The 144179-nt window shown below is 41.6% G+C and overlaps 2 protein-coding genes across 2 annotated transcripts; one reads left to right on the top strand and one right to left on the bottom strand.

The window, feature by feature from the left end:
- Nucleotides 1–77197: 77197 nt before the first annotated feature.
- iftap (intraflagellar transport associated protein) lies at nt 77198–133449 on the bottom strand. Its single transcript, XM_072592651.1, has 7 exons — nt 133398–133449; nt 109760–109909; nt 104288–104418; nt 96833–96899; nt 85788–85928; nt 80396–80529; nt 77198–79104 (listed from the first exon to the last, which is right to left on the bottom strand). The coding sequence occupies exons 2-7, from the start codon at nt 109887–109889 to the stop codon at nt 78958–78960; spliced, it is 750 nt and encodes a 249-aa protein (XP_072448752.1). The 5' UTR covers nt 109890–109909; nt 133398–133449; the 3' UTR covers nt 77198–78957.
- On the top strand, nt 111664–142038 carry rag2 (recombination activating gene 2). The gene is made up of 3 exons (XM_072592650.1): nt 111664–111804; nt 112877–112967; nt 139064–142038. Exon 3 carries the CDS (start codon nt 139089–139091, stop codon nt 140646–140648), a length of 1560 nt encoding a protein of 519 aa, XP_072448751.1. The 5' UTR covers nt 111664–111804; nt 112877–112967; nt 139064–139088; the 3' UTR covers nt 140649–142038.
- The last annotated feature ends 2141 nt before the right edge of the window (nt 142039–144179 follow it).

Here is a 144179-nt window from a genome sequence, read left to right as displayed (position 1 = left end):
CAATAGTATACAATGTTGATGGGTCAAAGCTATGTCCAGGATATCGGGGTATATCAGGACTCAATAAACAGGGCTTTGGCCTTGCGGGAGTACACTTTGTTTGGTTTGAGTGCTGAGAACCAGCCCAGGGTCAACAGCAGCACTAGAACATATGATTTCTGCCCCTATCTCCAGTTCAGAACAGTATGCATATATATACAGGTAATGGCTGATTTCAAATACTAATAGAGTGTTATTGGAAGCAGAAGACAAGAATTCAGGGCCAGGTTTTTGATGTCCTAGGACCCCCAAAACTTCCCTCCCCATTCAAGAGAATTGAGGAGCCCAGATTGAAAAATAGGCCACCCACAGACATCTAGGAGAAAGTTTCCTGAAGAAGGGCTTATGCCCGAAACATTGATTCTCCTGTTCCTTTGGTGCTGCCTGACCTGCTGCGCTTTTCCAGCAACACATTTTTAAGCACCCACAGACATCAGCAGCATAGACATCAGCACCATATATGGTCATGATCCTGAAGGAGTTCATGTTGAAGGTGCATTAGGTCCACTCATCTTGATGGTTTGACACTGTCTTTAGGCAGAAAACGGCAGCTATTCACGAGGTCCCCCCTAAGCAGACATGATATTCCAGCCTTCTGACAATTATAATTATATCACACTAGTTAATGCTAATTGTAGCTATTTATTTCACTCAATAAACTACACCTTGTTATGTAAGTCATACCACTTCTTGTGAAGGTTCTCTAATGGTGCATCATTTATCACTGACAAATGGACAGGCCCTTAGATTCAGCATGGAGATGACAATCGGTGACTACCACATAGCCCCAATACCATGACCATTGGTTGCTAAATACAACAGATATAGCAGCAAGGCAAGTCTGGCCCAGAATGGTTTGAAAGTCATAGGGCTGAAAATTGGAGGAGCCAAGCAGGAATCTGAACTTTACTGTGGGATCTGTTCCTCAGAATTCCATCAAGAAAAGCACTTTTAAAACTGCTATGAGTGCTCTTGTTGGTTTCTCAACAACTTGACCAGGAACCAAACATAGAGACATTTCTATCAAAATCAGTAGCATTAAAAATTACAAATCAGCTGGAATACATTCTAACTGTGCCTACATTCCACCAGTAGGGAGAGCTGATAGATGGCAAATTTGGTAGAGATGTATGGAGAGGCTATGAGACAGATTTTGATTATTAACATTTATGTTTAAACTACGGCTTTACAATAAATGAGTGAATTGTGTCTTCCTAACCAACATCTCAATAAATCAGGTAGTTTCACCTTGACCTCATTCCAGGTTTAAAACCATTTTTCTAAATTTCCAACCTGTGAATTGCTGACATAGACAACTCTACAAACACATTGTAACTCAAGTTGATTTTTGATTTTTTTCATGGGATGTGGATGTCATTGGCAAGGCCAGCATCTGTTGCCTATCCATAATTGCCTTTGAATTAAATGGCTTGCCTGATCAGTTTCGAGGGAAGTTTAGAATCAACCACCTTGCTGTGTGTCTGGAGTCACATGTCACTTTGACCTGGCAGATTTCCTTCTCTAAAGGACATTAGCAATCCAAATGTGTTTTTAACCACAATTAATTATTATTTCATGGTTGTCGTTAGTTGCTGAAGCTAAATTTCAATAATTGAATAGGGAATTGAATCCATTTTCTGAGATCTTCCTAGTAGCGATTAGTAGCTCATCACCTGACTTGTCTCTTTCTGCCCTACTATGAGTGGTTTTCCTCCTGGAATGAGAGAAAAACAGGTATTAAGGGAGATGAAAGTGGATGGTACATAGCTGTTAATTTTAGTGTTGGTAGGGTGGTCTCCTGAGCAAGTAAAAAATGCAGAGGAAACACAGAATTTGTGATATTGGGTATAGGTGTCAGTATGAGATGGAAAAAATGTTGCGGGCAATAGTGAGAGCATGAAGTATTGGAGAAAATACCACGGCATTCACACTAGCAGAGTAGGGAAATCATTGAGCTTCTTCCTACATCACTGTATATTCCCCCAGCCTGAGACTGCACTGACCCAAGTGGCAACCTTGGACCAGGTTGGTATGGTCTGGTGTCATGACTTTCCCTGCTGGTCCTCGGCGAAAAGGTTGTTCTTCTCTGAACCACTCAATCCAACAGGATCTCTATGTCCTTGTCCATATAGCGTAGTGCCATTTTCCTCTTGTCTGTCATGCCCAGTGCTATGTTGGGGACCATTCTGGGCAGCTCTGGATTAGTAGTGCTTGTCTGGGTGCACTTTGGTCTCTTAAAGTTGGCTCAGGTACTAGAGATGCTGGTCAATTCTGGCATTATCCTGGCAGTAACAAGTTGTTCCTGGTACAGGAAGTTGTAGAATGGACCTAGAATCAGACACACAATCAGGATTCCACTGGGTAGATGGCTAATGACACAGGAAAACTCACTAAACCTCACAGAAGAGAAACACACCATGAAAATTTGATAAAACCTTAACAGCCCATGGAATTCTAGCATTCAGCCTAATCTTTTAATTGGTGAGGAGTGGCGGAAAGATGAGAGAAGGTATGGCCAGCCACAATACAAGAGGTAGATAAAGAAAAAGCTACTCTTCATTTCTTATGAGGAAACTACATACATTGCCATACTGAATCCAAGTTCTTCGGATGATTTTTCTGATTTTCTTTTCTTGATCTTCCACTTCTAGCCATCTTTTCTTCACCAAGCAATTCAATGTTAAATGGGTGCCACACAATAGGAGGGAGAGAAACACATTGAAGAGAGTACAGAAACACTTTACTAAAATGTTACCAGGAATGAGAAACTTCAGATTTGTGTGATTGGGATTGTTCCCATTGGAGAAAAAGAGTCTAAGAGGAGATCTCAAGTGTGAATCATGAGGGGTTTAGTCAGAGTGGGTAGAGAATAGCTGTTTGTCGAGAGAATTTGTTCCCACTTTGTTTCCACAAATTAACAAGAATAAGAGGGCATAGATTTCAAGTGATTTGCAAAAGAAGCAAATGTAATGCAAGAAAATTTATTTTCACTCAATGAGTACTTGGGTCTGAAATGCACTGACTGGAAATGAGGTGGAGGAAGAAACAATTGAGGCAATGAAGAAGGAATTGGATCATTATTTGAATATAAACAATATGGAGTACGGGGAAAAGGCAGGAAAGAAAAGCAGAATCTTGATGCTCATTTGGACAACCAGTGCAGATATGATGAGCCAAATGGCCTCTTTCTGTGTGTAATATGTCTGTGATTTGGTGACTTGCGTTTCAAAAAAAGCACATTTCCTGTGGCTCCCACCACAGACAACATTTCTACAACTAAGAATATACAATAGCTACTCACTCCCTTCATTGAAAGGTCAAAAAGATTCATAATTCAAGATGACAATGCAACCTCCCTTTGACATTTTGGAGTTTTCATCAGAGTTTATGCACTCAAAGTGGGCTGCCTCCAGCTGAACATGTTGGTTGACCGTCCAGACAATCAGAGTTGAAAATGTGTTGCTGGAAAAGTGCAGCAGGTCAGGCAGCATCCAAGGAGCAGGAGAATCGACGTTTCGGAACAATCAGAAAAGGCAGTAATATCTGGTACTTTAACTTGGTCAGGCGTCGCACTGATCATTTGAGGTTTCTGCACATCCTAGCCCCCAACTCCCAGCCATCCATAGCTACAGCTTCCCAGGAAAACTGGCTAAACATTTTAGATTTCAGTGAGGCAGAGAGAAAATGTAATTCAAAATGCGTTTGCAAAATAGAATAGCAGTTCCAAACATTAAATCAGAATTTTTGCAAACACATTATGAAACAGGCTTCCTTCTTTTCCTTCCTCAAAGTCAATCAGAGCACCGTACCCAAAAAAGGGGCAGCTCAGTGGTTAGCACTGCTGCCTCACAGCACCAGGGACCCAGGTTCAATTCCAGCCTTGGGTGATTTTCTGTGTGGAGTTTGCATGTTCTCCACAGGTGCTCTAGTTTCCTCCCACAGTCCAAAGATGTGCAGGTTAGGTGAATTGCCCATAGTGTTGGGTGCATTAGTCAGAGGGAAATGGGTCTGGGTGGGTTACTCTTCAGTGGGTCAGTGTGGACTTGTTGGGCCAAACAGCCTGCTTTCACACTGTAGGGAATCTAACCGAATCAATATTGGTGATTGCTTTTAAAACAGTTCCACTTACAGTGTATAATATAAATCAAAGCTGTCTTGCATTAATATACAAAGCTTAATCTGACAATATTAGTTCTGTGTGGAAATAAGAGCACGAAGGGATTGCACTACCATTTTTTGTTCAAGTTCACAAAAATACCATTTAAAATTGAAAATTAAACAGCACATCAAAAGCCAAGCCATACAACTAGATATTGACTTATATTTTCTATTACAAGCCTTCATAACCTTCAGCTTAACCTCTCTCAAATTAAGCTGATAAGGAAGCATTTAACTTCATTTTTTTCTGGGTTATTTGGAAGGTTAATGCCGTTGGCATGCATAAAATAATTGGCACGTTTCATTCTATTTTGTTCCTGACAGGGTGATTATATCTCCTGTAATATTACACTGCAGAGCTAACATTCTGCCTTGTGAGCTTGCTTTTTATTGTTCCAAGAAGAATTCTCTCAGTTCACAGCCAAAATGGTTGCAAAATGATTTCAAGTAATAGGTGATTAAGACTTGTGTCAGTCCTCCTAATGCCTCCATTTGACATTAAAGCTTCAATAAAAGCAAAGTTAGAAATTTCTGACTGCAAATTCTGTACAAAAACATTGGGCCCATTTAAGGTCAGCCATTAAATCACAATAAAGTCAGCATGGAAACAGACCCTTCGGTCCAAACTGTCCACGCCGACCAGATATCCCAACCCAATCTAGTTCCACCTGCCAGCACCCAGCCCATATCCCTCCAAACCCTTCCTATTCATATACCCATCCAAATGCCTCTTAAATGTTGCAATTGTACCAGCCTCCACCACTTCCTCTGGCAGCTCATTCCATACATGTACCACCCTTTGTGTGAAAACGTTGCCCCTTAGGTCTCTTTTATAACTTTCCCCTCTCACCCTAAACCTATGCCCTCTAGTTCTGGACTCCCTGACCCCAGGGAAAAGACTTTGCCTATTTACCCTATCCATGGCCCTCATAATTTTGTAAACTTCTATAAGGTCACCCCTCAGCCCCCAAAGCTCCAGGGAAAACAGCCCCAGCCTGTTCAGCCTCTCCTTATAGCTCAAATCCTCCGACCCTAGCAACATCCTTGTAAATCTTTTCTGAACCCTTTCAAGTTTCACAATATCTTACCGATAGGAAGGAGACCAGAATTGCACGCAATATTCCAACAGTGGCCTAACCAATGTCCGGTACAGCCACAATGTGACCTCCCAACTCCTGTACTCAATACTCTGACCAATAAAGGAAAGCATACCAAACGCCTTCTTCACTATCCTATCTACCTGCGACTCCACTTTCAAGGAGCTATGAACCTGCACTCCAAGGTCTCTTTGTTCAGCGACACTCCCTTGGACCTTACCATTAAGTGTATAGGTCCCGCTAAGATTTGCTTTCCCAAAATGCAGCACCTCGCATTTATCTGAATTAAACTCCATCTGCCACTTCTCAGCCCATTGGCTTCCAGCATGAAAAATAACCCTCCACCACCACCCTCTGTCTTCTACCTTTGAGCCAGTTCTGTATCCAAATGGCTAGTTCTCCCTTTATTCCATGAGATCTAACCTTGCTAATCAGTCTCCCATGGGGAACCTTGTCAAACTCCTTACTGAAGTCCATATAGATCACATCTACCACTCTGCCTTCATTAATCTTCTTTGTTTCTTCTTCAAAAAACTCAATGAAGTTTGTGAGACATGATTTCCCACACACAAAGCCATGTTGACTATCCCTAATCAGGCCTTGCCTTTCCAAATACATGTACATCCTGTCCCTCAGGATTCCCTCCAATAACTTGCCCACCACTGAGGTCAGGCTCACTGGTCTATCGTTCCCTGGCTTGTCATTACTGGCCTTCTTAAACAGTGGTACCACGTTTGCCAACCTCCAGTCTTCCGGCACCTCACCTGTGACTATCAATGATACAACTCTCTCAGCAAGAGGCCCAGCAATCACTTCTCTAGCTTCCCACAAAGTTCTCAAGCACACTTGATCAGGTCCTGGGGATTTATCCACTTTTACCCTTTTCAAGACATCCAACACTTCCTCCTCTGTAATCTGGACATTTTGGAAGATGTCACCACCTATTTCCCTACAGTCTATATCTTCCATATTTGAATTGATCTTCAAAATATTACCCAAAAACACAAAGAACTCACTCACAATCTTCCCATTCTTGCTCAAGTGGATTAAAAGCAGAATCTGAATAAATCAACCTTATGCAAGAATGTATAACCTTTAGGATTTCTTTCTGATCAACTCAAGAGATTATCAACAAGCTGAATTCTTATATACTGTTTGCAGAAGAAAGCTGTTGGAAAGCCTAAGTACTGTGATGCTGCACACAAAAGGTAAGTGTTATAGGAGGAATGATTTTATAATTGAACACAGATTGAACATATCAGGACTTCAAGACAGTCAGGGAGCAGAGGTGAATGTAGAGGCAATCGCTAATGAAAAGGTGCTGGGAAAGCGGAAAGATCTGAAGATGGATCAATCACTCGGACCAGGTGAGTTACCCCTCAGAGTTATCCTATCTGAGAGACCTTACAGCAAGACTAATTTGTTTAGTTCTCAGTAGGGGAAATGTTTATGCAGATTGAGTTCTGCCCTACACTGAGCTTATATTCTGCAGCCATCCAAATGATCCACTATCTAGCAACTATTTACCAGCTAAGTGTTTGTAAATAAAGAGAAAAATTAAAACTAAGAAAATATGTAAATCCACAACATTTAACTCCAAATATCTTGCAGATTGGTTTGACATAGTTATGTCTGGATACATTACAACAGGGTGAAAACAAGGACTGCAGATGCTGGAAACCAGATTCTAGATTAGAGTGGTGCTGAAAAAGCACAGCAGTTCAGGCAGCATCTGAGGAGCAGGAAAATCGACATTTTGGGCAAAAGACCTTCATCACAAATAGAGGCAGAGTGCCGCAGCATTCTGCCTGTATTCCTGATGAAGGGCTTTCGCCCGAAACATCGATTTTCCTGCTCCTCGGATGCTGCCTGAACTTCTGTGCTTTTCCAGCACCACTCTAATCTATATTACAACAGTGCTGACATTAGCCTTGTTGACTGTGAAGTGATTTGACACATTCTGAGAAAGATAAAAGGTGCGATGGAAATGCAATTTATTTCCTTAGAATTACACAATTGCTTTATTCTTTAGTCTTTCTTCTGCAAAATGCCCTCCCAACGAAATGCAAATCACTGAGGTGGACAAACTAATTTGCTGTTTTCCCTTTGGAATTGCTTAAGGCAAAGAATTCAAACTTAGAATGAGAATTAGGTTTTAAACTGTAGGCAACAACAGTCAAAATTGCACACAAGTCTGTCAGTACAACTGGTACTCAGTGTTAAAGCAGATATCACATGAAGCCTAGGCTTTATTTCATGTACAAGGCTATACTCCATGATCAGCTGTGGATTATCATTTGAGAAAATGTCAAACTTTATATTGCAATCATTAACATTTCAGTTTGGATATCATCAAGTTTTAAAACATCTCTGTAGGGGGGTTATTAATGTACTTAGCAATGATTCTAAAACTATAATCCCTTCTTTGTATTTCAATCAAAGTTAATTCATTTGGGTTTTGCCCAAAGTTTGTTACAACATCAGTGCTACACAGTTATGCTGCCGAATATTCATGAGTTTTAATAAAATTCCTTGTTTTTCTTCGGATTTCCTATATTCAAGGAAATTTTTTTTAAACTTCATTCAAAATTGATTCTGTCAACAGGATTGATGCCCAAAGAAAAGCAGATTGCACTCATAATAAATGTACCCATAATTAAATGTACCCACAATCAGAATACATTAGAATCCAGATAATTAAACAAAATAAAAGTAACATGCTGTGAACGTTGATAATCAGACATCCCACATGTACACAATGTATTTCATGAAGCTGAAGACTTTTACTAAAATAAATGTAGCTGCCAAGTTTTTTTTTTTGTTCGTGTCAGAGTTCTATAAGGCTTGTGGACCCTTTGCTCCATCTACAGTAAATTTAATAAAATCAACTGCACTCCTCTGGACGCAGATCATCTCATGAACAAGAAATGAAATAGTTTCCTGTCTACTGCCCACTTCAGTGTGATCATTTTTTCTCAATAATTACTGTTGTTTTATTTGTCATATATTCGCTGTGGACGTGTGAAGGATACATTCTGACCATGTAGGATACTGTTCCAAATGAAAAAGATGTTACCACACAGAAGTGCCTTGAAATTGTTAGTTCTAATTGTGCTGATGCCAAGTTCTATTTTGCAGATTACTAGATTTCTTATAAATGCATACTCATCCAAGCATATTTTTAAACTTTCATAACCCGTATAGATAAATTCATGTGCAATAGATGGGTGTTTCAGTAGCCATCTCATCAGTCAAACAGGCAAAATCATGTGAGAAAAGAGTATTCCCATCAATAACTAAATCAGGGAAAAGGAGGAGCCCACTGTATATATTTCAGACATATGCACATTTTGTCCAAGAAGAAGAAGCATAAAAATGAAAGACAACCACACAATCTGTTTAAAACATCGCATTGCTCTATCATCCACAATCTATAAATAATACATAGAAATCTACTTTGGGGGTAATTCCATTGTGCTGTTTATGTGTGACACATAAAAATGACATTCTTTATTTACATGCAAGTTTTAATACCAGCAATATGCTTGCTGAGGAACAAAAATGATGACTTCTTATTTAATTGCTGTGAGATGATTTTCATCTATTGTATAAAACAGTACATTTTATATTTAAACCTAAGGTTGTGCCATTACAGAACAGACTGGCCTAATTCTAGATTTTCTTCAGTGGTTACTTTCTTAAACCCATCTGAGTTGGGCAAAAATAAAAATTATCAATAACAAAATTAGATTAGATTCCCTACACTGTAGAAACAGGCCCTTTGGCCCAACCAGTCCACACTGACCCTCCAAAGAGTAACCCACCCAGACCAATTCTCTGACTAATGCACCTAATACTATGGACAATTTGGCATGGCCTATTCATCTAACCCACATATCTTTGGCTTGTAGGAGGAAACCCACGCAGACACAGGGAGCATATGCAAACTCCATACAGACAGTTGCCCAAGGCTGGAATTGAACCTGGGACCCTGGTGCTGTGAGGCAGCAGTGCTAGCCACTGAGCCACCATGCCAGTCCCATTAGTCTGCTCTAGATCCGTTAATTGGAACTGGTTAATGTACATGGCTGCAGATAAACAAGTCACTGAGCATGAATTTAATTGACTTTTTTTCTGTACATTCCCACATAAACACTTGTGCACTGATATTTAATCATTTACCACATCACATAAGTATGAATCGGGGTAGGAGTTTGTGTTTCAGTCTTCTCTACCAGTCAATAAGATCATGGCTGATCTGTTTGTCACATCAAATCCACAGTCTGCCCAATCTCTCCTCTAAAGATTCTATCCATTGAAGGTATTTGTCTAGTAAACCTTGTCCAAAATACTTCCAATTCATTTATATCCTTCCTCGGATAAGATGATCAATTCTGCGCACAGTCCTCAGGTTGTGAATAGATCCCATTCACAAGTCAATTTGTATGCAAGCCATAGCACAATGCAGGCCAATAAAATGCAGCCATTCATAAGCACAGGAAATGTTCACATGGGTTGTTAAAATTAAACCTCTGTACAGGATTACATTTGTATGAGCATACATCACTCAGACATTCAGAACTTGGGGACTCCCTCTACACCAATGGAGTCTTATCTGTGCCCTGTATAACCGAACCATAATTTTTCTATTTTCATATTTGAGTGACCTCATGATAAATGATAACATTCAATTAGTTTCCCAATTTTTTTGTACCTATTTCATATTTTCCCACATAAACTCCATTTGCCGAAACTTTGACCACTCACTTAAACTTATCTTTAATCTTTGTAACCTCTTTGCCTCCTCTCACAAGTTCCTATCTGTCTTCGTATCATCAGCAAATTTGGCATGCATGCCTACCATTCCTTTGTCCAACTCATTCAAATAAGTCGTAAACAGTTGAGATCCCAGCCCTGATCCATGTGGAACACTGCTCATTACATCTTGCCAACCTGAATAAAGACCATTTACACCTATTCTCTGCTTCCTGTCAGCCAGACAATCTTTTATCCATGCGAGTATGTTACCTCCTGTATAATGAACCTTTATTTGCACAGGTTGTTTGATATCCTGAAGTTAAAAATCACACAATACCAGGTTATAGTTCAACAGGTTTGTTTGGAAGCACTAGCTTTTCAGGGAAGGAGGAGCACTCCGAAAGCTAGTGCTTCCAAATTAACCTGTTAGGCTATAAGCTGATGTGTGATTTTTAACGTTGTCCACCCCAGCCCAAAGTTGGTTCCTCCACATCATGAATATTCTGAAGAAACAGCTGTGAAGCATTACTATTTATCTGAACATGATGGGTTTCTCTCACATCAAACAGCACTTGTGATGCAGTGGTAGTGTCCCTACCCCTGAGCCAGGAGACCTGGATTCATGTCCCACCTTCTCCAGAGCTGTGCAATAACATCTCGCTGAAAAGGCAAATATCTTCACTCACAGCAACAACAGAATTGTCCAGAAACCTCCTGACCCACTATGCACTGTGATCTCAGCATATTGTGGTATCCCCATTATATACCCTTTCTATTCTGGGACCTGGGAACCCAGTACCCTGCCTACACTTGAAGTTTATTTTGAATGAGGTGTCTGCAGTTCTCTTTTGTTATTTATCTCCACATTTCCTTTCAGCACGCAGTGCCAAAGATGTGTCCATGTTTCTAACGTCAATAAGTTATCATGACAAAAACTCCCAAATTTTCTTTTGGCTGATCTCCCACTTTCCACCCTCCATAACCTTGGGCTCACCCAGAATTCTGCTGCTGATCTGTATCGAATCTGTACGAAGCCCCATTCAGGCACTGTAAAAATTTTAATTCACTAATGTTAGCATAGCTGGTAAACTGTTGCATATTCCTAATTCCTAATTCTCCTTAACAAGCTACATTGAATTGCATTGGCTCCTGATCTAGATAATCCCGAACTTTAGAAGTCTGACCATTGTTTTCAACTTTCTATGAAAGCTTCCCTTCCCCACCTCTGTAACCTCTGTAATTTATATTCTCAATAATTTCTATAGTGTCTCCACTCCCTACAGATCATAGAAAACCTGGGATATCTATAGGCTCATCCGTCCCCTTCTCTGGAACGCCCACAGGTCTTGCAGCCCTAAATCCTTTCAAGTTCTCTGACACATCTTTAATCTACTTCTCTCCACCATTGGAAGCCATGCCATCAGCTGACAAAGCTGGGAGTTCAATAACCCTTGACCATCAATCATAGATTCCCTGCAGTGTGGAAGCAGGATATTTGACCCATTGAGTCCACATCGACCCTCTAAACAGTCCAGACCCAAACCTTACCTTATCCCTGTAAACCCACATTTCCCATGGCTAATTCACTTAGACTGCATATCCCTGGACAATATGGGGCAATTTCTAATGGCCAAACGCACCTTTGGATTGTGGGAGGAAACCGGAGAAACCGAAGGTAATCTACACAGACACAGGAAGAATGTGCAAACTCTGTATTGACAGTCACCCAAGAATTGAACTCAGGTGCCTGGCACTGTGAGGCAGTAGAGCTAACCGCTGAGCCACCATGCTGACCATCCACCTTTTCTCCCTTAAAGACCCTCCTCAAAACATAACTCTTTGACCAAGGTTTTCATCACCAATCCAAATATTTCCTGACAAGTCTCAGTGTCAAATGTTCATTGCTGTGTGTCTCTATGAAGTGACCTTGGATATTGAACTGCATTAAAGATCTTATATGAATACAAACTGTTGTTGTTGCTCCAAATTTGGCCAATAAGTAAAATCATTGTCTGCTGGGGACAAATGCATCATCCTAGATCCAACAGATTAGATCTAAACTCTAATATCCTCAGCTTCAATGAGGGGGTAACCCCAGCGATCGGTGGGAAAGATAAAGTTGAAGCATTTGCAGCCACTTTCAGGCAGAAGTGCCAAGTGAATGCTTCAACATCACTTCTGGGAGGTTCCCAGTCTCACAGATGCCAGTCTTCATCTTCAGTCAATATCATTTACTGAAGAAACAGCTGAAGGCAATGGATAGTAAAAATGAATGGGTCATATGCCGTGAGTTAACATGAGGGACCATGATGGGGGTGACATGTCTTTGCATGGAAACAGGTGAGAGAATGACAGGGTGAAGCATAGAAGGTCTAAAATGAATCTAAACAACACAGATGAAGTCCCAGTGTATTCACATGTTTCTAATGACACCAGCAGGATGACAGTTTGTTTGAGGCAGGCCATCAGAACTGGAACAAAGTATTCAGCTGACTTAGTAGTCCAAGAAGACAGAGTTGGGAAAAGCTGTGAGGTTTGTTTGGAGTTCAATAACTTGAGCCTGTGTATCTAGGACAGAGGCAGTAACTGAGGGAATCACATCTTGTGAATGTGCAGGAATTCATTGATAGGGAATGCTTGTGACTTTGTCAGTTGAATGAAAAGAACAGTGAAAATAGGTGTGATACTTCATTGGAATTGAGCATCTGTAAAGGAAAATGCTGGAAAGCAATTGTTCTTATTGCTGTTAAAGTGAGATTTTTACATTTCTCTGATATTTTTCTTTTGTGTGATAAACCAATGCTGTTTTGTTAAAAACATATTGGCAGCCTCGTGTAAATATGTTCAGTGACTGACCACCAAGATAATTAAATTGCAAGAATTAAACTTATGAATTACCAAGCTAAATTTCATTCTAGGATCTGACTTCTCACAAATTACCAGTAGCTGGGATTACAACGTGACAAATTTTAATCATACAGACATGATGATAATCAATAAATTGGGAATTATATAGCAGACATAAATTGATGAGTTAAAATGACATGTAATTAAAATTAAACCTTTGAAATCACCTGAAATTATCATTATATGCACAGGTGACATTTTCAGGTTCTTTCTTTCTCTTTTATGTAAGTTTTGGTTTGATAATATCAATCATGAGGTCCTTTTTATATGAAATAAAAATGTGGCTGTTTTAGATATGTGCTTAGATGTCTTTTTTGATGCCTATATTAATATGGTGGTTGGAAAATCTCTCGATCAGCAGTTTACCCACTTGATTGGATATATTTTAATCTATTTTACCCATGTAATCAAATTTATAATTTCTAGATCAAACAACAGTAGTTGAAAGAGAAAAGGATGACAACAGCAATTTTCTGTGTTTTATTAGAGTCCTATTGAGTATATTACACCTGATATAATGAAGGAAAAGATTTTTGGTTTACATGGGGGAAAAACTTCAATAAAAACTCTGTGTTTTGGACTGTGGGGCTATTTTTCATCAGATATGGGATTGCACATTATTGGAAGAATGAACCTGCAGTTTGCTAGTATCTGTAGATGTGAATACTGATTAGTTAACTCTGCAGAGAAATCATTATAATTACATATTTACTTCATTTCTATTGCAAAAATATGTAAATTTATCTCAGTATGATGATCTGTTCAGCCACCTTTTAAACATTGCTAGCAACAAATCCCACTGAATCATTAATAGGGAATTTATACTAGAAGATTCTAATACATTCGCATGATTGATTATATTTGGATTCGAGTAAAAATCCTGTGCCTTCAACACAAACAAAAATAGCTACATTGCCAGTTAATTGGACTTCATCGATATGTTAAGAGAACTCAAATTGGTCAGAGCAATTGCATGAAATGACTATTAAATTTGATTTTTTTTATAATTAATGAATCACTGATTTCTTTGTATTGTATTGAAATTAATAAGCAGTCTTTGGGAGATCAGTTCTGTCAAACTATATTGGATTTACTATGCAACAAATTTGAACAATCCTCACTCCATCATCAGCCAAACGTCCAAACACAGGTATTGATATTTGTGATCTATAGATCAGCACTTATCCATACAGCCTGAATAAAAATGGCATTTTTGCTGAAGTGCAGGCCTATTTTTGAACGCAGGATGATCCGCAAACTGTAAGCCCATTCCTCAAACCAGAAGTCTAAGACTTAATCAAATTTGGGCCCTTGACCTTATCAGTAAATCTTAACCCATGACTCAATGGAAGAGGGGAACGATGGAAATTTTCACACCTCATTTGAGAAATGAGACATCAAACAGGCATTAGGTCCTTTGCAAAAGAAAATAGGTGGTGGGCTTTGTTTTAACGTCTACAGCAATTTGATAGGTGGCAAAACTTTGATTCTATTCATTACCAAAGATATCATTAGCTTTTACAACAGCTTTACACTTCCAAGCAAGTTTCTAGATGTAGCAAAATGTTTCTAAGTGTAGCCCTAACAAATCTCTGCATAAATGTAGTTTTCTCACACTCTCTGTGATAATTACATACCAGTGATCATTCATCACTGTCTCACCATATGGACAAAATATTCATCATATCAAAATTATCTATCATTTAAAATCTCCATTTAATCATCATTTGGTCTTGTCTGTTTCAAGGAAAATAATCCTAGTATCTCCATAACTGAGGTTGTTCGTCATTGAAATCATTCTGGCAAACAAGTGCTGCACGCTCTACAGATTTGATAGTTTTTTCCTACAACAATACTGAGTACGGTGTTCTAACTCAGCCTTATATATTTTTCACTAAGTAATGTCACATTGAGAGTGCAATTAATTAGAATGTCAACAATACCTCAGCTTATGTACATGTAAGATGAGTTTTATTGCCATAGACCCTTTTGAGACTTAGACTGACTATTCATTTGGGAACATGAGAAAATGCATAATCCCTTCAGGAGGAAGTTCATGGTTCATCAGATTTTATAAACCATTGTTGTTCTTGTAAACACAGACCATGAAAATTTCACTTTGTCGCCATCATGTTGAACATATTGACATTTTGAATAATAGATGGTTGGTCATGTGCAAACCTTTTGAACATGGTTTTCATGAGAAATATTCATACCGTTAAAAAGAATTGACAGAAAATGTTGCAACTGCTACACCTGAGCCTGCAGATTAAGATCATTCCATTGCTTTTGGCAAACCATAAAATAAACACTCAACATCATTTATATCGGTAATACATACTCCACTGTGCTAACTGGATCTATCCAATAGTTGGTTAACTAATATGCAAAATGAATGGGTTATATAATGCATTTGGATAAATTACATTGGACGACGAAGCACTATGGAATTCAGGTTCAAACATGATGCATTTCAAACAGATCCAACTTGTTATAATTAAATTGCCTCCATTTCAGTTTATATCATACTGAAAATATCAGGTTCCCCTCAGGAAGAAAAACCATGTTATGAATCTTCAGCTGATTAACACAGAAGAAGGCCAAAGTAATTCAGGCTCATGGTCTTTAAGATCAAATGCAAAAATAAAATTTGAACACTTATAATACATTTCTTATTTGAAGTATTTTCCTATTTTATTAGTTATCTTGATTTAAAATGTAACCCTAATAAAGCTGATTCAAAACTAACTAAGCAGTCCCTAATAATCAACACTTGGGTATTATGGGTTAATTAAGGAAAGCCAGTATAGATTTGTAACAGGAAGATCATTTTCAACTAACCTATTTGTTACGTTTGGTGAGGTATCAAGGGACTGTTGAAAGTAGCATTGTTGCTGCTGTGTATAAAGCAAAATGCATTTGATGAAATGTTGAGAAACTTTGTGAGCAAAGATAGAAATCATGGAGTATAAAGGACAGAAGCAATTTTGGATACAAAATTGACTGAGGGGTAGGAAATAGAGAGTAGTGTTTATTGGATGCCTTTCAGAATGTTGGAAAGTTAGTATTGAATTCCTCAGGCATTAGGATACCTGTTCTGCTGATATAGAACTTGATAAATAGGGCACTATTCCAAAATTTGCAGACAACACAGAAGTTGTAAGTGTGAACCACAAGGTAAGTGATGTTGAACTTTAAAGGAATATCGATAGGTTGGTAGAATAGGTGGAGAAATGAAAGATTAAAGTTAATATAGAGAAGTGTGAAGCAATTCACACAATATAAAACATAAAATTCTAAAGTGCATGCAGAGAGACTGTAACTTATGTGTGCCACTGAAGGTGGCAGAACAGGTTGATACCTTTTCCAATAAAGCACCTGGTATCTTGGGTTTTATCAAGAGGAGCATAAAGTGTAATATTAAGATGTTATGTTAAATCTATATAAAATGCTGATCTGGCCACTACTGAAGTATTGTGTCCCATTCTGGGTGCCTGTAGGAATGGCAAAAAATCCCCATCGCCCAAAAAACTGAACCAAAACCCTGGATTTTTCACAACTTTTAAAAGAAAGGGTGGCAGCTGGGCTGAGCTCGGGGAAAAATACACGGGCACAGAGATGGCTGTCTGGAACCATTGTTCAACCCAAAAATCCAAATCACACCTCAACTCAGGATTTACTGTGGAAAAGGATATGGAAGATATAGACTGTAGGGAAATAGATGGTGACATCTTCCAAAATGTCCAGATTACAGAGGAGGAAGTGCTGTATGTCTTGAAATGGGTAAAGGTGGATAAACCCCCATCCCAACAATTAAAGGGAGTCAGGGCTGAGTTGAGTATGGTTGCCATTACAAAAGAGAAAGTGCTAGAAAAGCTAAAAGGTCTCAGAATTGATAAATCTCCTGGCCCCGATGGGCTACATCCTAGAGGTCTGAGGGAGGTGACTGAGGAAATAGCGGAGGCGTTGGTTGAGATCTTTCAAAAGTCACTGGAGTCAGGGAAAGTCCCAGATGATTGGAAGATCGCTGTTGTAACCCCCTTGTTCAAGAAAGGATCAAGACGAAAGATGGAAAATTATAGGCCAATTAGCCTAACCTCGATTGTTGGTAAAATTCTAGAATCCATCATTAAGGATGAGGTTTCTAAATTCTTGGAGGAGTAGGGTCGGATTAGAACAAGTCAACATGGATTTAGTAAGGGGAGGTTGTGCCTGACAAACCTGTTAGAATTCTTTGAAGAGGTGACATGTAGGTTAGACCAGGGAAACCCAGTGGATGTGGTCTACCTAGACTTCCAAAAGGCCTTTGATAAGGTGCCATACGGGAGGCTGCTGAGCAAGGTCAGGGCCCATGGTGTCCGAGGTGAGCTACCGGTATGGATTGAGAATTGGCTGCCTGACAGAAGGCAGAGAGTTGGGATAAAAGGTTCTTTTTCGGAATAGCAGCCGGTGACAAGTGGTGTCCCGCAGGGTTCAGTGTTGGGGCCGCAGCTGTTCACATTATATATTAATGATCTGGATGAAGGGACTGGGGCATTCTAGCGAAGTTTGCCGATGATACGAAGTTAGGTGGACAGGCAGGTAGTACTGAGGAAGTGGGGAGGCTGCAGAAGGATCTAGACAGTTTGGGAGAGTGGTCCAGGAAATGGCTGATGGAATTCAATGTGAGCAAATGCGAGGTCTTGCACTTTGGAAAAAAGAATACAAGCATGGATTACTTTCTAAATGGTGAGAAAATTCGTAAAGCCTAAGTACAAAGGGATCTGGGAGTGCTAGTCGAGGATTCTCTAAAGATAAACATGCAGGTTGAGTCCGTGATTAAGAAAGCGAATGCAATGTTGTCATTTATCTCAAGAGGGTTGGAATATAAAAGCACCGTTGTGCTACTGAGACTTTGTAAAGCTCTGGTTAGGCCCCATTTGGAGTACTGTGTCCAGTTTTGGTCCCCACACCTCAGGAAGCACATACTGGCACTGGAGCATGTCCAGCAGAGATTCACACGGATGATCCCTGGAATGGGAGGTCTAACATATGAGGAACTGCTGAGGATCCTGGGATTGTATTCATTGGCGTTTAGAAGATTAAGGGGAGACTTAATAGATAATACATGGCTTGGAAAGGGTGGATGCTAGGAAATTGTTTCCATTAGGTGAGGAGACTAGGACCCGTGGACACAGCCTTAGAATTAGAGGGGGTAAATTCAGAACAGAAATGCAGAGACATTTCTTCAGCCAGAGAGTGGTGGGCCTGTGGAATTCATTGCCGCAGAGTGCAGTGGAGGCTGGGATGCTAAATGTCTTCAAGGCAGAGATTGATAAATTCTTGATGTCACATGGAATTAAGGGCTACGGGGAGAATGCGGGTAAGTGGAGTTGAAATGCCAATCAGCCATGATTGAATGGCGGAGTGGACTCGATGGGCCGAATGGCCTTACTTCCACTCCTATGTCTTATGGTCTTATGGTCTTATGGACCTGATCAGATGGACCCGAGAACTCTGTGGAAAACTAGAGAAGTGATTGCTGGACCTCTTACTGAGATATTTCTATTATCGATAGTCACAGGTGAGGTGCCGGAAAACCGGAGGTTGGCTAATATGGTGCCACTGTTTAAGAAGGGTGGTAAGGACAAGCCAGGGAACTATAGACCAGTGAGCCTGACCTCAATGGTGGGTAGGTTATTGGAGGGAATCCTGAGGGACAGGATGTACATGTGTTTGGAAAGGTAAGGACTGATTAGGGATAGTTAACATGGCTTTGTGTGTGGGAAATCATGTCTCACAAACTTGATTGAGTTATTTGAAGAAGTAACAAAGAGGATTGATGAGGGCAGAGTGGTAGATGTAATCTATATGGACTTCAGTAAGGCGTTCGACAAGTTTCTCCATGGGAGACTGGTTAGTAAGGTTAGATCTCATGGAATAGAGGAAGAACTAGCCATTTGGATACAGAACTAGCTCAAAGGTAGAAGACAGAGGGTGGTGGAGGAAGGTTGTGGAGGCCTATAACCAGTGGAGTGCCACAAGGATCGATGCTGGATCCTCTACTTTTTGTTATTCACATAAATGATTTGGATGCGAGCATAAGAGGTACAGTTAGTAAGTTTACAGATGACACCAAAATTGGAGGTGGAGTGGACAGCGAAGAGGGTTACCTCAGATTACAACAGGATCTTGACCAGATGGGCCAATGGGCTGAGAAATAGCAGATGGAGTTTAATTCAGATAAACGTGAGGTGTTGCATTTTGGGAAAGCAAATCTTAGCAGGACATATACACTAAATGGTAAGGTCTGAGGGATTGTTGCTGAACAAAGAGACCTTGGAGTGCAGGTTCATAGCTCTTTGAAAGTGGAGTTGCAGGTAGATAGTTTCATAGTTTATTTAATTACTGCCGTCTGTATAATTGACTGTGTCAATTTCACTGTTTACTATATTTGTCTTTTTTTCTTGCATTATACTTACCTTAAGTATTTTAATAAACGCAGAAATTCTTTTGCCCTGAAACACCTGTCTACTGCCTTCTTCATTTCACATTCCTGAATAAGTTCAGTGTCAGAACCAGGAATCTGGGGGTACTTCGAAACATCTAAAGACAGCAAATTACTAATCACGAACCCGAACCCTATGGTGCCACATTTTAGGAAACATGTGAAGGCATTATGGAGAGTTCAGAAAATATTTATAAGACTGTTTCCAGAAATGGGGAATTTGCATAATGGAGACAGACTGGAGCAGTTGGGACTATTTACCCTAGAGAAGAGAAGCTTGAGAGAAGAAATGTCAGAGATGATCAAAACCCTGAGCAGCTTTCATGCTGCAGATCAGGATAAAACATCAGCTAAAGTGGAAAGATTAAGAACAAGAGGATACAGATTGAAGGTAGCTGGCAAAAGAAAGCAATGGTGGCACTGCCTGAGAGTGTGGCAGAGGAAGGGTCAACTGAGGTGTTCGTAAAAGGAATTGAGTCATTATCTGAAAAGGAAAAGGCATCCAGGGAATCCAGGAAAATGACACAGGCTGTTCTTGTGGGAGAATCAGCACACATTTGACAAGCCAAATTGCCTCCTTCTGTGTTGTAACAATTCTAAGATTCCATTGCTCAAACACTGCCAAGATATTTAAATTATTGAATGTGTGCTAACTATATGAAGAGCTCTTATTAACGTGGAGTCATGCAGCTAGGTTCTCGGCAATGGACTCTTGTCCATTAACTAAATTAATGCTCCATTTCACGGTAGGCAAATAAAAAAATTCAAAAAGGAATGGTACATATATTTGCAAAGAAGAATTTGCAGAGTTACAGGGAAGGAATAGGATAGGAGAACTAATTAGACAACTCTTTCAAAGAGATGCCACAGGCCAAAATGGGCCAACTCCCTACCTTTTGTGCAATCAGAGAATTCTTCCCCCAAAGTAGCCATAATTCCATTCAGAACTGAAAGCCTTAAGCATAAAAAAGTAATGTGCCCTTTGATATGAATTTTAGAACACATCAATGAGCTATGGGATACACAACATTGTTCTAACTGCCACTCAGTCTCAAATTGACAAAATGGAAGAATTTTACTCAAGCAGAAAATGAGATTTTTATGTATTATGACATGTGGATATATAAGATGATGTCAAATATTAAATTATTTGCTGGTAACCTTTGGAGATTAAACAAAAGGCTGAAATTGACTTCCTGATCAATGAATTACTTTCATTTAGGCCAACTTCTGGGATTTTACCTGTATATACCATTTCCTTTGTCATTAAAGGAGCTCATCATGAAACATTTCTGTACTGAACTTGAAATAAATAGGAGATATATTTCAAACTTGTCACGTAGTGAATGACTGGTGCCGTGTATCAATTACCCATTATTGAACCCACCAAAGTTCAAGTCTGGTGATTTCAGTGTAGATAAAATTAAGGCAGTTCTACAGTTTTACAACTAGATAGTAAAGTAATAAACTATTCTATAGTCTTTTATTATCAGATCATGTTATTGGTGAGAATTGTGTCACATTGTTGAAATGCAGAGTCTGTTGTGATAATTTATTTCAAGTTTTAATTATGAAATAACCTTTTCCAGTTTGTACATGAATCCTTCTGGTATAAATAGGTAGATGTACAATTTATCATTGTTCTGACTTGAAAGTCTTTGCACATAAAAGCAAATTTATTATCATGAACTGTCAGGGCAGAATATAATGGAAAATAAACATTATCCAAAAACATAATTATCTCAGAATAAAAGTTTCACTCAGGAGGTTTGACAAGATTGAGCAGCTTTCACAGCTATTCATGTTTACATCCACAGATTTTGTTTCTTTTCATGCATTTGAATCTCTAACTTATTTCTATTCAACTATTGTAGTACATCAAGTAGCATCACTGAAGATGAGTGAAGCTCAAACCAATTCAATATGAAAAATATGATCACCCAATCATTCGGGGCAATAATTGCACTTGTTTATACGACCTCCATAGATTGGAAAATTCACATCTTTATACCATTGCACACATAATTTATGCTACTGCCACCACAGCTACCCTAGTTCCATTCCAGAAAAGAAATCATCTGTCACATTCTGTCTTCAAGCTGGGAATCTGAGCCATAGATTTCACATTACTGTATCCATCATGTTTTATGACTTGTTCACAGGAGTTCCCGTTCTGTGGCTTTTATTACCTTCACTGCCTTTGTGATAGAAATGGGTAAATGAGCCAGTTCATGGTCAATCTGTGACAATATCTGCAAACAACATGCACAAAATAAATAAACAGAGCATTTTTGAGGAGATTAGGTTTGTATGTTTCATGAGGGTACAGCTAAAATGGATTCTGGACAGATAGGAATGTACAGCAGGCAATTGTATTGTTCACGGAGGCCAGGGAAACCTTCTGGAGTGTTTGAGGAGCGCTGGTTATGGAGGTGGGTACATAAAAGTTTGTTGTACTTACAGTTTTTGTTGTTTGAGATGATATTGAAATACTGTTTGTTGAGAGTATGGATTCTTCTTAGGATATAGTAGAGGAGGGGTCCTTTGCAGTTTTGAGAGAGTGTGGCCCTCAGTTGAGGCAGGGCTGACTGTAGAGAGGTTAGGTGCCAGTACATTGCTGCAAGCGTGGAGCTGAGGATCCTGAAGGAGAACCATTTCTGGTGGTTTTGAATCTGTAGTCTGTACTGGTTGTCCTGTTCGGATCCAAACTGTGTTGATTTGAGTGTAGTTCGGAGTCCATGTGGGATCAGTTGGCTGCAAAGGCAAGCACTGAGGAGCAGATGTGGCTGTGGTAGTGGGTCTGTTTCAGTACATGGTTGAAGAGCTTCAGGGCAGAGGAGATGACCTGGGGGTTGCAGTGAGAGAGAGAGAGACTCACTGAGATTCTTGTAGAGAGAGGAGGAGAACTTCTTCAGGGCAGGCATCCTCGCAAGAGGATTCACAGTAAAGTTAAAATCAACTAGGCAAAAGTGAGGACTGCAGATGCTGGAAATCAGAGTCTAGATTAGTGTGGTGCTGGAAAAGCACAGCAGGTCAGGCAGCATCTAATGAGCAGAAACATTGATATTTCAGGCAAAAGCCCTTCATCCGGAATGAAGCTTCATTCCTGCTCCTCAGATGCTTCCTGACCTGCTGTGCTTTTCCAGCACCACTCTAATCTAGACTCTGATTTCCAGCATCTGCAGTCCTCACTTTTGCCTAGTTGTACTGCTCACGTTGATTTATTTTATTCACTCATGGAGGGTGGGAATCGCTGGTTGGATTAGCATTTAAGACAATAAGACCTTAAGAAACAGGGACAGGAGCAGACAATTCAGCCCCTCAAGCCTCCTCCATCATTCAGTTGGATCATGGCTGACCTGACATTCCTCACATCCATTTTCTTACCTTTTCCCTATAACCCTTGATTCCACTACTGATCCAGAATCTATCTCAAAAATACTCAAGGACTCTTCCCTACAGTTTTCTGTGGCAATGAGTTCCAAAGACTCATAATCCTCTGAGAGATGAAATTCCCTCTCATCTCAGAATTAAACTGGTTCCCCTTAATTCTGGGACGATGATCTTAGATTCTCCCATGAGAGGAAACATCCTCTCAACATTTACCCCGTCAAGCACCTTATCAGTCCTTTGTATTTTAATGAGATCAAGTCTCATTCTCCTAATTTCCAGTCAGCAAAGTGTTAACCTGTTTAACCTTTGCTCACAAGACAATCCCACCATGCCATCTATTGCCCGTCCATAGTTGACCTTCGCAAGGTGGTGATAAGCTGTCTACATGAACCTCTACATCAATGTCTGTGATTGACCTTCAATGACTTAGGGAGGGAGTTCCAGGTTTTGACCCAACAACACTGAAGGAACAGCAATATACTTCTAATTAAAGATGATGATTAGCTTGGAGGGGAGCTTGCAGGTGGAGTGTTTCCATGTACATGCTGCAGTGGTCATTCATTTGGAAGGTGGTTTCTCAGGAGACTTGGCGAATTTGTGCAGTTCATCATATAGATGTACACTTTGTTGCTATTGAGCATGGGGAGTTCAGGGAGTAGATGTTTGAGGATATGTTGCCAACCATGTGAGTTGCTTAGCCCTGATGGTGTCAAGTTTCTAGAGTGTTATTGGAGCCGCACCCATCCAGGCAAGTAGAGAGTATTCCATCACACCCTGACTTGTGCCTTGTAGATGGTGGACAAGTCATGTAAAGAAGGTGATGTTAGCTGGGCGCTTTCAGTGAAATTTTCTGCTCTTAGATTGTAAGCCAGGGTTTGGATCATTTCCAGGTCATGACACCACTCTGCCTTCCCCATGTGACTAATAAAAACACTCTCACCGGGTTTGCCATCCTATTCAGGAAAGATTTACAAGGATATTGCCAAGGTTGGAGGGTTTGAGGTATAGGGAGAGGCTGAATAGACTGGGAGTGTTTTCCCTGGTGTGTCAGAGGCTGAGGGGTGACCTTACGGAAGTTTGTAAAATCATGAGAGGCACGGATAAGATAAGTAGACAAGGTCTTTTCCCTGGAGTGGGAGAGTCCAGAACTAGAGGACATAGGTTTAGGGTGAGAGCGGAAAGATTTAAAAGGGACTTAACAGGCAACCTTTACACGCAAAGGGTGATGCATGTATCGAATGAGCTGTCAAAGGAAGTGGTTGGGGCTGGTACAATCACAACATTTAAAAGGCATCTGGATGGGTATATGAATAGGAAAGGTTTAGAGGGAAATGGGCCAAGTGCTGGCAAATGAGATAAGATTAGGTTGGGATGTCTGGTCAGCATGGATGAGTTGGACTGAAGGATCTGTTTCTATGCTTACATATCCATTAATGTATGACTTGACTAAGGTCAGTGAGCATTTTCCTGAGGTTGCTATGCAATCAGAGGGCCCACAGATTTTTGAAGGAGAGGATCTGACTACCAAATGTAAAGCTGTCACTGGCTGAGGGAGTAAATATCCCATCAATCTTCTGACATGCAGCTTGTGGTTTTCTGATTTGCTGAGTCAGGAGGTGAGTTACTCAACTCAGAATTCATGGCCTTCTATCTGCTTTTGTAGCCACAGCATTTAGTTCAGTTTCTGGTACTGAAGCTCCAGGATATTGATAAGGAAGATTCCAGCGACTGTCATGACAATGTTTGTCAAAGGGTGATGATTATATATATATATATATATATATATATATACATGGGAAATAGAAGCAGAAACAATTTAATTCTGAGATGACAATAGAAGCAGGCCCTCAGTTTGCTGCACAATTCAACTAGACCATGACTGACCTTCTATTTCAATACCATTTTCCTACATTATCCTCATACCCCTTGATGTCTTCAATATCTAGAAATCTATCGATCTCTGTCTTGAATGTATTCAATGACTAAGTCTCCTCTGCCCTCTAGTGTACAGACTTCCACCACCTTGAGCAAAGAAATTCCTCCTCATCTCAGTTCTAACTGGCCATTCTGACGGAATCTCCTGTGCTCAACCAATTGTTCTCAGCCTGCATCCACCCTGTCAAATCCTGTCAGAATTTTAAATGTTTCAGGAAACACTTCACATTCTTACCAACTGCATTGAATTTAGACCCAGAGTCCTCAATCTCTCTTTATTGATCCCACCAGTTCATCAAATACAATGTACCTTGAACAATTGATCTGTGACCAATACTACAACTGTATGTGTGAAGTTCTTGGCATACAATGTAGCAACACTGACCTACTCAAGCACTCCCATGTATCAGAATTCTTTACTCTTGGCAAAGAGATCCCATTAATAAGAGAGCGGCTGACCCTGACTCATTCACAGTGAAATAATACTAGACCAGTCATGTGACAACCTGAGCCACCATTGAGCAAACCATGGGCCTCCTGAAGGTAAGATTCAGATGCCTGCATCATTCTGTTACCCTTTTAATGTTTCCGAGAGAGCATTCCAAACCATGCTGGCTTGCTACATCTTGTACAACCTGGTACAGCAGAGGGCCTGCCCAACGAAGATATAATGGAGCAGGGGTATTCTCTGTTCTGGTGGTTGACCTGGGTGAAAGCAGAGAAAGATCAAAGGGTTTTGTCCCTCAAAATGTGAGCATCTGGAACTAACTGTTGTCAGATTGATGCATTTGCAGCAGAGAATACAGGAACACAAACACTTGTATTCAGGAAGGGCTCCCTAATGGTCACCTTTAAGAGCAATGACCCACTTGCATCCACATTCCTGTCTCATTATCTGTGATGAAGTGGCCACTGTGATGCCCAGGCTGATCTAGAACCTCCTCTTTCTCGTGGATTGCAGGACTTGACACTGCTTGCTTTGGACCTGCAACTCTTGTGGGAACAGAGTAATGTAAGTTGCCCCAAGTTAAATAGGCAGCTATCTGTTCAATAACTGCCTAGTTTGCAGACTAGCTGCTGCCTACCTAGTATCATGAGTCAAGATTAGAGTGGTGCTGGAAAAGCACAGCAGGTCAGGCAGCATCCAAGGAGCAGGAAAATCAATGATTCAGGCAAAAGCCCTTCATCAGGGTTTTCCTGACCTGCAGTGCTTTTCCAGCACCACTCTAATCTCCAGCATCTGCAGTACCCACCTCTGCCTATCTATAGTATCATGACTACAGCCATGTGATCAAAGTATCTATGAACTAGGAATATGTAAAAACTCATTTGTAGTTCCCATTTACTTTCTTAAAGTTTCAATTTGAAAATAACCAGCTATACAGTTTTATGCTTTAAACAAAATAAAATTTTGGTTTATTGCAAAACTACTGCTTTAAATATTCAAGTAAAAGTGATAAGATTATTCACTAAAGCTACATTTATAAAGATTAGATGTAACTCAGGATTAAAGACACTTTCAAGTCTGATCATAAAATCAGTTTCCATGATCATTGCAGGCCTGGCTTCTTGAAGTTTATTTTTCTGAAGTGAAGGGATTAAAATGTGAAGTCAGATAAAGCAGCTGAATTTTCTTTCCTGGTTGAGTAATCAGAATTTGCCTGTCCAGGTAGAGTCAGCAGGTCAGCAAGACTTGGGAAAGAGAGAGAGAAGTTTCCTGCACTTCACTAGTTCTGCAGTTAAAGCACTTATAAATTTCTTGCACTTTTTGTTGGTAGAATAGAAGTTGATTTCTCTATACCCTTCTCCTTGTGCTACCTTTGATTGAGAGCCCTTCTTACTGATACTTGTGAGTTCTTCGTAGGCTGTCTGCACAAAATGACTTTCACAATCTGTCTATCACAGCCAAAGAAAAATAGCTGCTCAATCAAGTTTAAACAAGTCATCATCCCACTTGGCAAAAAAGTTCATTATTGTGAGTTAATCCTTTTCTGTTTAATGTTCACCCAGAAAATCAGAATTCTCACACCTTTAAAAGGACTCATTGCATTATCCAAGCACTAAAAGAATACCAGATCTCTACGCTGTGACTGACGCTGAGATAAAACAGTTTAATCCACCTTGAATCAGGGTTAAGTAATAGATTGTTTGCTCTGACCTCGGTGATGATACTATAGCTTTAAGAGGTGTATTTTGTCCTGGATACTTAAAGAAGAAAGGTTGAGTCAGAGATGTTGAGCTGTCTGCTTCAAGCCAATAAAGTAAACAGCTTGTGAGGCCTTTTTTTTCCAAGTTGGAACAATAGCAGCAATCTGAATGGGTGGAGTAAAATTCCCACAGAACCAGGATTTTAGCTTTACTAAATAGTTTTTAGCTGTTGTGGTTTTGAAAGATGCTATATCCCTCTGTCTCCCTCTCTCTCTCTCTCTTTGCCACAGCTAAAAGCTTGGTTTCTCCTTCTGCTGTGAGACTTGCATGCGAGACAATCTATTTTACTGAATTTGCCTTTGCCAAGGGTGTGTTTATGGGATGTTAGCACATTGGAACAATTGCTGTTTAGTCATAATAATCTGTTATTCTGTTCAGTTATCAAATAGAGTTAAGTTATTCCACTTCTTTCTTTTGCTGTAGTTTAACTATAGTGTATGAATAAAGTGTACTTTGCCTTAGATCTGGTAGTTTGACCAATCGAATTGCATCAGAGCACAACGCCAGGCACTTGCCTTTAAAATAAGAAAACATTAGGGTCTAGTCTATTTCCTTGATGTTTTGAGGGGGTTTGGTCTTGTCCATAAACACTTGCATCTTGAAATAACTTCACAAAATTTAATTTAAAGTTCTAGTTTTACAAGTTATGGATTTTAAAGCAGAAATATTCTTCTAGCACTTCTTTCTTAAAACATCAGCAATATCAAAATTTCATGATTATAACACAAGCTAATTGCTTGGTTGGTTACACTGCTACCGCCCCAGTAAAGCAGTAATATCTTATTGTAAACAGTGAGCTCCTTTTAATGAAGATTCACTGTTAAAAGGAAATGACAAATCAACACTAATTTATTTCCCTTTAATCCATGTAAGTTGTATGATCAGTTCCCAATTCCTCCTCTGATCACAATCCATTGCATTCACAAACTCACTCCACAGAGGCCAGTGTCCCATCCCCAAGTCACCCTCTATTTATATGTGTCAAGTCCCCAACACTGATCCAGCTCCCTTACAGCCAGCTCTCAGAGTCAGCAGAACCCCTGGCATTCCTATTTATCTTTTTTTTTTAACAGGCCCTTCGGCCCCACAAGTCCACACCGCCCCGCTGAAGCGCAACCCACCCATACTCCTACCGAACACTACAGGTAATCTAGCATGCCAATTCACCTGACCTGCACATCTTTGGACTGTGGGAGGAAACCGGAGCACCCGGAAGAAACCCACGCAGACACGGGGAGAATGTGCAAACTCCACACAGTCAGTCGCCTGAGGCGGGAATTGAACCCGGGTCTCTGGCGCTGTGCGGCAGCAGTGCTAACCACTGTGCCACCGTGCCGCCCCAGGCATTCCTATTTATATCTGTCAGCCAGGACTCCCTGATTGGACCAGATTAACAACCCCAATCGGGAAAATCATATTCTAAGAGATCTACCTAGCTATCCTCATTACAATCACTGCAGTTCCTTTATTCATGAAGTCAAGTTTGTTATGCTGCCTGCTTTTCTCTTTCCCTTGTGGGAATTATGAATAAATAGATCAAAGTGAGTTCTTGGTCCCAATGATGATAATTAGTTAAAATAAAAGCAACCTCACAGGATGTTGAATGTGGCTAAGAATGCTAAGTTTTCCAATTGGAGAAAGGAGAACTTGTAGACAAATCATCACACCGACATCAAAGAGATAAGAGAAAGAACCATCACCTTCAGGAATTACTTTACTTTCTATAATATTAAGCAGGAAAATCTCTACATACTGATATCCTTCCCATACAGTCTAGATTAGAGTGGTGCTGGAAAAGCACAGCAGGTCAGCCAGCATCCGAGGAGCAGGAAAATTGACGTTTTGGGCAAAAGCCCTTCATCAGGAATCACCGAAATGTCGATTTTCCTGCTCCTCGGATGCTGCCTGACCTGCTGTGCTTTTTCCAGAACCACTGTAATCTACACTCTGATTTCCAGCATCTGCAGTCCTCACTTTTGCCATCTTTGGCAAAGACTCACACAGACAAAGTTTTTCCAAACACGATAACAAGACCAAATTTTCCAAACCCTGGTCAGAGGAGGAATGCAGTTGGAGTGCAGCACAGGCTGGAGCTAAGGTCACAGTCCTAGAGGTTAGCGTGGCACACAACACTGTCCGGGAGAGTTCTGAATTTTCAGAGGAGCAACCTTGGGGTGAGGTTAGAGGGGGGAATAGAGAACCCATTCAATAGCAATCTATTGAGATCCCTACAGAGCTTGTTGAGGGATATATGCAATCACATCTTCGATTTTTAATATCATCTCATTTGAGCCTGAACAGCTTTGGGAACATTGGTACACAATTGTCTAGTTTGCTGTGGGGCCGAAGTAAGTTTGTTTGTGATTGTTTCAAAATAAAGCATGAGAGAACAATGAGCTCTGAGATGCAAACTGTATCTCAGATATCATCCATAACCATTGCATTTGCACATGACCTCCTAGTCCTACAAGGAGTTTGCTCAGATTGCTGCCACTGGGAGCAATATGGCAGCTCCTATCTCCTTGACATGCTTAGTGCCAATAACTGGATACCATCTTGCCTCCTACTGAATAAGGGCTATTGTCTTAGAAATTGTGAGAAGGGTTGGCTCCTAGAATTCATCTGGGTGTCAGAGATCTGAGCCCACTTTGAAAGTCCAGGCAACTATCCTCTGAGAATGGTGATGCAACCAAGTCTACACAAACAATTAAACTGAATACTCGCCTCATAATTCACAAATATTACTGGCGTCTACATTAATGGAACAACCATGAAGCCTGCATTCCAGGCAACTGTTTAAAATAAGTTGAGAATACCGAGTCTTCCTCTTTGTCTATAGTCATTCAGAAAATTAAAAATGGAATACACAAAGGAACAGATTTTCCAAGGAGTAGTAATCACATTCAGATTTGCCATTCTGCTCCTTCCTATGTAAAGAAAGTGTTCTGCATTTTGACAGGGGAATCTGATCAGGGCTCCTTCACAATTGTAGAGCTGAGGTTTAGTTCTGTCAGGTCCTTTTGTAGTGCAGAACAATTGAGGAAGGCGAACAATATTCCTTTTACACAGCAGTCAGTTGAAGTATTCTGTGATTTCAAGGTCCAGTAGCTCAGACAGCCACTTTGACAGTTTCTGCAAAAGAATACGGTAAGTGTGAGGATTAGGTGGTAGGTGGTAGTGTGCCAGGTGGGTCGGTTAGGTGAGACTCTAGGTGGAGCTGAAAATGTGTTGCTGGAAAAGCGCAGCAGATCAGGCAGCATCCAAGGAACAGGAGAATCGATGTTTCGGGCATGAGCCCTTCTTCAGGACTGAGGAAAGTGTGCCAAGCAGGCTAAGATAAAAGGTAGGGAGGAGGGACTTGGGGGAGGGGCGTTGGAAATGTGATAGGTGGAAGGAGGTTAAGGTGAGGGTGATAGGCTAGAGTGGGGGTGGGGGCGGAGAGGTCAGGAAGAAGATTGCAGGTTAGGAAGGTGATCCTGAGTTCAAGGGTTGGGACTGAGACAAGGTGGTGGGAGGGGAAATGAGGAAACTGGAGAAATCTGAGTTCATCCCTTGTGTTGGAGGGTTCCTAGGCAGTAGATGAGGCGCTCTTCCTCCAGCCGTCATGTTGCTATGGTCTGGCGATGGAGGAGTCCAAGGACCTGCATGTCCTTGGTGGAGTGGGAGGGGAGTTGAAGTGTTGAGCCACGGGGTGGTTGGGTTGGTTAGTCCGGGTGTCCCAGAGGTGTTCTCTGAAACGTTCCGCAAGTAGGCGGCCTGTCTCCCCAATATAGAGGAGGCCACATTGGGTGCACCAGATGGCCTCCTTCTTCAAAGACCGCAATTTCCTCCCAGACATGATCGACGATGCTCTCTACTTCCCGCTCCTCCACCCTTGAGCCCCGCCCCTCCAATCGCCACCAGGACAGAACTCCACTGGTCCTCACCTACCACCCCACCAACCTCCATATACATCATATCATCCGTCGTCATTTCCGCCACCTCCAAACGGACCCCACCACCAGGGATTTATTTCCCTTCCCTCCCCTATCAGGAGTTGGTGGGAGGTGTGGACCTGACGAGGGAGTCACGGAGGGAGTGGTCTTTTCGGACTGCTGATAGGGGAGGGGAGGGAAATATATCCCTGGTGGTGGGGCCCGTTTGGAGGTGGCGGAAATGACGACGGATGATACAATGTATATGGAGGTTGGTGGGGTGTAGGTCAGGACCAGTGGGGTTCTGTCCTGGTGGTGATTGGAGAGGAGGGCTCAGGGGCGGAGGAGCGGCAAGTGGAGGAGATGCAGTGGAGAGCATCGTCGATCACGTCTGGGGGGAAATTGTGGTCTTTGAAGAAGGAGGCCATCTGATGCATCCAATGTGGCCTCCTCTATATTGGGGAGACAGGCCACCTACTTGCGGAACATTTCAGAGAACACCTCTGAGACACCCGGACCAACCAACCCAACCACCCCGTGGCTCAACACTTTAACACCCCCTCCCACTCCACCAAGGATATGTAGGTCCTTGAACTCCTCCATCGCCAGACCATAGCAACACGACGGTTGGAGGAAGAGCGCCTCATCTTCCGCTTAGGAACCCTCCAACCACAAGGGATGAACTCAGATTTCTCCAGTTTCCTCATTTCCCCTCCCACCACCTTGTCTCACTCCCAACCCTCAAACTCAGCACCACCTTCCTAACCTGCAATCTTCTTCCTGACCTCTCCGCCCCCACCCCCACTCTGGCCTATCATCCTCACCTTAACCTCCTTCCACCTATCGCATTTCCAACGCCCCCCCCCCCCAAGTCCTCCTCCCTACCTTTTATCTTAGCCTGCTGGACACACTTTCCTCATTCCTGAAGAAAGGCTCATGACCGAAACGTTGATTCTCCTGCTCCTTGGATGCTGCCTGACCTGCTGCGCTTTTCCAGCAACACATTTTCAGCTCTGATCTCCAGCATCTGCAGTCCTCACTTTCTCCTTGGAGATTCTAGGTGGGTAAGGGGTAAGATGTCAAGGTGCAATGTAGGTTAGGTGCTAGGCCATAAGGTGGCAACAGACAAGCAAGTGATGGCATGTTTAGGGTGGGTTGGGTGGGCAAAGGTATTGGCTACAAGATTAGAGCAGGTCAGGCAGCAGCCGAGGAGCAGGAAAATCAACGTTTTGGGCAAAAGCCCTTCATCAGGAATGAGGCTGGGAGCCTCAAGGGTGGAGAGATAAATGGGAGGGAAGTGGGGCTGGGGAGAAGGTAGCTAAGAGTGCAATAGATGGATAGAGGTGGGGGTAAAGGTGATAGGTCAGAGAGGAGGGTGGAGCAGATAGGTGGGAAGGAAGATTCTCCACGCCTGAGGCTCCCAGCCTCATTCCTGATGAAGGGCTTTTGTCGATTTTCCTGCTCCTCGATGCTGCCTGACCTGCTGTGCTTTTCCAGCACCACTCTAACCTTAACTCTAATCTCCAACATCTGCAGAACTCATTTTCACCTAAACATTATTGGCGACAGCAAGGGTGAGGGTGTGGAGTCTGGGTGTCATGTCAGGTCATGGCTGGATGAAGGGACACATCAGGTTCAGCTACAGGAGAGTAAGGCAGTGTAAGGGGAGGTATTAGTCTGTGAGTTGCAATAGGGTCTCAGGTCCCAGGAGGGTACAGATGGATCAGCTCCAGCATCAGGGGAAGGAACTTCAGGTCAGGGAGTAGATTACAAGAAGCTGCCAGGTTTGCCTGATCTGGCAGCAGAGGAGTAGATGTCTGATCCAGTGATGGATGGAGGGAAAGTCAGGGCAGGGCTAGAATTGTCAGGTCTGAAAGGGGAGAGTGTTGTTGGGTCTGGGGACAGAGTGGTTGTGTCCCTGAGGTAGAGGAAGTGTCACGTCACGATCTGGGGGTTTCAAGAAGTGTGGGGGAGGGATAATTGGGAGAGCAGATGGTATATTGGGAGGGGTGAGAGCAGCTGAATAGTAGTTAGACTAGATGCGTAATAGACTAATGTTTTCTGAGCAACTGCTTACTTCACTACAGTCTGAATTCTGTGATTTTTAAATGGATACTCTCACAGGGTTCCAGTGGTAGGGAAATTCGCCAGTGGAATCTTCAATTTATTAGGCAATTCCTTCAGAGTGTGCTACAATGAGGATTCTGCAGGCAGCCCATGCCTGACTCCCGACCACGCTGCAGAAAAATTCTCTGGCCTTGGAAAATCCAGGCTTCTACTTTCTATTGTTCAACATCACCTTCTCTCGTTGTCCAGAAAACATGACATCCACCTCCAACCATCAAAAACTTTTAGTTCCAATTCAAACCACAGTAAGACTGCAAGCTCAAATCTTAGAATTCAAAGAGAGAATATACTCCCAATGTTCATTTACATATTGTAGTGGGAGGAACAATTATGTACAACATTGACAGTATCAGATTGTGGAGTTCAGAGATACAGCTAACATAGGCAGTTCCATGTAATTGGATTATAATTTATTAATCAGAAGCAACAGTTCAGAGACGATCACTAGTTAAATAGCAAGGGCGAATGTATAATCCATGGCAGTTGAGGGAAGCTTTCTTTAAAGGAGAGATCATAGTGTGATTGCAACATCCTGATCTTCCACTGAAAGTGTTAGGGATCTCTTCCCTTGGTCTTCATCCATCTTCCCTGGTCCATTTTCTATCAAAGAATTTTCACCTGACAAGGGCTGCCGCCAGTGAGCACACATGGATATGTATTATATCTCGAGGGTGCTCATCTACTCAATGCCAATCACTACTTTGAACCTTTTGAACCAGTTTGTGCAGTACAAGCACCGAAGACGTCAGAGAGGTCACATCCCGCTCTGTACCCCGTTCAAACTGAGGTTAGCTTTTAAAGTTGCTTGATGTGGAGGGACACTTCCTGTCTCTTTATAAACACTACAAATAGAAAAGGGGACAAAGAGGATGCCAGAAGTTTCCCTGATATTAGGTCAGGAAGATCATGACCTCAGTACTGGGGATGCAAACATTGTGCTTTTTAGCTTGATCTTGTCTTGGTCACTAATGCCTTTCCAGGCAAAAATATTATTTTCTGAACTGAAAAATATTATTTTATTAAGGATCCATATTTCGTACAACAGACAATCCTACCTTGTTTATTACTTTCTTATATATTCTTATCTCAAGTTTGATTAAATGGTATAGAACACAAAGAAAGCTACAATGACATAATTATTCTTCTTTCCTGATCAATATTCATAAATGTGGCGAGAGATTTTTTTTCACAAAATTATAACAATATGCATTTCACGCACTTCTAAAGCTGGGAACAAGTGTTAGGCTGTGGGAAAATGAGACAACATTTTATATTTAATGACTAATAAATTCCACTTTGGCCACATTCAACACTCAAGATAGCATTATCTTTAAATATTTCCCCATCCTCCCAGCCCTGAACTTCTGCTCAACTTATTTCCATATCTGCATGTAAAATGTCCCCTGGGGTACTGACTTTTACAGCATTTTGAAATGTGCATTTTTGAAAAAGAGATTTTACATTTAAAGTGTTTTTGATATACTCAAGATTGATAAGCTGATGTAGTTATATTAATGCAACTAAATGTGAGTGAAGTAAAGCTAATGGAATAAAAGGGATAACAGCAATGCAGATTCTAATTTGGCTGAGTGACAGGAAACAGAGTTGTAGGTAATAATTTTTTGTCGGGCTGGAGAGAGGATTATAATGAAGTTTCCTAGGGATATGTGTTGGGATTCCTGCTTTTCCTCAGTTATTAATGATCTAGACATTGGTATACAGAGCACAATTTCTAAATTTGTGGATATGAAACTTGGAAGCATTGTGAAATGTGAGCAGGATAAAGGAAAACTTCAAAAGGTTACAAACAGATTGGCAGACTGTTGGCAGATAAAGTAAAACTTCAAAAGGTTACAAACAGATTGGCAGACTGGTGGCAGATAAAGTTCAATGCAGAGACATTTGAAGCGGCTAATTTTGGCTGGAAGAGGAAACAATATGAGGTACTGGGTACAAATCTATAACAGTTGCAAGATCAGAGAAACCATTGAAGATGACAGCACAGGTTAAGATCACTTAGAATCCTTTCCAAAAAAAATAAAAATCAATGTTTTTCCCACTATTCCGTACATGAGTCCCATACTGAACTGAAAAATCCTATTTTATTATGGGTCCATATTTCTTACAGCAGACAATCCTACCTTGTTTATTATTTTCTTGGTGAAGATATATATGCTCATCTCTAATTCTATTAAATGGTATGGAACACAAAGATAGCTAGAATAACATAACTAAGAGCTTGGTTAAGAGCATGGCCAATAACGTATACTGTATTCAATGCTTTACTGGTAGGGTACAGAATACAAGTACAAAGAGGACTTATTGAATTTGTATTCTCGGCTGTAAATTTGAAAGTGAGAATTACAGATGCTGGAGATCAGAGTCTAGATTAGAGTGGTGCTGGAAAAGCACGGCAGGTCAGCCTGCTCCTCAGATGCTGCCTGACCTGCTGTTCTTTTCCAGCACCACTCTAATCTACTCTACTCTACCCTACTGTTGTTAGAATACTGAATGGACTCACACACTCTTAACATTTGCCTGTACCTGTGTTTTTGTTTTTGCTGCTGTTATTTACTATCTATGTTCCTTAACTATGTGACCTGCCTGTATTGCTCACAAGACAAAGCTTTTCACTGTGCCTTGGTACATGTGACAATACATTCAACTCAATTCAATTTAGTTCAATTCAATTAGATTTTCAATACCAGCTAATACTGAAAAGAACCTTCAGTTATTTTTTCCAGTTAGGCTAACCAAAGTTTTAATGAAAGAGCAACCCTTAAAATTCCCTCACCAAATATCCAGATTTAAGGGCTCAGTCTCACTGAACAAAGACATGAGCTGCCACATTTGTGTTATTTTGGGTTTGAAAGATACAGCTACAGAGTTATTGGGTTTTGTGGATAGTACACATTTCATTTATCTAAGATTAGCTGAAATCATTCCTAACAAACTCCAGCAAACTCTTGCTAAAACGTATCTCATGTACACACATATAGACTACTTATAATTAAATAATTCTGATTAAAGAAATTTATTCAACATGATTTAATGGACAGTTTTTAAAAGTAAGTAAGATACTTGAATAAACCTCTTGAAAACATTATATAATATTGCTGCACCCTAACAAAATATTCAGTTTTCTATTCTCAGCTGGAGTAGTACGCCCAATACAGAGCACTGCATTATAGGAAGGATATGAAGGCAATGAGAAGAGCACAGGAACCAGTCACAGGAGTTATTCTAGGGGTGAGGCACATCAGCGATGAAATGAACGTGGAGAAGTCACGATTAATTTTCTTGGTGAACACAAAGCTAGGAGTAAATCTGATAAACTTACACCGGGTCAGAAATGATGAGGAGAAGATGTTCCCTGTGATGAAAAACTGGTTTAAAGTACTGGCAAGAGAGAATAGGCCTTTTGAGGTAATATATGTTGTACTCAGCAAGTGGAGAAAGTCTGGAATGCATGGCTTGAAAGCTTAGTGGAGGTCAATTCAATTGAAACATTTAAAAGGGAATTAGACTGTCATCTAAAAAGGATGATGTGTACGGTTCCAAGAAAGGGGCACGTTATTAACACTAAGTGAATTGCTCATTTGAAGATAAGCCACAATGGACTGAATGGACTTCTTTTCCACCGAAACAACAGTGATTCTGTGATTCTTATTCCAAATTCCTTTCTTTTTCTGAGGAGATGTCCTTAACCCTGGCATCAAGCAGGCAAGAATCCAGTTGGAACTCATTATCACAGCTACAGAGATAGAGTTTTAGTTCATAACTATGTTGTCCCCTACTATAACTACATTGTCTTGTGACACCACTTAAATGGCTTTCGACATCATAGTGTTATGGTCAGTTTGCAGGTTCACCATGTTAATGTCTATACAAGCTGGAAAGACAAAACTGTTGGGCAGTTACGAAGGCCAAGACTCCTACATCACTTTGTTCTGGATCTCCATTCCTGAATCTCCCACAGACATATATCTTGTCCTGGTCCATGGACCAAACACAAAGTATCTAGCCTAAGGGCTATGACTGCCTGCTGAAACAGATTGTCTGTGTAACATCCCCTCTCTCTAATGGATTGGAGCTGCAATTGGGTTAGACTTGGACTCCAGATCATCAACTCTCTGTTGAGGTTCCTCAAGCTGTAGACACTTACTGCAGTGTGGCTTCCTTTAAACATATTGGTGTCTACTAGCACCAACAAACTACAGCAGCAACACATCATCTTCCCTGAAATCCTAATTTTATTTAAATTGAACTAATTAGTCCTCAAATGGAGACTGATAATTATCTCTAGTTATATGATGAAGCTCAACTCTTTACGTTGTAACAGTCATGTGGAGTTTATGTCTCCCCAGTACTCGTTTAAAGTACTGCTACAGGTTAGAGGAAGATAAAAACAAAGCTCATCAATTACCTACTTTTGTACTGAATGTCTCCAGCTCTTAGGTGCCCCTGAGTCTAGCTCCTTTCTTTTTGGTTCATTTCAGTCTTTTAACAACAGAAAACCATCTCCTCTCCCACTTCACCAAATTGCCTGCTACCAAATTCCTGGATTTAAAAATGATCATTCTCATTGCATTCAGTCTCCAACAGCCACCTTCATCAAACTTATTTTCTGCATCAGTTAACCTTCCTGTATTAATACTAGCTCAGTTTTCAGTGAGCAGAGTCAGCAATTATTGGTTAGGGAAGTTCAAACTGATTACTTAATTTGAGGTTCAATGATGCTGTGTGTAGACTCCCTGCCTCTAAAGCAGAAACTTCATGTCCAAGTCCAGGATTTGACGGCCACCAAAGGTGTGTTTCTGGCAAGGCCAGGCAGGTAGATTATCAAGTTCCAACTCCACCGTGTCTATGAGAGGTGATAAAGTGACTGTGTTTTCTCAACTGTCAGATCATGTGGTAGCTGCAGCACAACTGACTGTCCATGTTAAAAGCTTCTACTTCCAGGCTCTTGCCACAAGCTGTGCTCCCTTTTGAAGGAACCAGAAAAAAGTTAATTAACTGCTGGTACTCTACTCGATTCTTGACGAAAGTGACAACTGCAGATGCTGGAGATCAGAGTCTAGATTAGAGTGGTGCTGGAAAAGCACAGCAGGTCAGCCAGCTCCTCGGATGCTGCCTGACCTGCTGCGCTTTTCCAGCACCACTCTAATCTACTCTACTCTACCCTACTGTTGTTAGAATACTGAATGGACTCACACACTCTTAACATTTGCCTGTACCTGTGTTTTTGTTTTTGCTGCTGTTATTTACTATCTATGTTCCTTAACTCTGTGACCTGCCTGTATTGCTCACAAGACAAAGCTTTTCACTGTGCCTCGGTACATGTGACAATACATTCAATTCAATTTAATTCAGTTCAATTCAATGAGCTTTTCAATACTAGCTAATACTGAAAAGAACCTTCAGTTATTTTTTCCAGTTAGGCTAACCAAAATTTTAATGAAAGAGCAACCCTTAAAATTCCCTCACCAAATATCCAGATTTAAGGGCTCAGTCTCACTGAACAAAGACATGAGCTGCCACATTTGTGTTATTTTGGGTTTGAAAGATACAGCTGCAGAGTTATTGGGTTCTGAGAATAGTACACATTTCATTTATCTAAGATTAGCTGCAATCATTTCTAACAAACTCCAGCAAACTCTTGCTAAAACGTATCTCGTGTACACACATATAGACTACTTATAATTAAATAATTCTGATTAAAGAAATTTATTCAACATGATTTAATGGACAGTTTTTAAAAGTAAGTAAGATATTTGAATAAACCTCTTCAAAATTGCTTCACCCTAACAAAATATTCAGTTTTCTATTGCAAACACAGCATTATCAGTTTATAAATAGTAATGTTAGTTCACCAATCAGGATATTCATTTAAAAATAAATATTGTTCATTTTGTGGGATGGTGAATAAAAGTTCAGTTTATAGGTTCACCAAATGTTTATTCATGTTCTCTCACATTTACTTTTCTCCTCCTGAAGGTGCCATTTGCTATCACTTGCCTTTTTCACATCGACTTGTCTCAATCTGTTTTCTTTCCTCATTGATCGCAATGCCCATTTAGGATCAATACAATTCCCCCATTTTCTTAACCTTCATCACGTGGAGGGTTCTGTCTTAAGAGTGTACTCAATCTTCAAAGAGAACCAACAGAAAACTGATCTCAACCATTATATCATCAGATCAATTCAATGACAGACAGCTGTGAGACTCGAATCTCTCAACATCTGGTCTGGAGGCAGGACTGGGACAGCCAATATTAAATTCTGTGAATACTGAATTTCCCTTGAAACTACTAAAACAAGTAACGTCTTCTTTATTGCCTGATAATCGCTAAAACTATTACTCTAAGTACATTTGTGTTAAGCATGAAAAGAAAATTTAATTATATGTGAAGCATTCTCAAAATGACAAAACGTAATTTTGCTGCACTTTGTTTCAAATGTATTTTTACAATTTCGCAATGAACAGATAACAGCACAAGTCTAGCCATGATATCTGAGCAGTTATATTTGATAGTAATTGCTTTGTGGAATGACCCAGATACGGTGAACAGCTGAGGAACAGGAGGACACCAAAACACCCTTGTGTAAGTAGGATTGTCCATGCTCAGCTTTAACTGGGGTATCAGTGAACACAATTCCTCAAACTGTAATAGTCTTACAGCTTACCTTCTTACTGACACTAACTGTTAAGGCTAGAAAGACATTGAGCACAACATTTCAAGCCATTTTTATCAATCGAGCAACTCAATTTTCAACACAAAAGTCAACTAACACACTTCTACATTCCCAAAAGCAGTACCATCAGGAATCCTCACTGGCCGTTTATGACTTGAGGTCAGAAGGGAGGAACCAGACATAGCACAATCCAAAACAAGTCCTCAATGGTCATCCAGACAGAAGATGATATCAATGATAGTGACTACAGCTGAAGGTTGCAGAAGAGTTAGATCCCCCGTCAGAGAGCTTTCCTTGCCATGGAAGTGGTCCTCGCCACTGGATCTACACTCTTTCAAAAACAATATATTTGCTTACAGGCAACAGCATTCCCTCATTAAAAGATGTCCCACACAAGATGTCTACTTCGAAGATTTCAAACCCCACACACTCAATACAAGCCTTGTGGTGATTGGTGAGAGATTTTAGGGACAGGATTGTGAGATTTGGAAATCCCCAACTTCTAACCGGCCATAGGTGGTGGAAGTTGACTCAGTCGTTTCACTCTTAGAATAGGAACAGGATAGCATTTCAGCAGCTTTCTTTATGCATGAACTCTTGAACTTATCTCTTTGGCAGAGTGGTGTATTCATCCTCCTCAGGATCCACTCTGTTCATCCCACATGAGGAAGGAGCTGAGAAAGGTCTCCTAGAAAGAGTCTGTTCCATCACCAACCTGGCTGGAAAATTGCTTGTAGTGAGCACATCTACCTGCAGCCTGAAAACCTGCAGTTTGAACACCCCTGGATAAGGTGCAAGATAATCGTCCAGAACAAAGAACCATCTTTGTTGCCCATAAACTTGAGCTCTTCACCATTGATATCATTGCCCTGCAGGGGAATAGCCGAAGGACAGCTGAGGGAAGAAAATGGTGCTTACACCTTCCTCTGGAGAGGAAAATCCAAGCAGCAACCAAAGATGCATGGAATTGGATTGGTCATCACAAATAAACTCATCAACAAATCTCAGAGCATCAATGATTGTGTCATGACTCTTCGCCTATAACTTGCCAAGAACCAGCAGGTAAAGTTCATGAGTGACTATGCTCCAATTCCTCATGCCATTGATGAATCCAAAGAAGGCATATATTCCATGTAATCTATATTCTGGACAACTGCATCACCAATATCCTGAAGGAAGATAAAATTATTATCCTTGGACCCTTCAATGCCAGGGTTGGAAAGGAGAACTCTGGAAAGGAACCATCAGAAAGGAAGGACTCGGATATTGTAACTCCAACGAGATTCTCCTACTCACAGAATGTGTGGAACACCAGCTAGTCATCATGGTTCCACCAAAAATACAGGTTTACAATGCTTGGAGACATCCATGGTCAAAGTACTGACACACAATTGATCACATCATCATTCAATCCCAAAATCCAAAGGATGTCTTCATTACCAAAGCAATAACCAGTGCAGACAACTGTCGGACAGATCACCAGCTAGTCTGCTCCTCAACGTCTATCACAACATACCACCAGAAGCAGCTGGAGATGAAGAAACCCTTCTGAAAAGGACTGAATGGTGAGCAGCTTCAAACGTTTAGCAGACTAGCAAATTTCCAACAACATCACCACAAATTTCATTTTAATGAAACAGTTAAAATCTGGAAAGAGCTGAAAAACACATTGTTTCATGTTTTGACAAAATCATTGGCCACAAGACAAAGAAAATGCCAAGACTGGTTCAAACAGAATGACCACATCATCCAACTGACAAGGAGAGGAAAGCTCTCCATGTCTGGCTAGACAACATTCCCAGTGAGGCGAAGATAAGAACTCATCAACATGGAAGTACACCAAAGAACTGGTCTCAGCCTCAAGCGCAAGCAGACTGAACTCATTTAATAACCCACCCTACGTCAAGTTCTGGTCCATCCCTTCATTAAGAGTGATAGAGAAGTCCTCCCAATGTGGAACATTTCCCTTTCCTGGGAATCATGATTTGGAGATGCCGGTGTTGGACTGGGGTGTACAAAGTTAAAAATCACACAACACCAGGTTATCGTCCAACAGGTTTATTTAGAAGCTTTCAGAGCACTGCTCCTTCATCAGGTGGTTGTGGAGAATAAGATTGTAAAATTTATAGCAAATGTTTATAATGTGATGTAACGGAATTATACATTGAAAAAAACCTGATTGTTTGTTAAGTCTCTCATCGTTTAGAATGAACATATTGGTTTCAGTTCTTTCATATGTAAACCGCAGAACGTTTTTAAAGTTACATTCTCAAGTGAACTTTAACAATTGGTGTCATGTCGGCCCAGATAATGTATTGAAGGTGTTAGCTCCCTGTGTGAAGCAGTGCGTGCCACAATGGTCAGACTGATTCTAATCTAAAAAACCGATTTACAGAATCTTACATGGATTCATGCAGTTTTTGAGCAAAGTAAAATGTAATTCTGCAAGTACAAATTCACCCACAAACTTATATGTGTATGTGTGCATGTGGCTGTATGTGGGAGGGAGGGTGTTATGAATGTCTGTGAAAGAGTGTGTGTATGTGTGTGAATGTGAGTCCACAACATCTGAGGGGACAAGCATAGTAACATCACCAGCCTTGAAACCATGATCATCTGAAACCAACTCCACTGGGCCAACCACATGCTTAGGGTGCCTGAGTTTCAATTACCAAAGCAAATCTTTGCCCACCTCAAGGAAGGCACTTGAATGAGAGGAGGACAAAGAAAATGTTTCAAAGGCTCTCTGAAGGTATGCAACAATGACCCTCGTTCAAAAGAAACCAATTTGGAGGATATTTCTGTATGAAGGGACAGAATTCTTTCAGAACATCTGTCAGCAAAAGGAAGTACGGGAAAGGAACCGGAGAAAGGAATGTCAGCAATCTCAAGTTTAAGGAACCTTCCACCTCCCAGAATGTTTGGTCAGAGATGCAGCTCTAGGATTGATTTCATCCACAATGCAAGAATCTACAGAACCCATGACCAGTGACATGGGATTTCTGAAGTGGACAATCAGATTTGTAAGTGAGTGATTGCTGACAACAATGATGCATTCCCTTAGCACCTGTCTTATAGGTGCCTTGGCCTAACCGAACATTCCTGTGAAGTTCTAACCCAGTGGCTGCAGTTTGGCTGATGGAAGGCTGTTGTTGTTCCATTTTGTTGACCTCAGAAGGCCTTATTGATCACCTTCAAGCAACATTGCCCTAGAAGATCCATCTTTAGACTACACCAGCTAGACAAGGGGAGAATGGGGTGATGCAGCAGTTGGAATAGCTGCTGATAGTCTGCAGCAAGATGACTGACTAAGTGGCAGTGATGAGGGTATGAATGCTGTCATCATGGGCTGGATATTAGATTGTTTGCATTGATTACTATGTACACACTTCCTCCAGATTGGTGCACTATTGATGAAGGAGGTCACTTGTTTGATTTGATTTAATATTGTCACATGTACCCGAGTACAGTGAACAGTTTCCTTTCCCTTGCAGTACAGGCAGATCATAGCCAACAAGGATGCACAGATCATAAGATGTTTAGACAGAGTTATGGGTGCACAGGAGGTGTACAAAAGCAAGATCGACCTTAGATCAGAAATTAGAGAGGTCCAATCAACAATTTAATAACAGTGGGGAAGGAGCTGTTCTTGAACCTGTTGGTGTGTGTGTTTAAGCTTCTGCATCTTCTACCTGACAGAAGAAGTTGGAGAAGAACATTACCCGGGGTGGGAGGGGTCTTCAATGATGTTGGCAGCCTTTCTGCAGCAACGAGAAGTGTAGACGGAGTCCATTGATGGGAGGTTGGCTTCCATGATGGTCTGGGCTATGTTCACAACTTTCTGTTCCAGTCCTGGGCAGAGTAGTTGCCATACCAAATCGTTTTGCATCCAGATAGAATGCTTTCTATGGTGCATTTGTAAAAATTGGTGAAGGTCCTTATGGGCATGCTGAATTTCCTTAGCATCCTAAGGAACATCCTGTTTTCTTGACCATCGCATCTACGTAGCAAGTCCAGGACAAATTGTGGTTACTGCCACTCCTAGGAATTTCTTGCTCTCTATCCTTTCCACCTCAACTCCACTGATGTCCATAGGGGTGTGTTCCTCTCCTTTCTTTCTGAAGTCAATGATCAGTTCTTTAGTTGTGCTGACATTGAGGGAGAGATTGTTATCTTTGCACCACAACATCAAGCACTGTATCTCCTTACTGAGTTCTGACACGTTATTGTTTGACATCCGGCTGACAATGATGGTGTCATCAGCAGACTAGCAGATGGCGTTTATATGAAGTTTGGCCACACAGACATGGGTACACAGGGAGTACAGTAGGGAGCTGAGTACGCACCATTGCAGGGCACCAGGTTGAGGATTATTGTCGAGAAGGTGCAGTTGTCTATCTTCACTGACTGTGGTCTGCCAGTCAGGAAGCTGAAGATCCAGTTGCAGAGGGCAGAGCTGAGATCTAGGTCTCGGAGTTTTGAGGGTAGTTTGGTTGGGATTATAGTGTTGAAGGTAGAGCTACAGTCGATAAATAGAAGCCTGACGTAGGTATGCTTATAATCCAGATGTTCCAGGGATGACTGTAGGACTAGGGGAACGATTTCCGCTGCGGACCTGTTGTGACGGTAGGCAAATTGCAAGGGAGTAAGGCAGGCTAGGAGGCTAGAGTTGATGCGAACCATGAAACACTTCATGATTACGGAGATCAGAGCCACCGGGCAGTAGTCACTGAGGCACGTTGCATGTGTTTTCTTTGGTACCAGAATGATGGTGGTCTTCTTGAAGCAGGTGGGGACTCAGACAGTAGCAAGGAGAGGTTAAAGATGTCAGAGAATACTTTCACCAGCTAGTGCACACAGAGGATCTGACCGCATGGCCAAGGACTCTGTCTGGGCCAGTCACTGTCCTTGGGTTCACTCTTGAGAAGGCCAATCTGATGTCTGCAGCAGTGACTGAGGGAATATGTGCATCAGGGGCTGTCAGGATAGTTGACTCCATTCCACTGGCATTCTGCTCAAACCGAGCATAGAAAATATTGAGCACATCGCTTGTTTATAACATTAAGTCATCGTGGGAACAAAAGATGAGTGGAATCCTCCATTTCCACCTGACTGCGGTACTTCCAGTCAGTCTGACCAATCTACACATCTCACTCTGGCTCCCCAGGTACAGCCATGTGATTCATGACTCTCCAGGCTCCGCATCTCCACCTTACTGACCTGGCTGTGTTCTGTCCTCCACCCTCCAATGGGAATAACCCCAGTTGACCCTGTCTCCCCCTTTACTCCTGAAGTAACAAGTTCATCATCCTGCCAAACTGACTCTACTACTGCACGCAGACCTACTGAGGTACAAAAGGAATTGCTGGTCATCTCTTTAAACAGCCAGAATTTAACCTACAAAATGTATCCGTGATTAAAATTTATTTTTGAGAGATTATTTTTCATTTTATTTGATTACATTTTTTGTCAATTTAAATTTCATTTGTTAAAACGGAATGCAAGTTTCAGCAAGTGAATGATATCCAGAAATTGGACTAAATGGGCTAAATTTTGATGGCTAGTTTTTCCATCAAAAAAAAACTAAGCTACAAGTCTTAAACATCAATTCACAAATGTTTGCAGCTCAGTTAGAAAGAATTTTCCCAGAATTTGAAGGATTCTCTACATTTGTGGATGTCCTGTTACTTTGGGTTAGTTATAAACCATGGATTTCAGAAATGATACTTGGAAGCAAAGCTGTTGTTGCTGATAGGCATTCTGATGAAGCTACAGATTTATAAATTAACATTCACATTCAAATGAGTGAACTTCAAACCTTCAAATTGCTACCTTGCAGACAATTGAATTACAAAGGTCTCAAACTAATCCACCAAGATCACACTAATTGATTATTTTTCTTATAATATAACTATTCTATTTTTCATGCATAATTAACAGCAAGGTGGAAGATATGGTTAACAGCTCCTTGCTGGAAGACACATGTCCTACGAAAATGAGGAGGGAAGATTTTCTTCCCAATTAAAAGAAAGGAGTAGAGTCAGGAAGTAATATTACCAAATTAGAGTTCTGCTGTGTGTTGGAAGGGGAAACTTACAACCAATCATTCTGAAAATCAGGTTGCTCCTGTCAGTGTAAACATTCCCTCTTGTTCTGCAAACCTTTTCCAACATTCAAAATCAGTTCCGGCCAAGACCGCTAAGTGAATTAGAGAGGAAACAAGTTTCCTAAAGTAATGTCAGAGAACAAGATTGTACAAAATGTTGAATCTTTTTAGCCCTTTAAAATAACTTGTTGTTCTATCTGTGATAAAAGATTTGTGATTTATATATATTAATATCACTCTAAGAGTTTAGGTTTCAAAATAGTGGCATATGAGTGTGAAGAGTTTTGAAGAATAATAGCGAAACATTAACTCTGTTTTTATCACCACAGATGCTGACTTTCTCCAGCACTTTCTATTTTGGTTTTAGATTTCTAGCATCTGCAGAATTTTACTTTTCTATAGGACATTTTAAAAGTTTAAAACAGGTCATTTAGAGTGAAGTCCTAAATTGGCATGTGTTAAGACAGCAGGTGATGGTAACCCCTGGAGTGTTAATGGAATAAGATATTTGTACTGTGGAGTTTATGATAAGCAATTAAGACCATTAGCTTATTTTCAATTTAGAATAATCATTGATTTCTTTTAGCTGAGAAAATGCAAAGACTGAGTTTTTTTAACACATAAACAGAAATTGCTGGAGAAACTCAACGATTTCCATTTTTGTTTGTGATATGTTACGCAGTTTGGGAGAGGTCTAACTGGAGACAGAAGCAAAATTGTTTCTGTCCTAGGAAGGAATGCAAGTCAGGGGAAAATCAATTACCTCAGTGGAAAGATTTTGTCAGTGAAATTTCCCATCCAATACTTGGTGAGAAATCTTAGCTGAGAAAGTCTTTCGGTTTGTGAATACTCGTGTAAGAAGACTCCACAGTTCACAGTGCTATAACTGGAAAAAATAAGTTTAGTAGAACCTAAAAATTTGATATGGAGATGTAATTTCTCAGTATTTAAGTCTCTATAGTGAACAGTGTTGGAAACAGACTGTTTTGTTTTGCTTTGTGTTTAAAGATCTTATTTAACTGTGGCTTTTAGATAACTTTTTTCTTATTCATTCATGGGATGTGGGTGTCGCTGCCTTACCAGCATTTATTGCCTGAACTTAGTGTCACTTGAAAAGACGGTGGTGAGCTGCTTTCTTGAACCGTTGCAGTCCACAGTCTGTATATTAAATTACAATGACCTCCCAGAGGGAATTGAAGTTTTTGACACAGCAACTATGAAGGAACATTAACTCTGTTTTTATCACCACAAGTTAGGATGGTGAGGGACTTGGAGGAAAACTTGCAGATGGTGGTGTTCCCAAGTATCCACTGCCCACGTCCTTCTAGATGGAAGTAGGCATGGGTTTGGAAGGTACTAATAAAGATATTTGCTAAATTTCTTCAGTGCATCTTATGGATAGTACACACTGCTGCTACTGAGATTCAGTGGTTGAGGGAAAGGATGCTTATGGATGTGGTGCCAATCAAGCAAGCTGCCTTGTCCTGGGTGGTGTCAAGCTTCTTGACTGTTGTTGGAGCTGCATCCATCCAGGCAAGTGGAATGTATTCCATCACTCTCCTGTCATGTGCCTTTGTGGGTGGCACGGTGGCACAGTGGTTAGCACTGCTGCCTCACAGCGCCAGAGACCCGGGTTCAATTCCCGCCTCAGGTGACTGACTGTGTGGAGTTTGCACTTTCTCCCCGTGTCTGCGTGGGTTTCCTCCCACAGTCCAAAGATGTGCAGGTCAGGTGATTTGGCCATGCTAAATTGTCCGTAGTGTTAGGTAAGGGGTAAATGTAGGGGTACGGGTGGGTTGCGCTTCAGCGGGTCGGTGTGGACTTGTTGGGCCGAAGGGCCTTTTTCCACACTGTAAAGTAATCTAATCTAAATAGTGGACAAGCTTTGGGGAGTCAGGAGATGAGATACGCAGTATTCTTAGCTTCTGACGTGTTCTTGCAGCCTTGTGTTTATGTGGCGAGTCTAGTTGAGTTTCTGGACAATGATAACTGCAAGAATTCAGTGGGGGATTCAGTGATGGTAACACCATTGAATGTCAACAGGCTATGGTTAGACTGTCTCTTATTGGAGATGATCTTTGCCTGGCATTTGTGTGGCATGGATGTTAGTTGCCATTTATCAGTCCTAGCCTAGATATTGTCCAGATCTTGTGGCATTTGAACATGGACTGCTTCAGTATCTGAGAAGTAATTAATAATGCTGAACGTTGTTCGCTGATGATTTCACATCACCACTTCTGACCTTATGATGAAGGGAAGGTCATTGATGAAGCAGCAGCTGAACATGTTTTTTTGTACAATAAACTTTGATTTTTTTGTTAAAGAAACTCTGCAGCATTGTGTGATTCTGTTTCAGTGATGATCACCGTATTAATGAAAATAATAAAAAGTTACGATCAATCAAGCCTGGTTTCATTCTCAGATCTGACTTGTCCTGTAGTGCCATCAACTGTGATTACATCATTTTGCTAAGAGTTGGAGATCTAATGGGATGAAAATATAATCTGTAATTATCCTATATGTCGAAATACTAACAACAAAATACTATTAGCAAGTCACATCCATCATGTATAGGATATATTGAATAGGAGTTTTCATTACACAGAATGCATTGTGTAAATAGATCTCACCATATAGAATATATTACATAATGAATTCTCATTTGACAGAATACATTTTGTAGAAGGTTCTCATTATATAAAATATATTGTATAAGGAATTTTATTCCATAGAATATATTGTGTAAGGGGTTTCATTCTATACAGTATGTTCTGTGATAGTTTTCATTCTGTCAAGTATAGTGTGGAATGGGTTATTTTTATATACAATATATTGTGGAAGGGGTTCATTGTCTATGAAATATATTGTGACAGGGTTTCCCATTATATTGAAGGTATTGTGTAGGGGAGTTTCATTGTTGCATGCTCAGTGCACATAATGAACATCTTAAACATTAAGTCACAAGACTGCGGAACACAGATTTGCTTTACATGTAGACTACTCACACCAAGCTAAAAACACTCATACAAGGACATTTTTCTAAGAACATCATTTTCTTGTAGTGAGTAGATTAATTTGACATGGGAGTTTGTGCTGACAGGGAGCCACTCCCCCTGTGCACAAGTTCAACATTCACATCAAGACAAAACTAATATTGAAAATGGAACGTGAATCCATCTTGAACTGTAATCTAATTGAGGGAGGAGATGTGTGTGCTCTCTCATAGAATGGTACTGACAGCACAGCAGAAAGCTATAAATTTGAAATGATGTAGGATTGCAACTTTGAAACTGGAATGTGAATTTATTTCAAGACATTCTATTTTGAAATTACAATATTCAAGTGAAGCATCAAGGTGAATGATATCAAGAAAGCAGAGTAAAATAGATAGTCATGTTGCTTTTCAGGCAGATTTACTCCAAAAGTGGAGAAGATAACAGTGTAATGTCTTTCCAAACACTATGGCACTTTCCAATGGTGCTTTTGTCAGGCAAGGCTCTCTACAGCAAATGGCTATGATAAGGCCACACAATTCTTGCATTAAGCACTGCTCAAAGGACATGTACCATGAGTGATGTTCATTTTCCCCTATTCCACCATGGGCCTTCAACCCCAACCAAGGTAGAAGGTTCTCAACAGGACAATCCCCGCCAGAACAATATTGCTCAAAACCTACACTCTAATAGTATCCACAAATGTAGTGGCAAGAGCTTAACTAAACAGAACAATGAATGTCACTGAAGTATAGAATTCTATATTCACTGCTTGAGTGTCAAATTTTCAGTGCAATTTAAATCATCTCTATAAAATTCACCTCACTGGAATTGTTGGAATCAAAATCATAGAAAAAAGTATGAAAACAATCTACTCAACTTGAATATCCATCAGGGAGAGAAAACAAGAGAGAGACTGTTGTCCAGCTGCCTCCCTCATGTCAAAATAAGGGACATCAATGAGACAAGGAGGACATTTCCTGGGGGGGGGAAAGGGGGCTGGTCCATGTGGGAATCGATACAGGAAAGATAAGTGAGGCGTTCGTACAATCAGAAATTCAGGGGCCACGGAGGACATTAAGAAGCCGGATCTCAAAGGTCACAAGTGTGAAGTTAACTATGTTAGCAGTGGGGTGCGGTGGAGGTGGTAATATTGGGAGAGAATACCAAGGAGCATAAATGCTGGAGGGGACCAATGGCATTAGAGTGGAGAATAGTCAGTTAGCACTGCGGTCAGAGTTGAGGAGAAAGTAATAAATTCTTATTCAGAGTTACTGTACATAAAGGTAGGTGAATGCATGAATTGTGATAAATAAGGCTGGTGAGTTACAGGCACAGACTGCCATGAGGAAATATAATGTTGTGGTGACAACAAAAAGCTGGCAAATGAAAGAGCAGAATCAAAAGTAAACATTCCTGGATACAAACTATGCAGGACAGATAGGGAAGGGGCTAACATGGCAGCATTAATTAAGGAGATAATTGCAGTGTTGAAGAGAGGGGTGTTTTCAGAGGGGTCAAGGGCAGAAACTATTTGGCTGGAGCTAAGGAAGAAAAAAAATGTAATTGTTTATAAAGGCTGTCAAGGGCAAAAGATGTGGAATAACAAAGTTGCAAGGAAGGTGTAAGAATTATATTGTTATAATGTTAATTTTAATAGCTTAAATACAGACTGGGAAAGTAGTGTATTAAGGATAGAGAGGGGAAAGGGTTCCTGGAATATGTTCAGGAGAAGTTTCTCCAGCAGAATGTCTCCAGTCCATTGAGAAAGGAAGCACTGTTGGACCTGGAATAAACACAAGAAAACAGAAGCTTGATTGTTATAGGAGTTGCACTCATCCAGGCAAAGGGAGAGTATTCCAAAACAATACTGATTTGTACTTTCTAGATGGTAGACAGTCAGTAGAGATTCAGGAGGAGCAAATTACTGCAGATGCTAGAATCTGTACTGAAAACAACAAATGCTGGAGCTCACAGTGGGTCAAATAACATCCATGGAGAGACAGCAAGTTAACGTTTCAAGTTCAGATGACTCTTCATCAGAGCTGAAGTGAAAAGTGAAGGAGGCAACATTTATGCTATTGTGGGGCAATCATTATTGGACTCTTAACTTCAGATTTTTATTGAATTCAAATGTCATCATCTACTATAACATGATTTGAACCCAAGTCCTCAGAACATTATCTGGGTCTCTACAGTCATTGCCTAGCAATAATACCACTAGCCCATTACCTCCCTTCTAAGCAATGGCAACCTGAAGGTTGTTGATTGTGGGGATTTAGCAATGGTGATTCCACTGAATATCTAGAGGTAATGATTAAATTCTCTCTTGTTGGAGATGACCATTGTCTGGCACTTGTATGGGGCACTTCCAGCAAAGACTAGTTGGCATCCAGATCTTCCTGTATTGAGCATGGACTGCCTCTGTATCTGAGGAGTCATACATTCTGCTGAACATTGTGCCATTATCTGCAAATATCCCCATTTTGATCTTACAGTGGACAGCAGGTCATTTGTAGAACAGCTGAAGATGGTTGAAATCAAGGCACAACCCTGTAACAGGGAGAGCGGGTACAGCTGAAGTGCTAAATAAATACACGATACTGTGTATCCAGCTTTACCAAGAAGCAAGATGTTGTCTAGGTCTTGGAGAAAGAGGTAAAACAGAAAGTTCAGACACTTGAAGAGTTCAACATTGTTAAGGAGGAGGTATTGGACAGGCTGTCAGTACTTAAAAGAAGATAAGGCCACAAGATCAAATAAATTGCATCCAAGGTATGATCTGTTTGTATGCATTTTCTTTTAACTGAGCAAGCCAGTAATCTGTGACAGGTTACATTTATAAAACAAGCAATATTGCTTGGTGGCAATATTCAATTGTTCCCTGCATAGGGGAGGGTCTTATTGCAAGTATTTTGATAGTTCAGGTATCATTGAAGAGGAGTTCAAAGGCTACACTCAGTTGGGAGGATCAATGAGGATCCCTGCAGAGAGTAGTCTTCATTCTTATTTTAGTAGTACTGCAGAGAAAGTGACTGAACTACACAGGGTCTCTATAGGAGACTCACTGAGGAATCAAGAGCAGTTAGATGGCTCTGTTCTAGGACCTAGATGGTTCTAGGAATTAGCAGGTTGCTAAGTGTTGGTGTCAGGCCTCAGGAAGTCCTAGGAGCTATGAAGCTCCTGTCTACAATTAATATTTCAGGACAGCTGGGAGGAGAAGGGAGTCAACAGACTACAAACAGCATTAACCAAATGCACCTAACAAGACTAGACCTTACAGAAATCCAGGAAGTAATAATTGCTTGGTGAAGCTCACTGTGAAAAGCTGGAATTGTGCAGAACAGGGAAGAGGGAATACAGTCTCCAGACACCAGGGGAGTGTAGTTGTGGAAAGGAGAGTGATTAACCAGGATGGAAGCAGTTGCTGTGGTAGTTGAAGACAGGACACCTCTTGAGAATATGTGAAGTGAAGAATTGTAATCCTTGTGAAGTTTAATGAGATTTTGTAAACCACCATGTCTTTAGTATCTTGGATAAGTAGCTGAAAAACCCATGTCTTGGTTGCATTAAGATGGGTGCTGTGGTATGTCTGATCACAGTCCATTACCCATGTGTGTGTTAAATGTAGGCATCAGAAATGTATTGTCAGTTGTATTACAGTACAACATTGTCTGGTAAAGTCCACTGTTGCGTGATCAGAACTGTGGAATCTCTTACTGAATTCTCCAGACCTCACCCTTTGTCTATTTTATAAATGAAAGTTAATGGTCCTTTGCCAAATCCTAACATAATTTTGGCAGTCAGGTCTGGGATCATAACAAAGGATAGTCAGGGAAGTGGGATTGGTAGTCATGGAAGCACTGGTCATAATTTTCCAGTCTTTAAGGGTGGCACTGGAGGATGGAGAATAATCAAAAAGGATGTGAAGATAAACCCAGCAATGACAGACTTAGTCTTAATGATGGGATTGTTTCCAAAATAAATCCAGAATCCACAAAATTAATATTCATTTTGACAAATGAGATTTAACTAAAGAAAACTAACATGGATTTGTCAATGGAAGATAGTATTTAATTAACTTGCCGAAGATTTTTTTATATAAGGTAACAGGATTGATAGGCTGATCTGTAGATGGGGCACACATGAACATCCAAAAAACATTTGATGAAGATCCACAAAACAAACTTGGAACATAGAACATAGAATAGTACAGCACAGAAACAAGCCCTTTGGCCCACGATGTTGTGCTGAACATGACGCCAAGTTGAACTAATCCCTTCTGCCAGACCTTGGTCCACATTCTTCCATTCTTTGCATATTCATGTGCTTATCTAAAGGTCTCTTAAACACCCCGATTGTATTTGCCTCCACCACCAGTGGCAACACATTCCAGACTCCTACCGCTCTCTGTGTAAAAAACTTGCTCCTCACATCTCTTTTGAACTTTTTCCGTCTTAACTTAAAAGCATATCTCTAGTGTTAGACATTTCAACTCTGAGAAAAAGACTCTGACTGTCAATTCTATCTACGCCTCTTATAACTTTATAAACTTCTATCAGGTCCTCAAGTAATAATAGGGACAGTAACAACATTGATTTAGAACTGAGAGTATACATTAATCGATGGACAGTTTATAGTGGAGTTTCCCAGTAGTCATCATTTGGATCCTTCGCCTTGCTGATAAATACATATTAATGATGTGTTCTTAATCTAAATTAAGTGCAAATTTCACCATCTGCCAGGGTGAGATTTGAACCCATGCCCCCAGAATATTAACCTGGGTTTTCTGGTTTATTAGTCCAGTGACAATACCATGAGCAATATGCCACTGTCGCCACATGACACGTAAAAGAAAGCCTTAGCTGGAGCAGTGTTTGTGATAAATCATTGCGTTGCACAGTGATTAATGTCACGATATGTCTCCTCCGGTGCAAACTAGGTGCGTACACAATATAGCACCCGGTGCAAATTGCATCCAAAGCGTTGCTGATAGCATTTTCCAACTCTAAGGGGCCTCCGAGATCCCAAGAGAGAGGCACTGCTAAATCCAATTTCAACATCAAGACAACTCCGTATTTGTGACAAGATTAACGTTATGCTCCATTGTGACATCAATAGTTACTTGGGATAGTAAGGTTGTGATTTCCCGGGATCCATTTTGAATGAAAGCCATCTGACTTGGTAAGAAGCTTGTGATTTAGTTCAGGGCTTCACAAAGATATGATGGATTAATAATGGCATAATCTCTCTGAATGATACAACACTGCCACCATGTGGTGTAACCTAAAAGCATCCGTGTTTGTGAGCTGGAGGATTGCTGCAGAAAATGCAAGTGATGTTTAGCTCAGAATTAATAGCATTTTATTGCATCATGCAGCATTATTAGGGGTCTTATTTTCAATGAAAAAAGGCATATTAAAGATGTGTTGAATTCTTGCAAAGTTTGCTGTGACATTCAATCAATTATGGAGACTGACTGAGTGGATGATTGAATATTTTAGGGATAATATTGCATGTTGCAATTCCCCCCATCACCCTATCAGCCAAGTTATAAGAGCCAGGAGAGCAGCTGAGCAAGTGTAAACAAGATCACGGATCAATCAAGGAATTGGTATCATGGAATGTTTTCTGGGTAGGGAAGAAACATCTCTTCTTAAACGTCTTTTAAATGAAAATTCAGAGCAATAATTCAATATTTGATTTTATAGCTCTGCCATTTCTGATTGGTTATGAGTGGTCTTTGTGTCTGATGATCAGTGAAATCACTCAAACTTTGGGCTGGATGCAGGATGTCATATTCCCTGCAAATTCAAACAAACTTGGAAGTTGTTTGAAGTTGAAGGCATGTACTGTACCTTTATTTACTTATTTGTTTAGCCCCAATCCACCTTTTAATTGTTTAAAGCCTAACACATTTTTTTCAGTTTTACTTAAAGGTCATCAACCTGACACTGTTTTTCTCTCTCCTCAGTTACAGCCAGACCTGCTGAGTATTACCACCACCTTCTGTTCACATGTTCAGGGTCTCTCAGTTCTCATCTGAGCCACTGAGGGGAGCACATCTGATCAGAAGTAGGAAATTTTGTTTATCTTACTCAATGTTCAAGTAAAGTAGGGCAGCACATTAGCTCGGTGGTTAGCACTGTTGCCTCACAGTATCAGGGACCCAGGTTCGATTCCAGTGTCAGCCGACTGTCTGTGTGGAGTTTGCATGTTCTCCCCCTGCCTGCATGGGTTTCCTCCAGGTACTCTTTTTCCTCCCACAGTCCAAAGATCTGCAGGCTAGGTGAATTGGCCATGCTAAATTGCCCATAGTGCTAGGTGCATTAGTCAGGCATAAATATAGGGGAATGGGTCTGGGTGGATTACTCTTTGGAGGGTTGGTGTGGACTTGTTGGGCTGAAGGGCCTGTTTTCATACTGGAAGGAATCTAATAATAAAGTCATCACAGTCCCACTGAGCTGCTCTTTCAGTACACAGAGACAACAGTTTAACCTGAGGATCACTACTCCTCACGTGAGGGGCAAGGTTGAGGAGATAGAGCCTTTATTGCAACGTCACCCAGTGCAGGAGCTGAACCCACACTGTTGGCCTCGGTCTGCAACACACACAATCCATCCAACCAACTGGGTCAATGCAAAGTCTTCACTGTTGGTCATTCATAAGTAGGCTATGTTGAGAGAAAAAGCAGAGCTTTGGGGGATGGGGGAGCACGGTGGAACACTCAACTGAAACTATATGTGTAATAAAAGGTGATAATGCAATTGCGTTTGAAGTTGAGTTATTTCAAAATATCCTTTCAACTTCAAGAAATAGAGACACGCCAGTGTTGCATTAGCAGGTTTACAAATACACGATTCATTGTAAAGTTCAGTTTGAATTGCTAAAACTGAAAACCACATGAAGAATATTGGAAAGAAATACAGAAACCTTTTATCATAAAGTGCTTATTGTCCTTTCAAAAGAGATATACATCCAGATTTGCACATCTCTGCCCTAACATTTTCTTTTAAAACGAGTTGTTAAAAACGTCAGCAATTTTAGTGACTTGAAGCCTAACGGACTTGAAGAAAAGAAAAATGGAGTGTGCCTAATGGCAACTAAAATAATATAATCTAACGACGGAAACATTATTGCAATTACACCAAATGCATTCAGCTGACATCTAACTACAGGATACAAGAGCCGTTTGATACTGTATTGGTTTTGGCATTTTGAAAAAGTAGCATCACAACAGTTGACAACTACTATATCCTTCCTGTTATAAAATTGAATATTCTTTGAGAAAGATTTCTCAGAGTTACATCCACATTGCATCTCAACTGTACAGGTGAATATTTTCCAAATAAAAAAGGTTAGTATTTTTTCCATATGTGTCTCATTACATAGTAACATTGTTTCTCCAGATGTAGGAAGCCCTGGTTGTAAAACGATTTTACTTTTAGTTTAGGAAATATCAATAAATCCAGTATTAATTTAGAGGGAACTAGTGTGTTAAGTAATGATTCTGAAGGGTTTAATGGTGAAGTTGCATTAGAATGTGGCGCTGTAAATGCACAGTCGGTCAGGCAGCATCCAAGGAGCAGGAGAATCGACTTTTCGGGCAGGAAGAAGGCTTATGCCCGAAAAAAAACCCAGCATCTATAGTCCTCACTTTCTCCCCCTTGAAGTTGCATTAGTTCCATTCAATCTGATGATATAACATAGTCTTTGAGTGGAAGAATGGTCCCAACTGTACAAGATCCCATGGAGATGGACATGTCACCTCTGGCTCCTGATAGTTGAAGTCATGCCTAACTAATTCATGTTATATTGTACCTGTTGCTATTGTGAAGTGCACCACTCGATGGCAGTGAACTACCCTATCACAAGCCACAGGTGGTTGATCCCCAAAGGCCAATACGAGAGGGAGAAGTGTCAGACATTACCTCCATACAATGATGTTAGCAACCATTACAATTATACAAACTGGTCAGGAAAAAATGAATTAAATGCTTAATAATCTCAAATTTCCAATTGAAATAGCAGAACTCCACATCAAAGGATCAGTATATAGGAAATAATTACATTCCTCAATTTCAGGAATTATCCTAACCCTAACAATAAACTCGTGTAGCAAGGTTAATCTCTGTAGGTTATAGATTAGAGCAGGCAATCTATAGTTTCTCATGAACATCAATAGGAATCCTGTTGTAAAATGTAAATCGTCTTTTCGTTATTTGTTTATGTTACAACCTTGCATTAGAACTATAGATTAATTAGGTGGTTTAGAAGTGGAATAATGAATACATTAAGTGATTACAAGATTCTAGGTGAGGTGGGTTCAGCTCTTCCCTTTTTAGTGTCCTTGCCCTCAGCCCTTTTCTGCTTTCCTTTTAAGCATGCAGTTGTCACATTTTAATTACAATGTAATTAACGGTATCAAAACTATGGAGTCAATCACAAGCTTTGTAATGCTTCAGTGAAAGAAAGAGAAATCTTATGATCTATTACCCTGAAAAAACGATGAAAGCACAATATCAAACACGCACACATGCAGAGAGAAGGGCAAAGGGCACCTCTACACTCAGGTAGATATAGGCAATTGCAGTTTAAGTGCCTAATTCTCAAACTGTCAGAATGGCCTGAGACCCCACAGTTTAGTTGCTGATTTTTACAAGGTCCCATGGAGATGGACATGTCACCTCTGGCTCCTGATAGTTGAAGTCATGCCTAACTAATTCATGTTATATTGTAGCTGTTGCTATTGTGAAGTGCACCACTCGCTTTCACAGTGAACAGTTATTGTTCCAAGTTTCCTTTTCACCCGAATCTGACCTTTGACTTTGACGAGAGCGATACATTCAAAGGGAATATCAAGTCCTTACTTCGTAACCCATTCTTCCTTTGTCTTTGCTCTACATCCTGGAAGCAGCTGTTAAAGGTCCGTTTGTAAATTCCTGAGTCTGCTTGTTGCTTTTCCAAGCTGCGTAATCTGCAGACAACCCTTCATCTCAATGTGAAACTTGCAGTGAAGTTTGAATCAAGCAGGAGATATTGGTCTGAGTTACAGGGCCATTTTAGAACAGGCTGATCACGGTTTGCTGACTCAATCTAGTCAGGTATTCACAACAGCCATTTGAGGTCCGTATTTGTCCTTTTTAAGGCCATTTTGGTTAAACCATTAAAAACCATTTTAAAACCACAAAGGTCTCCAGTATTAGACTCAGAAGATGGAAGTTGAATATCAATAGTCCATTTTTACTATGGTTGTAACAGCATTCCAATGAGTACATAAACAATTAGCCTTTCGGGGAAATGGTATGCATTTCTGAATAATGTTTTGATAATGTACACAGTAACCAAGACAGTGGCAGTGTTCTGCATCATGATGAGATTCATAATGAAATATTAACCTTTGTGACAACATTACTGCAAGCTTCATGGCGAAGTAATCTGCAGCTGATTACCAAGCAAATTTACTTCAAGGTTATATTAATATTACATGAGGTGAATATAAGAACGTGCCTATAACAGAATCATTGATAACACATTTAGGTATCTAATATAGTTCTAGAAAATTATCGCTATTAGAAAATATTCACATTCAGAAAGGTCACCAGAGATACACGAGACCAAATGTTCTTCTTCCACAATATATCAATCCAGCCAAATTCAGGATAATTCAGACATTTTTGCTTTTGTCTGAAAATGTTTTTTGTTTGGTTTGTTCCCCCTCAAATGAATTATCTGGTATCAAAATGTTTATACTTCCCTATATGAAATGGGTAATTTTAATTTGCTGCAAGCCACAGATATGTTAGCATTCCAGCTTCTGCTGTGACTTTAAATCAAGCCCAAAATACTTTCATACTCATTTTTGCCTTCATAGATTATAGTCAATATTGAAGTGCAAAATGCTATGAATTCAAGCAATGCAACTGGATTTTACATATTTCACCATTCTCAAGTTTCAATGCTGCATTCAAACATCTGTGCTGTCTTCATTTAGTTTTAGATATTTTCTAAACTATAGGATTCTGCAGGGTTTGATGTTGGTTTGCTTGCCGTTTTGTGCATACCTTCATGATCTAGTCTTGAAATTTGAAGGTATGGTTAGTAAGTTCACAGATGACCCAAAAATTCATGGTATGGTAAATAATGAGGAAGAAAGTCTTAGACTACAGGATAATATAGACAAGCTGGTTAGATGGGCTGAACAGTGACAAATGGAGTTTGATCCTGAAAGTGGGAGGTGATGTATTGTGGAGGATGAACAAGGCAGGAGAGTACACATTGAATGGCAGGACACTAGGAATTACAGAGCATCAGAGAGATCTTGATGTGCATCTCTAAAGACCCTTGAAAGTAACAAGAGAGGCAGATAAAGTGGTTAAGAAGACAGACAGGATATTTGAGTTTATTAGTTAAGGTATTGAGTACAAAAGCAAGGATGTTTATGTCGAGAATATGATGGAGTTATACATTACATTAGTTCGCTCACTGCTGGAGTAAGTGTGTGCAGTTCTGATAACCACACTTCTGGAGGGAGGTGATTGCACCAGAGAGGATGCAGAGGTGTTTGGAATGTTGCCTGGGCTGGAGTATTTCAGCGATGAAGATGGACTAGATAGGCTGAGGCTGCTTTTCTCAGAGCAGTGAAGGCCGATGGAGCCCTGATTGAGGTGTACAAAGTTATAAGGAGCATAGATAATGTAGATAGGGAGAAAGTTTCTCCTTTAGTAGAGGGGTCAATAATCAAGGGCACGGGTTTAAAGTAAGGAGCAGAAAGGTAAAAGATTTGAGGAAAATGTTTTCATCCAGTGGTTGATGGGTATCCAGAATACATTCCTAAAAGGGTGGAAGTGCTGGAAAATGGGATTAGATTAGATAAGATGCTTGATGATTGGTGTGGAGATGATGGGCAGAAGGCCTTTCTCTTTGCTTCATTAACTGTGATTCTAAATTTATGTTATATTATCTAATCTACACTACATTATCTAAAACATGAAAATTAATAAGTAATTAACATTTAAATCTTTTGAGACAATGACCTGTGGTTACCAAACACAGAATTATTCCCGGAACACCATAGGCTCTTTCTACTCATCACAGTAGCTTCAACAACCCGATCCTATCTGGAATCCTGGCTTTTGTTTTGGGTACCAAATCTCAGGAAGGATATACTGGCCTTGAAAAGGATACGAGTAGTTTCAAAACTGATACGGTACAAACAGTAGTCCCAAAAATCATTGCTGTGCCCCCACATCCACCCTGCTTGATCCCCTCTCAATAAGTCCAGGTGACTCACCTGAACACTCACACCCTTCTCTATTGTGCTCTTTGTAATGGTTGCCTGCTGCCAGGATCTATTTAGGACCACAGTGTCATCATTATTTGTTTCATGCACTCGTAGGTCAGGTATGGCACAGGTAAACTACAAGACTCCATGTGAAACACTTCCCAATCAAACCCCCAATGACTGTTTTAAAAATATCTCAAGACACAAAAATTTCATTTCCATTTTCTACATGATCTTTATGACCTGGCTAAAACTGTACCTTTGGTTTACGTTTATGTGTAAATACCGTGTATTTTTATTTTTATGCTTTTAAAATGGATTTGCACAGTTACTCACAAAATTTTAACTTGTGCATTGGTGTGCAAAGGGGGGATCTTCAGCCTCACACACATGACATACATCCTGGGAATTATCTGCAGCATGTATAGGTATGTGCTATGATCCCTAGGATAATTATACCCATTGCAGCTCTTTTCCATTCAGCATGTTCCATTCTTGCTGAAGGCAAGTGTGGGTTCCACTGCAGACCAACAAAAGGCCTGAAGTTATAAACTGGCAAAGGCAATAAATCATTGTACAAATGCCAATACTGAATTACTTCTGGGTGCGGGTCCACAAGTGAAAGAGAATAAAAACCATGTTACTTTATTGATAAAGTTATGGAACGAATTACATTTTTCCTCAACATGTAAAATCATCCAAATTCGTAACAAAATGCAAAGCTTAATGCTTGAAGGTTTGAATGACCTACTCCTGCTCTGAATTTGTACAGTCACTGCACAATGAGGGGTGGCTATGGTCGAGTGGTGTTATTGCTGGATTGTGAGTCTAGAGAACCAGGTAATGTTGTGGGCATCTGGATTCAAATCCAATCATGGTAGATGGTGAAATTTAAATTCAACAAAAGTCTGGAATCAAGAATCTTGTGATGACCATGAATCCATTGCCGATTTTTGGGAAAAACCTGTCTGGTTCACTAATGCCCTTTAGGGAAGGAAACTGCCATCCTTTACTCATCTGAATTACACGTGACTCCAGACCACAATGACATGGTTGACTCTTAACTACCCTCTGAGATGGGTAATAAATGTTAGCCTATTCAGCGATGCCCTCATCTTGTGAATGAATTTTAAAAAAACAAACTGTAAATCGTTAAATTTCATCAATTTAAGAGCATTGGACATTGGTTTCAGAAAAAAGTACAGATAGAACAGAGGATATTTTAACATGGTCAAAATCACCCTTGGTAGCCAAGTTCAACAAGAATTAAAAGGAATATCTCAATAACATGGCTGAAATTGTCCACCATGCTCTGGAAAGCCAATCCAAGAAGTAATTAAAATCTATCATCTGGATTGTACAGCTCAGGCTGAGACTTTCAAATGTCTCTGCTTTGAGACTTTGTGGAGGTAGGCATTGCTACAAGAAAAACTATCCTCCGAAACTCATTATGCAAAGGGGAGGATTGTTGATCAACAGACAGCATTCACACATGAAAACATTCTTCTTCCTGTGCAAATCCATAATTTTCAACCCATATTTCTGTTGCAGAGTGTAACATCATGAAGAAGTACTCCTCATAGATTGTAACCTCTGACTCTGTTGTCTGCATTTCCATAACAGTTGATTATCACAGAGACAGACCAAATGCAATCAGAGCTGTTTTAAAACATGGAAATCTGTCCTGTACAACAATAGCTAGAAAAACAACTGAACTAATTCAATTGCAACTCTCCATCAGAACCTCAAGATCAACATCAGAATGGATAACTCCTTCTCCTAACAACGGTGGGCTGAATCCTAAGTTTTTGTCAAGATTAGAGTGCTGCAAAAGCACAGCAGGTCAGGCAGCATCCAAGGAGCAGGAAAATCGACATTTCGGGCAGGAGCCCTTCATCAGGAATGAGGCTGGGACCCTCCAGGGTAGAGAGATAAATGGGAGGGGGGTGGGGCTGGGGAGAAGGTAGCCAAGAGTGCAATCGGCGGATGGAGGTGGGGTGAAGGTGATCGGTCAGAGAGGAGGATGGAGTGGATAGGTGGGAAGGAAGGTTGGCAGGTAGGACAGGTCATGAGGATGGTGCTGAGCTGGAAGGTTGTAAATGGGTAAGGTGGGGGGAGGGGAAATGAGGAAAAGGTGAAGTCCACATTGATGCCCTGGGGTTGAAGTATTCCAAAGTGGAAGGTGAGGCGTTCTTCCTCCAGACATCGGTGAGGGAGTGACGATGAAGGAGACCCAGGACCGGCATGCCCTCGGCAGAGTGGGAGGGAGAGTTAAAATGTTCGGCCACAGGGCAGTGGGGTTGATTAGCATGGGTGTCCAGGAGATGTTCCCTAAAGCATTCTGCAAGAAGGTGTCCAGTATCCCCAATGTAAAGGAGACCGCATCGGGAACAATGGATATAATAAATGACATTTGTGAGTGCAGGTGAAACTTTGATGGATGTGGAAGGCTCCTTTGGGGCCTCGGATGGAGGTGAGGGGGGAGGTGTGGGCACAAGTTTTGCAATTCCTGCGGTGACAAGGGAGGGTGCCAGTAGGGTGGGTTGTTGGGGGGAGGGAAGAGGGGGTGCATGGACCTGACCAGGTAGTCATGGAGCGAATAGTCTTTGCGGAAAGCGGATAGGAGTGGGTAGGGAAATATAACCCTAGTGGTGGGGTCTGTTTGTAGGTGGCGGAAATGTCATCGGATGATGCGGTTTATGTGGAGGTTGGTGGGGTGGTTCTGTCCTTGTTACGGTTGGAGGAGTGGGGTTTGTGGGCAGGGAGGTGCAGGACATGGATGAGATGCATTGAAGGGCATCTTCAACCTCAAAATTGCAGTCTTGAAAGAAGGAGGCCATCTGGCGAGCCTTGATCTCCAGCGTCTACACTCCTCACTTCCGTCTAGTTGGTTTTAATCTTATGTTTTTTTAGCTGAGTCCAAGATGCACAAGCTTTTTGGACAGTTTTCTTGTCCTATTTTACCAAATATGCTGCATTTGTCACCCTTCCCCAGCAGTCATGATTCAGAGATGCCGGTGTTGGACTGGGGTGTACAAAGTTAAAAATCACACAACACCAGGTTATAGTCCAACAGGTTTAATTGGAAGCACTCTAGCTTTCGGAGCGACGCTCCTTCATCAGGTGACAGAGGCTCAACAACACCCTCACAATGCCAACCAGACTTGGGCAACATGATCATCCTGTCACCATTAATGACTGGATGCTGCACCTAAATCTCTTTTTTTGCAAGCAAGTGTCAATAAGATTTGGTTTTACCAACTTTGACAAACAGGCCCTAAACATGGCTGACCAGACTCTTGACTGCTGTGTTTGCAGCTCCCAGACTAACAATTCCACAATTCCTCTGACTCCACATGAAAGCCCTACAAGACTTAACTGGTGATTGAACCATTCTCCTGGACTACACTGGGACAGATCCTATGACTGTGAGCCTCACAAGTAGATAACTAATTCTGTCAAAGCCCTGATAAAGGAACCAGGATTTGTGACCAAGAATGGTGCTAAAACATCATTTCACCTCCCCCCTTACCTTGACTGGACTGAGAACTACCCCCCACCAGTTTCAGACATTGTCATTTGTTTGAATGAATGTGCACTGTGTTTGTCATGCAGGGAGGTGGGATAGGCTGGTGTAACATTGATGGATGGCATACTGAGATAGCAAAGTGCTTCCCCTCCTAGAATGTTAAAGACTGACAAGCAGCCTGTCTGGGATAATCAACCCCTTAAAACTGAAGTAGTGAAAGCCTTTGGTTCTGAATGAAGCATCGATGTTCCAACAGATATTGCACAGCATGGCAAGGCAACACTCGGCAACAGATGGCATGAACATGCAGGTAGGCAAAAAATGACTGAGTGCTAATAGCACAAGCAAACAGCCCTGAGATGAAGCCTGGTCTAATCTTTGAACTGGGTTCCTGACCATGTAAAATGTCCCTGCTGCAGCCTTATCAAAGCCAATTGCCAGTGCACCCTGCATTGCAATTCTGTGCCCTGTGAGCAGCTTGCCAATGTATCAGAGAGATGCGATAATAGTCGTGTTGAATAGGCAGATGCCCCTATAAGCGTGTATGCAGTTGGTGCCCATGGATCATGCACAGAGATGCTGTTGCTCAGTGTTCAACACAGAGGTCATTCCAAGCAAGTTGAATCTACCAGATACGTGGTCTGGTTTCATGGCTGAATTTTCCCGATTGTCTAGCTTGTTTGATAAATGTGGAATGACTGGAGGCTGAATATTATTCAGGCAAGTTATGGCATTAACAGGGCATTTAACAAAAATTAATCCCTGTCAACTAGCACCTCACTACTACCTAATGAGAAACAAAGCAGGTCATTTGTTGAAAGAATAAAAGATAGATTTCTTGTCCCTACCTCTGAGAGGGCGGCCTGGATTTCACCTGCTCCAGAGGCCATGACATTACACATCAGAACAGGTTGATTAAAAATGTCTAAAAAATGAAATGAAATGCATTCAATGTCAAGACGGGCCTTGCTGTCCTTCACATTCCATTCTACTCCAAAGCTTGCTGTAGACCATGTCACTGAAAAATAAGCTTTCATCCTATAATTCTTTTTCGATTCTGTCTCTCCTCATCCAATACATTGTTGCATTGTTTGCATGCCCGTGTGTGCACATACATGTATGGTTCAAAACGCAAGAGGTTTTTTTCACCTTTAAGAAGTTTTCTATTTTAACTCCTTAATTTTGGCTGACGGAAAGATGTCTGCTGTGTTCATCCCTAGTTTTCATGCATGTTCTAGTGTGCATTGAATTGGAAAAAGAAATAAATCTGTTTAAAAGTTCCAAGCTTATTACACCAAACTCAAGAGGGGCAGAAGGCATGTATTCACCCTTCCACATTTGGTCACCATATGTTTGTGTAAAACACCCATTATTTCATTTGAATACAAAAATATAACTTGAGTCCTTATAGCTTGAACAATTAACTAATTATTGGTGTGTCAAACCATTTATTTAACCAAATGAGAATTATTGCTTCCAGCTCATATAAAATGAATTCATCTAAATTATTATACATTTTAGTTTGTAACAGATGTTTCAGCCACCTCTCACCTGTGTGTGGTCAGATTAACCAGTTACATTATTCTATCACAGGTACAGCTATATAGACCCAAACTGTACTGATGACATTGATCTGCATTCATATTTTATAGTATTGTTTAACTCAACAAATACCTTTGTGAAAAGATAATACTTAAACCTTGACACTTTAAGCACCTGACAGATTGTTGAATGCAGTTCCTTTTAATGGCCTAGAAATGATCCAATTGCATTAGCGTTCCCTCAACTTGAGGTAATTCTTACCACATGTGCTGTACCTTCGCCCACCTGTGGCAACTGTCATTTTAACCCACATCTAAACTGTTTGCAGTGGGAAAGCCCACAATCACATACATACATCTTTGTGGTGTACGTAACTGAAACTCATGTGGTCTTCTCTTTGGCTTGAGGCTTCATCGTTACAAATGCAAGCTTGAACCATCTGCAATTACCTTACACTTTGTGTAAAGAAATACTATAAACTGGAGTGATACAATTACCTTACACATTGTGCACTGGTTTAAAGAAACACCACAAACCTTAGAAGCACAATTACTTATTGGTAAGCTGCTCATATGTGGAAACCAATGAATTACATGATTTAAATGATGGTTTACTTGCACATATCCAAAACATTAGAGTCTAGGCACTCAGAGCCTAATTCTGTTGCTAAATCCTTTGGCCATTCAAGACTGCTCCACAATTCAATAAAATCCTGGCTCACTTTGGCATGGCATCAACTTCACTTACCTACCTGCTTCTCAAAGCTCTTGACTCTTATCAATCAAAAATCTAACTCCACATTGAATTAATCAATGACAGTCGCAATTGGTTTCTGGGGCAGAGAATGCCACAAACTAAGAATTCTCCAAGACAGGAAAAAAAACAATCTCTTTCTTTAAGAATAAGAAGTACAACCTTTAATTGTATCTCCTAGCTGTAATTCCCCTACAAAACATTCTTTAAGCATCTATCCTAATCAAGTCCGTTCAACATTTTATGTGTTTCAATACAATCACGTCTCATTCTCACAGGCCCAGATCCTTCAACCTTTTTTCATAAGGTGACCTCTTCATCCAAGGAATAAATTGAGTTGACATTCTCCAAACTATTTCAAACACATTAACACATGTTTATTCAAATATGGAGGCCAAAACTACATTCAGTATTCCAGATGTGGTCTCATCAAGGCCTTGTATAGCTGCAGTAAAATCTTTTTTTAAAATATCATACCATTTCCCTTGCAGTAAACACCAACCTTCCATGTGCCTTCCTAATCACTTACTGTACCTGCACACAGACTTCTGTGGCTATTCTACCAGGATACACAAATCTCTTTTAAAAAAAACTACTTTTCTATTCTTGCTACCAAAGTGAACAGGTTTCCCACATTGTACTCCACTTGCCAACTTTTTGGCCATTTACTCAATCTATCTATATGCCTTTGCTGAACTCTCCAACTCTTCTTGAGAATTTATGTTCTAACCCATTGTGTCATTGATAAACGTAGATACAGGCATCCAGTCCCCACAGCCATGTCTTTGCGATTTAAGCAAGCGTCCAATGAATCAATGAGAGTGTCAATGACAGGCAGCAGCATTCAAAACTAGCAAACTGGCCAAATGCTTTCACAAATCAATTCCAGCGATTGTGCTAAATAAGACATTGAATCAGGTGTGTTTCAAGGTGTTTTGGCACTCATTCTCAAAAATGAACTGCTTCTCCCTAAATAATTATTAATAATCAATAGGCAGAATATATTTGGATTTCTAAAAGGCATTCAATAAACTGCTACGTGTAAGGCTGTTTGATATGATAATAGCCAATGGTACTGGAGTAGTGTGTTAGCATGGATAGAGGATTAGCTAATTAATTAAAGACAGAGTTGGGATAAAGGGGCCGTTTTCAGGATGGTTAACAAGTGAAGTACCACAGGGATCAGTGCTAGGGCTAGTTATCTTTGGTATATACTAATGACTCAGACAATGGAAGTGAATGTACTATTGCCAGGTTTGAGGATGACACCAAAATAGATAGGAACGAAAGCAATGAAGACCACATGATGCTTCTGCGGACGTATGTGGACATGTTGAGTGAGTAAGAAACAAAAACTTAGCAGGTGGAATATAATGTGGGAGAATGCAAGGTTAAGCATTTTGGCAGGAAGAATAGAAAAGTATAATATTATTTAAATGGAGAAAAACTGCAAAATATTGCAGAACACAGATTTGGGGGTTCCAGTATGTGAATCTCAAGAGGTTGCATCCACATTCAGCAGCTAAAAAGAGAAGGAAAATGGACTCTTGGCCATTGTTTCAAAGGGAATGAAGTACAAAAACACATGGAGGCATTGTTAAGACTATTCAAATCACTTGTCAGACCAAACCTAGAATACTGTGAACAGTTCTGGCTTCCTTAAATAAGATACATTGGCAGTTGAGGCAGTTCGCAGAAGATTGACTGGGTTGATTCTAGGTATGGAAGAATTTTCCTGAGAGTAGTTGAGTAGAATGGGCTTGTACTCATGAGGTTTTAGAAGAACTATAGGTGACCTTATTGAAACAGAAGCATTCTTAGGGGCCATGACAGATTAGATGCTGAAAAGTTGCGTCCCACAAGGGGACTACCCAGGACCTGCAAGCATAATCTCAGAGTAAGGGCTCATCCAATTAAGTCAGAGATGAAGAATTCTATAATTAAGAAGGCTGTCAAGAGTGGGTGGTAAAATATATTCAAGGCTGAGAGAAACAGATTTTTATTTTTTTTAAACCCCACACTACCGCCTAACTGCGGTAAGTGCTTATTTTTTCCCCAGCACCCATGGGGTGTGTGTGTGTGTGTGTAGGTGTGAGACACTGAGAAACACAAGGTGCACGAGTCTTTATTCGATTTCCACCACCAGGAAGATAGGAAAACAGCCGAGTGGCCAGTGACAAGCAGTGCCCTTCACATCAAAGGGCAGTGCTTTGTGATCAAAACAGTGAAGGGGAGGGTAGGGACTAAATCAAAATAGAGTTGGAGGGGGAAATAATGCATTCTACTCCCTGCGGCACCCACCTCTCCCTGAACAACTCCAGGGTGTTGGTGGACAGCGCGTGCTCCTTCTCCAAGGACACCCAGGCTCTAACGTAACCGCGGAAGAGGGGCAGACAGTCGGCCCTAACGACCCCCTCCACGGCCCGCTGCCTGGACCTGTTGATGGCCAGTTTGGCCAGGCCCAGGAGCAGACCCACGAGGAGGTCTTCGGACCTGCCCTCCCTCCTCCGTACCGGGTGCCCGAAGATCAGGAGCGTGGGACTGAAGTGCAACCAAAAGCAGAGGAGGAGGTTTTTCAGAAAATCAAAAAGGGAGTGCAAACGCCCACACCCAATATATACATGGTGCACAGACTCCACAGCGCCACAGAACAAGCAGTTGGGCTGGGAGTCCATGAACCACCGCAATCTGCGGTTGCAGGGGACTGCTGCGTGCAGCACCCTCCACCCCAGATCCCCGAGAGAAAGGGGGAGGACTCCCGCGTAGAGAGCCCTCCACTGGGGATCTCCACCGCCCGGTGGCAAATGGGCACGCCAAGGCGTGTCCGGACGGTGGATGAGGGAGAAGAGGTGGATGGTGTGCAGCAGCAGTCGATACAGGGCCCTCCTTTTTATGTCCCTAAAAGCAACAAAATTAAAATTCCGGAGGCGGCTCAGGTTGTGGGGCACAGGCTCCCGCGCGAAGTACGGGACCTTGAGGCCAATGTGAAATTCCGTCCGGGCCGGGGTGAGCGCGGACGGGACCCCACCGCACACCTGAGCGTCCTCCAACTGGTGCACTACGTCGGGTCCGAGCACCGCCGTTTTAAGGCGTCGGATGGCGGTGGCCACGTACCGGACGTCTACCGCTGCCCTGCTCGCTATGTCCTGCGGCAGCGTCCAGCCCAGGCCCCCGGCACCCAGCACGTCCCCGACCCTGGTTGCCCTCGCCGCCACGGCCCTCCCCTCCGACAGCCACTCGAACCCGCGAGTACGGAGGTGCGGATTCCTGAGCAACGGCTCCCTGACGACAGCCGCTACTCCAGCCGGAGGGTAGGCGCGACGCGATTCGACCATGTTACAGACAGTGATCAGGTCCTGGTAAAAGACAGGCAGCACCTTGAGGGCGACCTCCAAACCGTCACGGTCGACGAACAGGAGCTGCGTGTCGTAGTTGAGGTTACGCACCTGGCGGAAAAAATACGTCGCCAGGGCGCACCACCTAGGAGGAGGCTCGACGTAAAGGTATCGCCGCAAGGTCTGAAGGCGGAACGTCGCGACCTGGGTGCGGACGCACACCAGCAACTGACCGCCCTCCTCGATAGGGAGACTCAGAACCTGCGCGGCGACCCAGTGCATCTTTTTGTCCCAGAAGAAGTCGACCAACGTTCTCTGGATGTCAGCGACAAAGCCAGGAGGAGGGACCAAAGTGACCAGCCGGTACCACAGCATGGCGGCCACCAGCTGGTTTATGACCAGCACTCGACTCCTGTAAGATAGCACTCGGAGCAGTCCTGTCCAGCGGCCTAGGCGAGCCGAGACTTTGGCCTCCAGCTCCTGCCAGTTGGCCGGCCAGGATTCCTCAGCCGGGCTGAGGTAGACCCCCAGGTAGAGGAGATGGGTGGTACTCCAGCTGAACCCCCGTAACTCCTCCGGCAGAGAGTCCACCCGCCACCGACCGACCAGTAGTCCGGAACACTTGGCCCAGTTGATCCTGGCGGAAGACGCCGCCGAGTACACGGCCTGGCACTCGCGCATCCTCCCCAGGTCAGCCGGGTCGGTGAAAGTGAGGAGAACGTCGTCGGCGTAGGCCGAGAGGACCACCCCCGTGCCCGCGCCGCGCAGAACCAGCCCCGACAACCTCCTCCGCAAGAGGCGCAGGAAAGGCTCCACGCACAGGGAATACAGTTGGCCGGACAGGGGGCAGCCTTGACGCACTCCTCTCCCGAAGCGAAGGGGCGCCGTCAGGGACCCGTTAACTTTAACCAGACACTCTGCGGCGGCGTACAAAAGTCGGATCCGGGCGACGAACCGCGTCCCGAACCCGAACGCCCGCAGAGTCCCGAGCAGGTACTCGTGATCGACCCTGTCGAACGCCTTCTCCTGGTCGAGAGACAGGAAGGCGCTCGGCAGACCAGCCCGTCGACAGAAATGGATCAGGTCCTGGACCAGGTGGACGTTGTCGTGTATCCTCCGGCCCGGGACCGTGTAGGACTGGTCCGGGTGAATCATGTGGGCCAGCACGGAGGCCAGGCGAGAAGACAACACCCTGGCGAAGATTTTGTAGTCCGTGCTGAGGAGGGAGACCGGACGCCAGTTCTTTAAGGAACGAAGGTCCCCCTTCTTCGGCAGCAGGACGATGACCGCCCTGCGCCAAGAAAGGGGCAGCTGTCCGGCATTTAGACACTCCCCCAGGACCTGTGCGTAGTCGTTCCCCAGGACGTCCCAGAACGCCCTGAAGAACTCCACAGTCAGCCCGTCCAGCCCCGGGGTTTTGCCCCTCGAGAGCCGGTCGAGGGCGCGGGTCAGCTCCTCTAAAGTGACGGGAGCGTCGAGCCTTCCGGCGTCCTCCGGGCTGAGCTGCGGCAGGTCCTCCCACAGAACTCTGCGAGCGTCCTCGCTGGACGGATCCGGAGAGAACAGGGCCGTGTAATAGTTTCGGACATGGGCCCTGACGCCCTCCGGATCCGAGACGAGGGACCCGTCATCGGCCAGCAGCACAAGGAGCTGCTGACGGGTGCCGCGCCTTTTTTCCAGCGAGTAGAAGAAGGGGGAGCTGGAGCTGGATCCGCGACCTCACGTACGCGCCCCGAGCCCTGACGAGCTGCAGGTCCCGGAGCGCGGCCTTCTTCTCTTCGTACACCCCGCGCAGGGCCGGGTCCGCGTCGGGCTGACCGAGGCGTGACTCCAGGTCGAGCATCTCCCTCTCCAACTCCACGATCCTGGATTTCCGCCTCTTGGTCGACCCCCTCGCGTACTCCTGACAGAAGACGCGGACGTGAGCCTTGCCCACGTCCCACCATAGCCTCAGGGAGGGGAAGCTTCCCCGCTTCCTTCTCCAGCCGGCCCAGAAACGACGAAACGAGTCCCGGAACCGCTCGTCCTCCAGCAGCAGGTTGTTAAAGTGCCAGTACGCGGAGCCGAGCCTGGCGCCGAACGGAAGGAGTTCCGCCCACACCAGGTGATGGTCCGTGCACGACACCTGCCGTGTGGAGGCCTTCGGAAAACAGGAGGCGTACGCCCGCGAAACGTACAGGCGGTCGATTCTGGACGCTCCGACCCCAGGCCTCACGAAGGTGAAGGCGATGGAGTCGGGATGGAGATTCCGCCAGACGTCCACCAGGTCGAAGGACTTGACCAAGTCCCCCAACCTCTTCCCCGACGCACAGCCAGTGCGGGCACCGCCGTGGTCCCTGCCCTCGAGGACGCAGTTAAAATCTCCCCCGAGGACGACGCACTGGTTCTCGTCGATGGAAGCCAGATGAGTGGACAGTTCTTGAAAGAAGCTCGCTTGCCTCGGCCCGGCCAGGGGAGCGTATACGTTCACCAAGTGAAGCACCGCGCCCCCCAGCCGAACCGTCAGGTGAAGCAAACGGCCTGGCACCGGCTCCCTGACCCCCAAGATCTCGGGCTGAAAATGCGGGGCCAACAGGATAGCCACCCCGCCAGATCTGCGGGTGAGGTGACTCATGTAGACCCCCCCTCGCCACTCCAGGAGCCAGGTGGCTTCGTCTCCCGGGGTAGTGTGGGTTTCTTGCAGGAAGCACACCGCATACCTCCCGTCCCGAAGGACCGAGAGGGTCTGGAATCTGCGCTGTGACTCCCTGCTGCCGTTGATGTTGAGGCTGGCTATAGTAGTCTTCATGTCGGAAGCGTTGTGCTACCACCACCAGTACAGTTTAAAAACAAATACAATCACTGGGAGGACGAGGGAGGGGCACAGGAGTCCCTCGCCCTCACCAGGAGTGCCCCCAGGAAGTTCCTGACTCGCTTTCGCTCGTTGACGTCGAGCCCAGGTGCCTGGCGAGCAGCGTGGGCCGACCAATAAACTTTTTCATAAGAGCTCCAGCGGTCGAGAGCCAGTTGGGCTCTATCCCGGCGACCTCGAGTTTCCTCGACAAATTCCCGGAGTTCCTCGAGGGGGATGAGGGGGAGATCGGCGGGGGGCACCTGGGACTCAAAAATGTCACTGCAGACGGAGTCCGCGTCGTCCCCGGTGTCCGCCACCGATCCCGAACCCTCCTCCGGGAGGTCGCCCTTGGTCGCCGACCCCTCCCCCACCGAGAGGATGGGGGCTGGTCCGGCGCCGCCAACAGGCCTCGAACCCCCGGCGACCCCACCCCCAGGGTCACCGGCGGTACCTTCCTCGGCGCACCCCGTCCCGGAACGCCCCGAGTTCGGGTCGTCGGGCGGCGGAGGCTCGGGGCCCCGCTCTCCTCCCGACGCCAGGCTCCTCGGGGAAAAGGTCATCCCCCAGGGCCAAGGCCCCCGGTAACACAGTCTGGGAGGGGGGAGCGGGGATGTCGTCGTCGTCGTCGTCGTCGTCGTCGTCGTCGTCGTCGTCGTCAGGCCGCGGTGCGGGATTGTTGGGGGGTCCCGTGGGCCCGTCCCCTGGAGAGGGGCAGCGCCGCCGGCGCGCTACAGGACTGTCTCTCCCCTCCAAGGGCCAGCCCCTCTCCCCCAGAGAGGCAGGGGGGGATTTATGGGCCTTATCCTCCCCGCCCGCCTTGGTGGTCATGGGGCCTGAGGCCCCTCCCCCTAGCCTTTCCCGGAATACGATTGGCCAGGGTGGGGAGGGTCAGCCGTGTCACTTCCTGCCCCGCCCCTGGTTTATCAGGTGATGGCGGGCGGGGCGGGGCAGGGGCCCAGGTCCCTCTCCGGGGCCCGGAGACACGGTCGCTGCGGGAGATCGGGCAGCGATGGTCCCCCCGAGGTTAGTGCCAGGGTGTGGCTGGGCGGGGCAGGGCTCGGGCTCGGGCTCGGGCTCGGGGTCCCCCGGGCCAGGTGTTGCAGTGCCCGGGGTGGGCGTCGCAGCCCCAGGGGTTTCTCCATCGGGGCGGGGGGTAGATGTGGGGTCAGGGTCGGGCACGGGTTCGGGGGCTTGGGGGGCAGGGGTCCCGCGCCGGGGCGACGCTGGCACGGCCACAGGGGCATTGTCGTGCCGGGGCGGGGCAGGTCGTGGGCTGGGTGTCGGGGATGGGGATAGGGTGGTCTCCCCGTGGGCGGGCCTGACGCGTCGCGCCTTCCTGAGCGCCGTCCGGCCGGCTGGACGCTCACCCCCCTCCCTGCCGGAGGCTGGAGGATCGGAAGCCTCCGGTGCCGGGGCCTGTGGTGTTGACTTCGGGGGAGGGGGAGTGGGTGCAGCGGCACCACCGTCAGCCGTTGGCGAGGGCTGGGCGGCCTTCTGGGTGGGGCAGTTTCTTCTAATGTGCCCCACCCCGCGGCACAGGTGGCACCGCACGCCGTCCGCGCGGTAGGCCGCGCCCTCGTGGAGGAGGGTAAAGGAGCCCTCCGTGACCTCCTCCCGGGCCAGGCAAATAAACACCTGGCGTCGGAAGGAGTAGATGTGCCGGAGGGCGGGGTCCTTCAGACCGAGCAGGAGCGGCTGGATCCCTGACCGGATCTCCCCCAAGGTGGTGAAGTGGGGGAGAAGGAGCTCGCTGGCAATAAAGGGCGGGACGTTGGAGATCACGACCCTCTGGGCCGTGACCTCCAGAGGGTCGACGGGCAAATGTGTCCCGCCCACAGCGAGCCCCCTCTCCACGGCCAGGTGGACCGCCTGCTCGGTCCTCAGGAAAAATACGGCCTTCCCGTACATCCGGGCCGCAGCGACTATGGCCAGTGGGCCGACCACACTAGCCATGGCCTTGCTGCAGGCCTCGATGCTCATATTGGGGTGGGGATAGGCCTTGACCCCCAGGCGTTTGGTCAGGTGCCTGAAGGGGGTGTGGTTTGCAGCCGGGGCTGGGCCAGCCGAGCCTAAGGCAGCGGCTACCCCGGCGTAGGTGCGGCTGGGCCCCGCGACCTTTGGGCTCACCATCCTCTGCTGCTGGTGGTGGAGTCGGGCCTCTGGCAGCGGCAGTGGTGGAGGTTGCAGGGAGAGTCCCAGGCAGTGATGGTGGAGACCGGCCTCAGGCGACAACAGCGGTGGAGGCAGGCCTCAGGCGAGTCCCAGGTAGGCCCTCGGTCGCAGCGGTGTGGGGCAGACCTGTTGGGGAGGGTCCCCAAGGCAAGTGCCAGGCAGCCCCAAAATTGAGTCCCAGGCAGCAGATGTAGAAGCAGGCCTCAGGCAACAGCAGTGGTGGAAGGCAGGTCTCCGGCAAGTCCCAGGCAGTTCCTCTAGTCACAGCAGTGGGGGGGCAGGCCTGCTGGGGAGGGTCCCCAAGGCAAGTCCCAGGCAGCCCCAAAATCAAGTCCCAGGCAGCAGACGTAGAGGCAGGCCTCCGGCAAGTCCCAGGCAGTTCCTCCAGTCACAGCAGTGGGGGGCAGGCCTGTTGGGGAGGGTCCCCAAGGAAAGTCCCGGGCAGCCCCAAAACCGAGCCCAAGGCAGCAGTGGTGGAGGTAGGCCTCAGGCAACAGCAGCAGCGGTGGTGGTGGAGGTCCTGGGGAGGGGCCCCAAGGCGAGTCCCAGGCAGCGAAGGCAGAGGCAGGCCTCAGGCAGCAGCAGCAGAGGCAGGCCTCTCCAAAGTCCCAGGCACCAGCAGGGAGGCAGGCCCCAAGCAGCAACAGGAACAGTCCTCGCACAGTCACAGAGTCACAATCACAAAATGGTCCAATCTCTCCAGAAGGGAAGGAAACACACAAGTGGCCAGTCACAACTCCAGGGTGTCAGTGGACACCCGCGTGCTCCTTCTCCAAGGACACCCGGGCTCTAACGTAACCACGGAAGAGGGGCAGGCAGTCGGCCCTAACGACCCCCTCCACGGCCCGCTGCCTGGACCTGTTGATGGACAGTTTGGCCAGGCCCAGGAGCAGACCCACGAGGAGGTCTTCGGACCTGCCCTCCCCCCTCCGTACCGGGTGCCCGAAGATCAGGAGCGTGGGACTGAAGTGCAGCCAGAAACAGAGGAGAAGGTTCTAAAGAAAATCAAAAAGGGAGTGCAAACGCCCACACCCAATATATACATGGTCCACAGACTCCACAGCGCCACAGAACAAGCAGTTGGGCTGGGAGTCCGTGAACCACCGCAATCTGCGGTTGCAGGGGACTGCTGCGTGCAGCACCCTCCAACCCAGATCCCCGAGAGAAAGGGGGAGGACTCCCGGGTAGAGAGAGAAACAGATTTTTAACCAGTAAAGGAGTCAAGGGTTATAGGCTTAAGGCAGGAAAGGGAAGTTAAGGATAGTTAGAGCAGCCATGATTTCATAGAATGATGGGCTGAATGGCCTACATCTGCTCCTCCATTATCTTGTTTTATGGTAACTTTCACTGGATAAATTATGCCAGCCTCTTTGTTGGAATCTGGAATCAGATGTGACAAAACGGTCTGGGATATAAAAGGTTATAAAAGCACACAGTGCCAGAAAATTAATTATAAACAAGAATTTCTCCTTCACAAACTGTTGGAGAGAATGGGATGCATAAGCATGTTACAAGGAGCCTGTTGAAGGATAAAGTAGTGACATGCTTAGGTCCTCCATTGTTCGAAAGCTCTTCCATTTAGCAAGCAAACATTCAGAGCGACCAGAAATTTCTCAGTGTTTGAAAAGTAACCACAAAAAGCATTATCTGTATGAGTACAAGAATGCCTACTTTTGCTGTGCTACATAACACAACCATTTGAGATATAGGTTATTTGCTTGTGCAATTTTGCTTATCTAAAGCTCTAGAATAAAACTCCTACACTTTCAATTTGGTCAGCGATTGCTGAAATAAATTCTCCTTATATTCGAGAAAACATCATTCAGTCGGAGTTAACGCTTGCTTGCCAATTCTACCTGGATTGTTTAAGAGGATTCTATTATCAGCTACATTTTAAAATAACTATAAATGATGTCAATCTAGAATGATTTTTGCGCTTGAAATACTGATAAAATCATGCCTTTTTTCCCCCGTGCGACTCATCTATTTACCAAACTGTCGCTGATGAGTTAAGGTGAGCAAAACACATTAGAACAAATGCAGAAATAAAGGTTGGGTAATAAGGATTGGCACAGGAGCAATTGTAACGAAACTCAGCAGAGATCACAATTAGATTGGATTCCCCTACAGTGTGGAAACAGGCCCTTCAGCCCAACAAGTCCACACCAACCCTCCAAAGAATAACCCACCCAGAACTAGTTCCCTCTGCCTAATGCACCTAACAGTATGGGCAATTTAGCACAGCCAATTCACTTGACCTGCACATCTTTGGACTGTGGGAGGAAACCGGAGCACCCGAAGGAGACCCATCCATACATGGGGAGAATGTGCAAACTCCACACAGACAGTTGCCCAAGGCTGGAATTGAACCTAGGTCCCTGGCATTCTGAGGCAGCAGTGCTAACCACTGAGCCACCATGCTACCCCACTTTACTTGTTAGAGGGCTTGTTAGAGTGAATTTAGAGAAAACTGAATAATTCAGAACAATACGCTACCTATTTGGGCCGCTAGAGGGGTCTTTACCATTTTGGAAGGGTGCACTGTCTTATGTTACAATGGTTGCATCGGATACACCTCACAAGCACAGACAGGTTTCGATGAGAGGAATACATAGAAGTCAATTACCATAAGAATCCAGACAAATCACCTGCAAAATTAATTTCAGTCAAAGAAGAATTTTCAGCCAAAGTAATTATGAGCAACAAAACTGGCTCCATGCAGCTTATAAGTCATTTAGATCAATAAGAAGCACTGCATTCCAAAATATAATTTAAAATAAACTACATTAACATTGTTATGATTGTGACTAATGGTAATACTTGGCAAGTCAGAAACTGCAATGAAACCTAGCTTGCTACAACACAAGTTTTACTTTTTTTACTTACCATTGAGGTCTGCCCCTATACACATTCACAATGTAACAACACAAATTTAACAAAAGAAATTAAAGTTTATTATATAAAACAAATGTCCCAAACTTTATTGCACCATACATGCCAATTAAAGCAAATATCAGAAAGATTCAACATTTTTACTCCAACAATAACCTTACAGACAGACAGTCAAGTTTCCTTGAAGGGTCTCTCCTATCTCCATGCTAAAGCTCCTTGTTTAGAACTAGAATTAGGTTTTATTGTCACACATACAGGAATACAAGAGTACAGTGAAAAGTGTACAGCCTCACCAGCATCATGTTAGGTACACAGGTACAAAATCTTACATATAATATAGATGAAAAAAGAAATAAAAGTTAAAAGTTCAACATTACAATTCTTCTTAAGTATTTAGCAATGCTGGCCTCACAATCCTGTAAGGGCTCGATCTCCTCCATGTTGGACCCCTCTACCACAATGGGTTACCTCTTCTCGTGCTGGCTCGATCTTCCCCATGGTTTGGCTCACATGGCTGCAATCAGTTTCCTTTTCAGCAACGTTCTATGTAGTCACCTGATGCTGTTCTCTTCAATTAATGTCCACGACCTTGCAAACAAATGGCTAACTGAGCTCACTATTACCATCTTGAACATATGTCTTCAAAAACCTTTCTGATACCACCAGTGCTCTGTTTCTGAAGTTTTCTTCGGAGCAACTTAGGACTTCTACCCTTCCATCTTGAATATTCCAGATACTGCTAAACTGACAACACCTCTGCTGTTACATACCTTTTAATCCCTGAATGCCCATGGTGTTCAGGAATGTGTAGGTTAGGTGCATTAGTCAGGGGTAAATATAGGATAGGGCAATGGGTCTTGGTGGGTCACTCTTCAGAGGGTCAGTGTGGACTTGTTGGGCCCAAGGGCCTGTTTCCACACTGTAGGGGTTCTATGAAGGAATTCTATGAAGAAAACTAAAATCTATCTTTCCTTAAGCTTCCAAATAATAATTAAATATACGTTTTCATCAAAGTGCTAACATGACCTCACCTAAGTTCTATAATTCTTTCAGATCAGATTAAAAGGCATGATCTCCAAGGAAACAATTATCTACAGAGAGTCAACTACATCACCAGCACTAATACTACCACAATGATGAATTAATATTACTCAGGTACCAAGAAAATGGAGTATCAAAAATCAGCCAGCATGTTTATAATCATTTTATATTAGCACAACAATGGAAAACCCACACAGGAATGTATTTTTTTCTCTATATGCATAAAATTGGCAACTGGTTTGTCAGCTCTCTCTCTTTAGAGACTATCTAGACATATGCCATTGAGTCTCAGCTGTTACACTGAAGGATTAAAAGAATATTTCCATTTCATTTGTATATACATGAAAAAACTGATATAGTTTACCCTGACATTAGAATGTATTGTTATTTCTTTTCTCTCATTCCTATGTTTTTTTTTTAAAAAGAAATAGAATCAGCTTCTGAATAGAAATGTGAAAAAGGAAAGAAATGTATAAGCTTTTTTATTGTAAATACCTGCAAAATAGAAAGCTATAATCATGCAAATACTAATAGCAAGCACATCATAGGTTCATATGAAATATTTCTATTTTAATGCTTTAAAAGTAATAAGGAATGAAATTTACTCATACTTCATAGCATTATTTCAACTCATACTGGTCTTTTGTGTGCTGAAAATGTCTCCCTTCCAGATCATGCTTGATGTAAAGCACTGTTTTCACCCAAAAGTCAGACAATCTGGTTGTTACAACAGGAAATAGTCGAATCCTTTAGTTTTTCTACATTAAGTCCTCCCTTTCTAACCTCTGCTTTGACAAGGCAGAGATCGTTTTAAGTTCAGCCTCAGTGTATTTAGGCTTGAGATTGACATGGTCATAGTCAAAATCTTCATCCAATGTGAAAGGCTGGATTTCATCTGACAATACCTGATGAAAAATAAGAAGCAAATTTTACCTATAGCATCTGAAGTGGGGACGTGACCTTCTAATGATATATGTCCCAGGATTTCAAGTTACATCACAAGATGTCAAAATACGGATGGGAGAATTAACATCTGTTCTGCCCTGAATAAGGCTGAGCGCCTACAGGAGAATGAAAGTCTTCAGAAATTGCAAGCTGTATAAGATCTCTGTGCACTTTTTGCTGATCACCAGAATATTTAGGAATAATAAGGCGGATTTCGCAGTCAGTGATGAAACAAACAGTACTCACTTCTGACCTGAAACAAAAGCTGCTCACAAAAGATCTAACAATGTGGTGTGGATTTCTCCTTTTCCAATGGCAGTTTAAAATCTGGCAGCAAGTCAAGGGCATCAAACAAGAGTGATGTCACAAGCAAGCAAGCAGCCCACCTCCCTCAAGTATACTCACAGACGATAAACCAGGTGTTTTAAAGGTATCATTTTAATTTGGAATTTTGGACAGTGAAATAAATAACTGATTGGATTAAGATAGCATCTAAAAACCTTTCAATAAAAAAAACTTAAGTAAATCCAGGCCAAAATATATTTTTACTTTTTAACAATTTTTATATTAGGAAAAATATGATTACAGACAAAACACTACTGATGAAAATGTGCATTATTCTCTCAATTATTCCCTCAGCACATTACTAATTAGAGGAAATCATTCCTTTTGAAAAGTAAACTTAGGCAGGGAGAGAAAATATGACATTTCAAATGCATCTTAATGCAAAACTTAACTACTACATCGCTATACTGCGTAATATTATAAACAACTGATCTAAAGTGACATTAGAAATTGTACATTCTAAATATTAGATTTTTAAAGTGCTCAATCTAGTTTAACAGAACAGATTGATTGTAGTGTCTATAACAAATACTGGAAAGTTTATTCTACATCTAAATTCTTAATTTTTAAGCATTTGACTTCAGTAAGTTGCAAATACAGTCATTATCAAGAAATCATTCATAATGGTTTATCTGCAAGACTTCAAAGTACAACAAATTAAGGTCTTCAGAAGTGGTTTACATAATACTCCTTTTAACAGGTTTCCTTTGAAGAAAGTTGCATTACAAGCATAGATGGAGTTTAGAATTAAAGTTTGAGATAATCATCTACGAAGTATTTGAAGTATTCAGATAGGCAGAAACAGATGCAGTTTGAATCTGATTTAATCAGGTCACAGAAAATATTATTATTTTCTTCTTTCCACATTATAAAGTATTTTCAAGAAGTCTTAAATAATTGACATACCTGGTCATATGTTTTATCATTAAACTCTTCAACATTTGGATTCACGGTGAAGTTAAGTGATGTGTGTTTACTTTCATAATGAGTATAATTTGCAGCAGTTTCATCGACTATTTCACCAGGGAGTACTCCTAGGCCTACATTCAAAGGACAGTGCCATATAATAACACAAGCTAGAAATATACTGTAAATATAAACTGTAAATACTGTCAGAATCATTGGCGACCTTTAAGCGGCATTTGGATAGGTACATGGATGGGTGCTTAATCTAGGATAGAAGTTTGGCACAACATCGTGGGCCGAAGGGCCTGTTCTGTGCTGTATTGTTCTATGTTCTATGTTCTATTAAGCAAGACCTACCTTTGTCTAATATATAACAGGTATTAGAATATCTACTAAACAAACTCAATTAAAATTTCACTAGGTTAAAGGAGTCATATTTTCTTTGTACTGTGAAAACTATTTTCTCTCAAGAAAGACCATTACTTACAAGATAAATTAATATTAATATGAAAAGTGTACCAATTTGAAGAAATCCAACACAACGTGGGGCATCACTATGAAGGGACAAAGAGTAATGAATAAGCAAACCCCAACCCCAGGTTCTTAAGACAATAAACGTAATCTTGGCGCTGTGACCTCAATTACAGGTCAATTTCTGAAACTGGATTTGACTATTTTGAGTATTAAATAACTTCATCCCACAAATGAAAAACATTTCTGTTTAAGCTTTCAACACTGAACTACCAAACATCTTTTTTTATTCCAAATAGTCTTACAACCTCACCCTACGATGTTCAAAAATTGAAATTTGATGAAAGCACTCTCAGAGAGGCAAGCTGTGCATGTCACAGTATGTTGTTAAGGAGAAAGTGAGAACTGAAGATGCTGGAGATCAGAGCTGAAAATGTGTTGCTGGAAAAGCGCAGGTCAGGCAGCATCCAAGGAACAGGAGAATCGACGTTTCGAGCATGAGCCTGTTGTTAACCTATATGTTGGAATACCAAGACTTTGCTCACCACTCAATTCTTTGTAAGGGAAGTTCTCAATAGAAACCATTTTGAGAGAGAGAGAGAGAGAGAGAGAGACAGACAGACAGCGACAGATAGAGAGACACAGAGACAGAGACAGAGAGAGAAAGAGAGATAGAAAGAGAGATATTTCCACAATGGCTGAGGAGAATTATGTAAACGAGTCAACATGACTTTGTGCATGGGAAATAGTGTCTCACTAACTTAATTGAGTTTTGTGAAGAAATAACCAAGAGGACTGATGAGGGCTGAGCGGTGAAAGTCATCTAAGTAGACTCCAGTACAGCCTTCAAAAAGGTGGGAGACTGGCGAGCAAGGTTAGATCACATGGAATACAGGGAGAACTAGCCATTTGGATACAGAACTGGCTCAAAGGTAGAAGACAGAGGGTGGTGGTGAAGAGTTGCTTTTCAGACTGGGAGCCTGTGACCAACAGTGTGCCACAAGGATCAGTTCTGGGTCCATTTTTTTTTCGTCATTTACATAAATGATTTGGATTTGAATGTAGGAGACATGGTTAGTAAGTTTGCAGATGACACCAGAATCAGTGTAATGGACAGTGAAGAAGGTTACCTCAGAGCTCAACAGGATCTTGATCAGATGGGCCAATGTGCTGAGAAGTGACAGATGGAGTTTAATTCAGATAAATGTGAGGTGCTGCATTTTGAGAAATCAAAACTTAGCAGGACTTATACACTTAATGGTAAGGTTCTAGGGAGCGTTGCTGAACGAAGAGACCTTGGAGTGCAGGTTCATAGCTCCTTGAAAGTGGAGTCGCAGGTAGATAGGATAGTGAAGGCGGCGTTTGATATACTTTTTTATTGGTCAGAGTATTGAGTACAGGAGTTGGGAGGTCATGTTGCGGCTGTACAGAACATTGGTTAAGCCACTGTTGGAATATTGCATGCAATTCTGGTCTCCTTCCTATTGGAAAAATGTTGTGAAACCTGAAAGGGTTCAGAAAAGATTTACAAGGATGTTGCCAGTGTTGGAGGATTTGAGCTATAGGGAGAGGCTGAGCAGGCTGGGGCTGTTTTCCCTGGAGCATCAGAGACGGAGGGATAGAGGTTTATAAAATTATGAGGGGCATGGATAGGGTAAATAAGCAAAGTCTTTTCCCTGGGGTTGGGAAGTACAGAACTAGAGGGCATAGGTTTAGGGTGAGAGGGGAAAAGATATAAAAGAGACTTATGGGGCAACTTTTTCACACAGAGTGGTATGTGTATGGAATGAGCTGCCAGAGGAAGTGGTGGAGGGTGGTACAATTGTAACATTCGAGGTATTTGGATGGGTATATGAATAGGAAGGATTTGGAGGGATATGGGCCAGGTGCTGGCAGGTGGGACTAGATTGGGTTGAGATATCTGGTTGGCATGGACTGGTTGGACCGAAGGGTCTGTTTCCATGCTGTCATCTCTATGACTCGATGACAGGGAACAGTTTCTCCCCACAATCTATCAAGCCCCTTCAGGACTTTGAAAACTCTTAACCCTCTTCTTACCAAGGTGAGCAATCCCAACATTTCCAATCTAGCCTCAGAATCAATATCTCTTATCCCTAGACCCATTTTTGTCAACCTCTTCTGCACTTGCTCCAATGCATTCTCATCCATCCTATACTGTCGGGCCAGAAACACCAGCCTAGAGATCTAACAGGTATTTTAATATAAGTTCTGCATAACCTTCTTGCTCTATGCCCCTCTTAATATAACCTAAAATATTATGCACTTTATTAACTGCTTTCTCTAGCTGTCCTGCTATTTAAATCATTAAAACAATATTAGAACTGAACTGTCCAATATTAAAATTTAGTGTACTATCCGAGATTTTTCTTGTTGCCCGTCGACATAAAGTAATGCCACTATACAGCTGGAAATCACAGCTAGGTATTAAAGGGACGGTATTTCCTTCATTAACAAGCTACCCACCACAGGAAAATATAAGAACTGGAGTTATATGACCATCAAGCCAGTTATTTCCCCAAAAATCATAATATGATGTGCCCTGTGAAATTTATTAAAACTAACACCACTATCTACCCTCCACATTAACTGTGATTAAAACTATAACCAAAATGCAAGTAAAACTCATTAAAATAATTAACAGCTTCTAAAATAGATAACCAAACATACGACAATATTAATATAAAATCAAAAGTCAAACTGGAGCAAATCAGAAGTCCTTCTTACATCTTAAAAATTCATAAATGTACGAAGCAACTCCAATGTCAACGATATTGGTAGGCTAGAGATATCCCAGGCAAACATTTTAAATTTTCGTATTTCCGGGAAGGCCATCAATTTATTATTCTTTTCTGACCACTTCCCTGTAGCTCCCGTAACAAATCCAAAAAAGCAAACTCGCTCACCTCTAGTTAATTCAATAATTTCATTCTTCAAATGTCTGTATTTGTTCACTTTTTCAACCCATGCTTTTTCAAGAGAATCAATCATTCTCGTCTTCAAAACAAATGGTAACATTCACTACAACAACTTCCTTATTCTTCTGAAAAATCATGTCTGGCACCCATAAATTTCCAACCTCATCTCGCAACCTAGGTTCTAGATAAATTTTCTAACCATTGTATCCAACAACTTCGACAGCTTTTTGACTATCCTATTGTGTCTCTCGATATGTGCCAGCTTCACTAATGGGGCACCAGCAGATAAATGGGGAATAGCCTCCAACAAGACATCATATCTTCTACAACATTTGTCCATCTGTGGCCTACCATGTGACAATGTTGTTCGGGTAGGATACAAATTCGTCCTAAGCAGAAAATGTTAATTAATTTAGATGTCTTTATGTATAGTGTGTCCCCCACCCACAGATTGGATATTTTGTCATCTTTGAAGTAATGTACTTCTAATCCTTGACAGGAAAGGGACATCCAATTATTCATCTTGAGTTCTCTCCAATTGCCGTAATTCACACTTAAACCATCTATGATGTCCTCTTTCTCTTCTATATCTGTTAATTCTCCCAAAGATAGGCCGCTTACCCACTACTGGATTCTAGACTTCACCAAGGTTTTTCAATTGCCCTAATTCAACAAGTTTGTCTAAAGCGTCTTCATCATTAAAATAAAATGAAGCATGTATAATACTATCCGATAAATGCTTAAATGTTTTGGCTTCTCATAACTGCAATCGGAATCTGGTCACCAATTTAGGGATCCCCATCTTCCCATCCCTATTCCGCACATATAAAATATCCGTGATATGTGGCGGTAGATATAGTGTTTCTTTTATAAAACTCCTTATAATAACATCTAAATTATTTAATAAATTCTGGGGCACCTCTAAAACAGTAAGGTGATAATAAAGTCTGGTGATAAAATAGGTTTTGAATAATTCAGATGATGCCTGTTCTAACAGTTCATTCATAGGTCCATGCTTCGGAATATAAATGGCATCACCAACCCAAAGAAACACAAACATATGAATAGAAAGTAGGAATCATTAGCAATGCTTCACCCAGAGGCCCATGGAAGATGTTACCTAGTAGGGTGACGAAATGTCTTGAAATGAATCTTCCAGCTCAGTGAGCAAACTATATCCAGAACCTCAACCTGAGCTACAAATCTTCTTAAAACTCACTCATGTGTATAGAGGCAACTATGCAAGCAGGCTCACTGGGAGACCCCACCAGAAAAACAAGCCGTAGTCACATCCCCTCAGTGATCTATGCACATTCTCTGCTCCTGCATATCCTTAACTACTGTACCCCTTGTTTCATATTGTCTGTCCTTGTACTTACTACCAAAATGTATCATTTCTAACTCTCCACATTGAATGCCATCTGCCACCTAACTGCCCTTTCCACCAATGTATCGGTGTGCTTTAGTGTCATTTGCAATCTTTGAAATTTTTAAAAGACATAGCTGCAGATATAATGATATACCGATGATAATTTTCTATTATATTTACAAAACAAAAGAAGAACTGTATATGCTATAAATAAAACAAAAGAAAAATGCTGGAAAATCTCAGCAGATCTGCAGCATCTGTGGAGAGAAAGCACTGCTGGTTCTGAAAAAAGGGTCACTGGTCCACAGTGCTTTCTGTCAATAGATGCCAAAAGATCTGTTGAGTTTTTTCAACAATTTTTTTTGTATATTATATTTACATTCCTTCAACTAAAGAAAGCTGCATTACAGTAAACATGTCATTAATATGTTGAATCTCTTAATACAAGAAGCATTATATTTTACAATCCATCTTTAAAGAATACATCACCACTTGTCAACCAACCAGCGAAATGACAGGCTGTGATAATGATGGTTGTGAAATCAGTTATGCAGCATTGGTCAAGTAATGGAAATCCTCAAGCTTATGTCAACACACAAGGTGAAAATATAATCACCTGCTCTCGCACTCCAGACAATTTTGTTGAAATTCGAAGGGTAGGACTTTTCGCAGCTTGATAGTTCCTCTTCACATTTGGAAGATCCCTTAGACATCTGCTTCTGGCAGTTTTGACAGGTCTGTTGACAGTTCCAATGAGCTGGCATGATGAAAGTTGCATGATTTAGATTTTTACAAACAGCATTGTTAAGAGTTTGGTTTTCAAAAGATTCGGAAATGGGTACTGGTTTTTCCTGTAAAAGTATTTTTCTTTAAAAGAACAAGGTCACAGAGTCCTTCTGAAACAGTATGTGTCAGAGAGCAGATGACAGCAAAACTCTAGAGAGCATTAATAGGATAAGATGTTTATACTGTGGGATTTATGGCATTTACAGTAAAGGTGAAAGACCATTAGGCTGTTTTCAGTTCAGAATAATCAAGAATTTTTTTTTAAAAAGAGTACTTTTAAATTAGTTTATAGAAGTCCTGAAGTCAGGAGCAAGTGCATTTTCTCTTTACAGGAGTTCAGGACAACTCAGGGAAATGGTTACCTCAGTAAAAATGTTTAGTTTGCGCAGCTTCCAAAAAAGTAGAGTTTGACTAGAAATCTGCAGGTGACAAAAAGCTAAGAAAATCTAAGCTCTCAGCATTTTAGGTATTCATTTAAGACTCCACAGCTCACAGGAAAAAGGGTCAAGAAGAATATCAGTTCAGTAAAACTTAATTTAATACAGAAGACAATTTCCTCTTAAGTTGACAATGTTAGAAGCAGGTTGGAAATTGTGCTTTTTTTGTAAACATATTTATTAGTAGACTTTAACTTTACAAACATAAAATTATTGAAAAATACAATCAATAACAAATATCAGTATAATAAAAAGAAAACACAAATTACAATCCAACTACTGTCTGCTAACTACTAATCTACCCTATAATACAAAACAAATCTTAATACTATGCAAAGCAGCACCAATAAATTAGTAAATAACTAATAGATCAAAATAAAAGGAAGAAAAGCAAAAAAAAAAAATAAACACAAAATGCAGAACAGATATGCTTGGCGCAGAGCTCCCAAACAAAGGAACGGAAGCATTGTATAAATATCCGTATTAACTCCAGGGCTCAGGTTATGACATATCTAACCAACCTGGTTAAACAAATGCACAAGTTAAGATAACTGACAAATCTATATCCAAATAACTCAAGTAGGGCTGCCGTGTCTTAGAAAAATGGTCTGTTGTGTAGTGCACCACGTTTGTAAAAAAGTCCAAGGGAATGTGCTCCACAATTAATTTCTGCCATCCCAGCAAGCCCGGCGGGTTCTCAGACACCCAGTTCATCAGAATATTCTTCTGTGCACAATATGCAAGAATATTAAATAGTTTCTGCTTATGCCCGTCTAAAGATGGTAAATTCCGTAGACCTAAGAGGAGAGATATCGGGTTACTTTGACTTCAGTCCTCAATACCCTCCCTATCTCTCCCGCCACAACGCTCCAGTAAACACGGAGCCTGTGGTATGTCCAGAAGTAATGGGTTAGAGTACCTACACTTATTTTACATTGGGGCACACTGAAGATGCCCCTTTTTTTAAAAACTTGGCCAGACTGTCTGGTGCCAGATGAGAAGAGATCTCCACTCCTAACTCTTGCTCCCAGACCTCACATAACCAGTTAATATCCTGCCAGGCCCTGCCACCCGGCAGGCGATAGAGGGCACTAACTGAAAGGGTGCTTGTGGAACATAGCAACAGCGTCTCTGTATCGGGTTATAGGGCTTAGTGAGAAGCGTAGACTTCTTCTGGATGAAATCCCTAACCTGAAAAAAAAACAGAAAAGATCTCTGTTGCGCAATCCGTAATTGCGGCTCAGTTGCTCAATTGACATTATAACCTCCCCCTCCAACAAGAAACTCCTCTCGCTGCCCATAGTTTGAACCCTGAGTCCATTATCCCTGGTCGGAACCCTGGCATGCCAACCATAGGCATAAGTAGCGAAGTCTTGGATAATCAACCTGACACATCACCCTCCATGCCTCGACTGTATTGTTAACAATGGGGTCCCGGCAGTGGTCCGTAACTGTCCTCATCTTATCTATGAACAACAGGTTATTAGGAGGGCACTTTGCCTGGGAAGCCTCAATATCCAGCCATATTGAGTTTGGATCATTACCTACCCAATCACAGACAAAGGACAGCAGGGAACCTCCTGATGTCTGGGAAATCAACTCCTCCCCCTCATTGAGGCAACTGCAATTTAGTAAGTTTGATGAGGGGCCACCATGATGCCAGACAAAGGAAACAAACCATTCCTTAAGCTTCTGTAGCATTGACCTGGGAAACATTATACAGAGCATACGCATGGGATAAAGCAAATGAGGAAGAACATTCGTCTTAGAGAGATATTCGGCCCAGCCATGAAATTAGAAGAGCCTGCCATCTATGACGATCTCACCTAATATTGTCGAGCAAGTGAGCAAAGTTAGTCCAAAATAACAGATCAAACTTGGGGGTAATAAAAATGCCTAGGTATCAGAACCCTGTCTGTGACCACTTAAAAGGGAACTTAGGGCCACATTCAACTTCTGGCACATCCTTAAGGTTCCCCAAAGGCATAGCCTCTAATTTTGCAAAGTTAATCTTATATCCTGAAAAAGCCCCAAATTAATTGGTACATTGTATCAAATGGGTTATGGAGGTGATCAGGTTCGATAAAAACAGAAGGATATCATCCGCATACAGTGTAATCTTACGTGCCAGCAATCCCACTTCCAGAGCGGTTATGTGGAAGTTCTGACGAATGGCCTCTGCCAGCAGCTCTATCACGAACGTAAACAACAATGGTGAGAGGGGGCAGCTTTGCCGACTACCCCTACCAATCCTAAAATTCCCAGACTTCACCCCATTGCGGCCAGAGGGTTGCAATAAAACCACCACCCACCAAGCAAAGACTTCGCCCAACCCATGTTCTAAGACATAAAAAAGATACGGCCATTCCACCCAGCCAAATGCTTTCTCTGCACCTAAGTAAATCACCAACCCCTGAATCGATTGTTGCTCACAAACTTGGACCATATTCAGCAACCCTCTAATATTATTAGAGGACCTATGCCCCCTGATAAAGCCTGTCTGGTCTTCTTTAACAATGTGGAGCAACACCTTTTCCAATCTCAGCGCCAGGATCGTGGACAGAATCTTGAAATCTGAGATGGGCCTGTATGAGGCACAATCCTCAGGAAACTTCCCCTTCTTAAGAATTAAGGAAATATTAGCTTCTCTCAAAGACGGTGGTAGGCATTCATGCATATAGGAGTAATTGTACATTTCCAACATCGGTCCTGACAGAATCCCTATAAACTCCTTATAAAACTCACCCAGGAGACCATTATAGCCAGGCGCTTTCCCACTCTGAAGTTGTCTAGCTGCCTCCTGTATTTCTTGAACTGTCAAGGGGGCATTAAGGAGACAGGCCTGTTCCAAGGTTACCCCTGGGAGATCCAGGTTCTTAAAAAAAGGTCTCCATTTTAGCCCACCTGTCCTCGTAACCTTCAGACCAATACAATTCAGAGTAAGCGCTCTGAAAAGACTCATTGATCTTTTTAGCATCATACGTAAAGACCCCAGCACTGTGTCTGATTGTAGTCATGGATTGGGGAGCACATTTTTTCCTAGTAATGTACGCTAAATACTTCCCTGGTCTATCCCCATATTTGAACAGCCTTGGTCTAGCAAAAGTTAGTTCTTTCTTTGCGTTTTGTGTCAGTATTGAATACAAGGCAGCCTGGAGGGCCATGATCCACTGTAGCTTAGTCACCAAAGACCACGCAAAATGTGCCGCCTCGGCAGCTTTCAACCGCATCTCAAGTAGACGCTGTTGTTCCTCCTTCTGTCATTTCCGGCTAGCCGAATAGGAAATAGCTAGTCCCCTAACAAAGGCCTTAGCAGTCTCCCATAGCATAGACAGACTACTAACCGTGCCTGAGTTGGTAGTCAAGAATTCCTGAAACTCCTTCAGAAAGTATTCCACAAGTTTGGAATCCTTAGGAGAAAAGGATCCAAATACCAGTGCCACAAACCTAGCCTTAACCTCGAAATATACCACCACATGATCGGATATAGCTATATTCCTAATTTTACAACCCATAATCGAACCCAGAAGGGCCGAGGGAGCCAGAAAGAGGTCAATCCTCGTGTGACATTTATATGGGTTTGAAAAAAAAGGTGAAGTCCCTGCCGGTAGGGTGAAGACATCTCCAGATATCCACTAGCCCAAACTCCTCACACAAGTCAACCATTTAGGGCGGCACGGTGGCACAGTGGTTAGCACTGCTGCCTCACAGCACCAGAGACCCGGGTTCAATTCCCGCCTCAGGCGACTGACTGTGTGGAGTTTGAACGTTCTCCCCGTGTCTGCGTGGGTTTCCTCCCACAGTCCAAAGATGTGCAGGTCAGGTGCATTGGCCATGCTAAATTGCCCATAGTGTTAGGTAAGGGGTAAATGTAGATGTAGGGGTATGGGTGGGTTGCGCTTCGGCGGGGCAGTGTGGACTTGTTGGGCCGAAGGGCCTGTTTCCACACTAAGTAATCTAATCTAATCTGCTTGGCCTGCAAAGAAACAGGCATGCTGTCCACCATCGGACCCAAAAGACAATTAAAATCCCCCTAAAATAATGTGCCGTGTTCCAAAAGCACTCAACTTAGAGAAAGCACCATTCAAAAATTTGAGGGAATGCACCAGAGGACAGTAGACGTTTCAGATGCCGTATTCCTCCCCATGTATAATCGTCCTTGCTCAGCTTTCACCTGCTCTAATAATGTGAATGGAAGATTTTTCTGAATAAGTACCACCACTCCCCAATTTTAGTAGTAAAAGATGAAAAGAATACCCAGTCATAACCCCCCTGTTGTAATTTCAGGTGTTCCCCATCATCAAGATGGGGTTCCTGCAACAAAGCCATATCAACCCTGTCCCTCTTAAGGCTAGAAAGCATTTTTTTTTCCTTTTAACAGGCGAATGACTTCCCTTAATATTCTAGGTGCACCATTTAATAAGACACTTAGTCATATCCCCTTTCAGAGACCCTTGAACTCCTCGGAGGGAGAACCCTGCTTACAAAGCGCCAAGCACAAGTAAATAAAAGACTTAGAGTCAAAGAACTATATATACAAAAACAACTCTATCATAACTATAAACAACTATTTCTATCAGAAACTACAAAGAAAACCAACTATAAAACCTTGAATGGAAGGCTCTTGCCCCTGCCCTACCCACCCACTCCTTCACAGCTCCTTCAAACCCGGACTGTGCCCCAGCCTTAGGCCAGAAAAAAAACCAAGGAGATAATCCTTAAATCAACAGAAAAAAGATAAAGTCAGGATGAGCACTCCACCCATCCCTGGCTTCATGCCACCCCTATTTGTGACTATAAGAGAAAGAGAACAAAAAAAAAGGAGAGACCACAAAGAACATCCACAAAATTTCCCAGAAAATCCAGTTATTAAAAAAAAGGAACAACTTATTCCAAGGTTTGTCCCCCTTTCCAAAAAAAAAGAAATTAGTAGGGAGAAAGAAAGGAATAAAAAATAGGAAGGAAAAACATGGGGAAAGAAGGAAAAGAGAACAAATATTAATCGTATTCTTCAGGCCAATCCGTCTATTTTAAAGCGTCTACAAAGTTTTTAGATTTATCCGCTGAGACAAATGTATTAAATGAGTCCTCGTGGCTGAAATGGAGCACTGTGGGGTATCTCATGGAGTACCGGATACCCAGGTTCCTCAGCCTCTTTAACTTCATCGAAGGACTTTCTCTTTCGAATTAAAGCTGCAGAGAAATCCTGAAAAAACATGATTTCTGACCCCTTGTACAGCAGTGCCTGTGGATCATTTCCCAATAATCTAGAAGCTTGTATCACTTTTTGCTTGTCTTTATGTGAGTGGGGGTGCACTAGGACAGAGCGGGGGCGCTGAACTGTAACCCGATAAGCCCTTTCAATCTGCTGCCTGCTTGACTCAATGTGAAAGCCCAAAAATTTCGGCAGCCAGCTTTCAAAGCAGCTGACTGGCTGCTCACCTTCCTCACCTTCAGGGAGCCCGACAATTCGGAAATTTACCCTCCAACCTCGATTTTCGAGGTCGTCGATATTGTCTCACAAGGCCCACACCTCTTGCTCCAGCACCTGGATCTGACTGGATGAGGACTCCATCACAGGTTCTGAGGCCTTAGTTCAACCGTTCATCTCCTCCAGCTGCTCCCCGAGGCCCTGGATCTCCTGCTCATACTTCATGGATGTGATAGGTTGGACCTGGATAAAAATCTCCCCATGGATCTCCCCTCGATCGCAGCTCCAACTTTCAAGGCAAGTCTCTCCATCGTTGCAGCCAATTCCTGTGAGTCTGTCAGGTCCCTGGGGGGTTCAGGAGAGGCTGCTGCTGCAGTCTCTGCTGTGGTAGGTGCTGCAGGGAACTGTCCTCCCTGCTGCTGTTTGCTCGCTCCTTTTCCCTTTGGCATCCTTCCCACTCCCAAATATTAACAAATATGTGTACTGTAAGGCTTAAACTAATAACTCCACCACATAAGTTGGCCAGGGATAGCAAAAAAACACCAGTATGCCTTGGCTGTTAGGCAGAGCTGTCGACAGAATCTCCGCTGTGTTGCCAAGTCCCCGTTTTTATGCATTTCAAGAATTTTCTAAACTATCTCGTATATCTAGACCATGCTTTTTTTTTTAATTTCTCATTTGGTACAATAAACTTGTGTACTGTTGTTTAAGAAAATCTAAGCCCCATGTGATTATTTCAGTGACCAACCATCACATTAACAAAAACGAGCATTATTCACCAGGAGATAAATGTCTTTGAACAGAGTCCAAGTCCATAATTTTAGTGAGTGTTTTACTTCAGTTAACCAAACTCCATATACTTTCATCCCCCGATAGGTAGCTCCCCATGTTCATACAACCAATTCATACCTAATTAACCATTAATTAATTAATATATAAATCACCAGTTCTTTCAGTCCATTAGGTCCCTTCAGATCATATTAGATGATACTGAGGCAGATTTCATTCTGGAATCTGATTTATACAGTAGTACGACAGCTGGGATGATAACACTTAACAGTTATGAGCTTATATGCATTTCATACACATAACAATCCCAAAGAGCACTTTAGACTACTCCAACTTGCCTCCACCAATCCAGGCTATCCAAATTAATCCATCAACTTCAGATCTGCCCTTACAAGGTCAAATTTGCACTCTTTGCTCCCAAAATCCCACTTTAGTGCAGGCAGCTGTTGAATTAAATGGCCAGCTGCCTGTGTAAACTGCATAACTGCAAAAGGCAACCCAGCCCCAAAAAGATAAAGAATTGCTGTGTTTGATGGCCGAACTTATTAACAGTCAGCCATTTTCATCATGATGGTGAGGTCCCTCTGTCAGGGGCCTTGGAAACAGAAAACAAAAGCCATTTGAGAAAATACAACATTAGTACACAATTGGTTATATCATGTCCCAGTTGCAATCTTTGTTCAATTGTTTAACCAATGAGTACACTCATTCATGATGGTTACTCTTCTGTTAATTATCTGTCCAGCTGTGTTTTGAGGAGCTGCAGTGGTGTAGAACAGTCCAGACAGGGGTAACCATGGAACAGAAGGGACAGCCCCTTGACAGCAGTTGTTAGAATCATAATTAATCTCATGATTAATAACTTGCCTTCAAATATAGAGGGCGCTAGATACTTTCAGCAATTCACAAAAAGAAATCATCTAGGGCTCAATAAATATCAAATGTCTGTGGTCAAAGAATAAAATCAACGTATTTACTATGAGAATACACATCACTGTAACTGAGAAGCCTCTCACCAACATGCTGCAACCAAAGGGGTACAATATGCAAGTTTATAAAACAATTCATAATTATTCTGAACTAAGTCCAAACTTTACTACTCAGGTCAGCCATAATTCAAGGTTAAATGAAAATAATTTAACAATGCACCTTTACTAAATTTAACGTTTTATCAGAGTATTAGAGGATTGCCTATATTTAACTAGATTTTAGAAAGGGGAGCTGAGGTAAAATCAGCAATTAAGTATTAATCAGCTTAACATCAGTGCTGGAGCATTTCGGAGACATAAATCCAGGATAGAATTAATTGGTACTTCTTAAATATATTAATAAGTGAACATTAGAACAAATTTGTTAAAGAAATTTGGTTGAGTTTTTTGCAATTAAGGAGAAATTTGTTGACATTTGTGTGGTTGAGTTGTTTATATAAATTGGACTTTTGTCAAAAAATACTAAGTAATAGACTTCACCCTAGTTTTTCGTGGTGTGTCAAGGATATCTAAAACAGCACCAGGTCCAGAAATCCCACCATCAATTCAAAAACCTGCCATTTTTACCATTAGGGAAACAGGGAAAACACAAATTGAACTCAGTGCTGACAAGACTAGCTTCTCAATGGAGTGTAGGTTTTATCTTGCAGGATGTGAGGAGGATTTCTTTAGCATAGATGTGAATCCTGAAGAGCACATAAGGGCAATGAAACTGTCAAGCCTTAAGTTATGTAGCCTACACTTAAAAATTGGGAATTAAAAAAAAACACAACCAACACTTACCATAGTGGGGTACTGTCTTCTCAAGTTGTTTGACAGTTCCAAACATTTATAAAAGGAGTAGCTGTCTTGTACTCCATTCCCTCACATTAAAACGTTTGTTTGTAAGAATGGACTAAGGACTTAAGGGTATTTAAATATATGAAATGGATGAGTGGTTTTTTTGTATTGTGAAGTCTGCAATGGAAACTCACCTTGTTTATGTTTTATCTCAGCATAGTTAGAGGTCTGCCCAGAATGGATAGTGCGGGGTGGGGGAGGTGGGGGAGGAGGGGGGGGGGGGGGGGTGGGGGGGAGAAGGGGTGTGGTGGAAGGTTCAGCAATGGTAATGCCACTGAATATCAAGGAGTAATAATTAGATTTTCTTTTGTTGGAAAATGGTCATTGCTGACACTTGCATGACTTGTTACTTGTCATCATTTGTCATCCCAAGGTTGGAAGTGTAATGCTGGAAAAGCACAGCCGATCAGGCAGCAGGAGAATCGACGTTTCAAGCATAAGCTCTTTAACAAGAATTGCCAGCCCAAGTCTGCATATTTAACAGGTCTTGCTAACTTTGGGCATGGACTGCTTCAGTAACTAAAGAATCACAAATAGTGTTCAATACTGTGCAAACCAGCAGAAAACATTGCCATGTTTGACCTTATGATGGAAGATAATTGTTAAAGTGGACAAAGATGGTTAGACCTAGGGCACTACCTTGAGGAACTCCTGCAGTGGTGTCCTAGACTAGAGATAGTTGACCTCCAACTGCCACAGCTACCTTCCTTTGTACTAGGCATAATTCTAAACAGAGTGCTGAAGTTCTGAAGAGGCAAACACTGGAGAACTGCCAGCCTCTGACTAGCTGGTTGACAAACAGCTCATTGAAGTGTGACTACTTGTTCCTGATGAGTGGATATCCTGTCTGCAGGCTACAAACAGCCAGGCACAACCATTCTTTGCTCTGATACCTTTGTCCCAAATCTTTACCAAGGGACAGGGATCATAATGCCTTGTAATATCCAGCCCCAACAATTGTTCACACAGCAAATACAATAGGACCCCAAAATATAATTAGTCGAATTAGGCCATTCAACCCCAGTGAGTTTGCTCCACCATTGTTATGTTTCACAATCCCATTCTGCTGTCTTCTGCATGTAGCCCTTGGTCCTCTTACTCATCAAGATTCCATGTCTTAAATTAACTCAGTGAATTAGCCTCCACAGTCTTCTATGGCAATGAGTTCCACAGATTTACTACCTTATGGCTAAAGAAATTCTTCCTCACCTCAGTTCTAAAGGGTTATCCCTTCACCCTCAAATCCTAGTATCTCCTACTAGTGGAAACATCTTCTCCTTATCCACTCTATGTCCTCTCAGTATTCTGCAAGTTTCAATGAGATCCCCTTCTCATCCTTCTAAACTCCATCAAGTACAAACTCAGAGTTTTCAGCTGCTTTTCATGTGACAAACTCTTCATCCCTGATTTCATTCTTGTGAACTTCCTCTGGACCCTCTCTAAGGAAAGCATATCCTTCTTAGATATGGGGCCCAAAACTGCTCACAGTATTCCAAACGGGGTATGACCAGAGCTTTACATCCCTCTTCTTGTATTCTAGCCCTCTCAAAATGAATGCTAACATTGCACATTTGTCTTCCAAAGTGCCAAGTGAACCTGCATGTTAGCCTTAAAAGAATGCTAAACTAAGACTCCCATGTTCCTTTGCATTTCAGTTTTCCTAAGCCATTCCCCATTTAGAAAATAGCCTTCCCTTCTATTTTTTCTACCAAAGCGCAAAACCTCATACTTTCTTACATCATTGTTATCTGTTAGAACGTGGCTCAAAGTAATATTCAAAATGGTATTGGCTAAATAATTTAAGAGAAAAAATTACGGCACTATGCGGTAAAATAGCAGGGAAGAGGGATTTACTGGATAAATTTATAAAGGCATAGGCACAATGAATCGATTAGCTGTGTCATCCTTTCTATGATTTTTGACTAGCAAATTTAGATTAGATTACTTACAGCGTGGAAACAGGCCCTTCGGCCCAACAAGTCCACACCGAAATTTTCGTTCATTTGAGAAAAGTGCTCCCTTGCTTTTAAGTTCTCAGAAATGAGTGAAAGTTCAATGATATTATAAACTATTATGAAATGTAAAGACTGAAATTACTGATCAGTGTCTAAGAATTTAGGAATGAGTGAGTTTATCCCAGGAAAATAGTTTCATTGGAAAATACTTCACAAATATGAGACTGAGGTGTCACCTGGAATAGTATGCTTTTCCTAATGAGAATATAGTAAGAAGGAAGGAGGATAAGTGTTAACTATGTTTTCTTGATAGAAAAAGTTTTCATTCTTGAAAGCTTTTGGACAAACATTATCAACACAACTTATTAAGTCCATTCAATCCATTTAAATCCATTTACACCAAAGAACAGTGATATGAAATACTGAATACTTACCAGTGTTGCTTTGGCGTTCAGTTTGTTTTTCATTGCCCTTTTCCTCAACGTCAACGTAATGTTCCACCTTAAATAAGTTGAAAGACAAGCAAAACACAAATAAAAATTCTTCAACACTTATCACCATTGAAATTGAATTGTAACAATGTGAAACCTATTTATTGTCTTACATATCTGTTCTGACAGTGTCAAAATATAATAGACAAAATATAAAAGACAAGACAATGTCACCTCTGCATATTGAGAGGAAGTCCAAGAAAGAAATGGGATTACATAATCTGATAAAGTAGCCACTGCTTACACCACAATATTCCGTGATATATTTACCCAGGGAAAAATAGGATGAAAGGACAAGATGCAAACTGGAAAAAGAACAGCCATTTCTAAATGGTCTTACAACTAAAAGGTTTAATTGGAGCCGATTAATAATTTGAAATTGAATTATACACAAACTCTTTCCAGACCCTGAAAAACTCAGCTTGCAACCATGAAATGTAAGTAATTTCTAAGGAAGAACTGTTTATTTAAATATCCTAATCACTGATCTACCTTGCCTGTGAAAGTTGCCCAGAAAACCCCCAACTGCCATGTATAATCTAGAAGTTGGCATATTCATAGCAGGTTGAGGGGTCCATATTTTGACAAATTTAAAGCCTGCCTGTCTAAGCTGTTAGAGTTTCAAAATTAAATCCCTTAAAACTGTAATAAGAAGAAAGAATTTCAATGGATTTCAATGGCATATAAATACTTTGCGTGCTTATGTCACGTCATTGGGTGCATAACTTTACGCACTGTGGTATTAACTTGATTGGTGCTACTGGAGCATCATGCTATCTGTTATCTCTGCCAGGATGTGGTTCAGAGAAAGGGTTGTTAAAGGTAGTTCACTGCTATTGATCTTCCATTTTCCTATACTTTGTCTAGGGTCTGTCAAATGATCAATCTTGGAGATACACCACTGTAGAGTCTTTAGAAAAAAACACTAACGTTTGCCAACAATATATTTATTACCGTTTATTGCATGATAGTAATAAGTACAACCACATACTAATGATGCGTAATTACAAGGGATCACAGCAGTTGTACAAAATATATTAACAGATCTACTCCCTATGAAAACTACCATAAACGCAGTCTCCACTTGCAGACTGGGTGAGTGACATCAAAGGGTGGAACTCAAAGTAACATCAGGACTAGCTCATTCACACCAATTATCGTATACAATCCGGCAGTTTTAAATAAAAGATAATAATAATAATAATAATAATAATGTACAGGAATGTAATATAACCTTATTCAGCTGATAGGTGAACATTTTAATTAATCATCATTGTATCTTGGGCCCAACCCCAAAGTGACCACAAAAAGAAGATGCTTCTTAATTTTCTTACAAGTCCAATTCTTAAAAATATTTTGAGAACTCCCATAAATAACATGGAATTATGCCTTTATTACCACATCCTGTTGTTTTCTTTGAGACTATTACTTGCTTGTGGGCCAGAATGTTCCCTCAAGAAAGGACCCTATCTGGATTGTCACCAGGCTTCCAAATACTAGAAAGAAGAGAACATCAATATTTCACAAGCGATTGCTCTTCCAACCAGACAGTATTTCTCTCCCACATTTGCTGCTGAAAAGTAAATTAATGAGGCTTGCACAATGTAAACAGTGATGGAAAGTCTGCTTATCGGAAAGGGGTTGGGCGGGGGAGAAGAGAACACAAGGCATGGGACTTTCGTCAGGTCGGGCAGCATCCTAGGAGCAGGAGAATTGACATTTTGGGCCAGAAACCAGAGCCCTTCATCAAGAATCAAGGATTCCTGATGAAGGGCTCTGGCCTGAAATGCAATTCTCCTGCTCTTTGGATGCTGCCTGACCTGCTGTGCTTTTCTAGCAACACAGTCTCAACTCTGATCTCCAACATCTGCAGACCTCACTTTCTCCTTTCATCAGGTCAGTCAGGAACAGACTCGGTTGCCAGAGGGTGCAGGTTGCAACAATCCAAGTGAGCAATTGACTTGAGTTCCAACACAGACACCCTATCCTCTGAGGGGCCACGATCAAGGTGCAGTGGGCATTTGAACCTGCAGGGCTGTGAGATGTGTCTCTGTGTTTGTATGACTGAGGGGGAGAGAGGAAGGTGGAGACAGCAAGACAGAGAAGGGGGGACAAGGAGGGAGGGGAATGAAAAGGGAAGAGAGGGAGAGATGGGGAGTAGAAAGATGTTGGAGAGGGGGGGAAAGAGAGAGTATGGGGGAGGGGGAGGGGGAGGGGAGATGGATGATATATAGAGGGGGAGACAGTGAAAGAGCATAGAAATGGTAGTGTGCATATGTGTGAACCCTTTGGCTGAATCAAATACACGTACTCCTTTCATCTCCTCCCTCCCCAAAAAAAAACAAAGCATGGTGGGAAAAGGAAAAAAAAACACAGACTGTAGGCAACTTTCGTCCGGCTCCCATTTTCATATGAATACTGCCAACTCTACCTCAGATTGTGTGTCGTCAGGGAAATGTTATTTAAACCCAATTCCTTAGCTTGACCCCAGACCTCTCCACTTACTTGAAGACCAGGATTTGGGACTTAGTTTGTCTTATCTTTAGCTCTGCTTCATACCAAGATGGAAAAGCAATTCATTAGTTACACTGTTTCTCACTATTAAGGGCCATTTTTATTAATTACTCATTTAAGTGATCAATTTATCAATTTGAATTGCATTTTTTTAAAACTGAAACTCATTTTTCCTGTTGTCCCCAACCTTATCTTTCAGATGTTTGCTCACTGTCTCCCCTAGTGATAGCTATAGACACAGTCATACAGTATGGAAACAGACCCTTTGGTCCAACTGTCCATGCCGGCCAAGTTTCCCAAACTAAACGAGTCCCCTTTGCCTGTGTTTGAAAAACTGAAATTGACCCCCTCGAGTATACAAAGATTCAAAAGGCCTGACTTATAACTTAGTCTGAAGTGGTCCAATATAGTTCATTACAGGAAGCTTTTGACTTGCTGCTAGAAGATTTGGTCATTCAACTGGGTAAATTCAAAGCTAAGTGAATGAATTATCTGATATCACTTGATTTACCAGAAATACCTGCTTGACTCTGTGGTCTAGACAGTTGGCATGTAATAGACTCAGCCTATAGGAAGCACACCTGCTGTAATGAACCTAAAAGTTAGTTTTCATTACTAAACCTGAACAAGGAACCTCTAATGTCAGTTTGGCCTGAAATAAAGAAGCTGAAAATGTTAAGTAGGCAACAAAACAATAAAACAGACCATTTCACCAGAAGATTGGATTCTGACACTTGGCATCCTTTGCAACTTTCAGCAACAAGATACACTTCACTGCATTTTATTTTTGCTCTCTTCAGTTTTACAACGTTAGTTACTAACCAAGGGATAAATCACTTGGTGAGCATTACAGTTTTTTCCCCCTCGAGTCTCCATAAAATATCCAAATGTTATTTTCTTTTAAACTATACCTTTTTAAAATTGATCAGACAAAGTGTAACAAATATATTCTCTGTCCAAAGGCAGAAGAAATTCACTCTGATCACTCTACCATAAACACAATTACTGTTCTGTATGGTTCACATAAACAGGAAACATTTGTTACAAGGAACACAGTGCAGTAACTAACAGAAACTAAAGTGTTAAAGGAGAACAACCTGAACACAAGTAATAGTCTTCACCCTCATGGAGAAAATTATTTAATAAGGAATGCAATCGGTTCTTAAAATATCATTGGTTTTAAGAAAAAAAAGCACATTCATTTAACTTCAGTCATATTCAAAGCTATGGCTTTACATTAAAATTCGACATAGCACCTGCCACTGTGATCGAAAAAAAAGAAAGCCCTCCCATAGGGTTTATTTAAAATGGAAACCAATGCTTTGCTAATTCTTCAACATTCGCTTAGTATTATCAACAGCAGTCCTCAGTTTTGATACTGGAACTATTGGACACTTTGAAAATATTTCATATTTGACTACTGTAAATGTCAGAAAATGTACTCTGTTGTAACGTGGTAAAAATAAGACCGCGTCTAGCTCTAGCTCTAACAGGCAGTAAACAAAATTACACAAACCTACACAGTTGAAACATTTTTGTTGTTACTCCCTCAAGCACCATTTGTTAAAAGTTGAATTTCACTGTCTTACCAGCATTTTACCTGTCGTATTTAACAAAATGTAGCCATATACTTGCCTAGTTAGTTTCATTTCTACACAAACTCCAATGGCAGTGGTTACTTGTTGCTATAAATTCAGTTAAGTGCTTGCCAACTATCTCTTAATTAAGAAGTAAATTACTGCAAATGCTGGAATCTGTACTTAAAATATAAAACGCTGGAGATTACAGCAGTTCAGGCAGTATCCATGGAAAGAAAGCAAGCTAATGTTTCGATTCTGGACTTAAAACATTAGCTTTCTTTCTCACCATGGAAGCTGCCTATCCCTTAACTAACATATAATCATCACCTGGTTCCAAGCTGCACTTGGTCTCAAGATTCTCTGTCAGACCTTACTAGATGATATCATTCACCCCACAGCAACTGTTCTGTACAATAAATATCTACTGCAAATATCTTTAAGCCCTTAACCACTATCTGACGACGCATAGTTATTTTACTGTTCTGAAATCCAGATTTTGTAAAACAAAAAATTCCTTTTTTTTTAAATTAGTTCAAATACAAGACAACAGTAAATCTCAAAAAAAAAATCAGTACACATAGAAACCTTTCAACATAGAGATGGTCATTTGCAAGAGGGATCTAAACTAATCCCAAAGCCCGCTGCATTCTCCTCTGCTTCAGATTATGTTAACTCTTCTGTGACTAGTTACAAAAGGTCTCTGCCATAATTAATCCCTTTTAGCAAAGCATTCATAGTTGTAATAATTCTCTTCATAAATACATGCTTATTCATTTTATCCCATATCCTAGTGCCATTTCAAAAGTAGAATTTCCTTACTGATTCTCCAAGTGAAAACGATACTTCCCATTCACAACCTTTCATAACTTTTAAAATCTTTCTTTTGCTTACTCCCTATTTCTAATTGCCCTGGAAAAGGTGGTGATGAGCCTCTTGGCCTTTCTTGCATCAATGGAGCTGATGCTATTGTCTGAAGGCTCTCAAAACTTTGAGAGTTTGCTTAAAAATGACTTCCTCCACATTATTGTTTAGACCAATATACTTTTTTAATACATTATTTTTCAATCACATCACTGATATCTGGTCTTTAGGTCACACATTAAAGATGTGCAAGGCAAACTTAAACGGTTGCAGCTGTATCAAATACTGTTCCAATGCAACAGGTTTTGGAAAAAAATACAATTAATCTAGTAGTAAAGGCATTTGTAGCCCAATGACAAAGTCGTTACCTCTGGGCCAGGAGGTCTGAGTTCAAATCCCACCTGCTCCAGAAGCATGTAAAGACATCTCTAGATGGGTTGATTAGACAATATCTACAATTAATCTGGTTTAGTTAACCACCTTCAAAGTAGCAGTTTTGACTAGTAACAAGATTTACAACTTAAAACAAACATTAGAACCATGAAATAATAAGGAAATGAATCCCATTTAAGTGATATTTTTAAATAGATTGGTTCAGAACCACCTATCGTATATGTATATCACAATTGTCATATTAGCGTCAAGTGGCCACTCTGCAAATTGACTATTCTGTTGCTGATATTACAGCAACCACAATTGAAAACGTCATTACCTGTGAAGCATTTTGAAGCATCTGGAGGTCATACAGGCACCATCTAAATGCAAGTCTGGCATTTTTAAAAATCTTTGTAGTTCAGGATGGAAGGTGGAGCAAAAGGTTAAAAAAAAACTTCTGGTCAAACTACAACTGCCACAAGTAAGCTAGCTTCAGATATTTTTTAACCAACCTGTTCAGGGATGGTTTTTACATACTTCTGGAACATATAGAACTTGACACCAGACCTCCTAGTTCAGAGGTGGGGACATCACCACCATGCCACAAAAGCCCCTTTTATGCTAGTTTTAAGTAATTACAGAAACAGACAATATAATGAAGGTAAATTGTCAGCAGAGATGCAATCATGAACCTACTTAATTTCAATATAATTCCTTGTTAAAGTTAAATCTGCTATCAGGGTGTCAATAATCCTCTTAAATCAGTCGTTGATATGCGGTCTTCAGCACTGTTTGTCATTTTTATAAATGACCTGGATTAGGAAGCAGAAGGATGGATTAGTAAATTTGTGGGTAACCCTAAGGTTGATGGAGTTGTAGATAGTGCAGAAGGATGTTGCAGGTTACAGAGGAACATAGATAAGCTGCAGATCTGGGCTGAGAGGTGACAAATGGAGTTTAATACAGAAAAGCATGAGGTGATTCACTTTGGAAGGAGTAACAGGAATACAGAATACTGGGATAATGGTAAGATTCTTGGTAGTGTGGATGTCTACATGCATAGATCCCTGAAAGTTGCCACCCTGTTGATGGGGTTGTTAAGAAGGCATACAGTGTGTTAGCTTTTATTGATAGAGGGATTGGGTTTCGGAGCCATGAGGTCATGTTACAGCTGTACAAAACTCTGGTGCGGCCACACTTGGAGTATTGCGTACAGTTCTGGTCACTACATTATAGGAAGGACGTGAAAGCATTGGAAAGGATGCAGAGGAGATTTGCTACAATGTTGCCTGGTAAGGAGGGAAGGTCTTAGGAGGAAAGGCTGAGGGACCTGAGGTGATTTTCGTTAGAGAGGAGGTGGTTAAGAGGTGACTTAATAGAGACATACAAGATGATCAGAGGATTAGAACGGCTCTCACTGTCTATCCTTTCTCCTCAAATGGTGGTGGCTAGCGTGAATGGACATAGCTTTAAATTAAGGGGTGACAGATGTCAGAGGTAGGTTCTTTACTCGGAGTAGTAAGGACGTGGAATGCCCTGCCTGCAACAGTAGTGGACTCGTTAACATTAAAGGCATTTAAATGGTCATTGGATAAACATATGGATTATAAGGGAATACCTTATGTTAGATAGGCTTCAGATTGGTTTCACAGGTTGTCGCAACATCCAAGGCCAAAGGCTTAATCAATAGTATTCAAACATTTCTTTTAAAATTAGTCCCAGTCGTTTGCAATTGTACTGGTATAACTTTGTTAGACAGAAAAACAAAATATGAACAGCACAAAATTCAGGCACTTTGTAAACTTTTCAAATTTGCATGACTGAAATCACACTTATCTCAAAGTATGCTGAACAATCATCAACTGAACAACTTTTTGGCAAATGTAAATCAATAACAAATTTCAACATAAAACAGTAAATGCTGTTTAAAATGGCTCCATGGTCAGTTTCAATTTCCTCATGCAGGTTTTGTGTATGCCCCTCTGCATTTTAAAAACAAACTGAGATTACCATGTTACAACTACATTGAAAGCAAAAAAATTCAACCTACTTATAATTTAAAACTTGCCTTCTTGTCATCCTTGGGCATCTCTCCTTCAACCTGGCCCAAATTTTCCAACAATACCCTCTGAGTTAGTTTATATTCATCATCTGCAATGCTGCCAACTTCAGGAGATGTCTTTTGTTTCTTCAAGTCCTCTGAAAAAGAGTGAAAACTCACTAGATGTACCAAAGGAGTCTTTAATACTATTCATTTTCAAGTTGATTCCATAAAACTGGGTACTAGTTTTAACCTAGAACCAGGTATAGCATGAAGAGAAAAGGAGAAGATATCCAGGGTCTTGTATGTAAGGATGATGAACACAGGAGAAAGTGAGAACTGCAGAACTCAGGGCATGTTTGGGAACATGGGATAGGGATGTAATAGCAATTACAGAAATTTGGTTGAGGGATGGACAGGACTGGCAGCTGAATATTCTGATCAGATGCTATAGGAGGGATGGAAAGAGAGGCAAAAGAGGACTGGTGTAGCATTTTTGATTAAGGAAAACATTACTGCTGTAACTAGAGAAGATATTTCTGAAAAATTGTTCAATGAAAAATGAGTTAAAATTTGAAAAAAAAAAGGAATTATTACCTTGATGGGATTGTACTGTAGAACCGAACCACACCACACCTCCCCCCACCCCAAACTCCAGCAGTCAGAGGGAAATTGAGGAACAAATATGTAGAGAAAACTCAGATACATGCAATAAGAATAAGGTTGCAAACTGCATGTTATTTTAATTTTTCAAACATTGACTGGGACTACCATAGTGTTAAAGGTTCAGATGGTGAAGAATTTGCCAAATATTGTCAAAGAAAATTTTCTTGAACACATGTAAATATTCCAACTAAAGGAGTAAAACTTGACCTTCTCTTAGATAATAAGACAGGATAAGTTATTGAAGTGATAGTAAGGGAACACTTTGGGTCCAGTAATCATAATTCTATTTGTTTTAAAAGTGTTATGGAAAAGTTTTTAATTGCAGTAAGACAAATTTTAATGCTTTGAGACAAGAACTTTCAAAAATTGATTGGAGTAGACTGTTCACCGGTAAAGGGACATCTGATAAGTGTGAGGCTTTCAAAAGTTCAGAGTCATAGTATTCGTAAGAGTGAAAGGTAAGACTGGTAGGATTAGAGGATAATGGATGAATAATATTGAGGTTCTAATCAAGAATTTAAAAAATCATATCTTAGATATTAAGAATCATACCTTAGATATTAACAACTGGATTCAAATGAGTCTCTTGAACGGTATAAAGAGTGTTAAGAGCATTCTTAAGAGGGAGCTCAGGAATGCAGAGCGAGGAAATGAAATAGCCTTGGCAAGTAAGGTTAAGGATAATCCAAAGAGGTTCGAAGAGTGATATTATTAGCAAAAGAGCAACTAGAGAGAGAGTAGGGCTGATTAAAGATCAAAGAGGTTGTCTTTGTGTTGAACCTCAGGAGATGGGAAAGACATTAAAATGGATATTTTGCATCATTTTACCTGGAAAAAGAATTGGAGGATAGAGAACTCATAACCAAATATTGATGTTTTGAAAACAGTTCACTTTATGGAAGAGAAAGTGCTGCAGGTCTTAGAAAATATAAAAGTGAATAATCTCCAGACACAATCCAGTGCATCTCAGGAAGGTGTGGGAAATTGGGAAGGAAATTGTGGGGCCTCGTGCAGAAATATTTGTATCATCTATAACTATGGTGAGATGCCAAATGACTGGAGAGTGACTAATGTTTTGACTTTGTTTAAGGAATGTAAGGAGAACCACTCACCTGTGGTGGATAAGGTATAGGAAGTGAGTCTGAAAAAGAAGATTTATATGCATTTGAAGAGGAAAGGAATGGATAGTCAGCATTGTTCTGTGCAAGGGAAATCATGTCTCATAAACTGGATTGGGTTTTTTTTGAGGAAGTAACCAAGATTAATGAGAGCAGAGTGATAGACATCATTTACTTGGCCTTCAGTAAAGCCTTTGACAAGGTTTTGCTAGATAGACTAATTAGTAAAGTTAGATCACATGGTATTTAGGGTGGGCGTTCCAATTGGATTGAAATTGGCTGAACAACAGGAGACAAGAGTGATGGTAGAAGGTTGTTTTTTTCAGACTGGAGGCCTGTGGCCAATGGTGTTCAACAGGGATCAATGCTGGGACCACTTTTGATTTAGATGAAAATATAGAAGGCAGGGTTAGTAAATTTTCAGATTACACAAAAGCTGGTGGTACAGTGGACAGTGAAGAAGGTTGTCTAAGATTACAAAGAGATATCAATCAGTTAGGTCACTGGGCCAAAGAGTAGCAAATGGAGTTCAATTTGTATAAAATGCGAAGTATTTACCTGCCCTTGGTAAAACAAACAAGGGCAGGACTTATACAATTAAAAGTAGGACCATGGGTAGTATTGTAGAACAGAGAGACCTAAGGGTTCAGGTACATAATTCTTTGAAGTTTGCATCACTAGTAGACAAGGGGGTTAAGAAAACGTTCAGCACGCCTGCCTTCATTGCTCAGACCTTTGAGTACAGAGTTGGGGTATAATGTTGAGATTGCACAAGACATTGGTGAGGCAGCTTCTGGAGTGCAGTGTCCAGTTCTGATCATCCTGTTATAGGAAGAATATCATTAAGCTGGAGAGTGTTCAGAAGAGATTTATCAGTATGTTGCCAAGAATGGAGGGTTTGAGTCATAAGGAGAGGCTGAATAATTGGGACATTTTTCACTGGAGCATAGGAGGTTGAGAGTGACCTTACAGAGGTTTATAAAATAATGAGGGTTATAGATAAGGTGAATGGCAGGAGATTTCAAGACTAGAGGGCATATTTTTAATGTGAGAGGAGAACAAGTTTTAAAAAAAAGACAAGGGGCAATTTTGTTTTTTAAACACAGACTTGTTCAGTTGTGGGAGGAACTTTCAGAGGAAGTGGTGAATGCAGGAACAATTACAATGTTTAAAAGATATTTAAATAAGCAAACAAATAGGAAATGTTTGGTGGGATACGGGCTAAGCACAGGCAGGCCAGACGAGTTTAGTTTGGGATTATGGTCGGCATGGACTGGTTGGACCAAAGGGTCTGTTTCCATGATGTATGACTATGTCCAAATCTGCAATGTGAACCAATATGAAGAAAACACATTTCAAACAGCAGTTGCTTCCTAGCTTAAGCAGTAACTTTCAGAAAATACATGAGGAATGCTAAAGGTTGGTGTGCAATATAGGGTAAGCACTACAATCTTTTAGAAATAGACCCTAGAGGTAACCACAAATAGAAAGTCCTTTTATTTTAGCCAGAGACTCCCTCTTGCTATTCATAACAGTACAAGGTCACACAAATAAACCACTTACAGAATTTTAAGTTTATAATAGATTGTCAAACTGCAAACTTTCTAGCAATACGTGTGAAATAACTCCAGAGAGGCCGGTATCTTGTCACCAAGTCATCCTTTATTTGCACATGCATAGTATATGTCACTAGTCCAGCTTCCTCAGAACCAGCTCTCAAAGTGAGCAAAATCTCAGACATGCCTATAGGCATGTCCAATGACTCCCTCATTGGACCAGGTTAACTGCCCCAGTCTGAGAACTCATATTCCAAGAGGTCTACAAACACAACAACATGACTTTGTGGTCTTTGATGTAATCCAAATAAAGTTCAATTAGCTTAATTTTCACATTAAAGCTCACCACCGTTTACGTAAATTTAAAATCTTACATTTCCATGCACTTCCTCTTTACAAAACAGTCCTTCTTGTTTTATCATTTTGATGCATTTTTCTGTCAATTAAATTTCAAAAATTCCACGGTTAAGGGAAACTATATTTATATTTGTCATGCTATAATAAATAACACTTTACAATGTCAGTAATGAGCTTCCCAACTACTCCTTTTGGGAGGCTATACCCAAACCACTACTTTCCAAGTTGTAGCCGGACTTACTACTTACTATAATATTACTTCAATATTTTTATTAAAATAGGGACAATTTATAGCTTTAAGCAAATGGATTAACACCATGTAATTGAACAAAAGTCTGCAGAGTAAAATTCTGTACTGGGAAACTGAAACAAGAGTGAAAGGTCATTGAACAGATCTGTGTACCTCTCACTAACAAATGCTGCAATCCCTGAGGATATCCAGCAATTTCTGTTTTATTTTTTCCAGTTCAATTATCTTTGCGATTGAACTACAGTTCACCTAAAGATTATTTTGGTCATGACACCATGTTTATGACATCACAGGAAATCAATTATTTTCCCAAAACAGTAACCACTGTTGCTTGTGGATGGAATTAGCAATTCTATTTAGATACCTAATGAGTTTTGTCATCTACGAAGTCAAGTTTCCCTCACCTGCAGGATGAGATTTTTTAATTTATCCTTCGATGGGATGAAGTCATTGCTGGCAAGGTTGGTTGCTCACCTTGAACTGAGCGTCTAGCTAGATCACTTCAGAGGGCAATTAAGAATCAACCACATTGCTATGGGTCTGAAGTCTGGGCTAAACCAGGCAAAGATGGTCGACAGCCCTTTGACAAATGAAATCGATGATAGTAATGGTAACTGTGTAACTGAAATTAGTTTCAATTCTAGATATTTTTCATAAATTCATTTTAAATTCCACAAACTGCCATGATGAGATTTGAAATCATTCCCCCATAGCATTAATCTGGGCCTCTGGATTACTAGTGCTGAAGTTAGGCATACTACAGAGGTTCTGCTCCATTATGTTGGCTTCTTCCCTGCAATTCTCCTAATATCACAGTCCAAATAGTGCAAATGATTTTAAGTGCAAAGTCCACATAATACACTTTGAGTTACCATAATCTTTTGCACTAGTATTCAAAACATCATTCTTGAAATAGGTCCTGTTCACAAAAACACTCCATGTTCACAAAGTGAATGGATCACCTTTGGGAATTTCTGCTAATTATGCTCATTTTCAAGCCCTTAGAGTTCCAAAAGTTAAATTGAATCTTACTTACATTTTGAAAGATGTTGATTTTGCTGCCAGTTGGGAAAAGGACCTGTTTTGTCATCCATTCATCTGCCAGAGATAATGGATCTAACTACCCGTAACCCAATTTATTTAGAAAATAGGTTGTCAGATAGATTCCTTTTCAGGTAGTTTAAAATCAGGTTAGGGACAAGTGGTGAATTGATGCTTTGATTTAAAATGGATAATCATAAAACCAGTGTAAGTTATACTCAAAATGTATCAAGTCATTTTCAAAAATTAATCAAAGAATAACATTTATAGCGTTCTTGTAGATTGCCTTTTAACTTGCTGCCTAATTATGCTGGTTCATTGCAGATTCTGTGTAAACAGTATGCAAACTGATTCAAGCAGAAACTGAGGGTAAGGATCACTTTCTAAAATAAGCAAACCTTTGGACATAACTTGCACTGGAATTGCCAATTGTGCACAAAGTGGACTAGACTCCTCTACACTTTGCTCATCTTTATCCATGACTTAAAACTCACCTCCTGACAAAGCTTACCTTTTTTGAGGTGCATAAATGATTCTAAGAATTCAGCATATGTTTGTTCATGACTGCTGCAAAATCTTTCCAGAGCATCAAAGGCTGTTCTTCCTTCCCCCATAATTTGTGATCCCAACACTGCTGGCATATCTAATGTAGATATTTCATCTAGAATACAAAAGAGGCATAGAGTTAGCTGCAATAAAACAAATGGATTTGTGGTCAGTGGTGAGGTGCCAGAGCTTACTCATCACTAATTTCTAAGAAAGTAGTCCACAAAGATCTACAGATCTCTGTGACGAGTATTTCACGTCTTTCGACATTAATTTTAACCTGCCATAAACAAAGGAGTTCTCCATTGTCTAGCAACAATTCTATCAACTAACAGGCTAAGCAGCAAATCCCACTAAAGAATTTTCACTGACAGTACACCAGGAAGTGTACAGGAAACACACACTGATTGCCCTTCATTTGTTAATCATTTTACAGTCAGGGAAATAAAGATTGTAACATATAAATGAAATTTATTTTTAAAAAACTGAAATATAACAAATAAACTTTAAATCAAAAGAAAATAAAATAAAAATCTATGGTTCATCATGAATTCTGTCTGCAGAGAGTTCAAAAGCACACCCAGTGATGGAATAACGAAAGATGGACTACAAAAATTGCATACATGGGCATCGTAAGTTTTTGTCAGGAAATTGGATATTTTTGACATTAAAGGAGAGGTGTATTTTGGCTTTAGAAAGAATCATTTTCAAACAGTTAATTTGGCTCTAAGTAGTCCAACAGGCCACTTAGAGATCCTGGTAAAGTGGACAAAACAAAGGAGATCCTGTTCCCTGCTTGGCACTGAAAGTCTCAGTTAAATCTTCACTAACTGAAAGGTGTTGTTCAACCTACCAACTTAACTTCCAGGACATGACAATGGTGGAGGGGTAGGAAACAATTAAATTACTAGAATTACCAAGGTAAAAGTCTTGATGTCTAACCCTCTGCTCATGCCTCCAAACTCACTAATCACAATATGCCCCTCCCCATTTTCTTTCACTTTCCTACAATCACTTCATCACAATTCATTTCATTTTTTTTTAAATCATATTCACTCCCACCGTGATTACAATCTATACTTAACATTTTACCCACTGCATGCCAATTATTCAACCATGACAGATTTTTTTTAAGACATCTAACAGATTGGCTCTAAAACAAATACACAGCTGTGGTGTGAATATTTTAAATCGATACCTCAAAACGTTCCAGTAGTTATCATAGCCAGGCTGTCTCAGCCAATGTATCTGATGATTGGCACTCCCTGCCCACTATATTAGATGCTGAGTTACCTACTTTGGGTCTGAATTATTGTTGTGATGTTATCAAATTTCTTGGGCATTTTCTTTCACTTGAAGTTTGGTTATGCGAATGCAGATAACAAAACTGATTGGATAAAAATATTAAACAGAACTGCTTAAACTGATTCCAATAGAACTTATATTGAGAATTACAGGTTCCCAATTCCTTGTTATTTATTGATGTGTTTGTGATTTATCCATAAAGATGATGAAATGGAACTGATTAAAATACATTTCTAGCATTTTAACTGAGAAACTCCCAAAGTAAAGTAGAACATCAAATACTAAACTGATGGGTTTCTGAAATTCCAAGTGCTTTTTAACAACAAAACCAGGATGTTGCATCGCAAAGCATGCTGTCTAGCATTTTAAAAAATAACAGTTCAAATCTGTAATAGAGAAAAACCCCAACTTCTGCAAATCTGTTCTCTGGGGAATCTCAAATGAACCAACATAAAATGTTTACATCGGCAATCTGAATGCTTTATGCAAAACCTAGTGGTTTTGTAACAGGAAACATTCTTATCATCAATTGTTTTGACTTCTGTCACTGACAACATACAAACTGCTGTAGAGCTTTTTCAAAACTTCCATGAAAAACTACCTGCAAAACCTTTTTCATCAATTACATGATTTATATCTTTGTTGAAGTGACAACTGACTTCCAGGAGTGGCAAATGATATCCTGAACAACACAACTGTTACCAGGTAAGTAATCAACTCCCTTACTGTACCAATGTGTTGTGCAAATAATTCTGAAAGAATGTGAGAGCAAATTGAACTGATTTATTGTTTATCGGGAGCTAGAGCTATTTTTCTATATAATGATTTATATAATGCATGTCTTATATTGTCCTAAATATGTCACAGCCAACAATTTCAGATTCCACAGATAACAATCGAGTTACATGTCTTATTAAACTGTTATAATACTGTCAGTTATAGGAAAATGCTGCACGCGAGTAGAATTCACTATTTCTTCCTCACTATTCCCACGTTTTGGCTTCAGGTAAAATAACATTGACACATGTTCCTTTGAAATTGCTATTTATTGCAGGACACTTCTCATCCGCAAAAATAAGTCACATTTCCCTGCACTACCTCCAAATGAGGCAGTACTCAACCTTGTCCGCTTCCACTTTTACCAACAGTTGTTTTAAAGTGGCTATCTGCCTCTTAAGAGCTACTTTTTTTTAAGAACTTCTGATCACATGATGATCTTATTGAATATTAAATAAGAGCACTAAATATTTCTCATTAGTTGACCTCAGCTACAACTTGCACCCAAAATAGCCAATGACCTAGGACATCATTTTCTGAGCCACAATAAAAATGGTATCTTAATACTTAAATATAAAAAGATAAGCTGTAAATGCACAAATCTAAATATCAAAATCTTGAAGAAGAGTTAAATTTTGATGAATTAAGTAAGGCACCGAACTTTTCTTTTTGTGGTTGAACTGACAAAGTGTAGGCATCTGTCAATTTCCTTTCTTAGAAGAGCTCTTTATACAGTAACAACCACAGATAAATGTAACACTTGGCGAAGTTCATTATAAAGAAGATGAAAAAATCAGGGAGAGTCATTTGACGTTTATTAAAATCATAAGATTAGAGAATAGTGAGAATTCTAGTTCTTAAATTAATTTTTGGAACTGATCAGCTCACTATATAATGCACACAGAAATAATCATATTCAAGTGTGCATTTCTTCATGTTCATCAGCTTTTGTTTGTGATGATTGACTGTAACAAGCTCACAAAAGTGTCATTTACTACAGCACAATGAAACTCTGAAAATGCTTCACAAAGAACTGGACTGGACACCAGAGACTGGATTACAGCCATCAAATCATCCCAATTTTGCATTAGGTAAGAATTAAGACATGTCCATTCTTATAAGTAGAGACAATTTTTATTCTAAGTTTATGTTTCATATTATCTGAATTATCCTAAAGACATTTCAGGAAAGGAAAACAGGTAAGCAGTAAAATGATTTCTTTTCCCCTAAAACATACAGTGAGACGGTTTAATCTAATTGTTTGCTGTTCTTACTCTCTCTCCACTGTTCCATATTATTCTCTATTTCAATTACTTATTAACCTTTTTTTTAAATATATGATCATGCCACAACTGCACCCTGTAGCAAAGCATTCCATGCTCTAACAGCCTTCCGTATAAAATATTTTCTGCTAACCTCTGTCCCACTTTATTAACAGCAGTTTTCAACTGATGATTCCTCATGACTGACTTTCCAAACAGAGTAAATGGGGACCACTGTCCTCTATGGGATTCTACTGCTGGCACAATAGCCTTGGTATCTTTCATTACAAAGGAGGATAAAACTTTGTGATATAGATGCATTCTCAGCCCAAATTGAAACTTGCGGCGAAAAATCAAATTCTAAACAGGAAAGAATTTGAAGACTTCAGAGGTCTTTAGAGGAGAACATTTGAGGGAGATTTTTTTTCCATCTGCTGCAGCATTTTCAGATTTTTCCCAATATATCCAAAAATCTTGCACTCCAGAAAAGATTTGAAGCAATTCCTTGTACCAGGCTGCTCTAAACAGCTCTCCACAGATGTAACCAATAACTATTGGAAGAAATAACAGAGCCCAGGGGAATGAAAGGTTCATAAATTCAAGAAGTATGAATTCCACCTCATAATCCACTTAGAGTCATAGAGATGTATAGCATGGAAACAGACCCTTCGGTCCAACCCGTCCATGCCGACCTGTTTTCCAACCCAGTCTAGTCCCACCTGCCAGCACCCGACCCATATCCCTCCAAACCCTTCCTATTCATATACCCATCCAAATGCCTCTTAAATGTTGCAATTGTACCAGCCTCCACCACTTCCTCTGGCAGCTCATTCCATACACGTACCACCCTCTGAGTGAAACAGTTACCCCTTAGGTCTCTTTTATATTTTTCCCCTCTCAACCTAAACCTATGCCCTCTAGTTCTGGACTCCCCCACATTTGGGTAAAGACTTTGTCTAGTTATCCTATCCATGTCCATCACGATTTTATAAACCTGTATAAGGTCACCACTCATCCTCCGACACTCCAGGGAAAACAGTCTCAGCCTGTTCAGCCTTTCCCTATAGCTCAGATCCTCCAACCCTGGCAACATCCTTGTAAATCTTTTCTGAACCCTTTCAAGTTTCACAACATCTTTCCGATAGGAAGGAGACCAGAAATGCACACAATATTCTAACAGTGGCCTAACTAATGTCCTGTACAGCCGCAACATGACCTCCCAACTCCGTACTCAATACTCTGACCAATAAAGGAAAGCATACCAAATGTCTCCTTCACTATCCTTTCTACCTGCGACTCCACTTTCAAGGAGCTATGAACCTGCACTGCAAGGTCTCTTTGTTCAGCAACACTCCCTAGGACCTTACCATTAAGTGTATAAGTCCTGCTAAGATTTGCTTTCCCAAAATGCAGCACCTCACATTTATCTGAATTAAACTCCATCTGCCACTTCTCAGCCCATTGGCCCATCTGCTCCAGATTCTATTGTAATCTGAGGTAACCCTCTTCGTTGTCCAATTTTGGTGTCATCTGCAAACTTATTAACTGTACCTCTTATGCTCGCATCCAAATCATTTATGTAAATGACAAAAAGTAGAGGGCCCAGCACCAATCCTTGTGGCACTCCACTGGTCACAGGCCTCCAATCTGAAAAACAACCCTGCACTAACACCCTCTGTCTTCTACCTTTGAGCCAGTCTGTATCCAAATGGCTAGTTCTCCCTGTATTCCATGAGATCTAACCTTGCTAGTCAGTCTCCCATGGGGAACCTTGTTGAACGCCTTACTGAAGTCCATATAGATCACATCTACTGTTCTGCCCTCATCAGTCAGCAATAGGCAGGAAAAAGCAGAGAACCAAAAAATTGTACGATGCAGAATAATGTTTCAATTCTCACATCTTGGTAGATTTTTCGCAGCAAGAACAGATTTTGATGATGAAACTCAACAGAGTCTCCATTGCGCCAGTGCAGCCTTTAGCTATTTGAAGAACACAATATTTGATGACAAATATTCCAAACCTGGCACAAAGCTCCTGGTTGAGAGGGCAGTAGTATTAACAATCGTTCTGCATATTTTGGAGACATGGACAATGTACAACAGACACCTCAAATCCCTAGAGAAATATCACCAGTGTTGAGACTGCAAAATCCTGCATATCCAATAGCAGGATAGTCACTACTAAATCACTGCCCTGTCACAGACCAACACCAGCATCAGGTACCAGGTACTATCAATCAACTGTTGCCACATCACATGTCTCACACAAGTCTTCCAAATAATAGCTATCCACGGCAAGCACTTATTAGAAGGAAAGAGAAAATGCTTCAAAGGACAACCTGAAAGCTTCTCTGAAAAAATACAATATTGCCATCAACACATGGAAATCCTTCCCCAAAACTTCCCAAATTGGAGAGGACACATCTACAAAGCTGCCAACCATCTTGAGCACCTCTTGATTATAAAGAGGTCATGTGATCTAGTGATGCAAAACAGTAAAATGAATGTAGAAAAACCACAGCATCCAACCATTACTTCAAGCATCACCTGCCCCACCTGTGGCAGGGTAGTTACTTTCATCAATCCGTTCAGACATGCTGTGACACACCTTTAGGGTAGGTGGAACTTAAACAGATTTTCTTGCTTGGAGGTAGAGACAATACCATTTTACCATAAGATCCCCTATAAATCTGTGACAGGGCATGTAAATTCAGCACTAGACTATTCAGTCATCTCAGGAGCCACAATTCCAAATGAAAGAATGTAATTTTCAGTCTTGAGAATCTGTCTAAGAAAGAAGGCATTTTATTTATCTTCTTGATTTGTCTTTGAAAACAGCCGTACAACATTGCCATCAGAAACCCAAAATTGTGTCTAGAGTCTTTTGATAAAGTCTATACAATTCATAATCAAGAATGGTACTGGCCTGTTACATATCACACATGGAGACTGAGTTGCTGTGGCAACAAGCAGCCTGGAGCTCTGGACAGTGATAGTAAAGGTCTTAAACTTTCTTTCCATTACATGGCAGATCGGGAATCTTGGCCACTGCTACTACCTGCTGTTAGCATGTATCAGAAGGATTTGCAGCTTGATCCTCAATTTATTCAGCCACATTATGACACATAGAATTCCTTGGTCATTAAATTCCTAAGTGGGACTTGAATCCAAAGTTCTTCCTTAGAGGCAGAAATGCCATCCACTACATCACATGACCTCTTTATAATCAAGAGTATAATATTTTCTAGAACTTATTCTGAGCACTATTTACTATCTACTTATCATGTTGAGCTGTCAATTGTACAGCTATTCTATCTGGTTACTAAATGAACATTATTGTGCATTTAGAATCATAGAGACATATAGCATGGAAACAGACCCTTCAGTCCAACCTGTCCATGTCGACCAGTTATCCTAAATAAATCTAGTCCCATTTGCCTGCATTTGGCCTACATCCCTCTAAACCATTCCTATTCATATACCCATCCAGATGTCTTTTAAATGCTGTAATTGTACCAACCTCCAACACTTCCTCTGGCAGATCAGTCCATTCTTGCACCACTCTCTGCATAAAAAAATTGCCTGTTAGGTCCCTTTTAAATCTTTCCCCTCTCAACTTAAACCTATGGCCTATAATTTTGGACTCCCACAAATAGACTTTGTTTATTTACCCTATCCATGCCCCTCATTTTATAAACCTCTAAGGTCACCCCTCAGCCTCCGACGCTCCAGGGAAAAATAGCCCCAGTCTATTCAGCCTCTCCTTTGCATTACAATTCAAAAAGCTTCGTAAAGACATCACCTTCCATAGAATACAGCAACATTGGAAAATTCTTTTCATAAAACGTTCTTGCTAGAAATCACAATAAATTAAAAGAGCGTTTTCAATACAGGAATATTCAGTAAATTGTGATGACCATATATTTAGGAATTACTCTTGTTAGGTTACAGTTTGAGTTTCTTAATCACAAGTGCAAAAACTTAAATGAATGACTGTTGGCAGTCATGACGACCAGACCCCAAATCATTAAACTCATGGGTGAGGAGGGATGAACTGTTCTACTTCTTTATTCATCCATCCTCTCGGTTGATCACAAGAGTTAATTTTAAAAAGGTCCCTTCCCTTGTGAATGTATTTTCCCAGACTCAAATGAATTTATGCCCAAAAAGGAGACAATTTATCCAGGCTTATGAGTTAATAAAGCATGAGCTCAATAACTAACAAACGACAGAAGAATTAGTAACACAACACATAAACAGAGATTAGAAATAAGAGGCAAGTCCAAAAAAGATAAAAATTAAAAAGACATCAGACTCTGAATTGTTTGTGAAGAGTGGATAGTTGAACATTGTAGCTGTTGCAGTGAAGGTTGTCAGTAGAATAACATTGTTAGTTGAAAAGTCAATTTTACGGTCAGATTAGTAGAGATTTTATCATTCTGATTCCTATTGGCCATGACTGTATTCTAGCATTCAGTGTCAGAGAAAGTCCTTTTACTGTCCTGTTTCCTTTTGCTTGGCTGCTAGCTACCTAATTTCCATGACTCAGAGCTAAAGAATCCTTTTTCTCGCAACACAGGGGTGATTCGGAGAGAGCTCTTTGACTGTGGTATGGTAATACTCAAACCCAGGCTGGTACGCACAAGAGCATTCAGTCCCATTAGTGCACTAAACTGTCCTTGTGTATTCTTCAAAGGGAAAAGTACAAAACATGAATGCAGTGTGGGACATAATTTGCAGGGAAATGGCTTGCTGTTCAGTAGGGGTCATCAGCATCTTGTTATTCTCATAGTCACAAGAGATCACAGTCCAGTCTGTTTTGACTTGCCTCTTCTCCACAGTGAAGGGATGTTATTTGAAGTTCTCTTCATTTCCATAGGTGACATTCCATGAGTGTATTTCCGTCGAGAAAGTCACTTAATTCACATCCACAGCCATTTTTGACTGTATTAATTCTCTTTTAAAATAACATATTTTAGAGTTACAACGCACAAAGTTAAAAATGTACATTATACTTTGGGGTTTTGACCCATGGTATCAGTAATGTACCCAAGTTAGGTAACATTTTGCTTAAATAATAAACCTAAAAGTTGCCTACCAGCATCTCTACATCTAAGAAAGGAAATACAAATTGAAGAGCTTTCCCTAAAATTAAAACCAGTATGATAACTAGCAAAGGGAATTTAATATGAAGGATTTAATCAAGTTTTAAGAGGGTTAGAGTATTAATAAAGTTTAGGTGCTGCAGATGTATTGTAGTGTATTTGATATATTGGTTATCTTGTACCTTTAGAACTTCCAACGTCATTGTTGCATCTGTTGTACTCCAGCAATCAGACAGTTACTCTCATCAGGGTTCTGCTTAGTACCATCTGCACCAGCTGTAAACTCCCTGAAATATCTTCTACACTGCTTGTATGCTGCATGTTTGCCAAGTCTTCGCCACCTTCTAAATCTACAAGCAAGTTCAGTCTCCTTTGTACTTGACGGTAATATTGTTTAAAGAAAGTGATCAGAGGTAAGGATGCAGGGCTGTCACAGTAACTAATAGCAATCATTTTTAAAGATAGAACTATTTACTGTACTTATAATACAGTAGTTTTCAAATAAGGTTTTTGCAATTGAATAACTTATCAAAGGATTCTGAACTGTAGAGAAGTTGTTGAATGATGTCCCTCGATAATTCGTGTCAGTCTCTGTAAAGTTTCCTTCATCTCGAAAAATATAAATTAAACTTTGTCGACAAAATTTGATCTACAATTACCACATTATTTTTAGGCACAGTCCAGAAAACTCAGTGAGGGAGAAATGGCATGTCATTATGGAAGTGACCAAAGCTGTTAGTCATATTTGTGCTCTATTTACCTTACCTCTACATTTAAAAGGACAGTGAAGGTCACCAACTTCAACTAACATATAAATGATGTATTAATATCCAATCAAGTCCAACGTCTGTATTCAAAGAATAGTAAGGCAATAAGTAAATGGATCAGAGATAGAAAAAGCTATTGGCTAATAATTTCAAATTTTATTTAAAGAAAATCCAGAATCAGAAAAGATAATGATTAAAAACCTACACTTTCACAGCTGCTATTTCAGTGTATGAAGCTAAAATTATTGGAAATACATTTGGCTCAGAGGACATCAGAAAAGATAAATGTTACATTAATTACAGACAGTAACAAGCAACCACTTTTTTTAACCCAGACTGTCATAATACAAATTTGACTCTATTTACATTTGATTATGTTTTACTTTCTGATAGATTTTTTGTCCAAAGTGTTCACTTTATAAAACAGAATCATGTAACTTAGTTACCTTCAAACCTGCTGGGTCACAGTCTTGGAGCTAACTCTCCAAATTGGTGATCAATTCATTTCCAATTGTAAATGTCTCAGAATTTGAATCCAAATCCCATTAAAATGGTGAGTGTAAATGTTTGAACCCTGTCAAGTTTGAAATTTGAAGGTAAATGTGAAGCCAATCCATAATCAAGGCTGGCCTCATGCATAAAGGATGCTGAGATGGGTGAGGTACCATAGGACAGTTGGACTGTCTCAATCTCCGAGGAGGAGAAAATGAAAAAAGGATGAGGATTGGAGAATGACAGACCACAGACAACATTCTGATTAAAAAAACATGAAGAATGCAATTTTTAAAATGAGATAGGTGCAGTGAGCAGTTTAGCAGGAAGCAAGTGGAATGTTGCTGTTTATTGCAACGAGAAATGGAATATAAAAAGAGTGAAATTGCACAAATCATATAAAGTAACTGATGAAACTACATCTGTGTAGAGTTTTGATCTCTATTTGAAAAAAGATGTAATTGTGTTCGAAACAATTTGAACAAGGTTATCTGGCTTATTTGTTGTTTTACCTTCATTTAGTATACTTTTATTTAATACTTTTTGAATAGAGAGGAGGAAAAATGTTCTTATTCAGACGGCTGTTAGTATGTGAAATTCTCTTTTTCAAAGAGCAGTGGCGGCTGGGCCATTGAATTTATCTAAGGTTGAATAACAGATTTTTTTGATAGAGGAGAGTCAAGGATTATGCAGGGCAGAAAGGAAGCTGGAGATGAGACCACAATCAGGTCAAATATGATTTTATTGAATGGTATTGCAGGCCCAAAAGGGCCAAATGGCTATTCCATGACTTATGTTCCAAGACATCAGTTAGTTTTCTATTTTAAAACAAGTGCAAAATTCTAAATGATTTCCATTCTCAGGATGACCAAGCATTATCTCTTCACACAAAAACCAAACTAGTTGTAAATGTAGGGCAAAAGCTACTGTGACCATAAATTGTGCGAAAATGTTAAATTTTAACTCATACTTATGTGAAAGGGAAATATTGTTCAAAGCCAGAATTGCCTTGGTCATCAGGGACCATGAGAAAAGAATGAAAAACAGATATTTCTCTGCACAGTGTCTCCATGTTCCAGGCTGTTCAGCCACAACATTCAGAACCAACAGTACTGGTCGGTAATTCAAAAGAAAGATTTAAATTCACTCAGTTTAGTACAATTACATTACAGCAACAGCATTAAATCAATTTTGCTAAAAGCCAAAATATATGAATTATGTAGAACCAAGCCTTCTGTAACTCACTATAAAGTTAGTCAACAGCAAAAGGTCTACCTGACAATTAAAGGGATGCCTGTGTGTCATAATGCAACTATCTGAATAACATTAAAGAATTTACATGCTAGAGAAAATACTGCTGCTTTATATCCTGTCTGTGAAGTGGCATTTACATCCAAACACTGAACATAAACTGACAGCAGGAATGGAGACTACATGATCCACTGCACATACTGAGAAAAAGAAAACCACTAAGATCAACTACTGTCCCCGCTTCAAAATAATGAAGAATTAACGGCAAACAGCTAAAATTGAAATAGTTTTGAAGGGAAACAAAAGCTGAAACTTAAAAGCATATACAGAGGAACCTCGATTATCTGGCATTCAATTATCCGAATATCAGATTATCCAGCAAGATCACAAGGTTCCGATGCTCGGCTAAACTATGTTATCCAGCATTTGATTATCTGGAATTTGATTAACCAAATGAAATACTGCCTGCCTGTCTCTTTCAGATAATTGAGGTTCCTCTGTAGTGTGTTTGGACTGCTACATTTGTAAAACCCAAATACAGTACTAAAATTGAAAAAGTATGACTGAGCAGGGAAGTACCTTCCTATAGCTAAATGGAGGATTTGGTTGGGAAATACATTTTCGCCAAAACACAAGATGAAAAGACCTCTAATTATAAAGGAATAAGGTTAAGTTGGCTGGAGTGGACTGGGAAAGAGTCTAGCAAAAGAAAATGGTTGATAAAGAAAGACGATGTTGAAGAAAATAGTTAATGACTCACAATAAAGATATATCCCAGTAAGGAAGGAGTCTAGCAAGAGGATAAACCAGAGCAAGTTAACAAAGATAAGGATAGTGTCAAATTGAAAAATAAAACTGGTGGTAAACCAGAGGATTGGGAAGTTTGAAAAACCAACAAAAGATGACCAAAAAAGGGAGAAAACAAACTTTGATGGTTAACTGGCAAGTTATAGCTAAGTGGATTTCATTTACAAGAATACTTTCAGAGATGAGGACCTTCAACTATTAGGATAGTTTGAAAAGGTTGAGACTGTTCTTGGAGAGAAGGCTGGGTGGAGATCTGATAGAGGTTTTCAAAATTATGAGCAGGCTGGATGAGTAGATAGAGAAAAATTATCCCTGCTTTTTAAAGGGAACGAGATCAAGAGGGCAGAGATTTAAAGTGATCAGAAAAGAACAAAGGATGAAGTGGAAAATAAAACTTTTTCACTCACTCAGTAGTTAGGGTATGGAATGTCCTGCCTAGAAGTGTGCTGGAGACAGATTCAATTGAGGCACTAAAGAGGGCATAAGATGATTATTTGCATAAAACTAATATGCCAAAGTAAGGGGAAGAAATGGAGACTGGCACTAGGTGATGATGCTCATTTAATGAGCTTCAGGGCCTCCTTCTGTGCTGTAACACTTCTGTGATTCTGATTCTATGGACAGAAAGCACTTCTTCAAACATACAAAAAGGAAGAGAGGGGCCAAAGTGAAGAAAGGCTCCTGTGAGAATAAAGCTGGTAAATATTAATCAGAAACCAGGAAATGGCAGAGGAGCTAAAAATGATTGGCAACAGTCTTCGTAGCAAATTATATTAAAAATATTCCCAAAATACCAAATGACCAACAGGCAAATAAGTGGGAGAAAAAGTACCAGGGAAATTGATGTGGCTAACGGCCCCTGAGCCTGATGGGTTGCACCCTTGGGTATTAAAGAAAATAACTCCAGAGACAGCAGATGCACAGGAAGTAACCTTCCAACAAATTTGAGAAAAGTCCCAGAGGAATGGAAAACTGGGAAGGAGACAAAAAAAGATAACTACAGGCCACTTGGCTTGGCATCTGTCGTTGAGAAAATGTTAAGCGTCTATCATAAAGTATGAAATAGCGGGCATTTAAAAATGCATAATTTTGACAAGTAGAGACAGCATGGTTTTATGAAAAGTAACTCAAGCCTAACAAAATTTAGAATTCCTTGAAATGGTTCAGGAAAGATAGCTAAAGGGAAACCTGTCGATGTAATATATTTGGGTTTCCAAAAGATGGTGGAAAGGAACTTCACATAGGATACTTAACAAGATAAGAATCCATAGTGTTGGGGATAGTAAGATTAGAACGAACAGAGGATTGACTAACGAATAGAAGACAGAGTTAAGATTGCAGCCAAAGGATGGCAGCCTTTAACTAGATAAGTTTACAGGAATCAGTGTTGGAGCCACAATTATTTTATAATATATTAATGTATGAGGAAAGTAAATGTACAACAGGCAAGTTTATGGATCACACAAAAGCATATGGAAATGTACATGGTGAGGTTAACAAAAAGAGTTTGCTGGGGGAGGTATAGGCAGGTTGAGCAAGTGGTCAAAAATTGGCAGTTGGAATATAATGAGGGGAAAAGGAAGTTATGCCTTTTGGCAGCAAAAAAAGTCATATATTACTTAAATGGAGGAAGACTGTAAGTCAGGAGGATTTCAGGGTCCTTGTGCTTGAATCAAAAAAACTAATAAGAACAGTAAGCATAGGAACAGACCTTTCAGCCCACCAAGACTTGCTGACATCCTTTTGCCTCTATGTGGTCCATATGCCTCTTCCCTGCCTATTCATGAATCTGTCAAGATGCCTCTTAAACCTTTCTATTGTATCCATTTCCACCACTTCCTCTAGTTGCATTCCAGAAAATTAATACCTTTTGAGTAAAAAAACTTGCCTCTCATCTCCTTTTTAAACTTACCCCCTTTTACCATAAACCTATTTCCCCTACAATTGGCATTTCTAACCTAGGGAAAAAGACTCCAACTATCCATTCTTTCCATGCCTTTCATATTTTGTAAGCTTCTGTCAGGTGGAACTCCATCATCTAAAGTTCAATTGAAAACAAAATAAGTTTGTTCAATCTCTCTTCATAGTTAATACCCTTCAAACCAGGCAAACTCATAGTAAACTGTTCCTGCACCCTCACCAATGCCTCCACATTCTTCTAGTAATGTGGCAGCCAAAACTGTACACAATACTTAAAATGTCGCCTAATTAAATTCTAAACAGCTGCCACATGACTTGCCAATGTGTTATACTCTGTACCCCAACTGGTGAAGGCAAGTATGCCATATACCTTCTTGACTACTTTATCCACTTGTCTTGCCATTTTCAGGGAACTATGATCCATATGCCTACATCCTCTTATGTTGCCGCTTCTACAGGTTCTGTCACTTACTATATACCTCCCTCCTACATTAGACTTTCCAAAATGCATCACCAGCACTTGTCTGGATTAAACATCACCTGTCATTTCTCCGTCCAAGCCTATCTATATCCTGCTGTATCCTTTGGCAGTCCTCCTCACTATCTGCAGCACCCCACAACTTGTGTCATCCACAAACGTACTAATCAGGCCATCTACATTCTCCTCCAAATCACATATATATAACGAACAGGAGTCAGACATGAAAGTAGACTTGAGATCACAATCATTTTCTCACTAAAAGGCTGTGCAGGTTCAGATGGTTGAATGGTTTCATCCTGCTCCCGACGTTCCCAGAATTACGACTTGGCTGAGCCAAGACTGTTAATCTAACGAAGATATGGCAAATAAAAATAAATGCCAAAGCGCCTTACCTACCCTTCAAGTCTGTAAAAAAGAAACCCTATCGAATACCTTGTCAGTTGTTTTTCATATTAACGTCGAAGAACAAGTACAGCAAAGATTCCAACTAACTGCTGAAGGCAGAGATTGTCTTAGGAGGAAAGAGTAAATCTTCTCAAACTTTATTTTCTGGAAATGAGAGGTGATCTCATTCAAATATTTTACAGGGATCGACAAGGTAGATGAAGTAGGATGTTTCTCTTACTAGGAAGTCTAAAATCAGGGGCATAGCCTGAGAACTTTTGGTCAGCATGGACCAGTTTAGGCCAAAGAGCCTGTCTCCATACTGTAGGATCTATCACTCTATAAGGAATAGGTCAGTCAGGACTGAAGAGAAGAATTTCTTCACTCAGAGGAATCTTTGGAATTCTCAGTCCCAGAGGGCTGTGGATGATCAGATGCTGAGTATACTTAAAACCACAATCAATTGATTTCAACGTAGAAAGGATATGGGAACAGTGCAGAAAAATGATGTTGAAGTAGATCTTATCTAATGACAAAGCAAGCTTGAACAGCTGGAAGGCTAATTTCTGCTCCTATTTCTTATGCACTTATTAAAAATTAGCATATTTTTGCTATTGTTGAAAAAGACCACATTTGGTCAAAGCTTTTGGACTTACAGTCATCAGGACATTTTGCAAGAATGCCAATTAAAAGGCAAAACCAACATTTATGCTGCAGAAGAGCAAATTGCTAATTGATTGGCTATTGGACTCTGATTGGTAGAGATGCTGTCATTGATAGTGCACCCATTGATACTAATTGACAGTTAACAGACAGATTTAGTTAAATTTCAAACCACGCAGGTTGACTTTGATTGGTCAGGACACTGCCCTGATAAATTAATCAACTGGAGCATCAGAGCAGAGGGTGGTATGTATATTTGTAATGAGCTGCCAAAGGAAGTGGTAGAGGCTAGTACGATTGCAAGATTTAAAAGGCATCTGGATGGGGATATGAATAGGATAGGTTTTGAGGGACGTGGGCTGAGTGATGGCAGGTGGGACTAGATTGGGTTGGGATATCTGGTTGGCATGGACAAGTTGGACCAAAGGGTCTGTTTCCATGCTGTACATCTCTATGAGTTTAAGTAGAGAGGAAATTCCTGGGAATATGTCCAGGGAAGTTGTTTGGGTGTAATTGAGAAATAAGAACGTGAAGATCACCTTATTGGTATTGTACTATAGGCTCCCCAATAGTCAGAGAGAAATTGAGAAACAAATTTGTCAAGAGATCTCAGTTATCTGTAAGAATAATTGGGTAGTTATGGTGGGAGAGTTTAACTTACCAGACGTAGACTGGGACTGCCAATAGTATTAAGAGCTTGGGTAAAGAGGAATCTACTAAGCATGTACAAGAAAGTTTTCCAATTCAGTTTGTAGCTGTACCTACTAGAGAAGATGCAAAACTTGACCTCCTCTGGGAAAACAAGGGAGGCAGGTGACTGAGATGTCATTGGGGAAGCACTTCCGGACCAGTGACCATAATTCTATTAGTCCTAAAATAGTGATGGAAAAGGATAGGCCGAATCTAAAAATTAAAGTTCTAAACTGGAGGATGGCCAATTTTGACAGTATTAGGCAAGCACTTTCAAAAGTCGATTTGGGGATGATTGTTTGCAGGTAAAGGGACAGCTGGAAAATGGGTAGCCATCAAAAATAAGATGGAAGTCCAGAGAGAGTATGTTCCTGTTAGGGTGAAATGCTAAGAGTTGTAGGGAATGCTGAATGACTCAAAAAATTGAGGTTTTGGTCGAGAAAAAGAAGAAAGCAGATGTCAAGTATAGACAACGGAAATCAAGGGAATCCAGTATAAAGGCAGTAGGAGGGAGATCAGGGAGGCAAAATGGGGACATGAGATAACTTTGGCAAATAGGGTGAAGGAGAATCCAAAGGGATTCTACAAATACACTAAGGACAAAAGGGTAACTAGTGAAAGAATAGGGCTCCATAAAGATCAGCAAGGCCACTTATGTGTGAAACCGCAGGAAATGGGGAATATACTAAATGAGTATTTTGCATCTGTGTTTACTATGGAGAAGGATATGAAAGATATAGAATGTGGGAAATAAATAGTGATATCTTGAAAAATGTCCACATCACAAAGGAGGTAGTGCTGGACAGCTTAAAATGCATAAAGGTAGATAAATCCCAGGGACCTCATCAGGTGTACCCGAGAACTCCATGGGAAGTGAGAAAAGTGATTTAAAAGGCATCTGGATGAATAGGAAGGGTTGAGAGAGATATGGGCCAAATGCTGGCAAGTGGGACTAGATTTATTTCGGATATCTGGTCGACATGGACGAGTTTGATTGAAGGGTCTGTTTCCGTGCTGTACATCTCTATGACTCTAAATGGCTGAAACAGGTACAGTGCATATACATGTTCTTCCTATCTGCAAAGAACAGGACCTTGTGTAATATTATATGTACTTTTCAGTACATACAAGTGTGCCATACTGTACTATCATAAATTGGCTGTCAGCATAATCTGTTGCACATGCAGGATTACCAAGCAAGTATTGAACTTTAGAATTGCATCTCATCTTAGACACTGCTGTGGGCTTTGCAAGTACAGGCTGGCTGTGGACAATCAGTACCTTATTGCGAGTATCCAGAGACATGCTGTTTGATTCGACCCACTCATCTTTGGGATTTTCAACCTACATACCTGGCATCACACAAGCACCGAAATGCATATACCACATTATTCATTTGTCTAATCGACAAAACATCTTTTTGGCTTGACTGCAGCATCGCTTTAATGGCAAACACCCTCCTGTTATTACTGCATAGGAGCTGCAGGGTAATCTGAGGTGAACTGGACCTTCTCAGGGCTATGAGTGACCACCTTGAGTGTGATTAGTTACTATAGAAGGCCAAATTCCAATTGTTTAATATGCGGATTATTGTTCAGCAGAAACACTGTGTGAAATTGGAAAAATTGCAATCTAAATTTCATATTAAAAAGCAATTCTCAAATCAGCTTTAGAAATGAGAACACAGCATTGTCAGATTTATTGCACAAACTATAAGAACAGGTGCCACAATGTTGGTTTCTTAAACAGAATGGTTTCAACACTAACAAAAGGATGAAAACTAGATTACTCAGCAGTCCAGGTGGCACAGTGGTTAACACCATTTCTTTTTGCAACAATTACCTCTCAGGCCATGTTGCAATGATCTGCAATTCAGCAGAAATCTTACAGTCGCTTCATAAGAAACTTACTTTTATAAAAATTGCTTTCTGGGGCCTCCACATGAAACAAACTGAAAAACAGGAGCACTGGAATTGTTGTAAATGTACAAATTAGATAAATATAAATCTTTCTTTCCTACATAATTCACATGCAGATGGGGTAGGTTTCTACCTGCCATGAAACCAGACCAAATTAACAACATCACAGAGAGAGAAATCTATAAAAGGCAAATCATAGCTGACAAACTGCATCAAGTGCTTGAGGAAATAATGAAGTGTATAATGACAGGAATTGCAGGACATGTGGATTCGCAAAAGCAATTTCGTATGCCATTACACAAGAGGCTTCTGATTATAAGATTAAGGTACATGGTATTAAAGTCATATTAATGTTCGAGGACTTTAGAACACTTTGCACTGGCCTATAATATGTAATACAGACATTATTTAGCAAGATAATATCAACTTACAGATATTACAGTAGAAAGCCTGGTTAGCTTTTGAATGGTTTGTATGAATTTAGGAGACAAAAACAAGTTAGTAAACAGAATGAATCAATGTTGGTGAAATTTAACCCAGAAAAATGGAGGGTCTGTCAGAACAATGACGAGGTAATGATTTTAGATGGTTAAAAGGGAAGTAAATCAGAAATTAGAGAGTCATAGAATCATACAGCACAGAAACAGACCCTTCAATCCAATCCAGTCCCAACCAAACATAATCCCACCTGCCAGCTCCTGGCCCATATCCTTCCAAACCTTTCCTATTCAAGTATCTACCCAAACGTCTTTTAAGCAATGCAATTGTACCCATCTCCACCACTTTCTCAGGACATTAATTCCACACGCAAACCACCCTGCATGTAAAAAAAAATTGCCTTGCGTCTTTTCACCTCTAACTTTAAAACTGTGTCCCCTAGTCTTGAAATCCCCAACCTAGGGAAAAGTCAATTACCATTAACTCTATCTATAACCTCTCATTATCTTATAAACTTCTATCAGATTGATTCTCAACTTCCTATGCTCCAGTGAAAAAAGTCCCAGCTTTTCCTTATAACTCAAATGTTCCCAGCAACATCCTCAGTATTGTTTCCAATAATTTCCCCACCAGCAATGTTAGTCCAATTGGCCTGTAGTTTCCTAGTTTATCCCTTGCTCCTTCCTGAAGAACGGTACCACACTGTCAGCTCTCCAGTCCTCCGGCACCTCTCCTGTGGCCAAGAGAGGATTTGAAAATGTTTGCAAGCATCAGTGCTACTTCCACTGTTGCCTCACTCAATAAACTGGGAAATAGTTCATTTAGTTCCAGAGGTTTATCTTCTTTTCAGCCTGCCAGATCATTAAGGACCTCCTCTCTGTCTATGCTGATTCATTTAATTGTATCACAGAGCTTCTCCATGATTTCATATTGACCCTTTCAGTGACACAATGTATCCATTCACAACACACTCTGGGTCCACGTACAAAACTACTACTGTGGTCATTAACGTACTCTTTCTCTTGTTATCAATTCATCCTTAATGTCATTGTAAAACAATTTAGGATTGCCTTTCTTTTCATAGCCTTCCTCTCTCCTGGGAAATTAATCTGCAATATAGTTTGTTGGAGTGTTGAAAGAAATAAAATCATAAACAGCCAAGAGCTGAAACTGAACAGAACACTCTTTCAGAAAGGCACAACAGGCACAATTTCTATAAAACTTCCTTCTGTTCAGTATATATCATAATTCTACTGTGATTCCTAGATGATAGTGACCATTTGAAGCTCACTAGTGGACTGATATCTCCCCCCAACACTGTAGACAGACCACACCACCTACACAGAGACCATTCATACATACACACACATGCAGATAGTGTGGACAAACCATCCCCACTTCCCCAGTATAGAGATATCACATCCTCGCCGCCAACCCTCACCCGCTCCCACCCGATGCACCTTTGAACCACCACATGCCCTCCCCTGACCCTCACATCTTAAGCCCCTCACACTCCCTGGTCCTAACACCCACACCACCCACCTAACCACACAACCCCTACCCCAATAACCACACCAACTACCTAGCCCCACATCCCCTGCCCCAATACCCACATCGCCCACCTAACCCCAAACCCCATCACCCCAAAACCCCACACCCACTCACCGCAAAACCCCACACCACCCACCTACCCCCACACCCCCTCCCCCCAAAACCCCACACCACCCAACTAACCCCACTCCCCCCTCCCGCAATACCCACACCATCGACCTAACTCCACTGCCCCCTCCCCCAATACCCACACCACCCACCTAACCCCACTGCCCCTCCCCCAATACCCACACCACCCACCTAACTCCACACCCCCTCCCCGAATACCCACACCACCTACCTAACCCCACTGCCCCCCCCGCAATACCCACACCACCCACCAAACCCCACATCACTCTCCCCAATACCCACCTAACCCCACTCCCCCAATACCCACACCACCCACCTAACCCCACTCCCACCTCCCCCAATACCCATACCACCCACCTAACTCCACACCCCCTCACTCCAATAGCCAAAAAACACAACACCACACCCTCGCACCCCAAAAACCCACACCACCCACCTAATCCCACTCCCCCCTCCCACAATACCCATACCACCCACCTAACCCCACTCCCCCCCAATACCCATACCACCCACCTAACCCCACTCCCCTCCCCCAATACCCACACTACCTACCTAACCCCACTCCCACTTCCACAATACCCACAACACCCTGCTAACCCCACTCCCCACTCCCCCAATACCCACACCACCCACCTAACCCCACTCCCCCCAAATACCCTTACCACCCACCTAACCACACTCCAATACCCACACCACCCACCTAACCCCATTCCACCCTCCCCCAATACCCACACCACCCTCCTAACCCCACTCCCCCTCCCCCAATACCCACACCACCCAAGTAACCCCACTCCCCCAATACCCACACCACCCACCTAACCCCACTCCCCCCTCAATACCCACACCACCCTCCTAACGCCACTTCACCTTCCTAACCCCACTCCCCCTCCCCCAATGCCCACACCACCCACCCAACACCAGTCTCCCTAATACCCCCATACTCACACCACTCACCTAACCCCCCTCCCCAATACCCACACCACCCAACTAACCCCACTCCCCCAATACCCACACCACCCAACTAACCCCACTCCCCCAATACCCACACCACCCACCTAACCCCACCCCCCCCCAAATACCCTTACCACCCACCTAACCACACTCCAATACCCACACCACCCACCTAACCCCATTCCACCCTCCCCCAATACCCACACCACCCTCCTAACCCCACTCCACCTTCCTAACCCTACTCCCCCTCCCCCAATACCCACACTACCCACCCAACCCCAGTCCCCCTAATACCTCAATACCCACACCACCCACCTAACCCCACTCCCCTATCCCCCAATACCCACACCACCCACCTAACCCCACTCCCCCCTCCCCCAATACCCACACCACCCACCCAACCCCACTCCCCCTAATACCCCAATACCCACACCACCCACCTAACCCCACTCCCCCATACCCATACCACTCCCCCATACCCACACCACACACCTAACCCTCCTCCCCCAATACCCACACCACATACCTAACCCCACTCCCCCTCCCCCAATACCCACACCACTCACCTAACTCCAAACCCCCTCACCCCAATACCCACACACCCAACACCACACCCCCGCACCCGGAAACCCACACCACCCACGTAACCCCACTACCCCCCCATACCTGTACCACCCACCTAACCCCACTCCCCCCCAATACCCACACTACCCACCTAACACTACTCTCCCCTCCCCCAATACCCACAACCCCCTGCTAACCCCACTCCCCACTCCCCCATACCTACACCACCAACCTACCCCCCCACAATACCCACACCACCCACCTAACCCCACTCCACCCTCCCCCAATACCCTCACCACCCTCCTAACCCCACTCCCCCCATCCCAATGCCCAACCACCCACCTAACCCCCTTCCCCAATACCCACACCACCCACCCAACACCAGTCTCCCTAATACCCCCATACTCACACCACTCACCTAACCCCCCTCCCCAATACCCACACCACCCAACTAACCCCACTCCCCCAATACCCACACCACCCAACTAACCCCACTCCCCCAATACCCACACCACCCACCTAACCCCACCCCCCCCCAAATACCCTTACCACCCACCTAACCACACTCCAATACCCACACCACCCACCTAACCCCATTCCACCCTCCCCCAATACCCACACCACCCTCCTAACCCCACTCCACCTTCCTAACCCTACTCCCCCTCCCCCAATACCCACACTACCCACCCAACCCCAGTCCCCCTAATACCTCAATACCCACACCACCCACCTAACCCCACTCCCCTATCCCCCAATACCCACACCACCCACCTAACCCCACTCCCCCCTCCCCCAATACCCACACCACCCACCCAACCCCACTCCCCCTAATACCCCAATACCCACACCACCCACCTAACCCCACTCCCCCATACCCATACCACTCCCCCATACCCACACCACACACCTAACCCTCCTCCCCCAATACCCACACCACATACCTAACCCCACTCCCCCTCCCCCAATACCCACACCACTCACCTAACTCCAAACCCCCTCACCCCAATACCCACACACCCAACACCACACCCCCGCACCCGGAAACCCACACCACCCACGTAACCCCACTACCCCCCCATACCTGTACCACCCACCTAACCCCACTCCCCCCCAATACCCACACTACCCACCTAACACTACTCTCCCCTCCCCCAATACCCACAACCCCCTGCTAACCCCACTCCCCACTCCCCCATACCTACACCACCAACCTACCCCCCCACAATACCCACACCACCCACCTAACCCCACTCCACCCTCCCCCAATACCCTCACCACCCTCCTAACCCCACTCCCCCCATCCCAATGCCCAACCACCCACCTAACCCCCTTCCCCAATACCCACACCACCCACCTAACCCCACTCCCCCCCCAATACCCACACCACCCTCCTAACCCCACTCCCCCCAATACCCACACCACCCACCTAACCCCACTCCCCCCCCCCAATACCCACACCACCCTCCTAACCCCACTCCCCCCAATACCCTCACCACCCACCTAACCCTACTACCCAATACCCACACCATCCACCTAACCCCCAATACCCACACCATCCACCTAACCCTACTACCCAATACCCACACCACCCTCCTAACCACCCTCCCCCAATACCCACACCATCCACCTAACCCCCATCCCCCAATACCCACACCATCCACCTAACCCTACTACCCAATACCCACACCATCCACCTAACCCTACTACCCAATACCCACACCACCCTCCTAACCACCCTCCCCCAATACCCACACCACCCTCCTAACCACCCTCCCCCAATACCCACACCATCCACCTAACCCCCATCCCCCAATACCCACACCATCCACCTAACCCTACTACCCAATACCCACACCACCCTCCTAACCACCCTCCCCCAATACCCACACCACCCTCGTAACCCCACACCCCACACCCCACCCCCAATGCTAATCCCCGTCTCCCCCCCCCCCCCCCCCATACCCACAGATACAATGGAGACGGGCTCCCCCACCCCTCACTGTAGATGATCTTTATGTCTCCCCACACCATCACCACAACCATTTGTATTGAGTGTTGTTTATTAATGAGGAGGATTCAGACAGTTGTTAGATGCAGCTTGTTGTTATAATCTCAGTGGGTTTCGCAGCATTTTCGAAGGGTCTTACCTGTTTGACCATGTCGCCAAGCAACGCCGAAGGGACGGGGAATGCTGGGACATGTAGTCTTAGTGGGCGCGATCTGTGAACTACAGATCCCACAAATCCTGTCGGCCGGTCCCGCTGGACATTACACCCCCGAGGCAATAGAGCCACTGAATAATGATTCCGGAATCAAGAGGAGGGTGTTAGATTGAAATTTCGCTGAATAGTGAACAGTCAGATGATGCAGCGCTCCCAAATAGTTGATCACACAAATATTACAATATTTTAGCGCACAGTCAGCAAAATAGCTTTGAATATGAGGTAGTCGTTGGAAACAGGAGCAGTTCAATAGAAAGAATGTTTTAAAATGAAAGACATAGAAGTTAACGTACTAAATCAGAGTTGAGCATTGATCCAACATATACAAAACAAGTTAGAGCAGTATGGATCATTTTTAAGTTTTACTACTTTTGGGAAGGGGGGGGGGTAATTTCAACGTTCAGGCCTGTTCCATCCTTCAACAATGTCATGGCTCACATGGTTGTGGTCTCAGGTCTATTATGTATCTGTATTCAATACCTTTTGAGTCCCTTCTCTATGAAAAGTCTATCCAAATCAATCTTGAAGACCCAGCTTCTGCTATATATGATTTAAGAGCAGGAGCAAACCTTTAAAGTTATAGAGATGTACAGCACGGAAACAGACCCTTCAGTCCAACCCGTCCATGCCGACCAGTTATCCTAACCCAATCTCGTCCCACCTGCCAGTACCTGGCCCATATCCCTCCAAACACATATTATTCATATACCCATCCAGATGCCTTTTAAATGTCGCAATTGTACTACTCTCTGCCACTTCCTCTGGCAGCTCATTCCATACATATACCACCCTCTGTGTGAAAATGTTGCCCCTTAGATCTCGTTTATATCTTTCCCCTCTCACCCTAAACCTATGCCCTCTAGTTCTGGACTCCCCCACATCTGGGTAAAGACTTTGTCTAGTTATCCTATCCATGCCCATCACGATTTTATAAACCTCTATAAGGTCACCCCTCAGCCTCCGACACTCCAGGAAAAACAGCCCCAGCCTATTTAACCTCTCCCTATAGCTCAAATCCTCCAACCTTGGCAACATCCTTGTAAACCTTTTCTGAACCCTTTCAAGTTTCAAAATATCCTCCGATAAGAATGAGACCAGAATTGCACACCATATTCCAACAGTGGCTCAACCAATGTCCTGTACAGCCGCAATATGACCTCCCAACTCCTGTACTCAATACTCTGACCAATAAAGGAAAGCATACCAAACGCCTTCTTCACTATCCTATCTACCTGCAACTCCACTTTCAAGGAGCTATGAACCTGCACTGCAAGGTCTCTTTGCTCAGCAACACTCCCTAGGACCTTACCATAAACTGTTTAAGTCCTGCTAAGATTTGCTTTCCAAAAGTGCAGCACCTCGCATTTATCTGAATTAAACTCCATCTGCCACTTCTCAGTCCATTGGCCCATCTGATCAAGATCCTGTTGTAATCTTAGGCAACCTTCTTTGCTGTCCACTACACCTCAATTTCAGTGCCATCTGCAAACTTATTAACTATACCTCTTATGCTCACACCCAAATCATTTATATCAATAATGAAAAGCAGAGGACCCAGCACTGATCCTTGTGGCACTCCACTGGTCACAGGCCTCCTGTCTCCACCACCACCCTCTGTCTTCTACCTTTGAGCCAATTCTATATCCAAATAGCTAGTTCTCCCTGTATTACATGAGATCTAACCTTGCTAACCAGTCTCCCATGCAAACCTTGTCAAATGCCTTACTGAAGTCCATATAGATCACGTCTACTGCTCTGCCCTCATCAATCCTCTTTGTTACTTCTTCAAAAACTCAGTCAAGTTTGTGAGACATGACTTTCCATGCACAAAGCTATGTTGGCTATCCCTAATTAGTCCTTGCCTTTCCAAATACATGTACATCCTGTCCCTCAGGATTCTCTCTAACAAATTGCCCACCGCTGATGTCAGGCTCACTGTTCTATAGTTCCCTGGCTTGTCCTTACCTCCTTTCTTAAACAGTGGCACCACGTTAGCCAACCTCCAGTCTTCTGGCATCTCACCTGTGACTATTAATGATACAAATATCTCAGCAAGAGGCCCAGCAATCACTTCTCTAGCTTTCCTGTTAGAGGTATACCTGTTCTGGTCCTGAATATTTATCCACTTTTATGTGTTTCAAGACATCCAGCACTTTCTCCTCTGTAATATGAACATTTTTCAAGATGTCACCATTTATTTCCCTACGTTCTATATCTTCTATGTCCTTTTCCACAGTAAATACTGAAGCAAAATATTCATTTAGTATCTCCCCTAATGCTGCAGCTCCACAAAAAGGCTGCCTTGCTGACCTTTGACGGTCCTATTCTCTCCCTGGTTACCCTTTTGTCCTTAATGTATTTGTAAAAAAAACCTTTGGATTCTCCTTAACTCTATTTACCAAGGCTATCTCATGTCTCTTTTTTGCCCTCCTGATTTCTCTCTTAAGTATACCCCCACTGCCTTTATACGTTTCTAAGGATTCATTCAATCTATTTTGTCTATTCCTGACATATGCTTCCTTCTTTTTCTTAACCAAACCCTCAACTTCTTTCACCATCCAGCATCTGCAGCCTTTCCTTTCACCCTAACAGGAATACACTTTCTCTGGACTCTCGTTATCTCATTTCTGAAGGCTTCCCATTTTCCAGCCGTCCCTTTACCTGCGAACATCTGCCCCCAGTCAGCTTTTGAAAGTTCTTGCCTCATACTGTCAAAATTAGCCTTCCTCCAATTTCGAACTTCAACTTTTAGATCTGGTCTATCATTTTCCATCACTATTTTAAAATTAATAGAATTATGGTCACTGGCCCCCTCTGTTCCCTCTATATTCTACATACTTAATACAAACATACAACTCTTACACATAGACCTAAATACTCATTGCAAAATACATGCCATTACTGATGCAAAAATCTCAGAAGGGCCAGAAAGTGTAGATTTATGATAATTTGCAAACTTGGTGATAATATGAGGAATCTTTGTTTATGTAAGGAGGTAATATAGAACATAGAACATGGAAAAGTACAGGTTCTTTCGCCCACAATGTCGTGCCGAGGTTTAATCCTAATGTAAAATATAATAACTTAACCTCTGCACCCCTCAACTCACTGCTATCCATGTGCATGTCCAGCAGTCACCTAAATGTCCCTAGTGACTCTGCTTCCACCACCACAGGCTGTCAAAGGATTCCATGGATTAACAAATCTCTGCGTAAAGAACCTACCTCTGACGTCTCCTTTATACCTTCCTCCTAATATCCTGGAATTTGGAATCCATTGCATGCCAAGGTCATGAAAACAATTTGAAAAATAGCATTGAATAAATACTAAATGGGAAAGACCTGATCAGATTTTTGAGAATGATACAAACAAAGTAGTTAAGGAAAACCAGATCCTCTTTTGATAAATGGCTGTCACCAAAGGATGGACCAAAGCATCAAAGCACCAAAGCATCGCAACCCACTTTCCAAAATGAGAGGAAGGATTAACCTGGCAGTCAGTTTAATATCAGCAACAGAGAAACATTTAAAAACAAAATCCACAAGTAAAAATAACAGCATCTTAGACAAGTGAAGATCAATTAAAGGGGAGCTGGCAGAGAATCATGAAGGAGAAATCCCTCTTGACTAACAGAATTGAGGTCTTGATGAAGTGGAGGAGACAGACTGAATGAAAAAGATTTTGTCGATGTGTGTATGGATTTCCAAAAGGTGTCTGATGAAGGACAACAATGCACAAAATTGAAGTCCAGTGGGTATAAACAGGGCAATATCAGCATGGGTACAAAAGCAGAGTGATGCAGTGAAAGGCTGTTTTCATGTTGCAGTGGAATTCCCCAGGATTCAACACCATGTGGGCAAATGTGGCAAAGGGTCTCCAGCATCCCGACCTTATCTACCATGGTGATTCTTTCCTGTAGCCATTTTCCTCTGTCCTGTCTCCACAGGTCAATTTCTAGGTCCTAGTCTCTAACTAATATCCCATCAATGCATTCAGGTTTCCGAATAACATGGCCCAAACACAATTTATGTAACCTTTTCAATTCTAGTGCCTGTTATGATCCTGGCTGATGGTTGTATTAGACAAGTCAGACAGGAAGTGAAACTTAGCTTGATAGACCATAAGTTTTACCTTTGCAATTTGATTCCTGTGGCAGTCATTCACTGAACATAATCACACAAGATTGCCAATGTATTTTTAACATAACAATATTTGATTGTTGGTCAAAGATAAAATAAGACAATCTTAGAGACCCTATCACAAACAACAATAACAAATATTCATTTATTTTCTCCCAATAATATTCCTTACAGATATTCAACACCAGTGAAGTATCATTAATATTCATTTATTTTCTCCCAGTAATATTCCTTACAGATACTCAATATCAGTCCTAACTTCACTCTATGATCTCTCCTTCAACTGCCAAAGGCACGTGCATTTCCTTTTCTGCACATTCACCAAATATGATTCTCTTTATCTCACCTCAAGATACACGATATGGTTAACACACTAACTTTAGTCTGACTTTGACTACTCTGAGTCTGCATTTCTTGTGAACAATCTGCTTCTGGCCCCTCTTTCTGTAGATTCTAAAACCTGAATTCATCAAACACTTCAGTAAATATCTCACCAGGAAGCTTATCTAATTATTCAGCTTAGGTCTTATGATTTATTAGAAAAGCTATTTGATCCACTGCAAAAAACAATGGGTTTCTAACCCTTACAAAAAAAAAGCCACCTTCACTAGGCTAAAAATGAAAACCCCATTTTTGTCTACTTTAGAACCCAAGTTCCCATTTGGGGTGGCACGGTGGCTCAGTGGTTAGCACTGCTGCCTCACAGCACCAGGGACCCAGGTTCAATTCCAGCCTCTGGTGACAGTGTCAAGTTTGCACATTCTCCCGTGTCTGCATGGGTTTCCTCTGGGTGTTCTGGTTTCCTCCCACAATTCAAAAGGTGTGGAGATGAGGTAAATTGGCCGTGCTAAATTGCCCATAATGTTAGGTGCATTATTCAGGGATAAATGTAGGGCAGGGGAATGGGTCTGGGTGGGTTACTCTTTGGAGGGTCAGTGTGGACATGTTGGGCTGAAAGGCCTGTTTCCATACTGTAACTCTAATCTAATATATTGTAAGTCTTAATCATACACTGTTCCACCTCAGTCCCCCCAGGCATATGTAGATAGAACAATAATAAAAAAATTTTAGTATTTGAAGGTTTCATATCCTGACCTGGAATTGGAAAGAAACTAAGTTTGCTGAATGAAGATTTATTGAAACTGAATTTCAGTAATAAGGTTGGAAGCAATTACACTTTGTGCATGACGAATAAAAATCAATGCAGTACGATGTTTTTCTTACTTAATAAAGTAAAAGTATTTCATAACCTAAGGTAATTGAATTTTGAAATATAAAGTGATGGTCTTTTTTAATTGCTGATTTATCACACAAATTACAGCAAAAACCAGCATTTTTGCACTTATTAAAAGCTGCAGAGTGGTTAGTTCTGCATCATCAGAATCCATAACAATCAATTTTGTAATAAATTTTTAATTCTAACATCAGTTTATATTTCTTTTCTTTCCATAGATACTGTCAGCTTTTCACTGTGGCAATGTCTCTGCAAATGGTTTCAGACAGTAGCAAAACTGGACTCATCTACCCAGGCTTTTCTTTATTCAATTTAAACGGTGAAGTCTTCTTTTTTGGTCAGAAAGGGTGGCCAAAAAGATCCTGCAGCACTGGAGTTTTTCTTCTTCATCTCAAAGGTCATAATCTCAAACTGAAAGCTGTTTCATTTTCACCTGACTCTTGCTACCTTCCCCCACTGCGCTGTCCTGCAATAACCCATTACTCGGATCCTTCAGAATCCAAGAGCCCTTTGTATTTCATTCACGGTGGGAGAGATCCAAATAATGACTTGACTAATTCACTTTATTTAATGATGGTTTACAGTAGCACTGGCAACAAGACAACATCGCTTCGTTGCATTGAAAAAAATCTTGAAGGAGAGGTTCCCCGAGGAAGATATGGCCACAGCATCAATGTGGTTCAAAGCAAGGGTCAAATGTTGTTAGTCTTGTTTGGGGGTAGATGCTTCCGGCCCCCAGGTCAAAGAACCTCAGAAAACTGGAACAGTGTTGTTGATTGTTTCCCGGAAGTTTTTCTGATTGATATAAACACCGGCCATTGCACATCCCACATACTTCCTGAAATAGAAGATGGGTTTTCATTTCATATCTCCATTGCGAAGATTGACAGAGTGTACATATTAGGTGGCCATTCCATTGAAACGAACCTTCGCCCTGAAAGGTTGCTTTGTCTGAAGGTTGATTTATCTGGGACTTCTCCAAGTGTCCAGTGTACAATACTGCAAGGTGGCATCTCTGTGTCGAGTGCAATAGTGACCCAAGCAGGAAACGATGAATTCATAATTCTTGGTGGTTATGAGTCGGAGAGCAAGAAGCGAATGATTTGTAACACCATCACAGTGGAGAATGACAACATTCAGATTTTGGAAAAGGAGCCCCCTGTGTGGACCAGCGATATTAAAGCAAGCAAAACCTGGTTTGGTAGCAGCATGGAAAGTAATACGGTGTTACTCGGCATCCCTGGAGAAAGTAAACAAGATGCAGCCGAGGCATACTTCTTCTATATTGTGAAATTTGGGAAATTAGATGAAGAGAGTCAAGTTTCTTGCAGCCAGGAATCCTTCACTGATCCAGAAGAATGCAGCACTTTTGAAGATTCAGAAGAATTTAACTTTGAGGTGGAGGCCGATGGCTCTGATGATGCAGAGAACCGAGATAATGCTGATGAGGAAGGTTATTGGATTAAATGCAGCTCCGCGTGTAATATGAACGTCAATATCTGGGAGCCTTATTACTCCACAGAATTAAATAAACCTGCAATGATTTTCTGCTCTAGCGGAGGTGATGATGGACACTGGGTTCATGCCCAGTGCATGAATCTTGCAGAATCGCAGCTGATTCAGTTTTCTCAAGAAAACACAAAGTATTTTTGCAATGAGCATTACATTGATAGAGGAATTCAAACACCTCAAAAGAAGAAACAGATAAAGCGAACACCAATTAAATCTCCACGTAAGAAATCGCCAGCCACTCTGAAAAGGACACCAATGAAGAAAAGCTTTCTGAAGCGACTATTTGATTGAAACTGTAAAGTTCTTACGGTGCTACACAATTTGGGATTGATTGACACTTAAATCATTTGCAATTTAACATTTGGGGTCATAGCAATAATTGTGCATTCTGATGTCTCGCTTATTCTAAACTTGTTACTATCTAAAGATATCCAAGATAAGTGTATGAACTATATATGCAATACATGATAAATTGTGAGCCAAAAGTCAATTTCTGTCAGCATTATCTAGTCAACATGGTGAGGATTCTTTCTTGTTAACTGAAACAATGTACATTTTCTTATTTAACAAAATGTCCAGTAGACTTGTCAAATGATCTAACAATACCATCATGCTCTGCAATAGCAAAATACTGCAGATGCTGGAAACCTAAGATAAGAAGTAAGCTGGAAATGCTGAACAGGACAGGCAGCATCTGGAGAGAGGGGTCAAAGATGTGTCATTCAGAACAAAAGTTCAGAAAGATATAAACAAAACGTTCTGACAATAAGTCATTGGTCCACATTGCATGTTGCTGTGTACCCATCCCAAAGATGTTGCCTCAACTGTTAGGTTTTCCCTGTATTAGAATCATAGAATCCTGACAGTGCAGAAAGAAGTCATTTAGCCCATCAAGTGTGCAGCAACCCTCCAAATAGCATCCCACCCAAGCTCTATCCCAACAACCCCACATTTCCCAGAGTTAATCCACCTGGCTTGCACGTCCCTAGACACCACAGGGCAATTTATCATGGCCAATCCACTGACCTGCATATCTTTGACCTGTGGGAGGAAACCAGAGCACCCAGCAGATATGGGGAGAACATGCACACAGACAGTCACCCGAGGCTGGAATCAAACCCAGGTCCCTGAAAGCGAGAGAGAGCAGTGCTAACCACTGTGCCACTGTACTGCATATATTCTGGAGTGGATTATATGGGGGGGAGGGTGTGCAGATTCCATTCCCTTACCCCTCTAATGCATCCTGGGAAATTTGGTAGGCATGACTTGGAGACCCCAGTGTGGTGACGAGGAGAGTTGAATCAGAGAGGCTGGAAAGGCCACTGAGTACCATCCCAAAGAAGGTGCCTCCTTCCTGCCTGATAGCAACGCTGGCAAGTGGCTGCAAAGATCACCCTTGAGTGTGTTTATTTCTCCTGGGTTATAAATTTAGACTCTCAGCACACAATAAGGGCTGGTAGGACACATTTAAAATGCAATAAATAGTCTAAATAAGAGCTAATACTCAAATGGTGATGTTCCAGAACATGAGATTTGTTGCATAATCCTTTGCTACTTTGTAATTTTATATCTAATTTTCTTTTTGGCGTTACTGTTCTGAATGTAACATTTGATGCAGTTATAATTTTTGTTTGCAAACTTACTTCTGGTGCTGCGCTTAACAATTATTATTAATTTTACTTCTGTGGTGCTAACTCTTTACAGAAATAAAAATAATAATCATAGTCTGGATGGTTTTCTTTAATTCAATACAATAATTAGCATTTAATGAAGAATCATCATGTAATAGGAACTTGTAAGAAAATGCAAAGAAATCATGATTTGCCAAACTAAGCACAAATAACCATCCCAAAATCCCCAAACTACTCTGCTTAGTCCTTGATAGTACCTGAAGATATTATTCTGACTTAAATGTTGGCTTCTTTCATCATTTCCATCTACAATAGTTGTTCCAGTTTACTGTTCTTTGCACCAGATTTATGTCCAACTTTTTTCCAACTCGTCCATGCCGGCCAGGTATCATAAACTGAACTAGTCCCATTTGCCTGTGTTTGACCCAGATCCCTCTAAACCTTTCCTATTCATGTACTTGTCCAAATGTCTTTTATATGTTATACTCGGCTCATCACTTCCTCTGGCAGCTTATTCCTCGCATGCACCACCGTCTATGCGATAACTTACCCTACAGTGGTTTTTAGATCTTTCCCCTCTCATCTTAAATCTATAACCTATAGTTCTGGATTCCCATAGACTTGGAAAAAGATCTTGGTCATTCACCTTATCAACACCCCTTTAAAGTCACCCCTTAGCCTGTGATGCTTCATGGGGAAAAAGTCATAGCCTATCCAGTCTCTCCTTATGACTCAAACCCTCTAGTCCTCTCTTCTCAGCCGATGTACAACGTTGTGATTGTAACCTCACACAAGAACAAGGGCAACTGCAATATTTGCAATAACTATTACAACCATCACGGGAAAAGTATTTGTCTGTGTTGCCTTTGTCAGATTGCAGATTCTGACTGAATGCATCTGTCCCGAATTGAAGTGGGGTTTCAGAACTGGGAGATTTATGATTCCCTGGTTAGCATTGCCAGTCACAGTTGCTGATGGGATTCACATTCCCTTCCATCTAAAGCCACTCAGGAATTCCAAGAAACTCTGCTCCTCACATGTGAACAGGCATCTAATTCCATTCACCATTCACCCCATGGTCCCCAATCCATTTTGACTCCCAATCCAGCCTCACCTCAATTTTAATTTTGTCGCCGTCGTCTTCAAGTATTTCCATTGCTTTTGCCCTCTCAATTTCTGTCACCTTTCCCAGCCTCTGCTCTATCCCCAAAATCTATGTGCACCTCAAGTTCTGACCTCCTAACGTGCCTGAAACATCAACTTGTTTCTGCACCCCAGGTGCGACCTGACCTGCTGAATTTCTCTGCCATTTTTTACTTTAATTTCTGGTTGTAATTACACCAACCCGCCAGCTCTGCTTACTTTTCCAGAACCTGAGCCCTGAAATTCTCTCCTGAAACTCTTAGGCCAAAGTTTTGATCACGGTTTTGATTCTTCCTTACATGGTTTGGTGACAACAGACTGAGAGGCCGTGGATATCTGCTTCTAACTCAGTCAGAATTTCCCAGTGACTTTGGGCACAGGGAAAGCCAAGGGCATGTATGAAAGTTTCAAAGAGACAACAGTTCCCTCAGCAAAAGAAGCAGCTCCATAAGAAGAAAAATCAGAGGAAGTCATCACCAACTGCAATACTAGTTGGAGAGATGTGCAGAAAATTACCTTGAGTTATTTTCCAAGAGAATTCTATCACCGAGGAAGCTCTAGATTTCATAAAAAGCCTGCCTGTCATGGCAGACCTGGACATTGAATACCCAATGGAGGAGCTAGCAGCTGAAGTTATACTACCTACACACATCAACAATGGGAAACTTGCATTCCTGTTGCATCTGCCTGAATGTCTCTGCTTCCGCTGGAGGGAGGGCACAGTTGCTTAGCCTTTGTACAATGCTGAGATTGTGACCCTGCACAAGAATAAGGGCGATTGCAGTAATTGTAAGCATCATGGGAAAGCTATTTGTCTGTGTTGCCTGTGTCAGATTTTAGATGCTGACTGAACACATCTGTTCTGAATTGAAGTGTGACTTCAGAAGCGGAAGCTTTACAATTGGCATGATCTACTCAGCCTGGAACTGCAACAGAAATGTCATAAAGAAAGGAGACCACATATGCTACATTCATCGACCTCACCAAGACATTGGCTCATTTGAGGAGAGATGGACTATATCAGCAGCTGGAGAAAATCGGCCCCCGG

Source organism: Chiloscyllium punctatum, chromosome 22 (assembly GCF_047496795.1).
Source record: "Chiloscyllium punctatum isolate Juve2018m chromosome 22, sChiPun1.3, whole genome shotgun sequence".
Lineage (NCBI taxonomy): Eukaryota > Metazoa > Chordata > Chondrichthyes > Orectolobiformes > Hemiscylliidae > Chiloscyllium > Chiloscyllium punctatum.
The sequence above is the reverse complement of the archived record's forward strand: the minus strand, read 5'-3'. Positions and strand labels throughout refer to the sequence as shown.

Coding starts and splice junctions, on each gene's coding strand:
- rag2 (XM_072592650.1), top strand. CDS start 139,089: ATGTCTCTGCAAATGGTTTCAGACAGTAGCAAAACTGGACTCATCTAC.
- iftap (XM_072592651.1), bottom strand. CDS start 109,889: ATGCCAGCAGTGTTGGGATCACAAATTATGGGGGAAGGAAGAACAGCC. Junction 80,530..85,787: donor TGTCTGGAGTGCGAGAGCAG/GTGATTATATTT, acceptor CTTTGAATGTAG/GCCTAGGAGTACTCCCTGGT. Junction 79,105..80,395: donor ATGATAAAACATATGACCAG/GTATGTCAATTA, acceptor ATTTTTCATCAG/GTATTGTCAGATGAAATCCA.